We start from the raw sequence: 122,151 nt of genomic DNA, 5'->3' as shown, positions 1-122,151 counted from the left end.
TATGATATATTTTCTAATTTTTATATGTTTTACTTTTTATATGTTTTAATATTTCCTGTACTATTTTTTTGTTAATTCTTCTTCTTCTTTTTAAGACCTATTATAAACTTTTAGTTCATTGATACATACATGATCTATGTCCGAAACTTTAGCTCCAGCAAAACCGATTTTTTTTTTTCTCCTTTTAATTAATGGCAAGCATAAAGCGCAAAGTATAATGTCAGACAATAATGGCATTGAGGATAAATTAAAGATAGGGAATGGAGATGAAGGCAGAGCCACTGGTCCACTCAACATTCGCTACACCAATGGTTGAAACAAAAAACAGAAAACGAGGAAGGAAAAAAGAAGAAGAAGAAGAAGAAGAACAAGAAGCACCCTTGGCTCGATTTCAATATTCTCTCAACCATGAAGAAATGTAAAAGAGGAGGAAAAACACACACATGCCATTTAATGCTTTTTGGAGTCATAAAGATAGTAGTTTTATATATAAAGAATTGGAGAAAAATAACAAAAAAATTATATAGATAATGCCATGTGCAGTTTTATATATTTGTATGGTTCTTCTTTCAAATATAATAGCAGATGATTCGATTTGATGAAGAATAGGATATAGTCAGACTAAACAAACTTATTCCCTCCCAAGTGGTCCAAAAATGTGCCTATTATACGGCCATAACTTGTTTACTTTTGGGGAAACTTATATACGTATTGTGGCAGGATTGCAAGCAAGTCTCCAATGGAATAAATTCGGTCTCACTTGTGACAAATATCGATCTTGTTTATTGGCCCCCCAGCAACACTATACGTTCCTGTTTCCATTTTCAGATTGTAGATATGCATACGCGAGCATATTCTACTGCATAAAGGAAAAAGGATAAAATAATCCCAGTTTCTTCAACATTGAACATCATATGTACAAATCTAACCCATATGATGATGACATTGCTGATGAAGAGTATACGATTATTTAAACATGCATGCCACAGCTTCTGCAGCGACATAGAGCGAAAGAAGCATTCGAAGCTCTTCGTTTCTACTTCATCGATCACGAAAGCATTTTCAGAGTCTCTAGAACTGCAAGTAACATGTTTGGTTGGGAATTTGGGAAGAGCACACTTCCTAATGCTCTGTCTGTGATTACCTATCAATCATCTCTCCATCATTTGCACACCGATAACAATGATAAATATATATTCTTCTTCTATGACATGATCAAGTCTGTGACTGTGGATTCCATGGCTGTAGATTGTGGAACTGAAGGTGCACATGGACTGTGAAGGGTGTGAAAGAAGGATTAGAAGAGCAATCTCCAAACTAGATGGCAAGATCCTCATCATTCCCCTATATATACACTCTCTTTGACGCTTGTCATTTTTACTTATGATCATCTTCTGCTTTACACTTATATATGATGATAAAGGTGTGGATAGCTTGGAGATAGAGATGGAGAAACAGAAGGTGACAGTGACAGGGTACGTGGAGAAGAGGAAAGTGTTAAAGGTGGTGAGAAGAACAGGAAGGAAGGCAGAATACTGGCCATTTCCATACGACAGTGAATACTATCCATATGCGTCTGAGTACTTGCATGAATCTACCTTCACTTCTTCCTATAACTATTACATGCATGGTGACAATGAGAGCGTTCATGGCTATTTTCCAGACCAAGCATACTCCACTGTCCCCGATGGAACTGTTGCCCTCTTTAGCGACGACAACGTTCGTTCATATTGCTCCATCATGTGAACCAAACTGCTCTCTTTCTATTCACTGATGACATGTAAAACTCAGCAGTCGACATCATCACACAACTTCACTACAAGTTCATGAAGTTATTTTCTGACATAGGCTACAATATATATGCCTGAGATTGTGGATCATGCTAGTTTTGCAGTAACTGAATTCACCAGCACTCAGTAACATGTTTAGAACTTCAGATGTTTATTGCCATAACAAGAATTTTAACCAATCGTTGAAATGTGTTCAGCCTCATATTTAACAAATTTTCCTATGCTTTTATTTTCAAATCACTTTTAACATGTTCCATTGAATTAATGAAAACTTTAAAATTTATTAATTTTATATACAAGTTTTAATAAATTTTCAATTTTATTTTCATTAAATATATCCCTTAATAATATATTTTCTTTTACTAATATTTAATGAAAAGTAAAAGAAAAAATATAATAAAAAATTAATGACATATTTTATAAATACGACAAAAAAATTATTATCTCTATGTTAGGAATAGAATTAGAAGAATATGATCATAGCATGTTGCAGGGTTTGAAAGGCTAGGCTTAAATCACTATGCCGCGCCGGTCAATTTGGTAATGCAGCCCTTGTCCTGTTAGGTTGGCTCCCACTAGGCTTGAGGCATGTACAAGCCAAAACAATAGACAAATTTTGGCTCTTCAGTTCTAATTACACACTTATTCCCACGTGAAAGAGAAGATACTTCAAAATTTCATTTATTAGCATCTAAAATTCATTAAAATACGCAAAAAAAAAAGAAGTGCAAAGCCTTAAAAAAAATGTTCCACAAAACCAACGCGGGGGCGGGGTACACATAGCTTCTAAAAAGCTCAATTCTATATTGATATAGATACCTATACCTTCTCATCATTTCGAACAATGAGCTCGTTTGTTTGGGGGCGGGGTCTCAACACCCTCTACAAATAATGGTCAGCATAACTTTCAGACTTTCACTATACACTTTAAAAACCAGCTTTCTGAATAATCACATGTCACCTTTGGTATTTAGAGATTATGTACATTTTAGTTCAAAGATAGCAGACTTTCTTCTTCGTATTATCTCATCGTCTCTCGCCTTTCGCTTTCTGAATTGTCTCCATAGCTTCTTCAAATGATTTCTGAATTCAAAATATAATCACAAAGTTAGAAGTGAAACATTTAGTAAAGTCGCAATAGAAGAAGATACCACAGGTTGCCAAGGAGAAAAAAAGCACATTAATAGAAACAGCCCAGAATCGCCCACAAAAGACCTGCTTTATAATTTAGAGAAATTCCAATTTTAAAAGCACAATTTTGCAGCAAAATGCCCAAATGCGAAGATGTGTATGTAAATATTGTACCACTTTTTCCCTGGCATAATATTTTGAACTCATCTTGAAACAACAAATATGTATTTGAAGGTAAAATTCGCATTAGCACTGGACCGGAAAATCAAAGGCCAGGGATTAAGGTCCTATTTGGTTGCTAAAAAGAATGGAATTGAATGAATTCAAAAAATCAAACTAAAAATAAACTAAATCACATTTCTCTTTTATGATAAGCATGACAAAACTCGATACTACATACAACAAATGTGGGAATCACCACACCAAAAACCTTATGAATCACGATTATTAATCTCATGAGCTAAATTATTCCATCCCTTATGAACATGATTACTATCCCCTTCATATTTTGATCATCTTATTCTAATTTTTATCTTTTTCAATCCATTCCATTCCTTTCTAACATCCAAATGGAACCTAAATTGTAATGGCAATCGGGTACTTAAGAAAAGGGATCATCAAATAAAAGAGAAAAATCAGAAAATGACAGTATCAATAGTTTACCCCTGAATTTTGCATCTTCCATATGGCTTCTCTGCTTGAATCAATAATAACAATTGCCCCTAAGAAAGCTCTGCATTAAGATCCCATATCAGGATATGATATCATAAACTAAAAGCAGCCAACATTTTTATATCAATAGCATATTCCTCATAACAGACTAAGGATACCTAATGAGCGAATTTTTTTTTTTTTTTTGTTAGTGCTTATTTGGGAATGCACTCAATGTAGGCAAGAAGAAACCAAAGTAACAAATCTTATCTTCAGTGCCTAAAATACTTGGACATATCTCTCAACTTATTTCTTATTTCAGAAAAGTTCAATTATTAGAATATAATCTAGTCAAGAACACAGTGAGCAAGATGTGTCTTAATGCATTTTATATCCTATTTATTAAGATATATTTATAGACAAATCTATCGCATGCTGGATTGCTGGGCACATACTTTGAACAACAAAGTTCTAAATTTACAGTAAAAGAAATGATAATTCAGACTCGTTAAGCTTCCATATCTATGCAAAAAGCTATACCCACCCATCAGCAGGGGATCAATAATGATATCAAATTTGAAGGTATGACCAGCTTAATACATCATCCCCATTTTGAACACCCAACAAACCAAGCAGAAGTCCGAAAGTAAAATGCATTGGTTAGACAGCACACGGTTCAAACTAAACATAATGAGCAACAGATGAACAGAGTGAGAATGGACTTTATTTCAATAATCAAATTTTCAAATCTTTACTAACTGTTGAAACATATAAGTAGGCAGTTCGCTTTACTTCTTTTGAGCGTTGAAATCGAAAACACTATGCATGAGTTTCTCACTTCCTCAGAAGATATGACCAAAGATGAAATATACAACCCAAAGATGACCACCATTTTTGGGGGATGTTGGTGGTAAAGATTATCTATCGGAGCTAAACACATTTCAACTCCCTTAAACCTTTTTTCAGATATAAACATAATAAGATTTCCTATTCAAGAAACAAAATTATGGACAATCAGATTTCCAATTCAGGTCTAATATCCCATGTTGGAAGCATAACACAGTGCTGAGCACAAGAAAATAATAGATATTGCAACAAGCTCTTTTTTTTTTTTTTTTTTAAGATCTTAGAACAGTAGGCAAACGCAGAAGACGCGGTCAAACATACCACGGTGAGTCCCTTTTTAAAATTTCGAATGTGTCACCCAAAAAAGAACGAAACCATTGAAGAAAATGGATAGAGCAAAAGAGGTATTTTACCCTGCAAAACCAAGATTGAGAAGAAAAGCTCGTGTGCTCAGAAACCGAAAAGCAGACTCAAACTTGGATGTCATGCCGTCAGCACTAAAGCCGTACCCAGATTTATATCTAGGTTTGTAATTGTGAGTGCTCCCGTTCCTACCATAGTTATAACTATAATAAGAATAATAGTTGTAACCGCTACTCCCACCAGCAGAGAAACCACTTCTGCTAGCACCAGCCCGCGATCGTATATTGTAGTCCGCACGCTTCCGATCATCCATGAGCACCTCATAAGCCTCGGAGACTTGCTTGAATCTTAGAGTCGCATTGTCCCTGACGGCCCTGGGCGATTGAGAATGCTTGTCTGGGTGGCACTGAAAAGCCAATTTCTTGAATGCCGCTTTGATTTCTTCTTTGGTAGCGTTCCTTTGCAAACCTAGAACTTTGTAATGGTCCATGAAACTTAATTAAACACAATATTGATAAGATTCTCTATTTTTTCCTTGAAAATTCCCACCGGAAGACAGGAAGTGTCGGTGAAGGAGGAATAGACCGAAGATCACACACTTTCCGCTTCCGCAAGTCGGATGAGTAACAAATTTGGTCCATGACGCTAGACAGGGGCGCGCGGCAATGCAAATGCAAGTCGTGGCAGCCCCGTGACCGCTTCTTTGTTGGCACGCCGATTGGGCTTGGGCCTACAAGAGTTAGGCCCCATGTCCTATGGTCCGACCACTTCAAAGTTGAAATTCAACGGCCTTTGGCCCTTTTTTTGGGTATTTAAAAAATTGTTTTTAATATAATTCATGTAGCTGGTGTCCGAAGCTGCTTCTTCTTTTCTTGAATGAAGAAATATTCACTTCTTAACTGAAATTTGTTCAGAATTTGTAGGTCATAAATATTTAAATACTGAACTGTGTCTTGAATAAAATTAATTCTAACAAGAGAGTATTTGAATATTAAAAAAAATAGAATTTGTTCATTCCTTGATGAATAGTTGAGCCGGGCATGAATTGCGTTAGATGGTTTCCTTATTAAAATTTGATATTTATTTTTGTTAAAGAAAATAGGGAGAGAGTGTAACTTAATTTTATTATACATTATTTCCTTTGTTTTAAATTATAAAATATTTTTGGGAGAAATTGAGTATCTTCGAATATAAAACATACTGAAAAGATTAATATTTTAGTCTTATTTTAATATTATTCTTTTTTCACTCTCTATTTAATATGTTGAATTAAGAGTACTTTTAAAAATTTATATTTTGATTTTTGTAAAATATAAAAATAAAATTTTTAAGTATATTTAATAAAATTGATTAATATGTAAGAATTTGTTTAAAATTATTTTATAATTTATAACGGAAGTACGTTGGAGCCTCTAAGGACTTCGGCAATTATCCCGGCACCTGTCTTCGAGAACTGTGAGTGATGAGGCATTAATCCATGCGAAGTCAAGATTCCATAGCAAACCAAATGTCCGTTGGTTGGAAGAGAGGAGACAATGAGTTTTATGATTAGATTTTTACTGTTTCTGGGAATCAATGAGATGAAATCGGTCCATATAGATTCAAGGATTCGTGATCAGAAGCCGATACCATTGTTAAATAATATTGAACAGGAATTCTTCATTCACTAATATTTGACGGCCACGACGGCCACCCATTTGCTAATTACTTGAGACTTGAGAAATATTTAAGATAGTCCATAATTCGGCTAAAAAAAATATGCAGTCCAATATATATATAAACATATATTTTAAGACAAGTTAACAAATGTACAGTACAAAGCTATAAAATTATAACATTACAATACAATCGGAGAGAGAAGCTAAATTTAGTGTTAGGATTTCTTTGGATGGGTGGATTTGAATTGTGAATTTAGATTTAAAATTTCATATTTAAAATTTTATATTTAAAATTTATAAATTCTAAATTTTTTATTTAAATGATATAAAATTTTTTTAATTATAATATTAAAATACTTTATTTAGATCTTAAATAAAATCTCAAATTTCAAGTTTTATGTTTGAATTCAAAGGCAACTTGGACGATGTCAATGATCTGGTCTAGATTAAGGGTGGTGACCCAGTCTTTGTTGACTTCGATTGTCCAAACTTAGATGACGTTAGTGGTCTAGTCTTGAATGGCAATAGTGGTCCAATCTTGGTTAACAATGGTGGTTTAATCCCAAACAACGCTTCGAGATTAGCATAGGATAATTACAACAGTCCAAGGGTTACGGATTGGACCTGGATGATAACACTAGAACATCCCCTGTTAACGATGATGTTTGGCGCCAAACAACGAAGGCAAACAAATCAAAGACAGTGATCACAGACCAATCCTGGATAGCGATGGTGGTGGATCAACACATGTTGCATGTGATGGATCGACAACAAATTGATTGTAGCAAATCGTCACCTAATGATGGCATTGGACTAGCATTGAATGATAATGATGACAGGAAACTTCCATTAGGTGATAAAGGAGGGTGATATTTCTTAGCTTTGGCAGTCAAGTCTTGGTTGGCCTAACTGTTTGGTCTTGGTCACAACTGGCAGTCCAATTTAGGTCATAGCCAGCCGTTTGGTCTTGATCATAGTCAATTGTCTAGTCTTGATTGGCGCTAACGATTCGGTCCCGATCACAGTCGACGATTGGTCCCAATCATAGCTGGTAGTTTGTTTGCAAATCTTCGTCAACGATTCAATCGCTATTGGTGTCATTCATGTGATTCCAGTTAAAGTCAACCATTTGATCCCAATAAGCGCCGGTTATCTAGTCCCTATTAGTGTTGGTCATTAAGTCTCACTCAAAAGCAGCTCTTTGATCCTTATCATAGTCTACAGTCTGGGTTGATGCTGGCAGTTCAATCCTTAGTTGGCATTGGATGTCTAATTTTGATTGGTGACATTGGTGCGATCCCAGCCAAAGTTGGCTATCTAATCTTGGTAGGAGCCAGCGATTCTGTCCTTGGCAATGTTGGTCGTTAGGTCCCATTCAATGTCGACAGTCCAATCCTAATTGATGCCAGCATTCCTGTCTCAATTATCACCTTCGCTCTAATCCCTATCGACATTAGCAATCCGATCCCAATCAATGCTAGTGGTTTAGTCTCGATAGATGTTTGCTAGAAGCAACAATGTTAAAGTTGAGAGTCTAGTGAAGTCAACAAACAAATGAAAGGGAAGAGAGAAACTTCCATTGAAATAGAAATAATAAGAGTTTAAAAAAAATTAAAATTATAAAAGAATTGAGGTAGGATTTGAATTTTGGTTAAATTTAAATCCATAAGTTTTTAATTACCCAATCAATGAATTTAACTAAAATTTAAATCCACATGCATCTAAACATAATATAAAAGAAATCCCTTTGAACAGCTTGTAAAAGATAGTGTCGAAATTTATGGAGGAAATGATTAATATCTAGGATGATTTTGTTAGATTTGAGGTTTGTGAATGCTTCAATAGAAAAATATGACTTATAAATGCAATTGATTTGCACGGCATCATGCCAAAATTAAAAGAGTTTGATCTTGGGATAAATCATAACAATAACGAATTTGATTGCATATAAATCTAATCACTTAAAGTTGAGAATAACTATTTTTTATTTTTTTTAATCAACTAAGGTTGAATTTAATGAAATGGACTAATTTCTTGTAATGTTGATAGATTAAGATTTATATTTTTGTTAAAAGAAATGCCTATAAAAAAAACAGGATTATGTCTAATAAAAAAACATGTATGCACATTAAAAAATTATTATTACTCTCTCTATTAAAAAATATAAAGTATTTTTAATTAAATTTAATCTTTCAATAAAGTAATTATCTATTTTCAAACTAACCATATCTTTTCAAATTTATTCCCATTAAATACTTTATAATAAATATAAAGTCACTATCAATAGAGACACTTTTAAAAAAAAAATAATGATTACACTTCAAAAAATTAAAAATATCTTATATTTTTTAATATCTTACTTTTCAAAAAATACCTCAAATTTTTTAATGAAGGGATTATTTTTTTAACAGACCCCCTTGCTAGTGTTTGCCTCTTCAAATAAACTCTTAAAAAGTATCCTAACGTAACAAGACAACGTTTAGGCCAAAGCAGGTCTAGGTCTGTTAAAAGTATTTTTGGCTTTTTAAAAATCATAAGTTTCGCGGCATTCTTTTCGCGTCTAAGCATTTTTGATTTTACCATGCAAGGTCGTTGAGAGAAATTTGGAGCGAGTCCAACATCAAACTCAAAAAGCTTTTGATTATACCATAGAGAGAGAAACAAGAAGATTAAAAATAGTAGCGACGGTTTTATGTTTTCTCCTTCGTCCCATCTCTCCTTTCCGTGCCGTCCTACTCTCTCTGTCCAACGATCAAATTTCATGCCAATGCCATATAATGTATCAGAATCAGACAAATGCCACTCCTTACAGCTCTTGTTGCCAATTCTAAGCCTCACGATGTAACACAAGAAGAAAGGTAGACAAGTGAAGCATTCTCATTGCCTGTGTTCTTCGGTTTCCTCAATCTCGTTCCAGAATTCCCTTCCTCTATCTCGTCTACCGTAATTAATTCATTCGTATACCTCTATATCGGCTTTCAGGAGTTGCATTGTTCATTACGATTCCTCTGAATTTATCTTAGCTCGTTGTTTAGGTTAAGTTCATCTTATATCGCATGGCTTGGTTTTCCTAACAATTGTTTTTCGTGGCTCTTAGCGGTCTATGTCGTTTCCTTCTGCATGACTGGTTGAAATAGATTTGGATTAGAGAATAGAATCTAAAGATATACGGAGTCGGGGGAAGAAAGGAAGATGGGATCTGCATTGGGAATTGGAATACGAATGAGGAAATCGCTAGCTTCTCTAACCAGGACATGTTACAGATTTGTTTCTTGTCATCCATGCCTTGTGAGTTTTCTGGGATTCTTGATTTTTCTGTGCAGACGGTTTCCTTTTGTGTTTTCCATTTTGGTATCTGTGTCCCCTGTTCTGGTCTGCACTGGTGTTCTTCTTGGTACCCTTCTGTTTTTTGGGCAATTCAGCTTGCCCGAAGTTGAGAAAGAAAAGAAGTCTACCGACAACGTTTCATCCTTTCAAGCTCGATTTTCACAGAGTACCACTGTTATTGCCCGAAGAGATGACTATACAAGTATTGCAGAGGAGAGAAGCATTGAAGAAACAAGTTGGGTGAAAGATAAGGTAAACGGGGCTGATCAAAATGATGGTTTACTTTCTTTAAATGTGCCAGCGTTTGACAAAAGCTCTCTGACTATCCAACATGAGAAACAAGTAAAGAAGGAAATGGAGAGGGAAGTTCACGAGGAGAAATTGAAGGCTAAAGGTGTTCCAAGAAATGCGGAAGCTGTTAATGAGGAGGGGTCATCGGAGCTAGGGTCTGATGATATTGAGAGCTCCTCCCCAGATGCTTCCATGGCTGACATAATTCCAGTGCTTGATGAGCTCCACCCGCTACTAGACATGGAAGGCCCACAAACTGCTCATTCGTCCCGTGGCGGTTCTGCCATTGAATATGAAAAGTCGCTGAAAAGCGATGAAGGCAGTGTTGAATCAGATGAAGGCACTGAAATCGCGGATTACGAGGAAGAAGAAGCAGAAGAAAGTGGCATAGAGGATGAAAGTAAATCAGCAATCAGGTGGACGGAGGATGACCAAAAGAATCTCATGGATTTGGGTTCTTTAGAGCTGGAAAGAAACCAGCGTTTGGAGAATATCATAGCAAGGAGAAGAGCTTGGAGGCAGATGACTGAGAAGAATCTAATAGACTTGGAAACTATTGAAGTTCCCTCCAATGTTCCCCCCATTGTAACCAGACGCAATCCATTTGATCTCCCTGATGATTCTTATGACGATACAGGGCTACCCCCGATTCCTGGATCAGCTCCATCTATTTTACATCCTAGAAGGAATCCTTTTGATATTCCTTTTGATCCCAATGAAGAAAAACCTGTCCCCAGGGGAGACAGTCCTAAAGAAGAGTTCCCTGTGTTTAATCAGAAAGATACATTTTTCCGCAGGCACGAAAGCTTCAGTTTGGGACCATCTGTCCTGGGGATGACTAAGCATGAGAGACAAGATATTTATTGGAAACCCGTCTTTGTGTCGGAGCAAATGGCTTCAGAGGGAACAAGCTATTCCACATTCCAGAGGCAACTAAGTGAAGTAAGTGATTCAAAATTGAGTTTTGTTCCCGAAACTGAATCAGTGACTTCAACTGACCAAGAAGAAAGGATGTCTAATGAACAAGATTTGACTCAAGAAGCAGAATCATTATGCACCATAGATCATGTTTCTGGTCGTTTTGAATGTGGAAGCCAATCCTCCAGCGAGGTTGATTCCATGGCGATAATACCAGCAAAGCAGAGAAATGTTCAACTTGAAGAAGTTGAAATAGCGTTGGGTGGGGTGGAAAATAATTCTGAGGCCGAACTCTGTTCAGATACAGGAGAGGCTGCAACTCACGGCGAATACAATATAGGTGAAACACATTTGAGAAGAGTAGTTGATGAGGAGAGCAGCAGCAAATCAAGCCAGTCTTCTATATCAGAAGTGATTGACGACGTACCCGATGTTATACAGGAAAAATCAGCTAGTGTGCAGCTAGAAGAAAAAAACCACCTTCAGGAGTCTAGAATTATGACACAGGCTTCAGTGGAGGACTCGGATTTGCAGTATGAAAGTAGTGAAGTTGAAGAACATCAACACAAGGAACCTGTTTATGACTCAAGCCCACCAGTTGCTAGAAAGCTTCAGTCTTTTTATTCTATATATTTTGATTCAGCTACAGATTTTTTCGAAAGAACTGCTCCAGCTTCAGCAGAAACGGCTGAAAATGTGACCGATGAAAAATCTGAACTGCATGATCAGAGAGAAAATAATAAAACTTGTGGTCATGCAGGAGATCACTCAGCCTCTTCACAGCCACATATGGAGCAGGGTGATGCGGAACTTCACCAAGATTTGGATAAGAAGGCTGGTACTATAACTTCCAATTGTCAATATGTGCGATCTGAAGAAAAACCTCCCTCTGGCCTGGAGAAAAACCTGTCAAGCTCAGATAAATCAGTCGCTACAGCATCGATTAAGGATCATAATGAAAAACGGGTAAGACTTCCCTTGACAATTATACTTTCATTAATATAAATTAATACTACCACTTGGAACTTCGTTTGATTTAAATTTATTCTTCAGTTCCATGTGACAGAGTTTGTCCATCTTTACCTCGCACTTATATCAGCTTATGTATCTATTCTCAGTTATTACTAATGAAATCGACGAGTTTGCTACTTGCTGTTGGTTAGAATATCATAGAAGTGTCCCTCTTGTGTAACTTCTCACTGAAGACCCACCCTTCAAGAATAGGAATTTTTACGCAAATAGATGTCAAATATAATGCTTAGTGTTGATGTGAAATTCCTGTTCCATCACTCGACTTGAGGCTTTTTTTTATTTTTATTCCTCACTAGTAAATATTCATGTAACAAATTCATCGTCTGAAATTGCATGCGCATGCTAGATGCAAACCACCTTATTCCATTCTCTGTGTTAGCATCTAATGAACGTCAACAGCTCTGCCAGCATTTAATTGGTGAACTTTAAGTTTACTTACTGATCCATGATTGGGAATCTAATTATATCTTCTTTTGACATTGTTCAAAATCATGTCATCTACGTAAAATACATTCAGGATGCAAGCACTTCCAACAGTGGAGCTGGAGAATTTTATGATGCCATGAACAAATTTGATCGAAGTATCTCATCTTTGAGTAATGATTCATCCGAGACTCGGACTCCTGAATTTAAATCCCCTGCTAGTGGATCACCAAAAGATAAAAAGAGGGCAGAGGTTGAGCAGGGCTTTCCGGATCTTGAAGTAAGATCAACTGAAGATATTAGCTTGGCTTTTAAACATATGGAAGAAGAAGCAGATGCTGAGGAGGTCATCCTTCCATCTATGATTGAAGATCAGCTTGCTAGAGAAAAGTCTGAAGGTAACTCAGAAGCTAATTCTTACTTGAAAGTTATCGAAGCAAGATCTTTGGATGATATTAATGTTGCTTTTGAGTGAACCGCGAAAGGTAATAAAGAAAAGCTTCCAATATCATCGGAATTGAAGGATAGAATAGTGAAAGAAGCAAATGAAGAGGGAGAATTTTTGCATGTAGAACCAAATAATCATGAAATTAATGTAATCCCCATGAACAAATCAGAAAAAATACGCAGTAGCACCTCCAATAATGAGGCAACAACTCGAAGTAAGCGATAGAGTTCTAGTTCCAGCTCTTGCTCAAGTGACTCTGATTGACACAGGTTTCACTTTGAGCAACATTGTTCCGCAATTCAAACAGTTCAGGGTAAGGAGAGGTGGTCAGATTTTTCTCTCTGTTTTTTATTTTGATACATCGTTTTCTTCAAGATAGTTAATTCTATTTTTAATAATTAGTAGTTACTCTTTTGTTTTAAAAGTATCTTCATTATTTGTTTAAAAAAATTACAATTACAATTCATACTTTCATAGAACAGTGTAGCTTAAATATTTCAGATCCGGGTCGCATGAAATGAATTTCGTGCAATGAATGGGAAATGAGAGGATGCTAGCCATTTATTTTATGTAATGGTTGGAGAGAAAGAAGTGCACAAAAAGCTTTTTATCTATAAAGCACACAAACATTTTTTTATGATAAAAAATATTTCATAATTTAAATCCCAAAAAACTTACTTCACAGTATATGTAGAGAGTGGATTCTATCTAATAAAAAATTCTTCTTTATTTTTTATTTAAACTATAAAAATCTTACTTCACAATTTAAATCCTAAAAAAACTTTGAAAAATTAGGTTTTAAAGAATATGCAAAAAGTTTGCATGCTATGAAAAAAAATAAAATTTTTTGTACACCTCTCTCTTTCTGACCATTAAATAAAATGAATGGTTAAAATTCTCTCACTTCCCGTCCATCGTACAAGATTTAGTCCATGTGATCTAAATCATAAATCTTTCTAGGGAGATTTATTTTAATCATATGATATATTTTATTTTTAATTTTATTGTATATTTCATGAACAATAATATTTTTTGCCCGATATGTAATTATCTTTTACACTATTATTGTTTATCTTTTACAATATTAAAGAAACAATGAAGCTCGTTAGTTATAAGTTATAAAGTCTAAAAATTTATGTTTTAGAGCTTTTTTTATTTTATTTTATAAAAAATCAATTTTTTTAAAATATTTTGAGTTTTTATAATGCTTATTTAAAATTTTAAAATTAATATGACTCCCAAAAAACATATTTTTAATTATCTTAAAAAATCACTTTGAACATATTCAGAAAATAATCTGACTCAATAAATAAAAGAGAGAGTTTTAAAAATGTGTGATATGCAAAAATATTATAAAATTATAAAAATAATTAAATATTAAATCATTTTATAAAAAAATTAAGAAAAATATCATAGAATTTAAAAATACTCCCCCATTTAAATAAAAGTATTTTTAATTAAATCTCACTCCTAATAAAGTAGTTACTTATCTTCAAACTAATACTATTTTTTTATATTTACCCCTATTTAACAAGATATTTCACTCTAAAATACATTTAAAAAAGTAATAATTACACCTTAGAATACTAAAAGTGCTTTATATTTTTTAATAGAAAGAATAACTAATTTATAATTAATTTTTTATTATCTTAACTAAACATAAAATAATATTTATTTTTTATAAAATCTTTACAACATAATTTTTTTCATACAAATTTTAAATTATCTAAAAATCACTTACTTTTAATATTAAATAAACAAGCTCTTAGATGATTTTGATAAAATCACGATTAGTCAAAAAATTTTCTCCTCATCGTCTTGCATTAGTGATAAGAAGATACTAAAAACATTTCAAAAATCACAGTATAGGTTGATGCAATAAAAATCACTGTATTTTACTCCCCTCATGTCCCTTTCCCCAAGTTCTTTCAGGCAACATTTTCTGCACTTTTTGTTAATTAAATTATCAAATTATTTACCTCAGTTTAATTTTTCATGTCATTAATTTTGCCAATAACTTATAATTATATCATTCATTTTAAAGATAAACGAGCACATTACCCTCCAAACTTTAAATCCAATGGCACAATAAACTATGAAGTCATTTATTGTATAAATCATTTTCTCAACTTTTGAAAATAGTACAAGCAGGGAAAAATATATGGTTGTAAAATTTATATAGGGCTGAAATACTAGTATAAGCAGGAAAAAATATATTTAGATTGTTTTAGATGAAGATTGATGATTTTATGCAAGTGATTTCCCCCTTGATTTTGTAAATCATAGGGTTGAATAGTGAATTTATGATATATGCATGTTGATTTAGTTGTGTTGTGTTGCATGAGGCTTAAATAGTTCATGGAGTGTGGTTTAGAGATTAGTATAGACTTTTGGCACATAGATGATAATTTGGGCACCATAGTTGTGAATTTCATGAAAAAGGAGTAAAATTGGTAATAGGTTTCCAACTTTTAATAGAAAAATAATTTAGTTGTGAAACTTATGCCATTAGCTAAAATTAGAAGAAAACTCTCTGTAAACACTTAGATCACCTCAATCGGATGTTAGACAAAAAAATAAGACACGTCAAAAATTCATCCTTGGTGTTATCATTTGACAACAAAATAATGTCAAATTCATGTAATGTGTCGTGACGTATGGCACTTCATACCACAGCACATGGCATAGAGGCAATACACTGTTGTGCATGAGTGTTATGTGTGGCACATTAGCCATTTTGACAGACAACGAATTCTCATTTTTTTGCAAATGCTTTTACCTATTTTGGAATCCTATACTTCCGCACATATTTTAAAATCTAATTTAGAATATTGAAAGCGTATGGAAGTATTTTAAATGTTAAAAACTTAGGATCCCATTTATATGCTTTGACAAATTTAATTAATTACTTACTTTGGTGATTGGGGAGGATTAGTAAGGATAACCTTATTGGTCTCTCCCTAGATTTTACAATGCGCATTCAAACTAGGTTCAACATATACACTAGTAATCCACATCAATTTACTGGATTTAAGATTAGTCACTTTAAGATGAATATATTGAGTAGACGAACTTAATTACTAAATAGAAAAAGAATCATCATTCTAGAGCATCCAAATACCCCCAGTATATCCAGTAGCCTCAACCTTGATCCAATAAGAAAAACCTAATCTAGCACATATTCTATTTGCCTTAACCTTACTTATATGAGTTTTAATCGAGATAGAAAAATTTATAACTTTTCCTTTCAACAAATCTCTAAATCGTCTCACAAAATTTTTTGAGGCCATGCCTTTACAATTCCATGATAACAAGTTCATAAAAAGATAAGAAAAAAGAGAGCACACCCATTAATTAGGCAAGAGAATCAGGAATAACTTCACCTTCCTCCTCCTCTAAAGTAGTCTCCACATAAACTTCATCATGTGTCTCATACCACTGATCCGAAGATTCCATTAAACTAGTATCACTAAATTTATTTACACATCGACTCAAGGGGTCAGGTGGTTTAAGAGATTTTTCCAATCCATCCTTTAAACGTCGATTCTAGGAATTTTTTAGGATAGCAGAAGAGTTGGGTTTCAAAGCTATAAAACTACCTTCCGCTTCCCTTACCTTAATAAAAAATTTTTCATCCCCCTCCTTTAGTCTCTAGTCCAGTTTGCCCATTTTTCTAATTGACCCACTAGCAAAAGAATGGATCCTCCCTAATTGCATTCTTTTTAAGCTTAAGGAAGTAATTTTAGGCCACATACTCTTATTTCTTTTTTTTTTCCTCTTCCTTTCACCTCTTCCTTTAAAACTTTACTGTCTTCTGAGCCTAATATTTTATCCATTTCCAAAGTTGCCAAAATTTGGCTACATCCTAAATTTTTAATTTAATGTCATGTTGATGGATTGGAGATCATAATAATATTAATTTAATTCATTATTTGCATGCCAAGATATTTCTACTTTTCCAACTGTATTGATGAGCATCTACCAAGCACAATTAGTACCACTATGCAGATCCTAGTTTATGTTTGGTTTTCAGTTTACATGTAATAAAAGTTCATTTGGAGGATCCAACAATTTGTTAGATTTGACAAAAGTACATCACAAATGTGATTTACATGTACTTTTGAGGGTTATTCAAACAAGCCCTTAATTTACACGATTCATATTTAAAAAATATTATTTTTTGTTTTTATTAAAATAAAAATTAATTTTTTTGTTTGGATGGTTTAATTAAATGTTAAATATTTTTATAATTTTTATAAATTGGTTATTCAAATATATTTTGAATAGTCTAGATAATATTAAATTTTTTAGAATTTTATAAATTTTTTGTAAATATAATATTAAAAATAAGGGAAAATTTCAATAAAGATTCCTTGACCATGCTTATTTAAATTTAAAGCTTCCAAATTTTTGAAATTATGGTGCAATCCGAGGGTACTAATTTAATATTAAATTTTTTTAAAAAAATGATAAAATTACCCCTCATTTAAATTAATATTATAACTTTACTTATTCATTTTCCTACTTCACTTGCTAATTTGCTTACAGAATATTGTTAATTACCTTACTTAATTTATTTTCACTTTAAGTGTTAAAATCATTTTAAAATTATTATACTATATATTATTTATTTATTTACGAACTGTTGTTTATTACCCTACTTCACTTGTTCATTATTAGAATTTTACTTGATTTCATTCTAGGAAACTGAACAAGTAAAGTAGGATAATTAACAATATTCTATAAGAAAATGAAAAGTGAAGAAGTGAAATTCTAATATTAATTTAAATGATGGACAATTTTTTCATTTTTTTCATAAATTTAATATTAAATTAGTACTCTTGGATTGCAATGAAATTTCAAAAATTTAGGATTAAATAAGTTTAATCAAGGGATCTTTATTGAAATTCTCCCTAAAAATAAAGATAATTTCTAAATTGGCACTTCCTAAAAATATTTTTTTAGAAAAAATTACATACAGAGTACATCTGAATAGTCAATTTATAAAAATTTTAAAAAAATAATATTAAATTAGAAAATTATAATTAAATATATGTTTTTAGGATTGATAATAAAACATATTTACTAAAATTTTTATTTAAATAAAAATAAAAAAAATAAAAACGTTGAAATTTAGACCATTCAAATTAAAAAATTGAACAATCTAGATCTAAGCGTCTGATGAGCACCCGGTGCTTAACACCGAAATTGGCTCCATTCTTATAAGGAATTACATGCAGAACATTGATATTTTAATTGTACGGCATAAGGGATTGAAACTAATTATATTATAGAATTAGAGCTTACAAATTGCATTGAAGGGGAAAAAGGATTGCACTTAAAGTGACATGATAGAGTTGAAATTTAAAATATTTAAGACAGTTGCCTTTTTTATTCTTTAATTCTATCTTTTTTCCCCTTGCTTGCTTAATTTCATTTGTTGTGCAATATTTTTCTTATTCATAAAATTTGGACAACTTCTCAAGTTGTAAAATAATCGCCTCTTTATGTAGGCAACGTTGATGCTTATTTCTAGGTCATGTAACTACACAAGCGCAACATATTTTTAGCAATGCAACTAGATTTTCCTAAACATATAGTATTTATTTCTGTCCATTCTAAGTAAGAAAAGAAATCTTTTCCTTTCCTTTTCTTTTTGGTAAAATTTTGAAATCTAAATTAATCTATAATGAGAAATTTAACATTTTTAAATAATTAAATTATATCAATCCAATAAATTGAATATAATAAAAAATTAGATTTCCCTTAGATTTTTAGTATTCTAATGATAAAAGGCACAGTTTTCCATCAAAGAGGTCTAAGCTAGCTTGGTAGGATTGTGACATGAAAATCAACCATTCTTAACCGTTGAGCACGAAACGGTCCCCTTCATTTATAGCGCATTTTGTTATCCATAGAAACTCATCGCTTATAAGCAGCATTTGCTTTTTATATTGTTACAATTCAGGTAAGAACTAAGAACCATGCATGTTGATGATTCGCATTTCCATTTTCACTTTCTAAATTATTCCAACCATTATCAATTGAGAATTGAAGGAACGAATTTTATTTGGTCTCTAGTGTCTTCATTTGTTTACTTTTGCCAATGATTCATCTTTGTTCGATTGGAAATAAATGTTGCCTCACCATATCAAAGTGTTGCTCAATTGCTTGATATGTTGCATTCCTACCTGTTGTTATATAATCTGATACCCTTTTATTTGGTAGTTGCAAAATTGCATGGAATAAGTTAATTTTGACAATTGAAGAGATTAAAAAATGATTATTACGTGGATTAATGTATGAAAAGAGACTACAAGCTAGATTAATCCGCATATAAAAGTTGATGTTGATATCCATGTTGTGGTTTCTTAAAAATGAGTTATTTTGATATCTAGGATATTGAAGTAAGTGCATAAATGTCACCAAAACCATTGAGAAGAAGACTCCATCATGGAGACATCAATAGCAAAGTGCAGGAGCATTTGGACACTTTAGAGAACATAGATGCTTCAAATGAGCCCTTGTTAGAAGACCCTGACTATAATAAGAAAGGAGTTCAAAAGTTAGACAATTCAAAAGTAAAAGCAAGAGTTTTGTATTCCAAAAATTAAAGAATTTAATTCTCTATTTTTATTTTACAACGTAGGTAATTTTTTGAAACTTACTTTTTACATTCAGGTATCCACACTTGGAGATATATGGAATGATGAAAAGAAAAAGGAACAGCTACATTGGTCCTCCTTATATTCACAACTAATTATGCAATGGGCGCATGCTTTAGGTATATGTGCGTATATGATGTTTTGGGGTTTTCTTTTTATACATTTATCTAGACAAGTGAGTATTGAATTATTTCACTACTAATAAATCTTGATTACTTGGCCAATATGAATAATTGTTTCATTAACTAATAAAAGGAATGGGGTATAACATAACATCAACTCATGCGTGTTACAATTTCACTTACAAAACTTGACCATAGGCAGTATATTGACAATTAAGTTAATAATATTTTTCAAATATGTATTAATAACTAAATTTATTTGATACTATTAAGTGCCAATACGTGTTCATGTATCTTTAAGGGAGTTTAACATTTCTAGAAAATGTAGTGCTAAAACACGTTAAATTGTATTAATGTATGGTCAAATTCAAAGCATGTGAAGTAAATACCAACATGTGCAGTATTGATTTCCCTCCTTTATTTGATATGTGATACAATAAGAATTTTATTTTCTTTGTTTAAAATGTGACCTAGGAAGGTGGACTAGCGTGAGGGTGTCAACAACTCCTCTCTCAAAATGTCAGTGTTCATTGCTTTATACTTTCAAATTTTTGCAACTATAATATTTGTATGGTATTTTTTTAACATAAAAAATTGATTAGAGAAAATAACAAACAATCATAAGGAGGATAATATATCCTTCAAAAAAATAAAGGAAAAATAAAGGTCTAAAGAAGCTAAAAATGCAACATAAACATCGTTTGCGCATATTAGAAAGTATTTAAATAGTGAATTAGAGAAAGGCCACAAATACAATCATTTCCTATATCATATATAAAGGTAATTAGGCAAGAAAAATATTAATTTACTTGTAAACTAAAATCTTATGTCAATTAGGCAGTACATATAGTTGTATTAGTCATATTTTGACTTGTGCTAGAAATATGCTATATTGTATATTAAAAGCTATGGTTATATATGAAATAGTCCATTTTTTTAGTCAATGCAAGAAAATGAATCACTTTCTATTCAAAAGTTAGATCTAATGCTAATGAGAAGTACATTTAGGGGAGGGAGATATGAGAAGGAGGGTTGTGTCATAATAAGTATGGGTTAAGTGTAGGGAGTATAAGGGAAAAGAAAAGTGTTGGCTATGGTTGTTAAAAACATTGGCTCTTTAGTAGTAGTGCTAACATGCTATGATGAAGTCTCGCATCAGGTAGCCACAAGACATTGGTTCTTCAAGGTAGCACTATGGTGGAATTCCATAATGACACAAGTAATTGTTGTGATTCTTAAGTAGTATGATTTTTCCCTTATAAGCTTCTTTTTGAGGTTAGGTTTCCCATTCTTACTTAGATCTTTGTAAAGAGAAAATTATAATAGGTTAGCAGGTTATGCTACTTATATATGATTGGAATGATGATTTCAACCTTTTATTCATATTTAAATCTAGATGTTGGCAATTTGTTTTAGAACTGAGGCAGTTTTACTAGACAACACTTTATATTATTATTTTTTCTAATAGCCATATTTGTGGTTATTGGAAATTGAAATAATAAAATATTTGAGCTATCATATAAAATTAGTAAATAGTAGAGTGTTTTGTATGTTTAGTTGTTATAACAAATATATTTTATCTTTTTTTTTTATCATTGACAGATGTAAAGATAATATCACTTTGGTTTTCTTGCACAATTTAGGTAATGCATTCTACAACTAACCATTATTATTATTATTTTCTTGCAACAAATAGTGTAGTTGGATCTAGATCATTGATTTCTTGCCTTCTATCTCACTCTTCAAATGTTCCAAATAAACAAGGCAATGGGATAATTCCTCCCTCTCTTAGTCATTTGCAAGTATATTCTCTTATATCTTATTTTCACTTTCCGCTATAGTTATTTTTCACATCCCATAAGAGAATTCTACTAAAATTTATTTTTAAGTATTCTTTAAGTTTATTGGATGGAGTAATTGATGGAAGTAAACTTAGAGTGTTCTAGAGATAGTACATGAACTATGATAAGATATCAAGGAACTGATAAATAAAATAGTGCTTTGGTTTTAAAAAATTAGGCACTTGCAATAAATTGTTGATTGTTGAAAATGACGCTTTGTAATTATTATGAAAAATTAGATTGAATAAGAAAACTTAATTGGTTAACCTATAAATTAGACTGTGGTTCATTTAACCTATGTGTAAATTATGTTATTTTTTGGTGTATGTGATTGGAGTAGAATGCATTTAATTTTAAGAGTATTTCTATGCCCTTGTGGAGTTCAGGGAATAATGTTTTTTATGGTATCTCTTTACTATAAATGTGATGCATATTATTTATTTTAATGAGTAACCATGTCTTGCATGGAGAGAGATTGGATAACTTTATTGTGTTTGGACTCTTATGCCTCATAGGATCTCTTTTTTTACTCAAAATAATCCATATTAGTTATGAGTGTAACTCATGCTGTCATATCTTAGGAAGAAAGACTTAGACATGTACAAGAACGACTTCAAGTTCCTTTTAACAGTTCTAGAACAAAGCACCAAGTATGTGAGTTATCTCATTTATTATTTCCTAATTATTTTTCTGACACCTATCGTTAACCCTTCATTCTGTTTAGCCACTCTTACTGATTCACATTTATGGTTATTAGTAAATTGGTATATTACTTTGTACTTTATTTGTGGATGTTTTATTTTGTTATTTATAAATGGTAGACAATTTTAATTTTTTTTTCTTATCTATGATATGGCCTGGTTGATTGCTTCACTTAAAATTGCATGGTTTTTGGGTTTAATAACTTCCAATTCATGCTTCCCCATATGGACTAATTGAAAAATGGCAAAAGACTGATTTCATGCTTCCTTTGTTGCATGCCTGTCTATAAAGATGTACTCATTTAATATTTATGATACCTTATTATGAATACATGTAATGGTCAATAGTTACTTTGTTATATGTATTAAAAATAATTCAAAAATTTTGAGTTGCAGGATGCATTAAAAGAATTGTGGAAATTGGCTTTTCCTGATAGGAAGCTTCCTACTCTTAAATCAAAGCTTTGAAAGGAAATGGGATGGCAAGGTGAGGCCCCTTTAACAGATTTTAGGTATGGAATCAAACTAATATATTATACTATAAAAAGGAAAAATGAAGGCAAATAGACTTAGTTTAATAGAGCAATTGATAATGAAATTTTAGAGCATTGATTTTATTGGGTTAACAATGGGAGTTTGGTTAGAGTGACTAAGAAAAGTTATATAAGAAAGTGTTCATCTCTTCATATGGGTTTGAAACTTAGCTATAATTATTTAGTAATAAAGGGAGGGAGGAGAGAGTGAGACTAAAAAAGCATGTTGTAAACCAATCATGTTTACATTCTTCAAATCAAAAAACTTTTTTCCAATCCTTGTAACAACTATACATTTGGACTTATTGGCTTCCTAACAATAAAAATGCAGTACATCTTTACCATCTTTGTGGTCAACACTCATTTAATAAAAATTATATTGGTAATTAGACTTGCTAACATAGAAAAGAAATCAAGGACTTTTAAAAGTTAAAATCTTCCTTTTTCAAAATACAGTTTCCAACTATAATTTTTATGAAACTTACAATTCTTCACTTGCTAATCAAAATTTCCTAATTCTAAATTGCCTCTCTATCTAATGTTTATCTCCATAGTCATGGCTAACAGTGTCCTTATCATTAAGGCTTAGTTCTTGATGTCTTGAAAAGTTGATTTTGGCAAGCGCATGTAATCTAAAAAAAAAAATAGGTTCAAGACTTCAAGTTAAAAACAATCTTTATCCAATTAGCAATACCTATTTTTAGATTTATATTATGAATGTTTTGACATGAATTATTGGGCTTTATCTACAGGCGTGGAGGGTATATATCATTAGAGAATCTTATCTTTTTTGCCTAGAAGTTTCCAGTAAGTTAATTTTTTTGCTTACATATTTCTGCATGTATTTTTTTTACCAATTAGTTGTCTTCTTCTTGCTTTAGCAAATATGAATCTTAGCCTATTGAAGTAAGATGATTAAACTTGTTACTTTTCTTATTATGTTTTTGTCAAATTAGTTCCAAACTTTGATTCCTAACCTGTTATCATTTGTCAGAATGTGTTGTGTTTATTTGGTATTATGCATAACTTGTTATTTTCATTTGTGCGTTTCTTTGTATAAGTATAGCAAATTTATATTAACTCTTCACTAGGTAATATCCTTTTGGTTGTGTTGAAACACATATCTATGTGGCTTTGATAGGACTCATTTCAATGATTATTACATAAAAAAGATGGAACAAGAGCAGAATAGGAATATCTATTTGCTATAGCTGGAATCAATGTATCTTTCATGTTGGCACAAATGTTAGATCTTAATGCAGGTAACATAAACTTCTTAAATGAAGACACTTAGTAGAGTAGGAGTAGTGGTTGTCTTTAAATATTCAAATCTTGTTATTGCACTGTGCTGCACGTATTCAGTAAAAAGATAAGAGGAAGCATGTTTTCACAAGTTATAAGAGTACACTGATCAAATATTGTTAACAATGAAGCATAAACAATTTTTTTTACATATATAATTGATGTTAAGTAAATCAACCTAATAAAATGTTATTTGTAAGGTCACTCATACTTATCCACAATTAACTCCACAAAATCAAGGTAATTATAGGAATAACCCAAATGAATTATTAAGTTTGTAAAATTTTTATAAATAGGATCTTAAGTTTTCAAAACTTAAATGATATAAAATCATTTTATAAATTAAAATCAGAGCAAAACATATATAAGAAAGCATGGACATCATACAAGGTAAGATAACATCAAATTAGGTCGAAATAGAAAAAAAACCAATTTTGGTACAATTATACTGTAGCATAAAATTTTATGCTGTAGCATAAACAGTAGAATCCATGACAGTAGCAAAAAGCTGTCATGGCAAACTTTTTGGCTGAACTTTCGACATGCACTAGATCTCTGTCTGACATTCGATTAAGATGATCTAGGTGTCTATAAAAAGCTTTCTCTGAGCTTTAATTAATGGCATTGATTTCATTTACAAATTCTTTCATATCAAAAAGTCAGACACTTAAAATCAAAACTACTATGTTCTCACATTTCTCAACTTTCAAAGTGTCCAAAACCCCAACCCTAAGTGCCATTAGCCCACACAACCACCTAAAACATACTCAAGAGACTTAAGATAACTTGTGTAACACACCACAATATATATATATATATATATATATCACATATCATATTTTCACTTCTCAACCCTAAATTTATCAAAAGCAAATAGAGAGGTCATTATCATTCAAATTATCCAATTACACATTTATAACCCTCAACATAGCTTTAAACATACTTACATAGCATTTTGATGTTGAAAAAACATGTTTAACTCATAAAAATTGACCCAAGGGCGTCAAAATAGCAACAATCACATATGAATGTAATGGTGCAAGTAATCAATATAACTATTTTAGTTGGCAATATCATAATAATTATACATTAGTCAAAAGTATTTGAGGCATTACAGTAAAAAAATCCAATTCCTAAACCTCATATGCCTTTTCCTTGTCCCAATCAGAGCTAGCTTTGTAAAATTTAAATAAGGGGTGAGTACAACTACTTAGTAACTAAATTTTACCTAATCTATACAGTTGTATATCAATCGAAAATGAATACAATTAGCAATAAACACATATATAAAGTATGTATGACAACGCATAGCCTCGGCCACAATAATAACAATGATATGATTGGGCTTCAAACATATAATCATGTATATATTAATAATATACAATTTGGGGTCGCAATAATACCAACTATACGCTCCTAACCGCATTGGACCACAATACTAACAACCATGTGGCTAGGACTAAATGCATAATTATATGCCAATCTAATACCTTCCTGATTACCTTCGACGTAAAACCATTGGCTATTCAATGGTTACGCCCTTCACGGGCTAACCCAGCCTTCCACTTGTAAGAAGCTACCGAGTTAAGGTCAACTCACTCACTTGTATAATCTGATTTTTCTCGGTACTAATAACCATGAGGTCTTATACTCCTAATCTAACCTCCTCATAAATCAGTGAAGATTAGTTAGGTTCAAGTCCCTCATAAAACAAGTGAGTAAGATGGTCATAAATCAACCATGAGATTAGGGCTACCTCTTGATTCTAATTTTCAGTGCTAAGGCAATTTTTCGATTCCAATAATCACTACCAATACCACATGAATTTACTAATCGACTTCTTTCCTTAGGCAAACTCTCACTAATGATCATGCTATACACGTATACCATAGATTTATGCATCTTAATCATCAATCACATAACATGAATTCACATATCCATACTCACATAAACCACTCCGCATACCAAATACCACATAACAAATAGTACATACTCACATAATCTTAATTATCATCATTAGTCATATGTAAGTGAATGCAATACTTCAACAATATCACATTCTCAAATATGCCAATTTTGCATCAAGAGTTTAAAATAGCAAACATATTTCAAATCATCCATTTCAATAAATAATTAATTAATATTCAACTATATAAACTAAGTTTCCCTCAATTACCTTAAACCTTTGAAAGGTTAAAGGTTACCTCTCAATTACAACTTGCTTTTTGAGCTAAATTTAAGCTCACCAGTGCTTCAAGAGGTTAGTTTACAATTACATTAATACCCATCATTATTAATCATTAAAATCACCACTTCCAACATCCATTTCATACTTTAACAACCAAATTTCTCAACTATAAAATCAATCTCACATCTAATGAGTTTCTTAACTCTCATTAATTTCATTTAGCTCTCAATAACTTAAATAATCACTAATATATAATCCAACAACCCAAAATCATCATTAATCCAACAACCCAAAATCATCATTAATGTCACAACTTACTGACTTCCAACTCTCAAATTTCAATACTTTGATAACCCCAAGCTCTCAACTATTAAGTTTAATCACCACATTAGGTTTATTAGCTCTCCTTAGATCTAACTAACACTAACACAATCTTTAATTAACATCAATGGCAGCCATGTACCTCAATCACCATCATTTATGGCACTTTAAGGCATAGTTTTGTCCATAATTGAGAGCCCACTCTTATGGATATATAAAACCACTATATATAGGCTTAGATAATTCAAACAATTCCTATTAGTTTCATTTAGACTAATGGGTTTAGACCCATAGCCTTAGGTTCAAAAATCATCATTTTTCAACTTCAAATCTCACTTTCAAAATGTGTAGAGAGAAGAAGAAGAGATAAGAAAGACATAACTAGGTAAAATCAAACTCCAATTACCTCTAAAATGCCTAAGAGTTGATGCCCTAGCAGAGGAGCAACTCTCTTCATCACCCTCCCTATGTTTCAGACTCATTTCACCTTGTTTTAGACATTTTCACATTTTTTAAAAAGCTGATTCTATAATTTATGTTGCAGCATAAAACATAGTGGGCTAAAATTTCAATTTTTCTCTATAATTTAAGTCCAGGAGACTTAATTCACTTCTAAACTCAATCCAAAAACTAAAACCAAACCCAATGGCCATTTCTAACTGTTTTCAAATCCATTTATATTTAAATTTATAAATTTACCCTTCATTAGCTTAATTAATTAAGGAAATAATTTTTGAGATGTTGCATTACTTCATCAAGTAACCTTCTCAAATAAATTAGTCTTTTCCTTGCAGGGATTCCGTCTTCTTTGGCAAGAATCTGTTTTCCAGAGATGCTTGAAGAGGATGAAATGACATTTGATAACATTTATTGTATTGCCTTTCAAATGATGGATGCTCAGTGGCTTGCCAAGTATGCTTCCTATATGGATTTTAATGTAAATATTTCAATGTATTCTATACATCATTTTAATTTCTTTTGCCAAATATAGGATACCATTCATTTCTTTATTCATTTTATTTATTTATTCATTAGGATGTTCTGAAGTCCACAAGAACATAGCTAGAACGTGAGCTTGCTCTTGAAGATATAACCAGTGTGAAATATATACCAGCTTATAACATGTTGAGATAATTTTTCTATAAACACAGCCCCTAAAAAAAGGAGAACCCTATGTTATAACAAATGCATAATCAATTGTTCTAGCTTATGGTGAAAATCAATTTGAAGAGAATCTGAAATGTTAGATTACATCTTCTGGAAATAAATTACACTAAAGCATATGCTTAACATTGAGGAACTTGTTCAAAAAATGTTTTGCGACAACAAATTCATATTGGTTTTGACCCTCAAAAGTTGACTTGCCACATAACATCTAGTAAGAATAGTTAATATATTTGTTATTGCTTTGAGTAAACATAATGTGATTGATAGTATTTGCATGATTAATTAACTGATGTCTCTTATTATTTAGCCAAACTTTTTAGCATTTCAAGCAATATTAGCTCATGATTATTTTGGTCAGAAGAACAATGCTTTTATATAGTTTATTCATGTAATTAAACCTTTTGACTGAATATACATGCATGCATGCATAATTATTAGAATAGTTTTTTTTCCTTTTTCCTTAAGAAATGTGTATCGTTATATGAGAGAAGAAGACGGTCATAGATGACATAATATGCATACTTTTATTTGCAATTTTAAAGATGATCAAGCACAATTCTAGCAAGAATACTGATTAGATAATAGCAACCATATATTTATGTATGCTACTATGCTTTGCCAGCTTGCTCCAATGTAAACTCTTGTTCATAGTTAAATATAAGCAATCCCACTATCCTCAAATAAACCACATTTTAAAATTCATTTAACCTCCTAAAAAAATATTATTGACATATAGTGAAAAGAGAGCGCAAATGAGAGATTTACTTTTGCTATATGAATCTCATCTCACTTATTTTTTTCTCTATTTTAATATCTAAATTTTAGATGGAGCTACTTTAAAATAGTTATTTTACAATGAATTTTCATATGTGGATTTAAAACATGTTGACATATTTTAAGTTCATGGGATTGATGTGTAATTGTTAAAAAGGACATAATTATAAGTATATGTCTCTTTCATTATTGACATAATAGACCATGTAAGTTATTTTTTTTGTGTCTAGAATCATAAAGGAAAGAAATTGGAAGAGTTAGTGGAAGTTACTAAGAGGATAGGTTGAATATTGTTCAACAACATGGAGACTAGTAACAAAGGTGACAAATGGCTAATAGCTTTATGCACCTCTCATCAATAGATTTGGATAACAAGTGTCCAGTGTCACCAAATTTATGACTTCATCTTATTTTTGTTAAGCAATATCCTGTCCTTTCCTTTTAGAAGGGATTGATTATCCTTTGAAGTCATTGTGTGTGTGTGAAAGATGAATTATTTTTCTTTCAACTTCACCCTCCCATAATTTTCATGGGTTGGAGGGGACTAAATAAAGAATGCATTCAACAGGGGTGGTTTAGATATTGGTGTCGTGAAAAGGACAACAAAGTTTGTACCATGTGATTTTTATATTTTTTTTAAAAATTATGAACAATGCATGTATAGTCCCAAGCTCAAATCCCAACTAACATCCAATGGAGTTTATAACTTTCAAATTTAAAGGGAGGGCGACATACAGCGAGTGGGAAGCAAAACAGTTAGGCCCACAGCAGAACCAATCAAAGTCCAACCAGAACCAAGTTGTGGTTTATGATGTTAGTATTTATGATAATGGCACCCTCTTTTCAACTTAAACAGGGTTAAATATAAACATCATCATTTGCAAGGCAATGATGGAGTTACTTATTTTGTCTATGTTCAAATCAAGACTCCCGTAACCCTGCAATCCAGCCATACGTGACCAAATTAAAATTAACCTGTCCTGTGATATGTTTTTTTATAGTGCTTGCAATCCATTTTTATAACGTGTTTGAGGGGCTCTCCCAAGACGCCGACACGACATGGTTTAGCGAAGAACAAATTAGTCAACAGTGCGAGACAAGCTTTTTACATTATAAATTAAAAGTTCGATGGGACAAAACTAATTGACGAAATATACATTAACTTGACGCATAGTTAAACAATCTCGTGTTTAAAAAATTACGATTAAAATTGTATCAGGTGGAACCGTGGAATCTGACTGTAATCCGCCACCCTTGAGTTCCAAAAAAGTAAATTAGGCATATTGAATCAAGGTACTGTTAATGAGTTATTTAATTTATTAAGACATTCAAAAAATAACAGTTTGAAATTAAATCAGTAAAAATACGGATTCAATAATTTATCAATTCAATCGATCGGATTTACTCGGTTTTAAATATTATATCGTGTGTATGTATTAAAATTGAAGAGCGAGTTGGATTACGCTGGAAACGGACAAAACGAAAGCGTAAAGCGAAAAAGATAAAAAGAAAATAAACGTTGGGGTTGGCTGGCACTCGCTCTTCCCGGTGCTTCCCCACTCCAAAACAAGCCACGCCATCCTCTGTCCCTGAGTTGGATCATACATTATTAATGTGCAAAGTATTGTTTTTTTTTTTTTGGGGTGTCAAATAAATATAACCAAGAAGTATGCCAACTTCTATTTTCCTCCTATGCTCTTTTGTGAACCGATTTCGGCCAACAGGGACGTTGTTCTCATCTTCCAGGGTACTTTGATATTCTTCCTGGCTAATTCTAAAGCCCTAAATCCCAAGATTCGTCACTACTACACTGCAATTTTTAGTGCTTGATTTCCCTGCTCCTCGGCTGAATTTGCATTTCGTGACGGCCCTGTGATTTTGATCACGCTTTTAGGGTTTTTACTTCCTGATTACTTCGTTTGATTCTTCGATAAATGGGGAGCAGAAAGGAAGATGAGAGAAATGAGAAGATTATTAGAGGTCTTATGAAGCTTCCGCCTAATCGAAGATGTATCAACTGCAATAGCCTGGTATTCCCTGTTTGCCTTCCGAATTTCTCTCTCTCTTTCATCTTTTTGGTTTGGTTTCTTCGTCCGGCTTGCGCATGTATGCTGTGGTTCCGATGTATTTCAGTTTTTTGGTATATCTATTATATAGTTCTTTTGAAGCTAAACCCTCCGGCCGTTGAGTGGTGTAGTTGATGAGAATCTTGATGGCCTGTAAGTGTTACAGGGTGGTGGCCTTGATAGTTTTGTTTCAAGGTACTGCCTTCTCTGTTGCGGTACCCAGAATCGTAACGCCTTAGCTTAAATTTGCGCATTAAAATAAGTATTTATCTAAGAGGTGACGCAACCAAGATTTTGAGGGGAGCTTAAAACATTTTTTTTTCTTTGGAAATTGATCCTGCAATAATCCTCTTCTTAGCTGTCAGTGCAGGGTGGTATGATCTTACGGATTTATCTCATATGACTCCTGTATTATCTCTTAACAGGCGATTCCCAGTTAATCACTTGATTTACATGTTATTTATTTATTTTTTTACAGGGTCCGCAATACGTCTGTACGACTTTTTGGACCTTCGTTTGCATGACATGCAGTGGGATACAGTGAGTTTTTTGTTGTTGTATTCTTAATGTTGAAATGTACCATGGATTTCAATAGAGACAGAAGATCCACATACATATATATATATGTAAAATACTTTTACCATATATCATATTCAATTGATTTGAGAATTTGGTGCATAACATGCATTTTATTTCCTAAGTTCTGTTAATTGTTGTGTTTATAGCTGTAGTAAAAAGAAATGACCATTTTAAGCGATGAAATGTTGTGCTTGGGTGATATTTGATCTTCCCATGTCTGAAAATCATCAATTTATCATGGCCGGGCTGTCTGCATTGTTGTGGGCAGTGTCTAGAACCTGAAATTTAATTTAAAAACCTGAGATTCTAAATGACAAATTGTCACACTATAATATTCTGGTTTCCCTTTGCAATTTTTTGTTATGTGACGACAATCATGGAAAACAGGAATAACTAATGCAAAAATTAATGCTTACTTATGGAGCATTTTCCTCCCAATTGTGTCTTTCTTTAAAAGGGACATCATCATAATTAACAGTTCTCTACACATTATGTTCCATCTATTTGGTTCACTTTATGATTTTTTGTGTAAAATTATATAGCCCTTTTCTGGTAGTTTAACTGTGAGACGTTATCCTTTGCAGAATTAGTATTCATTCCTGATGTTAAGTAATGGAATTTCATTGGAGAATCATTAGTTTTCATACATGATATATAGTGCATGGTTCTTAAAATTGTCTATCTAATTTAATGTCATGCAGTCGTGAGTTTACTCATCGAGTTAAGTCTGTATCAATGGCAAAGTTCACTTCTCAGGAAGTAGAAGCTCTTCAAAATGGTGGCAACCAGGTAAATGGTGCATTTTCTTTGGTCTGATATTTGGAGTTGCCTTAGTTACATCCTGAAAAGAATTTATCTGTGTGTAACTTGATCCAGCGCGCAAGGGATACATATTTGAAAGACTGGGATTTCCAAAGGCAGCGTATGCCAGATAGCAGGTGCAATCATTGTTAAGAGCCAAAAAAAAAATGTATCATGATAATTGACAAGTAAATTTGTCTATGTGTAGATTTAATCACTTAAATTAATCATGCTTTACTTTTGCAGCAATGCTGACAAAATAAGGGAGTTTATAAGGAATGTGTACGTTGATAGAAGATATGCTGGAGCAAGGTCTGCTGACAAGCCTCCAAGAGATACGCAGGCAATAAATTTTTAAATATTGATATGTTTCTGTGATACCAGTACCTCTCTGAAGCTGACTTTGACCTAGACTCGTATTTTTTCTTTCTAGAAGAAAAAACTGAAGTGCTGAGTTTCTGGCGTTATTTGGTAGTTGGTAGTGTTGATTGTAGGATATGTATTGTTGATTCCATTGTACTAAAATATAAATATGGATTCAATACAATTCAAAACATTGCACATGTTAATGGATTTATAAATAGAGTGATATGACTGATCTTTTTTCCTTTGCTATGCATACTTCATATGAATGTTCAAATGAAACTTCAGCTTTTGACTTCAGTGATGGCAAATGAGTCTTTATTAGTACTGATAAGTGAAATCAACAAGACACAATAGTCCTATAGTTCTGAGTTAATTATTGCCCTCCGGTTCAATGCTTATATCTTTGTTTGGAAATTGACTGTAGAGCCCTAGAATCCATGGAGAGGACACAAGGCGTGCAAGCTCATATCATTCATATTCTCAAAGCCCTCCATATGATTATCAATATGAAGATCGACGGTATGGAAGACAAGCAGCTGCATTAACCAGGAAGCCTGGTTCGGATAAAGGTCGCTATGAGGGGAAGATGTCTAGTATTATGTATAGTCCTGGGCGCTTCAGTGACCATGCATCTGATGAGGGCTTTGCTAATGAGGGATCTGGTCCAAGAAATTCAGACTATTCTGTATCTGGTGCTGGTGAACAATTGAAATCTGTTGTGCAGTCTCCTAAGTTTTATAAAGACATGCGAAGCAGTCCATTCCATCAGCGTTCTAGTGCCGGTTCAAGTGAAGATGTATGGTCTCCATCACGGTATACATCTCTGGAAACAATTGTCAAGGGTGATTCAGATGGACATCATCCACAGGTAAGTTCTTTTTTTTTTTTTAAATTGTATCTATGGTAAAAATAAAAATAAAAATGTGTGCGCTTTCTGATGATCTATGAAATTGATAATTCTTTTACCCTAGTAAACTTAAATCAACCGTATGAGAGTGTTTTGATGGTGATTTATTCTTTTTTCTTGCTTCTTTCCAATAGTTTGAACCACGAGATAATATCTAGAAGAACATTCATTTCTCATGGGCTATTTTCCATTAAAGACGTCTTTTCCTATACGATTCAATTGACTGGATAAAGGCTTTAGTTTCTTATCTCCATGGTTGGAGCCTGTAGATATGGAGTTAAGTATGAGAGGAAATTTATTCATCCTTTGTTGTGCAAATTATTTTATTGTTTGCTTCTCTCCTGTATGAGCAAAAGGAGAAAAAGGTCCTTCCCTGATAAAATCTCATTTATGAAAGTGGAAGCCTGTGGCCTAGTAAGTGTGTGCAAGAACATAGAAAAGACAGAACGACATCAATACAATAATGATTTGTATTTGGAGGCTGTTTATGAACTCTCGAACATTCTGAAATTATAAATGCTTCTGTCAATTTATTTGTCCAATATCAGTGTGCCAGGCCAATATCACAACAATCTTGTCCAGCAAGATCAGTTAGCTTGGATCTTTCAAAGGCACCAGTGGCATCTGAGCCATTATCTTCCTTAAAGCCACCTGTTGATCTTTTTGAGTTTCCAGCATCATCTCAGGCTCCATCAATGGATTTGTTTCAACCATCTATTTTGTCTTCGGCTCCATCTTCAAACAAAAATCAACCTTCACAAACATCCCAGTCCTCATCTATTGACTTCTTTGCGGATGTTTCCGAGCAGCAGCCTGCAGCTACATCAGATGAGAAGTCTCCAGAGTTCTTTGTCCCTAAAAATGAAGGATGGGCAACATTTGATCTCCCTCAGCACACAGCATCTCCTGCACAAGTTGAAATTCCAGCAGGAGTTCCGTCAACTGACAAGTCTTTGATGGAATTATTTGATCCATTTTCAACTGCAAATACTAGCACGCAGTGGCCATCTTTTGACACTTCTGGTGTTCATGACCCTTCAATCACTTATAATGCTTGGCGTGGTGGTGTGCAAAATGGAGAACAAGCTTCCATTGCTCCAGCAAATGCTCAAGTAAGCAATCTCAGATATTGGATTTGATTGTTCTTGTTTTAAACTCCATGAGAAATTCATGATGCTATATGCTTTCTTTTCTCTGCCCCCTCAAGTATTAGACTATGGAACAAATTGAAAATTAAATCAAGTTCTGTGTACTGATCCTGAACAGTCATGGAATGCATTTGAAGATCCTGGTTCCCACCTTCCTGTAGATGCTGTTAATCAAGGGTCGCTACTACATAATCTTCCATCAAGTGATGATCAATTTTTGAGCTCAAAAGTTTCTGAGGTTGGTGCATGTATGCTGTTATATGATGATAGTTGCCAAGGTTTTCCGGGAAAAGAAATCTTAGAACATTTGCTTTTATCAGGGCTCCAAAGGTGGGGTGCAAGAATTTGCCCCTCTTGGTGGATTTAATGATAACATTCAATCAGATGCTAGTGGTTTACCATATCCTCCAACCGTCCTTCCTCTCAAGGTTTGTGCTCCTTAGGTCGCTTGAGCCTCTTTTCTATTTCAATTGGTGTTTTTGTTTTTGTTTTTGTTTTTGGGGTTTTCTGTTGTTAAGTTTGTCTCCTTTTAGGAAGAGACTCAACACAATGCAACCAATCAGAAATCAACTAATCCGTTTGATCTTCCCTATGAATCTGATGCAGAGCACAACAATATGGTATGTGATTGACTGTTAGTAGACATATATGTTAATCAGGATGTGATTGTTGATCTTCCTGACGTGATACTTCATGTTGAAGATGGTTGTAAAACAATTCTTGAGGGTTGGTGCAAAGGAAAAAAAATTCTTGAGGCTTTTCCTAACGACTTTAAACTTTTGGAGTGTAATGGTTCTTGAATCTTGACTTAGTGTTAGAGCTGTATGGGTTGGGATTTCTATCCTCTTTACCCCTATTTTAAGTAATTAAAACTCTATGCTTCTCCGGGAGCTTGAAAGTAGTGGATTTTGGCTCTGAATTCTGTGTAACTTAAGAGTTTGGAAAGGGTGAAAAAGTGTTCGATATCTTTCCCTGCTATATCAACATCACCAGAGAGGATATAATTTCAAAGCTGTCCCTTTATTATGTTTGAAACTTAGCATGCTCGAGTCCACTACCTTGCTTTCTACTTTTGTTTATTAAAAGAACATAATAGACTTGAAATTGTGGAATGTTTCTCAATGGAATTGTCTTTCATGATATCCTTTTATTGTTGATAACCCCAACTATATAATAGTATTAAACCTAATTATAATATATGCCTTGCCTTAGAACGTAATTCATTTGCATGGTGGTTGTGAGAGATAGGTAAACATGCTCATCTGCATTTATCTAATTTGTTTTCTTTTATCTACTGCAGTTCCTTGATTTGAGCTCACTGCAAGCTGCTCTGCCAGATTCGCAGTTGGCTCCCCCATACCATGGTGGTTACCATGGTGGTATAGCTGAACCATGGCTCCCGCAAAGTGTGACCCCATTTATTTCTTCTGCAGGACAAGGTAGTCTTCCAAGATTTCTACTAAAAGTTCAAACATCACCAAAATACTTTTATTTTTCTTACCTTCATTACCAGGCTTCTTGCTTCCCTCCAGTTTGAATCATCTTGTCTTTGTGTGCACAAGTAAATGCAATTATTCAAATGAATCTAGTGGCTGGATTTTCTTATTGCCCTTCATATTTTGATTTGGGTTCCGTTATGTAGGTGGTCTAACATTCATGGCTGCACAGCCCCCAAGTTCTCAAATACCGTAAGTTGCATCACGTCCTTGCATTTTCCTTTTTTATCCCATATAACGACAGTCGTGTTTATTACTGCTTTTGTCTGAATCTAACGGTTTTGTCATCATTCTTTCCAATAAAAAGATTTTAACATTCAAATTTCTGAGATTGAGGTAGTGAGACAAGATTTTAATAATGTAAGAGGTTGGCCAAGTTAGTCGTTTGTCAATTACCTAAAAATAGTGGGTAATTTGTTAGGAAAGTGTATTGGAGATAATTTGTCTCTGGCTGGAAGGGGCCATGGGTTGGCGTCCCTATGAACAAGCAATGATCATTGACTCCCCCCCCCCCCCCAAAAAAAAATGAAGCAAGGCCAGAATTTAGTCGGGGCTTACAGAAAAAAATTGAGTCAAATATTAATTTATGATATGGAAGTTAAGCAAATTGACATTTTCATCTATAGAAAGTGCAAAATATGCGTGTGGTGATCCTACTACTGGTGTGGAAGTCATCCTCATGGCTTCCCTATATTAATATCAACCTTGGAACACTCTAGCCTCCGTTGAATGTCTAATCCCGTAGAGGCCATTGATCAGTCCAGTCGGCATTGAGTCATTATCTTGAAATTTTCGTAGTCAACGTTCCAGTTTTGCACTGCCTGTTGATCGAAATGCTGGAAATACACAGTTGAGAATCAAATTATCCCAGGTATTTGGTCAGACAGGTTATGTGCATCACCAAACCAACTTTCTTTTCACAAATTAATTAATTGATGTGTAAAAATGAAAATATTTGAGAACGTTGTTGCTAGTCTATATTGCCAGCCTCTATTTCGCTAATTTTAAGTAGCCATGGACGGAAGTGTTAAAATTATTTGTTTGAGCATTTTTCATTTGACCATGACCTTTTCATACAATTGACTCATTTAATTGCTTATATACAGGAACATCCAGACGCAAGGACCAGTTGCATCCTTTGGGGGCAATCCTTTTGCATAGGATTCGGTTGTATAGTGTGTTTTTTTCAACAAAATTTATGCATGGCCATCCAGTAACTACTCATAGAAGTCATTTAGTCATTAGCGTGCCTTATTGTTAGTTACACTGTTTCCAATTGCTTCTGCAGTGAGCGATGGCTTACAGATCATAGTTCCTGCGGCACACTGGCCGTGATTATTAAATTACGTTGTCCTTAGAATTATTGATCGGTAGATAGTTTTCTGGCAGGTAATGTAATTTAACTTAGACAAATTGGAATTTTAGAGTGAAATTTTTCATTTTGACGCAGATGATTGTAGTGTAATTGTTTTTTTTTTTCCTCTCTTTAGATTCTGTATACGATTGACATTCTGATTTTATTTTTATGCGTGAAAGGGTCAAAGATAATTAGAAATAGAAGACCATGAATTCAAAGGTTCAAATATATCGAAACCCTTTGATCGAGCCCTTTGCTCTATGTCAATAATAATAAGAAACTTTAAAAAAATTCTTGGCCTTGAAAAGAGAAACTTCAACAAGAGATTCTCAATGACCTACTGATTGGGATTAATTTTGCTTCGTATGCACGGTCGTCTGTTGCTTTGTACTCAAATTAAAAACATCCTTCAAAATTTTTGTATGATTTTTTCGGTTTTAGGGGACTTTTATAGGGAACAAGTGTATGATGGCACATGTTGACCGACACACAATTATATGCGTATAAGTATCTTTCCAGTATTCCGCAATGAACTAAGTATAAGGATGGCAATAGGAGTACAAACGTGACGATTGAATCATGATTTACACATCCAAACCCTTATTCTAGTCAGTGAAGCCTCACATCGAAACACCGGAGAACGTACCATGTAGTTCTAAACTGACTCTTTGTTTGTTTGTTTGGTAGTTGAATTTATTTATGGTCTGTTCGACTTTCTTAAAGAATCACTCTTGATTTGGCCTTTGTTTTCGATATTGGTTTGGTTATCTCAAAACTTATAAAAGCGTATTTTATAATTCTACTAATATATAAAAATCTTGACGGCAATCGAACGAAAATAATAATAATAATAATAAAAAGTGAAATTGATCTTCGAACAAATCGAGCTCTCTGTGTAGGTAAAGAGGACCGGTTTCCCTGCCCCTCAAAGAAAAGTGTCATCTCTCTGCACTGGTGCCTGGAATTTGCTGAAAAGAAGAGTGAAGCCAATGACCTCTTGACAAGAAAATCTCTAATCATTTCAGCCCGACGATTAAAATCTCTGCATGGTATGTGATATTCATATAGTAGTTCTTCAGTGTTTCACATGCATCATAATTGTCAGAGCTATGAAACTGACTGACAATCCATATATAGTCAATCGTCTGCCTTCTGTATTTTCCAAATTCACCTAAGCCAGCAACCTCTGACTTCGAATGCATAACCCTTTGCCAAAATCTCCAACCTGACTGATCCTCTCTCTCTCTCTCTCTTTCTCTCTCTCTCTCTCTCTGCTGTGCAGGTTTCATTTATTATAGCTGTTCCACTAAATTTCAGCAGTACTCAGCATTCAATACGCTCTTTATAAGGAAGACAAAACCCAAAAAAAAAAAAAAAATTGAAAAATGATGTCAAACTGCGTAATGAGTTTGACTGGTTCCAGTTGATTTTCTGTCAGTGATCTCCCTCACTACTCATAAATCAAAAAGTAAACTAAGGAGTGCTCAAATGGCAAGGATCCCACGCATACACTTTAATCACGTAAATGGGAATAATGTGCAGACTAGACGGATAATCAACCTCAGAGCGACATGATTATGAGAAAAATAAAGTGAGGGGAAAATGAAATTTCCTGGCTTTGCTGACGAGCCGTGGCGCCACGTGACTCAGAAAAGGAGAAAGAGAGAGAAAATGCCGAAACTCCTCTCGCTGACTTTGGTTCCTATATTGACTACGTAATAAAGTTAAAGGTTGAAGGCAATAAAAGGGTCAGGTAGATGAGTGAGTGTAAAAATAAAGTGGCTCCTCTACTTTCTAGCCATCGCGTATATAAGCAGCACTCACATGTAGTGCTATCATGTGAAAGCTTCTATATTGCAAAGTTTTGCCTGAAAACAAAAGGAGGGTGAGACAGAGTGGAGATTGCAGCCATGGGAAGACCTCCTTGCTGTGACAAAGTTGGGATCAAGAAGGGCCCTTGGACGCCTGAGGAAGATATCATCCTTGTTTCTTACATCCAAGAGCATGGCCCTGGAAATTGGAGATCAGTGCCTACTAATACTGGTAATTTCAGTCACTTTTCAGATCCGAACTCTTTCCAAATTTCATATTCTTTAGCTCTCTGATTAAACTGAGACATACGTTATGATAATGGCTTGTTCTTGATCTATATCGTAGATTTTTCATTAAATTGATATAGATAAAATCTTCTTCTGTGATTAAAAAAGGGTTGTCAAGGTGCAGCAAAAGTTGCAGGCTGAGATGGACTAACTACCTCAGGCCAGGAATCAAGAGAGGGAACTTCACACCTCATGAGGAAGGAATGATCATTCATTTGCAGGCTCTTCTAGGAAACAAGTAATCTTCAGAAACCTCTTACTTCTGTTTGCTCAAAAGCAAAAAGAAAAAGAAAAAAAGAAAGAAGAAGAAGGAAAAAAATTCTGCCACATGCACAGAGCCTCACCGCCACTCAGTCACCACGTCTTTTTCAGTTTAACTTCATATATATATATATATATATATATATAAAGATGATACGTGTCTGAAATTTTCAAGTTTTTGACGGTTGAGCAGATGGGCAGCCATAGCTTCGTACCTACCACAAAGAACAGATAATGATATAAAGAATTATTGGAACACACATCTAAAGAAGAAGCTGAAGAAATTTCAAGCAGCCTTGGACCCCCACCTTGTGTCACCGGACTCTACCTCTGCTCAGTTTGTATCCAAGAGTTTTCACGACAGGAGTACAAGTTTAGATATGAGCAGCACTTCATCTCTTAGACTTGGTCAATCACAGTCTCAGACTCAGACTCAGACTCAGTCTCAGTCCTCCTCCTCCACCTATGCCTCAAGCACTGAAAACATCTCACGCCTCTTGCAAGGTTGGATGAGATCATCCCCAAAGACAGACACTAGTCTTCTCCAAGTAACCAAAGACAGAGAGCTTCAAAGCAACAACATTAACAGCTTCGAAAACAGTAAGCCGATGGTGAAGTCAGCATCAGTACCTGCTGCCTTAAACTTTGCGTTCTATCATCAAGCCAAAGATGAGCAAGAGGGTGGAGATATGGTGTCCCATGAAGAGTTTGATTCCATCTTGTCGTTTGAGAACCTAAACAATGTTGCTTGGGACAAGTCCACTTGTGATTCTGTGCCTGACAAGAGTTCTGAAGCTGCAATTGACAAGGTTCATGATAAGCAGAGATCAGATAGCTGTAGTGCTCCTCCATTATCGTATCTTGAGAAGTGGCTGTTTGAGGAAAATGTGGGCCACGAAGAGATGATGGAACTATCCCCTATGTTCTGACACAGCAGCAACATAAGATCAATCCCTGATAATTATTCTGGGGTATGACAATTCAAAAACATGACCAATCAGAGAGGAAAGGACGGGAGAAAAGAAAGGAAAAAAGTTAGGATTTTTATTTTATATATGATGAGGGTCTTCTAGTTATGGCCTCTCTCCTTCAACATGTAACTTAGTTTATGAATGATTTATCTCAAGCAAGCTTAGTGAATTAATTAACCCTGCTCACTGCCTTGTAAAAAAACTAAATGTTTACTTGAGCTTGAGCCCAAATAATAAATAATTTATTGATATTCGCTCGGTGTACTCTTGAAATTTAAAAATTTGATGTATTTTTTACACAATGAAAAACATTACTCCCTCCGTTAAAAAATATAACGCATTTTTTAAAAAATTAAATATTAAAAAATATAAAATATTTTTAGTCTTTTGAAATATAATCATTATTTTTTTCATTAAAAGTACCTCTATTAATGAATAACTGTATATTTATTATAGAGTGTTTAATAAGAATAAATATGAAAATATAAGGTTAGTATAAAAGTAGATAACTATTTTATTAAGAAGTGAGATTCAATTGAAAATATTTTATATTTTTTAATGAAAAAAGTATATACATGTGTTATAAGTAAATATAGCATGCATGCATATATGAACATAATTTTATATTATATATGTGTGTGTGTGAGGGGCGCGCGCAATTGGTCCATAGGTGATTAATTAGAGTGGAACCTATGACGTGACCACTGTTTTCCACAGCGTAGAGGCTTATTGTGCTCGCTAAAAATCATTGATGTCATCGGTAAACTTTATTGGCTGAGATGGTGCATTATTAGGCTAAATTATCAATGTAATCACTATTGATTACGAGTCCACATGACTATATATCCTTGAACACCTACCCTGTCTATTGGCTGTAATGATCATTATTAATTGATGCTAGCTACTAACAAACATTTCAGAGAGAGGGCATTTGAATTTGAGACACTAAAATATTGGCGAAATACCCAAAACACAGACATATTTGTATATATTGGCAAGCAAGGCGGTGGTCTTTGGCCTTAGGGCTCAAGCTATTATATTTTATATATTACAGAATCAATATAATGAACCTCTCCACCAACATGAATGAATATCATTATATTGGGACAAAAACAGGATGGTGTCACGAAAGTCTTGCAAGCAAATAAGGGAAAACGGGTTCTTCAAAGTTTTTTCCTTTTAAGAAAATTTTTGTATGGGAAACCTGTGATCTTCTTCATCTTTCGGTGAGGCATGGCTACAGGTCATGCAGCCACCTATGTCTATCACAAGATATCTAACAAGATGGGTTTAAATCTTCTGCTACTGCATCAGTTTTCAACGCATGAGCTCCAGCCAATCATAACTAGCCATGTGTTCTCATCACGCCCTCGCAATTCATATCGTATAGTATAATAATGCTGACAAATATTAATGAGTAGCAATAAAAACAAATAATAAAGCAACTATTTTGGTGATGTTGAAGACCAGTTAATGCAGCATGTTGTGATTGGCAGTGGACAACTAGAGATGAGGTGCGTCATTTAATAGCCTAAAACTGTTTTTACAATTTAATAATCCCAGAAATCAATAAGTACTACTACTGTACAGGTTTGCGGAATGAACGGTGAGCGTAAATATGAAGCCGATTATTTTCCGTGCAGCTGTTGTTTGCACGTACGTATATATATTTTTAAATTAAAGCATATTTTTAATCACTTAATTTTATATAAAATTTTAATTTAATTATTTAATTTTATAAAGTATTTTTTTAATTCTTTAATCTTAATATTGTGAGTTTTAAACGATTATTTTTTATGTCGATCATTGTTACTTTTAAAAAATTAAATTTAATATGTCAATATTATTTCAAAAATATTAATTTTGTGAACATTTAAATGTTCAATGTAAAAATTTATTAAAAAAAAAACTCAGTATTAGAATTAAAAGATTAAAAAGATATTTTATAAAGTTAAGAGATTAAAATAAAATACTATGTGAAGTTAAATGATTAAATATATATTTTAACCTTTTTTTTTTATTAGAGGCAAGTTTTACCGTTTTTTTTTTTGTTCAACTTAAATTTCCATTTCCCAGTATATACACAAATATTCCCCACCCATATATATTGTTAATATAATTGCACGCCATGCTTTACTTATTCTCAATTTATCCACACGAAATTCAAGCCTTGCACTTTATTTTACTCCAATTTTATACACGTATTTCATGATTACTGATTTGTGTTTCATTTCATTTTTAGTAACAGAAGCAGCCTAATCAGATCAACCGATCAATGATCAGTTCATAATTCATAAATTTCGAAAAAGTACGCAAATGGTCCTTATATATATCAACTAAACCACAATGAAGAGTCCCGTCCTGGGGTTTTTCTTCGGATTCTCTATTCTTCACCATAAAAATCTAACTATTCACCCCGTTTAGTTTGTTTCAGCAAGAGAAATCCACAATAGTGTGAAACTCTGAAGGACATGATGAGGAGGCATGTGAGGTATAGCTATATAACACCAAGTTATGGCAAAAGTGGAAAGCCAAGAAGCTGGAAATTAAATGAGGAAGGACATGAAGATAAAGACGACGAAGGTGATGGTGTTGGGATCATTTATTTGTGAATTTTATGTGTCCCATACCCCTTTTTTGCCTCCTTTCTGGGTAATGGAATACTGTGTTACGTTTGTTATTTTTGTTTCTTTTTTGCTTTTTATGCTCCTTTTTCCTCCATATGCATGCTGCCTTTTTATTCATTATTCTTTCGGACTCATTAATATTCCCACTGTAACAACACGCTGGTGACAACCCATAGACATTCATTATTGTTCTTTATTATCTGCCTTTTCTAATTTTACTGTCGTCTATGTTCACTCTCGTTACACTTATATATCTATCGAAACCAACAAGTGTCAGTTTCTATCATCTGAAAAGCAAGAAACTGAAGCTGTACTAGAGCTTGCATGTAGTGATAGCGCAGAATTTTCGTTCTACATTGGTGCCAAATTTTTTATAAATAAACTGAATTAATCAGAATAATTTGCATGTTTCTGGTTGTAAAACGTAAAAGTACTGTGTGTGTGTGTGTGTGTGTGTGTTTATTTTTCCTTTGAATTCATGGTGATTTGGTTCATTTAAGCATCACGAGCCTGCTTAGTTACTCTACGTATTTGGAATTTAATTAATTACACAACTGCTTATTAAAGACTGTGGGGTTAAAATAACCCAAAAACAAAAAAGAATAAAGGCAAAAGTTTATATAAATCTTTAGTTATATAATGTTCATTACTGTAAATGATAGATTTCTCAATAACTCGCCATATTAATAATGCAGGAAAAGGGGTGTATTATAACCCTCTAGACAAAAGAGGTATTAATTGAATCATATCTTGATTACTTGAGATGTATACAAAGTTAACTTTGAAAAGCCTGAAGAGATTAAAGCTTTAGATTAATTATATTCAAGCCATCACATCTGATTGCCGCACTTGTACCTACCATTGCATGGCTGTCGTGTGAGAGATAATAAGAGTCCTTCAGTTACTGTATATATGATCCTCATGAACAAGATGCCTTCTCTTTCTCACAAACCAAAACAGCTTAGGACCACCCCAAATTAATTAAATTGCTCCGAATCTACCTTAATTAAACATGCAATTCAATTTCAAGGAAACATGGAACTAATTTCTATTAAGGAATTTTAACAAGCCAGACACTCACTGGGACTGATCTGTACGCCTTTAATATCCCAATTACTGAGTGATCCCACGGCCTTGAATGCAATTTAAGTTGCGTCCAATCATATCCTCAAAATAGACCATTATCAACGTCAGCACTATAATGTCGAAAACGAAGTCAGGCTGCTTGCTTCTGAACCACACCATTTAATTGGCCTTCAAAATTAGGCCAAGCATAAACTACCAGTAACCCCGAAAGATAGTGCCCATTTACTCTAAATTAAACCACGAGATCATCATCATCATGGATCGTATATCACAGTCTTGGATTCTCTACCTTCATAAATTTGACTGCACGTGGCGTATATGTTGAAAGAGAGAGAGCGAGAGAAGTGAGAAGGTATAATTATAACATGTGGTTCTCATAGTCATATACAGCCACACTGTAATTTCTCGTGTCACTTTCTTTCTTTTAGTGTCCATAGAGAATAAAACTTAGGATCATATTTTCCATACTAAATAACCCCATCAGAACTCAGAAATATATATCATTTTCTGCAATAACAAAGGTTCTATATTAATCTCATGCCGCAGGTGCCGCTCAGGCACCCACCATACATGAGATATTATCTTGCGTACTCCCCTAGTGCAAAGAGGTAACGTGAAGGTTAACTTGATTTTTAAATTTATCTATTTTCAATTCACAAGGGTTGAATCAAAGTTTTCCCCTCCAATATATGCATATATTTCATAATCAAATAACCAAATGAAAAAAAAAAAATTCTCCTGAAATATATAAACATCCTTCAAAATGCCATCATTCCTTTCAAATCTTTGGATAATGTTTTGATATCAATAATTTTCAATTAAATGACTAAATTATTTCCTTTTTAAAAATAACTAATCATAATTTTTATTCTGTAAATTATAAAAATTAAATAAAAAATTATAATTTTTTAAGTAAAAATTCTTTTATCATTGAAGTGCAAATTTTAAAAATAACTCATCACAACTTTCATTTAAACAACTATAATTTTTATTTTGTAAATCGTAAATATTAAACAAGAAATAATAATTTCTCACATAAATTTTTTTAAAAAAAACATAATTTTTAATTCCTGTACTTTGCTTGTGTTTTGTTATAAATTCCTGCATTTTTTATATTTTGTGGACTTCTACACTTTCATTTTTTAGTATTTTAAGTTCTTCCAAGGCCTCTATACTTTGTTCATTTAAAGACCTAAAACATCAAAAAATAAAAATACAGAGACCCATAACAAAACACAAGTAAAATATAAGGACCAAAAATTATGTTTTTTCAATTTCTTTTATCATTGAAATTATAATTGTGAAAATGATCAATCACAACCTTTTTGTAAATAATTATAACTTTTATTCTGTGAATCGTAAATTATTAAAAAAAAATCACAACTTCCTACATGAAATTTCTTTTACCATTAAACAATGAGCAATTTAATCATTTCACCTAAAATTATTAATGTCACAAAAATACTCAAGGACTTCAAAAAAAATTATAGCATTTTAAAACATTTGATTATCATTTATATATTTTGATGGAATTTTATTGTCATTTTCCCATAATCAAATTATTTTTTGCTGTAGCATATAAAAAAATTAAAACTAATTAGTATAATATAATCCAATTTTTCATAACTAAGGCGCAAATAATTTAAGTAGCTGGCAGAAGATTTTAACTTCAAGCTTTTCCTCAAAAAAGGAAAGAAAAACGTACTATAAATTTAGAGCAATAAACTTTTGGACATGCTAAGGTAATGGAGACTTGATAGTGATTTGATAAGACCACCGGGTCAAACCGAAATCCATATTCTTCACCTAACCCAGAGCCTTCGGTAGATGTTTCTCAAAACAAGGAACTAATCACATAATGAAGCAAACCTCAAGCGTTTCTTATAATTAGCGAGTTCACAAGTGGGTCTGAAACATGACAATTTGAAAAACAAAAGTCTTCCTCGTGAGCTTAAGCTTTTTGAGACATGTTAGACTTTGAATCATACTGCGTCCTAATTCCAAGGCTTCCCACCAAAACTTCGTTACTAAGTAGAAATTCCCCCAATACAATATACTATGCTACAAAATGACCCAACAGCTTCCATGTCAACGTATCATACATTTTGTGGTCAACAAGCAAAATAAAATGAATAGAATGAAAGGCCACGCACATTACCAGAACAAAAGAACGAAAGGTCTAAAGGACGTATTGTACATCAACTCAGTCATCTTTGCATCCTGTTTCAGCTCCTAGCACTCTGATGCACAAATTTTGTGTCTAAGAGGATTGAAAAGACATTATTAATGAAAATACTGATTCTAAATTCACATGTTGATATGATCATACCTATACAGAACGTAAGGCAGCTTCTTTATTGAGACCATGAGATCAATCATCAAATCTCCAGGAAGCATTTGTCAATGACATGCAGCCGGTCTCTAGCTTATCATGGTTACATTCTCTGTACCTCTTCATAGATTGAATTGAAGAGAGCAGTGGATATGTACCTCTCACCAAAGCTTGGAAATATAACCTCCATTCATGCAAGAGCATAATTTGGGTGAGATTGTGTAGAGACCAAAATAAGTTAATATAAATTGAACATTCTGAAACAGAAACTCGTGCTGAAAGTCTTATGATTAACACAGCGACTTTAATGTACAGAGAGATATATCTTTGCGGACTGCATGTATTAGCTGTGGTATGATGAAAACTACACGCACGCACACGCACACGCACACGCATATTCTTATTAGGGACACTTCTAGTAGCATCTAAGAAAGCCAAACGGTTTAAAAATGGACTCACTACAATGAGTTTTCCAACATTCTCAGGCCGTCTTGCTATACTTACGGCAGCAGCTGCAGCAGCTCCTGAAGAAATCCCAACCTAAACCAAAGTTTGAGACAATTATAAATAATACATATCCTGAAAAATACAAGCTACTTCCCACATCACGGTAATATTGCAATATCAAGCAGCATATTAAACTTGAAGTAATTGACACGGAACCAAAAGGGAGGAAAGGAAATTGAAGCGAGAAGGTTGCACCAGAGAATAAACAGGGTTCTGAAGCTAGAACAAAAACACAACACTTGTAAAGCTATATGCAGACCACCTCTGTTTACAATCAAGCAAAATATAATAATGAAATTAAAAACATATAAAACAGAATATGGGATACTATATATCAAGATATTTGAATTTGCAGCCTACCAGTAAACCTTCTTCCAAAGCTAATCTCCTTGCCATTTCAATAGCTTCAACATTGGTAACCTGTGCTCTCAAGGGTCAACGTTTTGATTCAAGATAATCTATGTAAGTGAGACAACTATGAAGATAAATTGCTTCAAAATGGAAAATAGAATAACATCAAACCAAAACTTGAAATTGTCTAGTAAACTATGGATGAAGCTCCAAGTAACGCAATTAGATCCTGTTGATGACTCCAACAATAGAACTCTCTCACCTAAATTTCAGCCACCGTCTAATTCTCTAAAAAACTGATTTCAAATCACAAAACAGTTAAAGCTTCCTTCTGCAATCACAATCCACCTTTCCATTTAATTTCTGGTCCCTTGCATCTTTGTCAAATTTATCCAATGCAAAGGCATGTTAACTGAAAACTGGAAATGTTCAACTTTTCTAATTTTTATACATGCATAAAGCTTCACTGAAGGGTAAGGAAATCCCACAGGAAAGAGACTAGAGCAAATAAGGTTACCATGGCAAGAAATGTGCAGGGAGTCAATGCAAATAACCAAGGAGGAAGAATTTGTTTTATTACCTTGATAACCTCATCAAGCAATTTGACATCCAAAATGCTTGGCAGATAACCTGGAACAAAATCTCTAATAGTTTCAATAGCTGATAATCAAATTTTTCTTAAACAAAATTTTGATGAAAACCAGCAATACGATAAGACAAAAGAAGTTAAAGACTGCAGCATTAAAAAGTTTGTTAGAAGATCCAAACCTGGATTATCCCCTGAGATTACACTTCTCTCTGCAGGTTCAACACCAACAACCTAAGCAAGCAAAAATATTGTTAAGACGAAGAAAAAAGATACATTCATGTATTCTCCAATCTCTTTTCCTTTATTCTCTGCCAAAGGGAGGGGGAAGCACACACCTTTATTTTTTTGTTCATTTGTTTGAGATATTTCCCAGTTCCTGTAATAGTGCCACCAGTCCCAATCCCAGCAACCAGTACATCAACATTACCCATGGTATCCTCCCATATCTCTGGCCCTGTAGTTTCGAAGTGGATCTGTAATGTGTGCATATAAAACTCAATAACATGCATCTTATTTTAATTCCTGTTATAATATAGCTGTGATATGTGCTTTCGTTTTCACTAATGCAAGCCAAATATAACATAAAACAGTGTTTAATTAGGTCTGATGTGAGATGGGTTAGAATTAACCTTCACATTAGTCATGTTATCAAATTGCTGCAACATGTAAGCATCGGGTGTTCTAAGAATGATTTCTTCAGCTTTGTCAACAGCTCCTTTCAGGCCCTTCTCAGGATCTGTCAGAACAATCTCTGCTCCAAATGCACGTAAAAGGATTCTTCTTTCAATATTTATAGAAGCAGGCATGGTGACTATAAGTTTGTATCCCTTTGTTGCCGCAACAAATGCAATACCCAGTCCTGTATTTCCAGTTGTTGGTTCTACTAAAGTAGTCTGCAGAAATACAGAATCAGCAATACGAAGTAAATCCAAAATTTAGAAGCTCAGCTTTGATACATCCTAGTTCAATAGGTTTAAAGAAAGTCAGAGCAGTGAAATTCACGCTGATCAATAAAACCATTAAATCTTCATAGCTTACCTTGCCAGGAGAAATTGCTCCAATTTCTTCAGCATTGGTTAACATGCTATAGCCAATTCTGAAACAATAACATCAGTTACTTCATGACGTGCTCCAGTCTATGCTTCACAAGGCGTATTGCAACAGAAATCGTGAAATAAAAAGATCAAGATAGTAGCCTAATAAAAGTCTGAATATCAAACAAATTAGTGCCCCAACAAAACAAACATCTAAAGGAAGTCACGTCACACGTGAAAGAAAGAGTGAAGATATAACTAAATATCGCGTTTAACATTGTCAAGAATGCAGAATCATGCATTGTCATGACGTAAAGTGTTACCTGTCCTTGACGCTTCGGCAAGGTTCCATAGACTCAAGTTTTGCAGCAATGTTTCCCACGCAGCCTTCTGTAACCTTATTGAGGTACACCATCGGTGTACTTCCGATCAACTACATCAATTTGCAAAAATAATAAAAAGAATACAAAAATCTACAGGATAAGTCATCTTTATCCTCCAATGAAGAAGATAAACTGGACTGGGCCCAGCATTATATGCACATACGCTTGTGTCTGAATAAACAGTATTGCTAATTATAATTCATCAAATGGGTTTTTTTATTATAATTCAAGAAGGGTAAGACCACAGAAACATATCAAAAGAAAATAAAAATGGAAAATTTAGTGGTAAGGGGTTACAAAGAGCTGGTATTGATAGAAAACCTGGGTGACGTCTTCTGCAATGTTGACAGAGTCAAACGCTTCCCTAGGGGAGAAGACCACCGGCGAAGCTTTGGCGAAGATGACGGAGGTAAAGCGACGGGGACGGAGACAGACACCGCCATTTACAGGTATGAGAAAGGTACGAGCTTTAAGCGGAAATAAACGGTGGGGTTTGGGTGGAATAGCGAAAGGTTGAGAAAGAAGGAGTAAAGATGATAGGGCCATCTGGGGAGACAGTGGTGTCGATGAGACAAGGAAGGGGTTCAAGGTGGGTTTTGCGCTATCATCGTCATCACCGGACGCAGAGGCCGTCGTGGCAGGCTTTGCGGCTTTGGGCCGGACTTGGGTTCTTTCCGAGTCTTTTACCTGTTATTTCCGAACTTCAAAGTACATCCGATTCAATTTCTACTTAATTTTTTTTTTAAAATATTAATCTTTCAGTTTTTCAATTTTTAAATCATTTATAACTCAATTTTTTAATTATAACTCGCCATAACTCAATTTCTCAATTATGACTTGCCTATTACTCAATCCCTCAACTTTTGAATTACTTACAAATTAGTCCCTTAACTTTTATTAATTTTTTTTTCATGTTAGTTTATATCTCACATCAATGAGCAAGAGGAGGGTATTTTAAAATAATATATGAGCATTTTTTTTATCACTCTTATTTGATAAAAAATTTTTAACAAAATTAAAAAATAATGATCGAGTTATAGGTGAATCAAAAGTTGAGGGACTGAGTCGCAGCGAGTTATAGTTGAGAGATCGAGTCGCAATGAGTCATAATTAAAGGATTGAGTTACAAATGAGTTAAAAATTGAAGGATTAAAAGATTAATTTTTTTTTTATTCAAACTCAATTAATAATTAATAATTCAACCAAAATACGTCCTCCCTGGGATATTTTTTTTAGTAATTTGATGTCTTATAATATACAATATTTTAAGATAAATAATGAATAATGATAATGATTCATCAATAAAATATATTTTAAAATTATCCATCATTGTTTCATTCCTTAATATTTCTTTCTCTCGCCCTTCATTAAATGTGGTTTTAAAATTTGCATAAAAATTAAGATTTCAAGCTGAATTTAATTAATTTTTTTATTATTCACAATTTTATGAAAAAATAATTACAAAATGAAGCGGGGAGAGAGAGTATATTGCAAGCCTAAACATCAAAATATATAATCTTTTTTTCAGAAATCAAAACAATTGTGTGAGTCAAATTACTTGGATAATGGTTTTTTATTTATAAAATTGAAGTAATTAATTTAATTGGTAGAAAATGTTAATCATAATTAATTAATTAATTAAATTGATAGGACACTAGAAAAACATTTTGAAGTTTCCCAACTTAAGTAAAGGTGAACTTGACAGATTCAACGAAGTATGTTTGAACTTAATAGAACATTGGTAATCATGTTTACTTTGACAGAGCTTGGGACAATGTTTTTGAAACTTCTAAGCCAGGAAAATTCAGAGTGGGAAATTGCCCAGTTTGCACCGGAGCGTCCTCTGGCTATTGATTATGGGAATCTCAAATTATTTTAGAAATCAAATGTATCAGAACATAACCATCTTCCAACCCGCGTAATGGTATGTTTGAGCCTTCCAGGATTCATTGCATAAACCCAAAAAAAAAAAAAAAAAAATCATTGACTCTAATTGCCTAAATCATCTTTCATAACTCGAAATATTCTTTATAACAACGTTACAAAATATGATTACCAGAATCAAAGTTAAGGGGAAAAAATTCATATTTTTCACCAAAAATTACTTGGTGCAGGTATTGATTTTAACCCATTATCTGTGTTAGGTGGAGATCTAGCAAAACGCTTAGACCAGTGTAACTTGAGCTTCAAAGCAGGGACCTTACGTTCAACAGCTTGCCATATCATTTGGACGGCATCACCTTCCCTTGATGGGAACTGATACTCAAAGAAATGTTCAACCTCTTTCAACTTGTTCCACATTCGTGTCCATTCTTGTTTCCCAATACTTCTAATGAAGTTGATCAGAAAATTTTCTCTCAGCGCATCCCTGGTGCGAACAAATATGCAAAACTCAGAGTAGTCAAGCACATCTTCATATGGGAGCTCAATTTCGTCACTGATTATGACGGGAACACAATGAGCAGCGATGGCGTCAAATAGGCGGTTTGATGAGGGGGTGTCACCAGCAATGTTAAGACAGAATTTGGACGCATACATTCCTTCCGTAGCTTTCTGGATTCCACCCCTCTGAACACTTCCAAAAGAAAAATGCACTTCTTTTTCATCTTTCAGAAGATAAAACAGCTCTTGCCGAGCTAGACCTCCCTGGGCATTACCAGAAACTTCAACTAAGTACATCTTTTAAGGAACCCACAAATTTTTGACAAAGAAAAAGTCAAGCAGAGGTGAGTTGTAAAAAACTGAACTTTTTTCCCTGACATGCTTCAAGCTATTGCTAACATGGTTTAACTACAATATTTTATACTTTCACCAATAAAATCAGATTTCTATGTTCCTTCCTTGTAACCAAAATATAAGTTGTCTTGTTGCTGCATGTAGATATGGCCTCCCTCCTTCTAATTATGGAACTGCAAGGCATTTATGGATGGGTTGATAATATAAAGATAGGATTCCCTGAAGAATCTTCCCACTTGCACATTCTCTCAGTCTCAGTTAAAGCTAAAAGAAACAACAGAACCAAGATATTAATCGCCGAGGAAGGGGAACTCACGTCTTTTCTATATATTGCTCCTTGGAAGTAGAGCAGTGTTGAACGGCTGTCAAATTCTGAAGAGTCATCGGCATAGGATGCCACCAAGTGTTTGTAAGGTGCAATCACATCTTTCTGAACATTGGCTATGTTTGGAGGATATCTCCCAAAGTCTGCAAGTATCAAAGTGGCAGCCCACAATTGCTTTCTTGCCTCTAACATGCTATTTGGATGGTGTGCCAAAATCAAGTGGTCCCTTCCACCTGACCTCTTCCACTCCTTTTGAGCTGTCAGATACTTCACCAACTTATCCTGTAGAATATTGTTTATGTTTTTCGCTTTTTGGGGTTTCTTAGTTTTAGCGAATCGGTTGTAGCTCAGAGAAGAAAAGAAGGGTACGAATATGATGTCCGCTTCACTAGAGTTATGAACTCTGATTGCAGCACCGCCATGGCTTGGTTTAGGTAGTTCTGAAGCCAGCAGATCCAATGTAAGCCAATATTCTATACTGTGTTGCAAATTCAAACCTCCAGGATATTCTGGTATTTGAGCTGTGATATCAGGCCAAACGCTACTTCCGTTGGGTTTCCAATCCAAGAGACCAAAATGAAACTGTGGAGGTAAATCATACATGAAAACCTTCAAAACAGATTTATCAGTTGTGGTGCATGTTTGGCTTCCGAATGAGGATTCTGTATGTTGGATCTGCGCGGTAGAATCTGAACCATCAACGGTGGAAAAAATCTTCGAATTGGGTAATCCTGCGAACTGAGTACGCCCCGTGGAACGCAGAACCAAGAACCAAGAAAGAACGAAGAGGATTGAGATCAATATAAAGAAACAGGACAATGACCTCCGAGACATAAACTTGATAGAAGACACATGTCTATCCGCCATTTTACGATATAAAGAATTGAATGCATAGAATCAGGCGGCACGAGAAAGAATCCCCGAACGTAAATCCCAGATTTGAAGGCCACGGAAGACCAGAAGAGCGACAAGGACGAGGAGGTTCAGAACCAAAGAACAGAGCATAAAGCCAAAGCAGAAGAATTCACCGGGAAAATTTGTGTGAACCCATTATTGAAATTGCACATGCGAGAAAAGAATAGACCATCAACAAAACAAATTCAACAGACCCGAAAGAAGACAAATCCAATTTGGAAAAAGATTAAAAACGGAGCAATTAGAAGGCAGTGGACAAAGAAGAATGAGAGAATGGAAGAGGAGGAGGACAAAAGAAACGAGTGAAGATAGCAAAGTGGTGATCGAAAAGTGAGAAGCATGTGCAGATTCCTGGGAGGGAGGAGAGAGAAAGTGGAAATGGAAAGGAAGAAGCGAGGGAAAGGGAGCGAGGGAAAGGGAGGGTGTAACTGACTGTGGAAACGGACTCCCCAAGGCAAAGCCTCAGCTCCACGTTTGTGGGTTACATCTGCCCTGTGACTCTACCTTGCTGACATAATATAATATTAATTGCTATTTTTTATTTTTAAAAAGCAATCATTTATTATGGTAATAATAATAATAATAATAATTTTATAATACAATGAATCTCAACCATTTAAAGTTGAAATCCAAGGGTAAAGAAGTTGAAAGGAGGGGAGGCCGAGGGATTAGTAGGAAGAGGAAATCCAACTCTGTCAATGCAGGGTTTAAATCCTAAACATCGCGACTGCATAGAGGTGGCAGCTATCAGAAAATAGATTCAATATATATATATATATATATATATTCTTTATTATTAATGTGCTTGAGCCAAAGGCATCAAATTCAACATTAGTTGGCCCCCATTTTGGCAAGGGTAGAAAAAACAACAGTTGAAAATTGTGTGCGTATGTTCTCTTTATTAGTAATGTGCTTGAGCCAGCGGCATCAAATTCAACATCAGTTGGCCCCCATTTTAGCCAGGGCAGGAAAAACAACAACAACAACAACAACAAGCAGGAAAAACGACAGTTGAAATTTATTTGTTATTATTAAATTAAGAATAAGTCTCGTGGTGTTTATCAAAAAAAAAAAAAAAGAATAAGTCTCGTGGTAATATCTAAATGTAGCGATGTTATTAATCTTAAAATGTGAAGACCTCCGAGGATTGTTTAAACATGACCGTGGTAGAGATTTGGCAAAAAGTTGTCTCAAAAGATCAACGGATGAAAATCATCAGGGGCAATTTCTCAGTTTCGGCCTTGCCTATTTTTCTTTTTAAAATTGAAAGAGTCCTATTAAAAGGATGTTTGTTTTGATTTGTGTTGACATCACTTGGTGAGCCTCAGTGAATTTCGGAAAGGACCCTATGGCCCTGATTTAGACCAGGACGTTGAGATACTGATAGGAACTGCTGAGTTAGTTATTGCGGAAAAAATATTAGTCAGCTAAGTCCCTCCTAGAGTTTCTTCTTTAAATGGATTCCAAAAACCTAGAATAAGAGTTTTGCTTAGGCATTGTCTATTATTCATGCAGATGCTTTACTTTTGTATCTTTGTTTGACTAATTCAGAACATAACATAATCCGTTGGATCCTTATTAATTCCTTGCAACCTGGGATCTCATTAACGCATCAGACATTCATGTATTGCATTTCTCTACCATACATTCAATTCAACGTCTCATCCTCGTCATGGAGTAATCAATTATTTCACATTCTAATTCTGGCTCTCTCAAAGTCAGTCCCATGCTTCGCAAATTCAAACTCAGAAAAAACACATGGCGATTGTTTTCCATCCCGGGCTGGCCATTAATGAAATGTTAAAAGAAGAGAAAAATCAGAACTGGAACTGCATGTCAGGGTCATATCCAAGGGCATCAAGGTGAGTAGCCATAGCCTTGTTCATAGGTGGTGGGCCACACCTCAGTATCTGCAAATTTCACAACCAATCCTCTCAATCAATAACCCTCCTTTCATGATAACACGAAGAGGCTAATTAATTAGTGAGATTGCTAGGAGGATTTCCTACCCTGATATCATGTGCAGGAGGAGGACAATGGGTTTGAATCATCTCCTTTGATACAAATCCAACACCACTATCCCATCCTTCTGGAGGCTGCACAGATCACATCATTTCATCACTCAACAGTTAGATCGTCACAACAATCAGAGAGGAAAACTTCAGTTCTCTTCTACATGCTATGGTAAGTTAGCAACTGACCTCATTTAGGACATAGTATACTTTGAAACGACCTGGATAATTAGCAGCAAGACGGTCCAGTTCTTCCTGCATATATAAATATGCAGATTACCATTAATGACAAATGTCAGGATTCAATCATTGGCTGACAAAAAGAGGAATGCTTGTTACCTTCAAAAGAATGTCTTCATATGTGACGTTGGCATAGATAAGATGCACCTTTGTCTTGTCTGTTGGGTTTTCTAAGATGGCTCTAGCAACCTTGAGCGGCCAAGACACATAAAGAATATATCAACACACATAACCCTCACAAGGATATGAGCAAGCAAGCACTGTGTAAGGGTGGAGATAGGGAACCAACAAGACTACGGCCCCTCAACTTTTTATTTTTCTAAGTAAAATATATAAATTATATATTTTCGACTCCTAAATTGATACATTATAGAAGTCTTCAGACATTAAATGAAACTATCATTTCAATTTTATAATAGTCTTTTATGCATATATAGTTCAGTTGTTGCAATAGCTTGAAGATATAATTGCTATAAGATCTACTTATTTTCAACAAAATAATGTTACAATTACTTTTAAAGCATTGATATTATTTGATTTTGCTTTCATTTTATATTCAATAAAAGAAATTATGAGAATTATTACTAACAAACTTTATAAAGCATTGCAACAAAAATTCCAAGATATATTGAATAAAAAACATATCAATTGAAAAAATTAAATAGTAAATTCAATAAGCAAACTATAGATTTTTTTTATATTGAACAGAATTTTATATCCCAAAGACGCATTTAAATTATTCAATGCTAATGGGAAAGATGAAATATCCTCCAATTTAATGATAGTTTATATTGATAAGGAAATTTTTAAAAATTTTATTATAAACATGATAATTAATTATTCTTATATTTTAAAAAATTAATGAGCAAAACTAAAAAAAATAAAGATATATATTTATTTTTGTTATACATATGTGTGTGTAGAATTGAATATAAATATATAAGTTAAAATATTTATGCTATGTTAGTGATGTATATAGATTTAATTTCCTTTTGATTATTATATATATTTTGTCATTTTGGCTCCCTTGACAAAATTTTCTCGGCTGACTGTGTGTGCGCCTTCATCTTCAACAGAAACATACCTGAAACATTGGAGTAATTCCAGACCCTCCAGCAAGCATCCCAAACGCTCTAACTTCACCAGGTTGATACCTAAAACGTCCCTGGTAGCAGTATTATGTCTTAAAATCAAATATTCATATAAAAAGGCTCTGTCATTCCTTTTTTTTTTTTTTTTTGCATTGTCAAGTCCAGTGAGGGCTATTATCATGTATACCTTGGGCCCTTTGACAGAAAGATAATCACCAACACGCATCTCACGGAAATGGTGTGACATCCTTCCTTGTGGGTACATCTAATCAGGGCATATTGAAGATGGACAACCAAATGTTATGAGACAAATAAGAATATTAAAAGGATAAGCTCATTCAACCTTATTAAGGCAAGGTTCTGGATAAACATACCTTTATAACCAGTTCAAAATATCCAACATCAGAATCCAAAGTAGTAGGTGTATATGCTTTGATAACCTCTTCCCCTTGGCTATCCTTGCCCCTGTTTGAAAAGTAGCTTTGTTACGTTGTAGGACAAAACACTGATAGAGGAACTAAAAATGGAACTTCACTTGGTTTATCCTATCATATTTATCACACTGTTCTCTGTCAACATTTGAGTACAGTAAATAACTCCAGAGCAAATAAACTGAGCCGATTCGAACCACAAAGAAGAGGCGCAAAGCACAATGAGATGGAGAAACAGAACCTGCAACTTATGTGCTGCCCAATTGGAAGACCCAGCACTGAAGTAGGCGTTGGTAGTGCGAACGTGAACTTTGCGACATTATGGCTCAGCTGTACGCGCTTAACAAGTTTAAACTGCTTGAACTTCTCTGGGTCCAAGCAACCTATAACCGCGTGGACGGCAAGATGTTGGCAAAACAAGTCACTTAGATACCAAGAAAAATTGGTGTAAGAAACTCAGGACTTAGTTCCTCAAGTTTTTATAATATCTGCAGTTCCTTGCTAGAAGGTCTGTTCGAAGTCTTCTTTTTGTTCGGCGTTTCAGGAGTGAAACAAATGTTCATGAGAATTGAAGAGGGAGAATGAAAACAATAGATTTGCTTTCGGTATTTCCAGTGGGAATAGTTCGCAAAATGAGCCACCATAAACCATTGTCAACTCCAGAACAACGTGAAACAAAAACAGGAAATAAGTGGGGGAAAAAACCGCAAATAACTAGTCGGAGCAAGGTTCTCCTGTAACAACTAATCGTTCAACATCTCAGAAGCACCAAGGCTTATAATAATCTGAAATGAGTCGAAGGATTAGCTATATTAATTTTATAACAAGCGGATCGGATTTCGAGGAAGAGAATCAGAAATCCAGATTTGAGCATCCAGGAGTGACTGAGACTATCATTCACACAATGATAGAAGCAACAGAGAAACAGAAAGTGAAAAAAAAAAAAAACAAACAAACCTCTGTTCTTGCTGGAAGAATAGAGATAGAAAGCGGCGAACCCAATGGCAACGACGGAGAGGGTGACGCCCACAAGTAATTGATTCTCCTGCGCCTGCAAGAACTCCATGCCCCGGTTTCTTCAAATGCTGGATTTGGAATCTGCGAGAATCAGAGTTCGACGGAGTTAAAGTTCCAGAAGGGGGGAAACGAAAGGGGGTGAGTGGGCCTAAGTCGAAGTGTCAAACTTGAAAATGCGGAAGAGATGGAAACAATGGCGGAGGCAAAAAAAGAGTATAAATAATGAGGAATGGCAGAAGAAGGGTGGTAGGTGCGAGTAGGAAGCAGAGGTTAAGTGACGCTGGAGCGATCTGGTGCAACTACCAATTCCGTCGCCTCCATCCATTTCATTCATTTTCAACATATGGTACACAGCATCGGTGCGTCCCCCCCCCCCCCCCCACTCCTCACAAGTTTGTGTCTACGTTTGACCTAGTAAATGTTTTCTTTGTTAGTAGGATTTATAATGTGTTTTACAATTGTGTTTATTAATAAATGGCAATAACTATAAATCTATGACCGACTGATGGATGGATACTGTTATTCTATCTCGTGTCCCATGCCCAATGGTCTGTGCTACTTATTTTAAAGTCTGTGTAAAGTGTATACTGTGTAATTTTTACTGGCTGAGTTTAAAAATATAAAATAATTTTTAAGAAATTAAGTATTTAAAAATATAAAATATTTTTAATTTTTTAAAATATAATTATTATCTTTTTTAAAAAACAACTCTATCAATAAATGACTTTATATTTATTGTAAAATATTTAATAGAAATAAATATAAAAAGATATGGTTAATTTAAAAATAAATAACTACTTTATTAGGGGTGAGATTTGATTAAAAATTCCTGATATTTTTTAATAAAGAGAATAATTTTTATCCTTAAATTACATTTATATATTTTTTAGAACATTTGTATGTAAAATAATTATAAGCATTGTGACTTGGCTTCCTGTAAATTCTCTATACGAAAATATAGATGTATAGATTGTTTGGCCATAACATTTGCATGTTAAACTGTTGGTAGCATTTATCTGTGGCATTGTGTTTCAGCGTCTAATTTTTTCAAAATAAATAAATTTTATTAACAAAATTTTTAAAAAGTATTCGAATAAAAAGTTCTCTCTCTTGCCGAATGATTAAAAAAAAACACGGAAGCCTCGACGAAACATTTGTCAAGAAAAAGGTAGCTGGGGCGTGGCATTCGGCAGTTCGCCCATTGCAAGCCTCTGTCTCTTTGTGGCCTGAAAGTTAAATTCGGCTGAAGTGTTTTTTTTATACATAACAATAACATTTAATTTAAATGATAGATGAATTTGAACATTGAAACATAATTCAAATGACAATTACATATCATAAATCAACAAGATTATCATGTTGCCAAAGTTAAGGCAAAAAGCCCAATTCAATTTATTGATGTCTTAATAGCTGTCTATTGAAACCAAAATAATGAGTAATCCACTTATGGAGAACAAATAAGAAAACGCTATACAGTAACAAGAAATTGATTAAATTATATATCAATAAATTATGAAAGTTATTAAAATTCATATTTTCCTTGTGCAAAATAATAGAAATATTTACAATTTTACATATATATTTTAACTTTTAATTAAAGCTTTGTACTGTTGCACATATTATGCATTCCATAATTTTACTTTATATTTATAGTATACATTATACGTACCGAACCAGATCAACACTTGAGGTCTCCTGACCGGGGACCTGGTTTCTAAATCCAAACCAGCAGCAGTTCTGGAGGCGCTCATGGTTTCCTGATTTCTTTTTATATTTTCGGCTTTTGGCGGAGCTTTCTTCATTTAAGTGGTATTCACCGGGATGGAACAAAATTGAGATACTCCTGTCTCATATCCCATCTCAAAAAATTATTAAGACTAAGCTTCTGTCTTGTATTCTGTTTTGTCTCAAAAATTATCTCATCTTGTTAGAAATTGAGACAAAAAAAGAGCAACATCAAGATATTCCACCATCCCAATAAAGTAGACAACATGAATGAATAGCTAAGAAAATAACATTCATCAATTAAAATTTTAAATCACATAATTTATTAAGTATAAAATTAAAATAATACGAGTACATAAATCATAAAAATTATTAAATTACATAAAATAATGACTATAAGTGCATAATTTAAAGTTAAGTACACATAATATATAATATATTATAATAACAATTATAAGTAATATTTAGATTATAGGAGCAACAATGACAGATAAGCCTGGCACAATATTAAGTTATTATTTTTTTCTTCAGTTAAAATATGTCAAGCTAGTGACTCTTCATAAAATAAAGAAAAAAATAAAATATAGACAAAAGTTATTAAATGAGTAAATATAAGAATAAACTATATTAATATAATTAATCTATTATAAAAAAAGATATTAACATGTACCGCTTACTCTATATCATTAAAATTATCAATATAAAAAACTTTTAATTTTAAATAAAAATAGCAAGTATTGAAATTATAATTAATATAAATATAAATTATATTAATATATTTAATGTATATTTAAAATATAATATATATATATATATATATATGTTTATATAATATTCAGGACTAAGGGTAATTCCTTATCCCATTTCGAATTCCTTTTCCTCCCGTCCTGCAAAATCCTGTCCTAAGATGGCTGCAGATTGAACACCTATCTGTAATTTTAATTAACTCAATCATTTAAGAGAAATATAAATAAAATGTTATTGCAAGAGGAGCAAGATGGAATTTCAATGGTTAATAAAAATTCAGGATTCAAACCAGTGCTAAAAAGCGGGTCGCAAATTGAAAAAATTAAACCGATCGATCGTTCAAGTATTAATTGAAATATATAACCCAAGCCACTTCTTCTATTTTTATTTTTAAACTTAAAAATAAATAAAAAACTATTTTTTAAAAAAAACTTGGCAGTAAACTTAAACCGATCAAGTCTATATTGAGAGATCAAGTTTGTTACTGTTGACGTGCTGAAGTTTCAAAGATTGGCCATGGATTCTTTTCTTTTCCTTTCTTTCTTTCTTTCTTTCTTTCTTTTTTTTTGATAGGCAAAGACCCAGTTTAAGGACGGGGATTATTAAAATCCAAGGCAATTAACCTAGCAACCTCTGGTGTAGGATTATAAAAAATCTGTGTAACCTAGGCCATCCCTGTATAGCTTGCTTAGCTAAATGATCTTTCACCGCATTTCCTCCACGAAGGATGTGCTGTAGACTGACTTCCCGCTCTCTCTTCATCAGGTTCTGGATTTCCTCGATAATCCTACTATCATAATGCAACCAAGTGCTTCCATAGAATCAAACTCTAGGATAATTTTTCTGTGTCCTGTTCCCATGCAGATTTAAGACGCATCAAAATAGCCCACAGCTCAATAGAAACACTATCATCCCCAACAAAATTGAACATAAACCCTTCCATCAAGTTGCCTGAATGGTCTCAAATCACACCCCTACAGCCTCCTTTATTGAAAATTGGGTTAAAAGTCCCATTGACATTCACCAGGATCCACCCTGAGGGAGGTTTAGATCATCGTGGGCTATTATTATATGCTATAAATTGGCCAGAAATATTAATATCGGCTAGATTGGACTTACTACTAGCATAAACCGAATTCACTTGGGCCACTAAAGAGTCAGTAGAGGTATTTTTCCCCTTCAAAAATCAGTTCATTACGTCCTTTCCAGAGAGCCCAACAACTAATCGTGAATGGCTGGCTCCAATTTGAATGTCATGCCGATCCCATTCCTCTCAGATTCCACTTCAGCCAGCTATCCTTATCAAGCTCAAAAAAGACAATTCTCAGTGTGGCCGTGGATTCTATTTTTGGCCATGGACTCTATTCTTGAGTGAATGAGGGCAAACTTGAGCTTGCTTACGCTTGAAGGCTTGTGTGGTTGACTCGTTGGTCTTGCTCAGCACGCATCCCAAGTTTTCACCCCAGAAGCAACAACGGATCCGTCTTCGGTGCGTGCTCATCATTGAAGAAAATATGACTATTAATTTTTTTAATTTTAATTTTATAATTATAAAAATAAAAATTTATAAATTTTTTTAATAAATATATTCATTATCAATTTGGACAGGTTTAATTTAATATTATAATTTTTATAAATTGACTATCTAGATGTACTTTAAATGGTTCATATTTAATATTAAATTTTTATTTGCAAGGTCTACACTTAAAATTTTTATTTTAAATTTATATTTATTAAAATGAAAAAATTATTTGTGGATCATGATATGCTGTAAACTATGAACTTTATGTTTGCACTTTTCAGTCAAAAAAATAAAATATTATTAAAAAATTTAATATTAAATCTAACTTATTCAGAGTACATCTAAATAATCAATTTATAAAAATGATAACATTAAATTGAACTACTTAGAATTTTAAATTAAATCAATACTATTCAAATTGATGATAATATATTTAAAAAAAATTATAAATTTTTATTTTTATAAAATTAAAATTAAAAAATCTGAGCCATCCCAGATGTTTCCTGGGTGATGAGAACCGAAGACGGAGCAAAGCAACTACGTAATGAAAATCCAAAATGATTATTCCCCCTTTACTTCACTCAACGAAATCGCCGTAAAAAATAATGACTCTATCAATGAGGTAACGCTGCAAACCATACAACGCAGACCCTGCATCGACCCCCATGATTAAAAAAGGATACAGTGACTCCAATCAAAAGCTGTGTTATTAAATATATCACACACACCAATAAATTTTTTACGAATACTAGATACCAAGTGCCAGCCACGAGTGCAAAAAGACGGAGCAAGCGTACGTCCTTCTTGCCATGCGAGGTGGTCATCCAGAATTACCGTGAGAGGGGAAAGCGGCAAACCAAGTTTGGATGAAAGTGAGAAGAAGAGCCGCAGAAGCAGCAATGAAGGCAATAATAGACCAAGGGTTGCTGAAATAGGTATTACAAGCCATAGCGAACCACGTCTTGCACTTCTTCTTATAATGCTTTTCTATTTCAGCTCTGAGAGACGTGTATATGGAGGTGTGAACCACCAAGTCTTTGCTTATGACGTTAAACAGTTCCGCTACTTCCTCGTCACTTCCAAGGCAGTTGCGCAGAACGCCTGCCTTCCTCAGTTCCTTCACATCGTCCGCGTGGTCGATCAAGGAGTCCAGTAATTCTACATACGAGCTTATCTCGTACTTGTTCTCAAAATCTGGGCACGCCTCGTACGCCATCAGGTTCAGGTATGTCGGAGCGATTGTGTCGTCCACTATCATGTCTGGAAATTTCAGTTCTCCGCCGAAACAGGAAGAAGAGAAAGTGATGTCGATGGGGCGCTTTGCCTTTGACTTGTTTCTTTTCACCTGAATCCCTGCTTCTTTCAGCTCTTTCAAATTCCTGTACGTTATCTCGTCCCTTTTGATTTCTTCTTTCAGCTCTTTCAAATCGCTACTTTTGATCTGTGGATCAGGGGATTTAAAATCACGCAACACTTTCCTCCGCAGTTCATCGAGAAGATGAACTGGATCAGCTGGTGGAGGATCAGCATCAATCGCATGATGCCCACTTCCGGCTCTATTTTGATTCTGGGGCTTTTCTGGTGACAAATGATGACAAAGAAGGAAGTAGTCCATGTCTTTGATAAGGTCAGTGTCGGAGGGAAGATCACTCAAGAGGCGGAGGAGCTGGAAGGGAAGTTGGTTCTCTAACAAGAGCGCGTCTTGGCGAACAAGAGCAAGCTGGTCAACCTTGGCGTTGAGTGGTTCTGCCTTCAATATGTCTGGATGCTTCAGGATCTGAAGCAGTGCGCATCCATCCACAAACAACATCCACGCCAGTTCATCGTCGTTGAAGCGTCGAACCGCGTCCTCATCAGTGTATAGATCCTTCAGATCCTTGATATTCACAACAATCTTTTCATGCAGACTTCGGGCCTTATTTCGATCACCCACGTACATCTTTGCCCATGAAAGCTTGTACTGCTCTCCTAACTTGAGGTGGTGTTCGCCGTGGTGAATAGGACCCAGGGACACCATCTTAGGAGAGTAGTACTGTGCAAAATCTGGTCGACTTCTCAGATGATGCGCCACGCTCTGTATCTTAGGCCATGCACTACGCGATGTATCTGGGTGGTTTAGGAGCTGGGCATACCGATCTTGTGCCATGGTAATCATTTTAGAGACTCAGAGTTGAGATCATGTGGATGTCTCACTGCATCTAGATACATGAGAACACTAAGGTCCTTAGGTATAAATTTATAGCGGCAAGATCTCTTTATGCTTGTATTAAAATAATCTCTAGCCATTGGATAAAGTAGCTAGCCAGCTTTGCAAATATTTCAAGTTTGGCATCTGTAGCCCATGATAGGTTGCTGAATCAGACATGATATGCAGTAATCTATTGTAATGGACCCATGCCGAAGATTGTTAAAATGTTTTCGTAAATTGCAAATTAGAAAACTGTAATGTCGAAGCTGCCGGCGTCTGCTCTGAATAGAGCTTAGCCAATGAGAGTAAGAACTAATGAACTACGTACTGAATGCTAAATAAATAATGGAATCGATATGCTTGATGTGACCCGATCCTTCATTCCTTACCTGCCACACAAGTCAAGTAAAGGACTTGATGCAAGAAATAAATATGCATCACCACCGTATGCTATGAAGTATATTAAAGCAAACCCAAGGCCAAAAGTTTGCTTGATTTGTACGAAAGAATTTGAGTAATTAGTTAAGGACCATCCACATCTTTATACGATAATTAATTAAGGCATTGTTTTGTCCTGCTTCATTAGAGTATCGGAAAGTATATATTATTCTCGACTTTTTTATAAGAAACGTATATAATCGTTTCGCACATGGAATAAGAAATGTGATTAAGGTCAATAAATATAATGAGATTTATTTTTTCTCAAAAAATACTTGTTTATTGTTGGGAAATTTGATTACATATTCAACGATGCTAATTAACTCTATCATATTACCTGAGGATAAAAAATTTAAGTAACACAAGAAATTAAATAATGAGTAATTGTTTTATATATTTTAAAAGGAAAAAAACTCTTTTTTTTTTATAAAGAGGATGTCCAATTGAGTAACTAGGTGAATTATAGGTTGGTTAAAAAAGTAGGTAAATTATATAATTTAATAAAGGGTCAAGGTACATTTTTTTTCCTAAATTAATCTCTGAGTAACATCTAGTATCCTAAATTATTTATTGTAATAATTTTGCAGCATTTTTCCTGACGTTAAAAACCCCAATGTTAATCATTAAAAATGTTGACTCGAACTTAAATCTGACAAAAAATGTCACCTGTCATACTAGGTGGATTTGAGTTAAGGTACATTTTTATCCATGCATTATTTTTTGAGGAGTACTCCGTATCCTTAACAATTCTAGTCAAAACAGTTTCGCTCGAAAAGTAATTAAAGCATATATATTTTTGAACATCAATAAGTAAAATTCCATTTTTGCCCTTCTTTCAGTTTAATTAAAACAAAAATAAGTTCAGCCCATTTGAACTATCTACTTTAAATAGGAGAGGGAGGATAACATTTTAAACCATAAGAAAAATTGTGAACTAACAAAAGGGAATGGGTAGGTGGGGCCAATTGATAGTAGAATACATAAGTAAATAATAATTAAAAATGATGGAAATGACTAGTTGGATCTATCTAGCATGACAGGTGGCATTTTTTGTAGATTTAAATCTTAATCAGCATTTTTAACGACCAACGTTGGAGTATTTAATGTCAAGGAAAAATTTGTCACGTTTTAAGTATGATAGGGTAAAATTGCTACAATAAATAATTTAGGACACTTGATACTCTTCGGAGAATAGTTCATAAGCAAAAATGCATCCATCTTAGCCCTCTAATAAAATGTCCAGTATTGCGAGACTAAGCAAGAATTGCTTAATAAACTATTTAGGATATAGATAAGGTGATCAGTGACTTAAATTTATTTATTGTATGAGTGTCTTAATTACAACTATATGTTTTCATCAATACTTATATAATTTCACCAAGTGAAAAAAGATTCTATCCTTAAATTACATTTATATCTTTTTTAGAACATTTGTATGTAAAATAATTATAAATATTGTGACTTGGCTTCCTGTAAATTCTATATACGAAAGTATAGATATATAGATTTTTTGGCCATAATATTTGCATGTTGAACACTTGGTAGCATTAATCTGTGGGATTGTGTTTCAGCGTATAATTTTTTCAAAATAAATAAATTTTATTAACAATTTTTTTTAGAAAATCAAATAAAAAGATCTCTGTCTTGGCGAATGATTTAAAAAAAAAAAAAATTCAAGGAAGCCTCGATGTAACATTTGTCAAGAAAAAGGTATCCTCGATGTAACATTTGTCAAGAAAAAGGTGGCTGGGGCGTGGAATTCGCCCATTGCAAGCCTCTGTCTCTTTATGGCCTGAAACTTAAATCTGGCTGAAGTGTTTTTTTTTTTTTTTAAATATATGATAGATGATAGATGAATTTGAACATTGAAACATAATTCAAATAACAAATACATATCATGAACCAACAAGATTATCACGTTACCAAGGTTAAGGCCAAAAGCCCAAAACAATTTATTGATGTCTTAATAGCTGTCTATTGAAACCAAAATAATGAAAAATCCACTTATGGAGAAGAAATAAAAAATGCTATACAGTGAATGAGAAATTGATTAAATTATATATCAAGAAATTGTTAAAGTTATTAAAATTCATATTTTCCTTGTGCAAAATAATAGAAATATTTATAATGTTACATATATGTTATACTTCCTCCATTCAAAAATGGAAGACATTTTTAACTGAATCTCACTTTTCAATAAAGTAGTTACCTACTTTTAAACTACCTATCTTTTCATATTCGCCACTATTAAACACCCTATAATAAATATAAAATCATTATTAATAGGGGCACTTTTGAAAAAAAGAGGCAATGATTATATCTCGAAAGGTTAAAAATGCCTTATATTTTTTTATATCCAACTTTTTAAAAGATGCTTTACATTTTTGAACAAAGGGAGTAACTTTTAATTAAAGCTTTGTACTGTTACACATATTATACATTCCAGTGATATTTTCATATTTCCTTGATACATAATTTTACTTTATATTATAGTATACTATCACAATATATGTATCGAACCAGATCAATACTCAAGGTCCGTTGACCTGGGACCTAGTTTCTAAATCCAAACCAGTAGCAGTTCTTGAGGCACACATGGTTTCCTGATTTCTTTATTAATTGTATATCTCAATTCATATGAACAAGTAAAGTAATGTATGTATATTTGAAGAATCTATAACCATTTACTAGAGATACACCAATCATCTCGAGTATAGACAGACGCACAACCTACTAGACCCTAAAGTCTTCAGAGAGTGCAAAGATAATGAAGTAAAAGAAAATGTATCGTGTATTTAGTGGTTATCGACTGATCGACTTATAAGGATCAGATCAGTAACGCTTTATGAAATAATTAAATAATTATTTTCTATTATCTTTGACTCAGTCAGTCAAGAGATAGAAAATAATTGACGGCTACTGAGTTGTAGGTTGGGCCTCTGCCAATTGGGCTCACTTGTGTGGTCCACCTATCACGGTCCACACAAGATCATAAGGACTAATTTGTTTGGGCTTATTAATTAATGTAAATCCATATAAATATTCCAACAATCTCCCACTTGGATTGCATTAATTAAGCAAGTTGTATAAATAAGCCACAAACAAAATTCAAGAAATGAAACTCCACAAAATCACTGGATCCTATGAGGAAATAAGTGATATAATGTCTCATAATCTGAATAAAATATAAAATTTTTATTCCAACATAGCTCAATAAGATAACAACATAAATCACTTATTTCTATGGGGAAACAAGTGGCATGCATAGCATACCACGACAAAATCATTACATCCTAGAGGAATACAAATGATATAAACGCATCTAACTAAACTGAACATAACTCACAGAAGAACACAAAGCCTAAAGAGAAATTACAACACAAAAGAGTCTCAAACTCCTACTAAACTAGGGCATCAAAAGAATTCACAATACCCATACAAGTTATATGATTTTGAAAAACTTCTATAGGTTAGCCCTTGGTCAATAGATCTACAAGCATCTACGTGCTAGGAATGTGTACCTCACAAGTTTCAGACTCAATAATTTTATCTTTCACAAACATAAGTTTGATATCAAAATACTTTGTATGACTGGAATTTCTGTGGTTATTAGCATAGTATACAGCAGATTTGTTATCACAATAAATGGTTAGAGGATGTGATATTAACTTAATTAAGTGCATGCCAGATATCAACTTCCTTAGCCATATAGCTTGACGTGTAGTCTCAAAACAAGCAATATACTTAGCTTTCATAGATGAGACTGCTATAAGTATCTGTTTCACACTTTTTCAAAAAACAGCTCCTCCAGACAACATGAAAATATAGCCAGTCATAGACCTACGATCATCTAGATAGGAGGCAAAATCAGAATTTGAAAAGCCAACATGATCTTCTGATCTCTTAAAATCATAATCAGAATACCCAACAACCTCAAGAGAATTTGACCTTTTATAGGTCAACATATAATTCTTTGTACCTTGAAGATACCTCATAACTTTCTTAGCAGCCTTCTAATGATCCGGACTTGGATCATTTAAGTATCGACCCAGCACTCCAATGGCACAGGCTATATCTGGTCGATTACACACTTGAACATATATAAGGCTGCCAACAGCAAAAGCGTATGGTATCTTTCTCATTTCAGCCCTCTTCTTATCATCCTTGGGATACTGTAACTCTGACAATAGTTCACCTTTCTGTACAGGAGCAAGTGAGGGAGAACATGAATTCATTTTGAATTTCTTAAGTACCCACTCAATATAGGTAGTCTGTGATAAACCAAGAATACCACGAGATCTATCACGATGAATCTGTATCCCAAGAACAAAGGAGGCTTCACCCATGTCCTTCATGTCAAAATGGCTAGACAATAGGTGCTTTTATCTCATTGAGGAAATCCATTGAATTGTAGGCTAACAAGATATCATCAACATAAAGAACAAGAATGGTAAAATTATTCCTATCAAACTTCTAATAGATACACTAATCTGAGACATTGTCAATAAAATCAAGCGAGGTGATAACTTCATCAAACTTTAAATACCACTGCCTAGAGGTCTGTTTTAGCCCATAAATGGATATCTTCAATCTGTACACTAGATGTTTTTTATCAAATTCAACAAAACCATCAGGTTGTGTCATATAGACTTCTTCATACAAATTGCCATTTAAGAATGCAGTCTTAACATCCATCTAGTGAAGATTAAGATCAAACTATGCAACTAAAGCCATTACCACTCTAAAAGCATCATTGGTGGATACCGGAGAGAAGGTCTTTGTGTAATCAATACCTTCTTTCTGGTTGTAGCCCTTAGCTACAAGTCTGGCTTTATATCTATCAATTTCACCTTTAACTCCTCGTTTTGTTTTAAAGACTGACTCGCAACCCACTAGTTTAAAACTCTTTGGTATCTCTACAAGCTCCCATACATGATTGCGGTACATAGAGGCGATTTCTTTACTCATAGCCTCTAACCATTTAAAAGAATGCAAGTTAGAAATAGCCTCTTAGTAAGATATTGGGTCTAAACTATCAATAGCATCTGAATCAAATTCCTACAAATACACCATGTAATCATCTGGAATAGCAGACCTGTAAATCCTTTGGGATCATCTTGGTTCAATAACCAGATGCTCATTACCCTTTAAAGGTGGTTCATCTTCAGCTTTATCCTGATCCACAGCATTATTTCTTTCAACATGAGGGGTTGTCACGATAGGCATAGGCAAAATATTACTTTCATCATATAAAGTGATATGCTTAAATATAAAGCTCCCACCGTCTAAAGCATCTTCAAAGAAATAGGCTCAGTCAAATTCAATAACCCTGGTAGTATGATTTGGACAATAGAATCTATACCCACGAGATTTGATGCAAAAGCAAATAAAAAAACCATTAACAGTTTTAGCATCAAGCTTCATCTGTTGTAGATTATAAGGTTTTACCTGTGCTTTACAACCCCAAACTCATATATGCTTTAGTGCAGGAGTCCTTCCAAAATTACAACTTATATGGAGTCTTTGGAACTGTCTTGCTAGGAACTTAATTCAAAATATAAATAGTAGTTTTAAGTACATCACCCTATAAGAATTTTGACAGTGAGGAGTGACTGATCATGCTTCTAGTCATATCCATGAGAGTATGATTTTGCCTTTCTACAACCCCATTCTGTTGCAGGGTGCCAAGTATAGTATACTGAGCTTCAATGCCATGCTCTTGAAGGTACAAAGTGAATGGCTCAGGGTTCCTACTAGTCTCAGTATATCTCCCATAAAATTCTCCTCCTCTGTCAGATCTCACATATTTAATCAACTTGCCAAATTTCAATTTGACTGTTGCCTTAAAGGTTTTGAATACATTAAGAGACCTTTCCTTTTCACGTAAAAGTTTAATCCATCCATGATGAGAGTAATCATCTATTAAAGTGATGAAATATCTGAAACCACCCATAGCTAGAAGTGTAATAGGTCCATAGATGTCAGTATGGATTAAGTTTAAGCTATTTTTAGACCTCTTTGCCCCTTTGATTCTCGCTCTAGCAGGGAATTTTCCCTTTATACAATTAACACAAGTCTCAAAATCTGAGAAATCAAGGTCTTGTAAGACACCTTGCTTGGCCATGCGTTCCAATATCTCTCTAGAGATATGACCCAAACAACAATGCCATAACATGGAGGAATTATCATTGGGCTTTTGACATTTATGCCCAATAGCAGCATTAATTTAGAGATTGAGAAATTCAAGTGACCAATCATTCAATCGATATAAACCATATATTAAGGAAGCACAACCAACATTAATAAAATCAAAAAGAATATCAATTTTTCCATTTCCTGGATAGAATGAATAATCACAAATATCCAATGCAGAAGATGAAATTAAATTCCTCTTCGCAGAAAGTACATAAACAATATTATTTAAATTTAAAACATGACTAAAATTTAAACACAAAGAAATAGTTCCCATGCATTCAATTGATGCCTTACTCCTTGCTATGCCAAAGACGGACCTCTATGCCTCACTTAGAGCCTTCTGGTTTCTTAACCCCTGTAGAGAATTCATAACATGTACAGTGGTGCTAGAATCTAGCCACCATGAGTCAAAAGAAGTTTTAATAGTGTTAGATTCAAAACAAACTAGAGCTAAAGGGGCAGTTTTGTAACATCCCGAGTTTTAATTCCTGATTAATTAAACCTAATTAGGGTAATTAAGTAAGTCAAAGTGGTGTGTGGCCAGAGAGGTCTAATAATCATATTTGATAGTATTTCAGCCCTAGTTGTAGGTTTGGTATTGAGGCAGGCCACTTGGGCATCAAAAAAAGAAGAAAAGGAAGAGTTGATGTTGTTGTGCCACACGCTGCGACGTGGAGATCATCCGTCACGGTGCACAAACATTTTTGAGCAAAGGGAAGACCTCTTTGTGCCATGCTCCGTGGTGCATGGCCATTTTTTATAGTTTATCAAACACGAAATAAGACATAAATAGAAAGAAGAGAAAAGAAAGAACAAAGAGATACATCATGCTCTGCTAGGGTTTACTTGGAGATGACTTTGGGAGTATTTTAAAGGCTACAAACACCCAAGGTAAGTATCACACTCATTAATCTCCCCATTTCTTTCACATTTAAGAGTTTTATGGTTAGGGTTTGATAAAGGAAGTAGAATTTCAGTCCATATAGGTTATGAGTTTGAATTTATTGACTTAAATAGAGTTAATGGGGTTAGATTAGAGTATCTAAACCTAGGTATAATGATTTTTGGTGTCTTGGATTGTTGGGCACCATTAATATCTAAAAATATCATTTATTATGGGTGGTTGGAAGTTTGTGATGCTGTTAATGGGGATCTAATGGCTCATTAATGCTACTAGGGGCTAGAGGTAATTATTAAACCTAATGGATAGGCCCCAACTCTTGTAGAGTGAATGTTAGGTAATTTAGAAGTAGAGATTAAGGGTTTAAATGTTTGAGTTAGTTATGTTGATAGAATTCAACTAGGTTAATTGTAGTTTTAGCTCTTGGTCACCTATTGGATTGGAACTTCAAGCTTGAAAGCTAGTTAATTGAGGGGTAAACTTTTGACCTCTCCAAGGTTTGAGGTAACTAAGCAAAAACTCTACTTTAGGTAGTTACATGTTAATTAATTGTTAATTAGTTGTTGAATGTGAATTGTGAATGTTACATGCATGGGATTGATTGTTAAAATAAATACTATATATTAGTTTCACAGAGTGCATGAAAAAGCTATTTTTGACTTGAAAATGAAAAATGCGAAGTCAAGAGGATTTTAACTATGAACATGCTTTTGTTTTTAAAAAATGAATATGATGACGTCTACAGGTATTTGTTTGCTAATGAGAAATGAATTTTGAAAAAATGATGAGAATATACACTTGGGTAGTGCAAAGTCGTAAGCCTAACGTGATTGTTGTAATAATAAGTATATGAAAGCGAAAAAAAGTGAGAACAAGTGAGAATTGTTTATGGCATGATCAGTGGTGAGAGTTTGCCTAAGGATTATGAGTAGAGAAAAATCCATATGGTATTTAGGCTGCCTTCCAGTACACAGGGGTATAGCCTTGTCCCACAGTTTGTCGAGGGACTATCTCATAGTTTGTTGAGGGACTAGAACCTAGCTATCTCTACCAGTTCAATGAGGAGAATAGACTAGGGTATGAGATACCCTAAGGATTTGAGAATGGGAGAAGCCATGGTCTGAGAATGAGTCCTGTGATCTTTGACCGGGTCACACCTCATAGTTGGTGAGCTTGGGTAGTCCAGTCACACGGACAGAGCCCTAATCAATATTATAGTCCACGATTTCAATCTGAGAAAATAAGAAAGATATAAGGTTGGTAAATATATATGTCGTGTCACACGTGCTAAGTGGTGGCAAGTCACATAAGTATGGGTCATGTCACATATCTGAGAATATGGTGATAATGTACCTAGTTATGAGAGTTAAAGAAGTTATAAAATGATAAATTATGATATATGTGGTTTTGTTTTGCATACTTGATTTCCTTGTGCATGTATTTAGTTTATAATTGACATATGACTGCATAGGATAGGTTTAACCTTAGTTACTGAGTGGCCAGACTCTCCCCCTTATTTAATACTCTTCAGGCTCTAGTTCTGGTGTTGAGAGGGAGAAGACTCAAGAGGTGGGGAATTAGCATATTCCTACTGTATGCCTCTAGTTTAGATTTAATTGTGTAATGGTATATGATTTGTCAATTCTAGGATGCATGCCTTCACACTTGCACTATTTTGTTGTTGGAAATATTAGACTGGTACTTCGGGCCTCTAGTCTTTGTGTATATTGATATATATATATATATATATGTTTATTAAGCTAAAATACTAGTACAAGTGTAGAAATAATGTTTTGAACGATTTGGGCAAGATACAATGACAATTTACATCCCCTTCTGTTTTTGGTAAAATAGGGTTAAAGAGTGAATTTTTATTATAATGATGTTTCAGTGCTTATGACATATTGTATTGGTAGTCCTAGGTCTATTTGACATGGTCCAGGTGTTAGGAAAAGCTTTTAGCATTTGTTGAGGGTTTTGAACACCCATTTTGTGTAAAAGTATTAAAAAGTGATTAAAATGTGTTTGAGTGTCCAACTTCCAAGTGTGACTTGTTTTGAAAGTGAAACCCATGCCATTAGCTAGTTCATGTAAAGAGCTTTCCGTAGATATCTAGATCATGTTATTCGGACATTGAATGGAGAAGTAGGGCCAGTCAAAAGTTCCCCGATTCTGCTATCAAAGGACAGTAAAATCAGTGAAAATTTTGTGCAACACATCACGGCACATGGCGCCTAAGCCACGACGCGTGGCATAGAGAGCAACATTCCGTGACGCAGTGTGCACGAGCCACGGCACATTACCCTATATCATAGCACATGTTTTGTTTTTCAACTGTTTTCGACTTCTTTCACTCCTCTGAGGTATCCCATGCTTTCGTATCTTATTTTTACTTTGATATGAAAGATTTTGATTAATTTTAACTCATTTTCACTTAGAAAACTTGGGATCCCATTGAACCTTGGTAACTATCTTGTTGAGCTAAGTCTCTGATTACTAGGTATTTTATTAGTTAATTTTGTTTAGTGGAGTGAGAATGTTTCAAGTTTGAAGAATTGTACCTTTACTTTCTTGTTTGTTCTTCAGTTAGAAGCAATTAGCTTTAATGTGGTCGGGTTTCTTGCAATAATTGCATAACCCCTTAAAGGGTTTCTTCCTCAGCTTCTCATTCTTATCACCATCCTTCTTAAAAGTTAAATTGTTAGACTTTGGGACCTTTGGGGCCTCATGCTTCTTCCCCTTTTTCTTATACAACCCTTCAGATTTGCTGCTAGAGCCATAAGAAACATAATTTACTAAGTGAGAGGAATTTTTTTTTATAGCTTCCTTTTCTTGAGTGACTATTGCTATCATCTAGTCAACAGACCATTCAGCTTCTTATGAGTTATATGAAGTCCTCAAGAATGCGTACTCCGGTGGCAATGATTGAAGAACATAGTAAACTAAGGTACTTTCACCCAAGTCAATTCCATATGACTTAAACTTGTTATAGTAATGAACAAGCTTCAAAATATGCTCCCTGACACTAGAAACTCCGTCATATCGAGTATTGTCAAGAAGTGACAAATAGTAATTCTTTTGAGTCTTGTCAAGCTTCTTGTATTTGTTACCAACGGCTTTCAAGTATTCCACTGTAGTATCCTTTTCAGAAATGCTGTCCCTAATTTTCTTTTCAATTGTGTACTTAATGATCGCTAGACATATTCGGTTGGATTCACTCCATTGTTTATAGAAGGCCATTTCAGAAGCATTGGACTCGGAAGAGAGATCTGCAGGCTTGAGTTCTTTTAGAGCTAAATCTTTCTTAAAAATGGTAAGATACATATTTAGAGACTCTTTCTAGTCGTCATAGTTAGTCCCATTGAGAACCTTCACAAAGGATAGTTGCACAAAAGCAAAAACTAAAATCGCAAAACAGAAAATGGAAAAAATTAATTATGCATACATAATATAATTATAAAACAAAATTTCCCAATAAGTGATTATCAATTATGCAACTATAATCATGCACCAAGAAGGCTCAAATACCATAAATATTTAGCTTATACAAAAGTTCATACAAAATAATGCATTAAATATTTCTATACCTATAGAGTATAACAAATATCTAATACATAAAAAGAGTGCTATTAACCTATCTTCAAAACTAACCATCAAAATCACATTAATAATGTCACACCTATGGGGTATGTCCATTATTAATGCTACAAGATCCTAAGCATCACCAATAATTCACAAAGTCACAAATTTTATGACCTTAGGATAAAAAAAATAATTTCAAAAGTCCTTGAGGTCCATTGAGAATTAGAGAATAAATTTGAGACTTAAGTAAAAATTTAAAAAGTGTTTAGGGGTAAATAGGTAATTTTTGGAAGAGATTTAGGTGAAAAAATACAATTCTGGAAGTTAAGGGACTCAAATATAATTTTTAAAAATTTCATGAGTCACAATGTGAATAGAAGAAATAGTGGGCGAAGGAGGTAATTTAAACTGGGCTCGAAATGTAATAAATAGAAATAATTAATTTTTTTAACACTACTAGGCCGAGATTCAGGCCCAATATTTATTTAAGTGAAATGATGCGTTTCACCAATGGCCCATCATCTTGCTTCCCTTTTTTTTAAGATCTAGGCTCATATGAAAATTGGGCCTAAAACCAGTAGAACCGAAACCCTAAGATTTGGTTCTTAAACCTATTTTGGGTCTCCTTCAGCCGCTGCGAGAGGAGACCCATCCTTCTTGATGCCAGTGTCCATAGAGGAGTAGCCAGCCACCACGATGCTGGCATCTTCCACGACGATGAGAGCTGGAGTTTGTTGCCACCCACGACTTGTACGGTGTGGACGCTACTGAATGGTGTCTTTCTCTGCCAGCCACGCATCGTGCAGCTTCTTCGATGGTGGATTAGAGTGGCATAGCAGTTGAGGAAGGAGGAAACAGTGCTATTTTTGGTGACAGTAAAGCAAATGCTAAGACACCATCTTGGCTAGCGAACACGGAGACGCTAACAATAATGACGAAGACGCAGGGAAGGATAGAACGAAGAACAAATAATAAATCAAATTTTATATTTGTTTGCAACACTCTCTTAAATATAATATGATGATGCACATATGAGTATATGAAAATCTCATATTCATCCTCATCTTCAATAACATGAATATAAGGAAATTATCAACATATGAGTATGAATCTCTATCAATATATCATTATATGCATTAGAAGAATTGAGATATATAAATTAAAAATTCGTAAACCAGGCTTTAATGCCACATGTTAATTGTATATTTCAATTCATATGAATAAGTAAAGTAATTTATGCATATTTGAAGAATCCATGAGCATTTACTAGAGATACCTCAATCACCTCAAGTATAGATAGACGCATAATCCACTAGACCCTAAAGTCTTCAAAGAGTGTAGAGATAATGAAGTAGAAGAAAATATATCGTATGTTTAGTAGTTATCGACTGATCGACTTATAAGGATCAGATCAGTAACCGCTTTATTAAATAATTATTTTTTATTATCTTTGACTCAGTCAGTTAAGAGATAAAAAATAATTAACGGATACTGAGTTGTGGATTGGGCTTCTACCCATTGGGCTCACTTGTGTGGTTCACCTATTACAGCCCACACAAGATCATAAGTATCAATCTGTTTAGGATTATTAATTAATGTAAATTCATTTAAATATTCCAACATTTTTTTTATATTTTCGGCTTTTCATGGAGGTTTTCTTCATTTTAATTAACTCAATTATTCAATAGAAATATAAATAAAATTTTATTGCAAGAGGAGAAAGATGGAATTTTAATGGTTAATAAAAAGTTAGGATTCAAACCCGTGCTAAAAAGTAGGTTGCAAATTGAAAAATTTAAACCGATCGACCAATAAAGTCTTGATTGAAATATATAATCCAAGCCTCTTCTTCCATTTTTTATTTTTAAGCTTGGAAATAAATAAAAAATATTTTTTTAAAAAAAATTGCCAGTAAATTTAAACCGATCAAGTCTATATTGAGAGTTCAAGTTTATTACTGTTGGCGTGGTGGAGTTTCAAAGATTGGCCATGGATTCTATTTTTGGTAAAATTACGCTTGCTTGCACATGAAAGAGTGTGTGGGTGACTCGTTGGTCTTGCTCAGCTCGCATCCAAGTTTTCACCCCCGAAACAATTGCGTACTGAAAATCCAAAATGCTTATTCCCCTTTACTTCACTCAACGAAATCGCCGTGAGAAATAACGACTCTTTGTCAATGAGGTAACTGTACAACCATACAACGCAAGCCCTGCATCCCCATGATTAAAAAAAAGGATACAATCACTCCAATCAAAAGCTGTGTTATTAAATATAATCACACACACACCAATAATTTTTTTATGAATACTATATACCAACCACGAGTGCAAAAAGACTGAGCAAGCGTACGTCCTTCTTACCATGCGAGGTGGTCATCCAGAATTACCGCGAGAGGGGAAAGCGGCAAACCAAGATAAAAGCGAGAAGAAGAGCCACAGAAGCAGCAATGAAGGCAATAATAGACCAAGGGTTGCTGAAATAGGTATTACAAGCCATAGCGAACCACGTCTTGCACTTCTTATAATGCTTTTCTATTTCAGCTCTGAGAGACGTGTATATGGAGGTATGAGCCACCAAGTCTTTGCTTATGATGTTAAACAGTTCTGCTACTTCCTCGTCACTTCCAAGGCAGTTGCGCAGAATGCCTGCCCTCCTCAGTTCCTTTACATCTTCCGCGTGGTCGATCAAGGAGTCCAAGAATTCTACGTACGAGCTTATCTCGTAGTTGTTGTCAAAATATGGGCACCCCTCGTACGCCATCAGGTTCAGGTATGTCGGAGCGGTTGTGTCGTCCACTATCATGTTTGGAAATTTCAGTTCTCTGCCGAAATAGGAAGAAGAGAAAGTGATGTCGATGGGGCACTTTGACTTGTTTCTTTTCACCTTAATCCCCGCTTCTTTCAACTCTTTTAAATTCTTGTGCGTTATCTCGCCGCTCTCGATCGGTTTCTGTGGAATATGGGGACGAAAATCACGCAATACTTTCCTCCGCAGTTAATCAAGAAGGTGAACTGGATTAGGAGAAGGAGGATCAACATCAATCACACGATCACCTTCAGCTCCATGCTGCTAATCAGGCTTTTCTGATGAAAAATGATGACAAAGAAGGAACTTGACCATGGCATTGATGAGTTCGGTGTCGGAGAGATCACTCAAGAGCTGGAGGAGCCAGAAAGGAAGTTGATTCTCTAGCAAGAGCGCGTCTTGGCGAACAAAAGCAAGCTGGTCAACCTTGGCTTTGAGTGGTTCTGCCTTCAATATGTCCGGATACTTCAGGATCTGAAGCAGTGCGCATCCATCCGCAAACAACATCCACGCCAGGTCATTGTCGTCGTTGAATTGCAGAACCGATCATCAGTGTATAGATCCTTCAGATCCTTGATATTCACAACAATCTTTGCACGCAGACGTTAGACCTCATTCCAATCACCTTGCACGTGCATGTTTGCCCATGAAAGCTTGTACCGCTCTCCTAACTCGAGATGGGGTTCTCCGTGGTGAATGGGACCAAGGGACAGCATCTTAGGAGAGCAGTAGTCTGCAAAAGCTGGTCGACTTCTCAGATGATGTGCCACCCTCTGTATCTTGGGCCATACACTTGGCGATGTATTTGGGGGGTTTTGCAGCTGGTGGGCATACCGATCTGCCATGGTAATTATATTAAAGAGACTGAGAGTTGAGATAATGTGGCTGTCTCATGTATCTAGATGCATGTGAACACTAAGGTCCTTGTCTTTGTGTATAAATTTATAGCGGCAAGATCTCCTTATGCTTGTATTCAAATAATGAAAAAGTTGCAATAAAATTTTTTCGGATTATATAAATAACAATATGATCTCTTGAAATATCATAATTTCAATAAATTTGTAGGAGCTTCTATGTCAATAAATTTTAAATTAAAAAAATTATTCTTATTGACAAGTTACAATTTCTTGTTCAATTTTTACAATTTTTTAAATAAATTAAAGTTATTCTTTGAACAAAGATTATGATTGAGGCTTATTATTTTGAGAACTTATTTTTTAAAAATAAAAATTACACTTGACGAATAGTGATTTCTCGTTCAACTCTTGCGATTTACAGAATAAAAGTTATTATTCCTTAAGTAAAAGTTGTGATTGGAGCTCATTATTTTGAGACACAAATTACACATAACAGATTGTGATTTCTTATTCAACTCTTGCAATTCACAGAATAAAAATTGTTATTTCTTAAGCATAAGTTATGATTGGGATTTGTTATTTTTAATAGGGTAAAATGATCTTTTCACTTTAAAATTTATTAACACAAAAATTTATAAAAATTTCAGTAGAATTATAACATTTTAAGTGAATAAATTATTATTTATATAATTGATAGAGATTTTATTATCATTTTTCTTAAAATAATATCTATAGATGAAATGATATCCATTGGATAAAGTAGCTAGCTAGCTTTGCAAATATTTCATGTTTGACATATATAGCCTATGATAGGGTGCTAATGAGACATGATTTGAAGTAATCTATTGTGATGGACCCATGCCGAAGATCATTAAATGTTTTCGTAAATTGCTAATTAGAAAACTGTAATGTTGAAGCTAGCAGCGTCTGCTCTGATTTATAGAGCTCGGGCAATGAGAGTAAGAACTAATGAACCACGTACTGATAGGATCTAAATAAATAATGGGATCGATGCTTGACTTGACCCGATCTTTCATTCCTTACTTGCTAAACGAGACAAGTAAAGGACTCGATGCAAGGAATAAAGATGCATCACCACCGTATGCTATGAAGTATACTAAAGCAAACCCAAGGCCAAAAGTTTGCTTGATTTGTACGAAAGAATTTGCTGATTGATTAGTTAAAGACTATCCACATCTTTATATGATAATTAATTAAGGCATTGTTTTGTCCTGCTTCATTAAAGTATCGGAAAGTATATATTATTCTCGACTTTTTTTATAAGAAACGCATATAACCGTTTCGTACATGGAATAAGGAATGTAATGAAGATCAATAAATATGTTTGAGATTTATTTTTTCTCAAAATATCCTTGTTAATTGCCTGGCAATGTGATTGTATATTCAACGATGATAATTAACTTTATCATATTCCTTAAGAGGGTAAAAAATTTAAGTAGTGCGAGAAATTAAATAATGAGTAATTGTTTCATATATGTAGAGGGAAAAAAACTCATTTTTTATGAAGAGGAGGTTCAATTGAGTAACTAGGTGAATTATAGGTTGGTAAAAAAGCTAGGTGAATAATAGAATTTAGTAAAGGGTCAAGGTACATTTTTCCCTTGAACTAATCTCTGTGTAGTAGGGCTGTGCAAAAAGTTTTCTAGTTCAATTCAGTCTAGTCCAACCATGAGACAAGGTCGGCCCTATCCAATCTGGAAAAAAATTAGTCTTTTAAGATCAAAAAGACCAGACTCTTTCTTCAAGTTGGACTGGATAAGAGACTGAACATTTAGACCACCTGGCTTGGTCTAGTCCTATAAATTTATTTAATATAATTATAATTAATTTATTAATTATTATTACAATAAGTTAATTTATAATAATAATTTATATTTTTTGGGTTTTATACTTTGAAGTCATAAATACTGAGCAAAATTAGAGCATTGACCAACCACAATCTTCTCCTTTTATTGGCAAAATTTGTTGTTAACTTGATGCAAAGGCTTTTAGACATGTTGCAGGTTGTTTAATTTGAATCATTTGTGTTGTAACTGAAATATTTTTTGTTTGTTGTTATTGGGGATTGTTCTAAATATATAATTGTTGTTGTTGTGATAACTTTTACATGGCCATTAATAATTTTATTATGTTAATTGAGTTTATTATGTTAAAATAAATTGCTACCCTCATAGATGAAAAAGGAAAAAACAAAGTTAGATGATAGATAAAATTGGGACCAGTCTCCTAATCCTACTGGACCAATCCAATCTTATTCGACTTCGGGTTATACCAAGAGACCAGGGGTTGATTAATTCAATCCTTTTTATGAAAAGGACTAGACTTTAGGTTGGGTCAAAGTCCTGTTAGGTTAGTCTTTTGTGCAGCCCTATTGAGTAGCATCTAATATCCTAAATTATTTATCCTAACAATTTCTCCCCTGAAGTAATTAAAACACAGCATTTTCCCTGATGTTAAATACTCCAATGTTGACCGTTAAAAATATTGGCTCAAATTTAAATTTGATAAAAAATGTCACCTATCATGCCAAGTGGATTTTGGTTAAGATGTATTTTTCCCCATGCATTATTCTATGAGGAACAACCATTGTCCTAAACTATTCTCATTATAACAATTTCACTCAAAAAGTAATTAAAGCGTAGTGTATTTCCAAACATCCATAAATAATTCAAGACAAATTCCTTTTTTGCCCTTCTTTCAATTTAATTAAAATAAAAATAAGTTTGGCCCATCCAAACTACCAACTTTAAATTGGAGAGGGAGGACATGTAACCTCCCTGAGATTAAACCACAATTACTCCAAATCATGGTAATCCAGGGCTTAACCTTTCAAGAATTACCAAACTGTAGGGTTTATAAAAGGAAATTTCTCAAAATCTTTTTAAGGGAATCTCAATCTCAACAGTTCAAATCTCAAACATAATTTAAGAACTCCAAATCAGAGTTTTAAAAACAAAGCGGAAGCTTGAAAATCAATTGGGACCTAAATAATGAGTTTTAAAACTTATAAATAAATTTTATGTAGAAAATGACACGTGCGTCGTGGCAAGTCTTCTTTGTGCCATGTGTCGCGGCGTGAGGCACCATACGTCGCAGTGCATTGCACGAAATTTGACAGATCAGTGCTGTCATTTGATAGCTCGGGAGGCAAACTTTCGACGCATCCCAAATCTCCGTCCTACGTCCGATTGAGGTAGTTTCGATGTCTACACAGAGCTTTCTCCTAGCTCTAGCTAATGGCATAGGTTTAACCTTTAAACTCATTTTCTATAAAAAAGTTGGACACCAAAACCCATTTTTACCATATTTTCACAAAATCTCCCAAATGGGGTGTCCCAACTCAACAATAAGTGCCAATAGCTTACACAAACCATCTGACCACATTCAATAGACCCTTACGAACTCGTGCAAAACACCACACACAATCAAACACACTTATTTTGCAAAATCACCACTCAACCCCAATTTTCACAAAACATAAAAGAGGAGAAAAAGTTCCATAAAATCAACCATTTCATTCATATTTCTCAAAAATACATATGTTCCTATGTGCACAAGTATTTTAGCCCTATCCACGAGTTCACAACAAAAACTCACTAACCCAAGGCACAAAATACACTAGTTAAAATACAAAATCATGCAAGTAGAGCACCAATCATAACAATCAATCCTAGTTGGCAAATACATTAACAAATACACATGAAAAACAACTAAAGAGAGGCATATAGAGGATTTACTCCACAATCCTAAGCCTCTGTATGTTTTCCCCGACTCGGATCCGATGAGCTGGATCCTGAAAATATTGAGAATTGAAGGGTAAGTGCAACCATTCAGTAACCAAGTTTAGCTTAACCTATATAGTTGCATATCAATTAAAATAGATGCAATTAGGCAAACAAACATATATTTCACATAGCGCGAAGCTATAGTTCACAAAACTAACAACCATGTGACCAGGTTTACCATAAAACACTATATCATGATATTTTGCAAAAACATAACTCAGGGTCGCAAAAATAACAACCATGCACCCTTAACACGTGCCAGACCACAAAACTAACAACCATATGGCTGGACTTATGTGCATAATCATATGTCAACCTTTTATCCTCCTATTACCTCTGACACGAAACTGGTGGCTATCACATGGCTACGTCCTTCACGGACTAACCCAACCTTCCACTTGTGAGGAGCTACTAGGCCAAGGTTAACTTACTCACTTATGTAATCCAGTTTTCCCCAATACTAACAACCATGGGGTGTCGTACCCCTAATCTAGCCCCTTTATGAACTGGTGAAGACTAGTTAGGTTTGAGTCCCTCATAGAACAAGTGGGACAATCCTGAGTCAACCATGGGATAAAGGCTACCTCCTAATTTCAACGGTTAGTGCCAAGGCTAGTTCTTGATTCCAAAAGTCACTGCCAATACCACGTGGATTTTTAACCAATCTACTCCTTTTCCTAGATGAACTCCCACCAATAAGCATGCTATGCACATTTCACGCATAATATTCATTTTAACAATCATTCCTCAACACATGAACTACATAACACATATGCTCTATAATTTAACACATATTTCATCACAATTCTCCACCCATAGTAATAAATCATAATTAATTTCATAAAACAACAAGGGTAGTAGAATCAAGGTTTTCTTTCTCAAAACCATTTCACAATCAAGTATTTTCCAATATGTATCATCAATTTAACTCACAAATCACATTTTACAACACAATTAACATTTAACTATAAAAATTAAGTTTTTCCCGGTTACCTCAAACCTTTGAGAGGTCAAAGGTTTACCCCTCAATATAACAACTTCCCAAAGCTTCAAAAAGTTTGAATGGTGCCAAAATAAACCTCTATTCATCCAAACCATAAGAACATCATCATTACCTAGCTCTTAAAACTTTATCAACATAAAACTCCACATACACTATTTTTTATCAACTCATAATCGATACCTATTCTTACCCAATGGGTTCATTAGATTTCATTAATGCACATTATCATTAATGACACCTCAAACCATCATTAATGCACATTAACCTCTCTCAACTACCATATTTATGATAAATTTTAGGTATTAAACGGTCCTATGGACCAACCGCTACCAAAATCATTAATGTGGTGTTCCAATACATTAAACCACTCCTATTTAACTTATTTTAACCAATACAATTGGACCCATACTCTTATGGACTAAAAATTCATCTCCCAACTCAAACCCTACCATAAACAATCATAAATAAGGGAGGGAGGGTAAGAAGAAAGCACTATAATCTTACTTTAGGTGTTTGGGAGTTCAATCTATCAATAATGAGACTAAATATTGTGCCTTAGTAGAGCCAAAACTGAGCTCTTCATTTTCCTCCTCTTTTCCTCTTCTATTTTCACGCAACGCACGGCACAAAAGAGCCCATTACGTTTAAATTATCTCCGTACGCCGTGACGGACCAACCACGCACTGCGGCATGTGGCACAGAAAATAATTCTTCACTTTTCATACTCTTTCTTTGCTCAGGTGGCCCGTCTCCAATCCAGACCCACTTCTAGGGCTGAAATCATAACAATTATACCAAGTTAAGCCTCATTGGCCACACACCTCATTAACTCACTAATTACCCTCATTAGGTTGATAAATTAAGGTTAAAATTTTTCGAATGTTACAGGATAACATTTTAAACTATAAGAAAAACTATGAACTAATAATAGGGAATGGGTGGGTGAGGCTAATTGACAATAGAATACATAAGTAGACAATAATTAAAGATGATAGGAATGACTAGTTAGAATAAAGAGATCCCACCTAATAATGCACTACCTCATTTTTTCTCTCTTTATCTCTCTACAGCTTATCATTAAAGCCTACATGGCTTCTTCTTTTCAAACATATGTAATTAAATGTAGTCTTTTATTAAAAATAAAAAAGAAGGGCAAAAAAGAAAGTTGACTGGGTTATTTAAGAATGTTTGGAAATATGATATTTTTTAATTACTTTAAGGGTGAAATTGTTATAATGGTTCAGGATCAATTGATAGTAGCTCCAAAACATATAGTATGGATTGTCCCTTCAAGTCATATGAGATGCAACCATTAATATTTTTTTTAAATAATAAAGCATCATATACAACATGATTGCAAAACATGATATATATATATATATATATAATGGAATTATGTGTAAGGGAATGAAAAGGAGATTTGTCAAGATAAGGGAGACAACTAATAAAATCAATGAAATCACAGAGGATGTTATCTAAAGATTTAAGAAGATAAATGTCTCCCTTATTCAATGCAAGGTCACATGATATAATCTCCTTGGAATTGTTACAAGCAAGCAAGTTACCCTCCATTTAAAGTGGCACAATTTCTTTTGCACTTGCTTCTTACTTGACACTGTTTGGAACATTTTGACTAAAAATTTCTTCAAAGAAATTTATGATTAGCTCCTCGGCCTTCTCATTCTTTTAACCACCATACTAATGTAGGTTATATCTTGTATTTCATCAAGTGTAGAATCACTTTCCAATAGCTTGGGAATCAAGTAAACATCAAGCTCCAGTGGTAGTGACTCCAAGCATTCAGTCTCAACAATGGTACCTATATCAACATGAAAAACCAAACCTTCCTCATGCCTAGCAATTTCAAGTATAGTTAACATTCTATTATCACTAAGCAATGCATAAGAAGGTATGTCAAGTTCATTCAAAAATTCTTCAAGATCCACACAATATTTACATCGAAGATCATCTTCACAAAAACAAGGAGTTATTAGGATAAAAAGAGATAAATCACTACTAAACAAAGAAAGTTCATCACCAAATAACTCAATCTCATATTCTACTATACTTTTATCATGCTTAGCTCCTTGATTGACCTCAGCCTCAATATCCGAAGGTGCAAAATTTTCCTCTTTTAATATAGGCTCCTTTTGAATGTTAATCTCTAAAAAAGTAGGAGTAGGTGTCTCAGCCTTCATGGCTCTTTCTTCCATAAAGAAGTAACATAACCTTTCTGAAGCACATTTTGATCACTAAAAGAAAGTGTAAATGCATTATCAATAATAACCTAAGAAATATTTTGAGTCTCATCCACATAAGGCATATTATTTTCAACACATGCATCACATTCATGCTTAGTCTCCAATATATTATGGGACTCACATATGATTTCCTCATCTATATCATCATCATTATATGAATCATTTAAAAACTCCTTAGACAAGGTAGAAAACAAAGAAGAATCTACTTCATTAGGAATAAGAGAAATTACCTTTTGAAGTAAAGATTGGATTGACTCCTTCTCTTTTGAAGATTGAGTAACTTGAGGTATATTTATGATCTCAATAGCTTAATGAGCAACTTTTTATGTATCTTTAACTTGAAAAATGTAATTGCTCTCTTATGGGCTTGGGCTACTCTATGTAATTCACAATTTCTTTTTGGAATAGGACAATCATAATAGAAGTGGGAGGTAGCTTCACAGTACACACAATAAAATTTACCCCTTTTCCATATAATTTTTATAGATGCTCAATGTCAATGGTTGGTATATACTCAATATGATTACTTGATTAGATTCAAAACTCATGGGATTGAAAAATTCAAAATTGTGACTTGGGTAGAAATTATCATAATATAGGGGTGGCCAATCAAAGTTATATGGTTAAAGTTCATTATAAAAATGGGATGTATGGTTAATGTTAAGTGCTAGAAATGGATGAGAATACATGCCAAATAAGGTTGGAATGAATCATGATGGTGAAACCAAGCCATAAAATATGATGAAACTTATGTCTACAAGTAATGATGTAAATTCAAGCTCAAAATGATGGAATAACCAAGGAAGCTCAAATAATATGTCCTCTACAAGTGTATGAGTGAAAATTCATAATAATAATGTAAACAAAATCAATTAAGCAAGAAAACAAACAAACAAAAATCACAAAAAAATAAATGAAGAGAGAGTTAGAAAGGCTCAATTAGAAGGTACTATGCACGCTTTGGAAACTCTGTTGTTTGCATTTTGGAGGAAGTGAGCTTGTGAATTTTTGTTGAAGAAAATCCTCAATTAAAAATCCCCTAAAAATTTTATGAGAAGCAAAAGAGATATATAGGACAATGATATAAAAATTACAGCTCAAAATTCCTTCCCAATCATTTCCAGAATTTTTCACAATTTGGTCTACATTTCTAGAGAAACAGGATTTTATCCAAAAGACCTTCTAAGATTCCAACAAAACTTTCCAATAGGATAAAGAAAAAATAAAAGAAAAAGATAAGCACAAAAATAAAGCTAAGACAATAAGAAGAAATACAAAACTAGAACCAAGCAATTTGGATATACAGAGTAAGAGATATGCTAACTTAAAATTGCCACAGGCTTTCAGGATCCTCGGTAAAGGCTCCTTGGACCTTGTTAGTTTGTAAAAACTACATAGAACAATCCTCACCTCTAAAATTGACCAAAAGACTTTTAAATTGAATCTAAGAGATATATCTTTCCATTAAAATAAAATTCAAGTCCAAAATCATTCCCAATTAATTTTTCAATTAAGCACAGTAACATTGGAAATAAAGTACTGTCAAGCACTAAACTAGAAAAATGAAAAATTGCATAATTTTTTTCTTTTTTCAAACTGAACACAAAAACACACTTAGAAAATACAAAACATAATTTTTTATAATTTTTGAAAAACTTTCCAAAAACACAAAATATAAATTAAGCATTAAACAACCTCAAAATTAAACCTAAACACATTCCCTGAAAACGGCGCTTACTCAACCCTCAAAATAAAACTAAATTAATCCTAATATAATATAGGGCTAACCTAGGTCATTTCCTAAGGAATGTGTAACATCCTCAAATTTTAATCTGGTTATTTAGGTTTGATTAAGGAAATTAAGTGTATTAGCAAGGTGTGTGGTAGAGAGGTCTAATGGGCATGTTTGGTTATAATTTCATTCCTAAAAATGGGTTCAAAGGAGAGTCGGGTCACTCGGATGTGAAAAGAGGAAGAAAATAGAAGGGTAAGGTCCTGTGCCACATGTCGCAAGTTGTGGATTTGGCCACGATGGCACATGTATGTAGATACGCCTGGGGAGAGCTCTTTGTACCATGCACCATAGTGCATTGTGTGTCCGCTGCAATGTATGGCCATTTTTCTGCAAAATAAGAATGTGAACTGATGCAACAAAAAGGGGAAAACAAAGAAGAGTCGAAGAGAAATGAAAAGAGAAGTGCTAGGGGTTAAGAAAATTGACCTTTGGGAGTACTTTAGAGCTAAAAACCATTTGAGGTAAGGTTTTTAAGCTTAAATCTTCCTACCTTCTTCCATTTTCATGATGTTAGGAGTTAAGGTTTGGTTGAGAATAATGATTTTCGATCAATATAGGCTAGGGGTCCAAACCCATTAACTTAAATAGAGTTAATGGGAGTAGATTAAACTAATGAAAGTTATTATTTATTGTTTTATGATGATTGGTGATTGGGGAACATTTAATATGCGAAATTCCATCACAAATATCATGGTTAGAATAATGTGGCTCCATTAATAGCCACTAAAGAGTTCAATGATGTTAATGAGGGCTAGAAAGAGCCAATAAACCTTATGGGTATCTTTTATATGAGTAAAGAATGAATCTTGAGAGTGAAGAAGTATTGAGTTAGTAGTGAAAATTACCAAAAAAATAGATATTGATGAATTAATTTGTGATTCATTATAGAATGACTATCTTTCACACCATTTAAGCTTCTTGAAAGATTTAGAAATGAGTATTTGAAGGATGAAACCTTTGACTTCCTAAAAGTTTGAAGTAACCGGGGGAACTCTATCTTATGCTTTTATATGTTAATTTGTCCATTGCTTAATATTTGATAATTTAAATGTGTGAAACTAAATGAATTGCAAGTGTGGCATGAATACTTAATAAATCCACTGTGTTGGTTTTTGCGAAGATGAGAACATGATATATGCAAACTTCTATGAAATAATATTAGTGGAGTTCTATAATAAGTTTTTCCTTAGAATTTAATGATTAATTGTTATAGGAATTCAATGACTATAGGTTTTAGTAGAGTACAATAAATATGTGTTAATGAAGTATTATGAGTATTGTAACATTCTTGATTTTAAACTGAATTAATTAAGCCTGAATTAGATTAATTAAGTGCATTAGCAATGTGTGTAGCCAGAAAGGCCTAACGGGTGTGTTTGGTTTTAATTCTAGCCTTAGAAGTGTAACACCCTCAAATTTACAAACCGATTTTTTTGCAAATTATTAAAACCATTATTATGATAGAATTTTTTTTTTACCATGATACATCCAAGACATACCACAGGTATTAAAATATCCCAAAAGGCAATTAAAACCATGAGGGACAGACATGATCCTCATGGCATGATATTCAAATCAGATCATAAATCAAGAGGGACAGGCATAATCCTCTTGGTCATATAAATACTTTTAATAAAAAAGATTAGAGTTTACATGCTTCTCAAAGAAGATATGTCCTAAGTTGGCACAAGATACATTGTATAATCCAAAATAAGAGGCAACATAAAAGATGGTGTCTCATACACCATAGTTACACCTCTAGTGCTTTCTCAGCCGGACTCGCTCCTGTAAAAATGTTAACCACGGGGAATGAGACTTAAAAGTCCCAGTAATCAAAAATTAATATGTAATGATGCATGTGGATGTAACTAATCATGCGATTGCTAAGTGGGCACACAAAACATTTAACTGAACAATATTTTCAAACAAACCGAACAAGTATTTAATTTGCATGATTGCAACTTATATCCTCCTTTCGCCATGCTCGGACGCCAAATCACCCGGCCAAAGGTGAGTTGGACCAAGCGACACGCCACTCATTGGGTCCAATGAGGGCTTACCACGTGGTAATAATTAACCGAACAGAAATTCCTATTAACACCATACATTAAAATACCCTGACAAGTCATGCATCATTCAAATATCCAAACAGAAATATATCCGAACAATAATATCTCATCATGATAAACAAAAATAAATTTTTAACCCACTTGGCAATAATTTCAAACAAGTATATACAGTATTTATTTTCAATAATTCATAATTTTTCCAAACAACAAAACAACACATAACCATTCACAAACACACCCATCACAACACATTAATAATGGTTACCTTGTGTCTTGAATAACAAATTCCCCTTCACAACTCCTTTTTCACCACTATCTTTGTCAATATAATCTACATAATTATTTCACAATACTATATATTAATTTTACATTAAAATAAATAACTCTAATTTAAATAGTTAGAAAGTCTTAGATCTATAATCCATATTAACACTAATTTAAGATTTATGCCTCATTTAACTTCTCAAATTCTTTTTTAAAATTCTCGTACCCTAATAAACTATTTTTTTTAATCCTCAAATCACTTCTAGTATCACGATTTCATCCTTCTATATTCTAAAAATTCATCCAAAAATAAATTAAATTTTAAAATTATCCTGAAGCCTCAAATCACCTTTCTATAACTTCAAAAATACCTATTCATACTTAAATAAATATTTAATAATCATAGGTTTATCCCTACATCTCAGATTCCACATAAATTCAACCATATAGATCTAGATTTTAACTCAAAAATTCTTAAACATGAGTTTCAACCTCAAGAAAATATTCTATAATATTTATTATATCCCTAAGAGTTTTAACCTATATTTTTAATCCATCATATCATCAGATTAACTATCCTATAGAAAAATCCTAATCAAAATATTTACTCTATCCTACAAAATAATCATATCACTAGAAAGCTAATATTATTTAGAAAATAACTATAAAATTAATTTTGTAATTAAATAAATTTTTAAATGCTAATCTAAATAGGAAAGTTAGAACATACCTGAAGAAAAAGAAAATAACCCCCCCTTACGAGAAAACGCCAATCAACGTGAGAGGAAGAGAGAAAAATAATATAAAAATGGGATTGTGAGTCCCAAAATTATATTAAAAAAAACTATAGGTTTGAATTTAATTATTCAAACCTTTGGGCCAAAAGTTGCAATTTTCTCTAAATTGCATCTTAGCCTCTCATGCTTCCTAATGCACACACCCCCTCCTTTTTATATATGAAGGCACCTCTTCTCTTCCCTCATCTAACTAATGTGGGACTTAGAAACAACAACCTTCCACCCCCCTTTTTTTTTATTCCTTCTACCTTCTCTTTTTTTTTAACACACATAAAAAAATTATTTATGTATTATATCTTAACTAAATATTGCTTATGTGGTTTTAAATTTAAATTTTTAAATTCATAATTAAATACCTAACCATAATATTATTTCTAAATAACCTTAAATAATATAAATTCCTATTATTATCATTTTTTTTCCTCAAAACCTAAATTCCACAATTTCTTTATTATATAAAAATCAGGATGTTACAAGAAGCATGTTCAAAGAGAATCAGGTTATCCAAGAATAAGAAGAGGAAGAAATTTGAAGGGTAAGGTTCTGTAACACGTGTCGTGGCTTGTGGATTAGGCCACCATAATGTTTATGTCCTGACATGCTTGGAGGGATGCTCGCTATACCATGTACCAAGGTGCATAGTCACTTTTCTACTAAAATACAATCAAGAAATGAAGCAGAAGAAGAGAGAAAAATAAAGAAATACAACGGAAAGACGACAATGCTCTGTTAAGGCTTGAGGAATCTGAGTATTGGGAGCATTTTGAAGCTTATAAATGCAAAGGGTAAGCTTCCTACACTTAAATCCTCCTTCTTTCTTTCATTTTCTTAGTATTAAAAGTTAGGTTTAGTTGATAATGATAATTTTTGGTCCATATGAGCTATAAGTCCAAACCATCGACTTAAATAGAGTTAATGGAAATAGATTGAGTTAATAAAACTTGGTATTTATGGAGTTATGATGATTGGTGGTTGGAGAGCATTAAATATCCAAAAGTCCTTATAAATGTGTTAGTTAGGACAATGTGGTTTCATTAATGGCCATTAAAGAGCTCAATGATATTAACAAGGGCTAAAGGAAGCTAAGAAATTTTATAGATATTTTTATATGAGTAGAAAATTAATCTTGAACATGAAGAAGTGTTGAGTTCCTAGTGAAAATTAGCCCGAGAGTGGACATTAATGAACTTAATTATGAATGTTTGTAGAGAAACTTTATTGGCACTATTCAGGCTTCTTGAAAGCTTTAGGAGTAAGTAATTGAGGGGTGAAACTTTTAACTTTTCAAAGGTTTGAGGTAACTAAGGGAATTCTATCTTATGCTTTTGTGTGTTAATTAATTTATTAATTTATATTTGATAATTGAATTATGTGAAACTTATTAAAATGTAAATGTGGCATGTTTTGTTTGAAAAACCCACTATGAGGTGGTTGACTAATATAGTTCAATGATTTTGAAAAATTATAGAGTCCAATGATTGTGAATGTGTGAGATATAATGATTATGAAAATATGAAGTCCAATAACTTGTTTTATTTGGAATTTAATGATTTTGAATTGTGATGGGGTACAGTGACCTTGTATTGGAGGAGTTCAATAAAAATGTGTTCAATGACTATTTGAAAATATGAAGTTCAATAAATTGGTGGTGGAGTTCAATGATTTGATTATGTATAATATGTGATTATTATGTATGTGATTGGGTATAACAATGTGATGATGTATGCTTAGTTGTTAAGTAAATGCATGCTTCAAAAAATTGTGCACATCTATGCATTGCATGACCTTGATAGCCGAGAGTTCACTAAGGTAAAGGAGTAGAGATTTAAATCCACATAATAAGGCTCCTATCCAAGTTAATGGCTTGCCTGGATTGTGAGATGTTTATTATCCTCCTTATTTAATGAGGGACTGTTCTACTAGTTCAACGAGGGACTCAAAATTAGCTAGCTATCTAATGGTTCAACGAGGAAGCTAGTCTAGGGAGTATGATACCCCATAATGTGAGGAAATGGGGGAAACCATGTTTCACAAGTAAGTTAAGAAAACCTTAGTCGAATAACCCCTCACAAGTGTTTAAGCTAGGGAAGTCCTAGATTATAGACAATCCCAGTGTGCAATAGCCCACAATTTCACATCAGAGGAATAAGGAGGATATAAAAAAAGTGTGATCATGTATCTAGTAAGAAAGAGCACATGGTTGCTACATTATAATCCTAATGAAATAAAATATCTAAAAGCTTTATTTTTATGACACGGTCATAAATTGATTAATATCCTATAAGTATGCATCACTGTGAATGTAAATGTAGATGTACACTCTTGAAACATAATTTATGATTTGATATTAATAATTGTCTTATGTATATGTTTGAATGTGGACTAGAAGGTTGAGTTACACTCTTGAACATATTTATGTTCAGAAATTGATTAATAACTTGCCACTTATATTTAAATTAATTGACATGCATTAATATGACTTAGTTGGACCTTAGTTACTAAGTAGTTGTACTCACCCCATTATCTTCAATCTTACAGGGAATAGCTCAAAAGGACCACACAAAGGAAAGTAATTAGAGGCATAGGACTGTGATCTTATAAATATGCCTCTTTACTTGAGTCTTTATGTGTATATGATGATTGAAATTGCCAACTAGGAATAGTCCATTTTAGTATGTGTTTTATGAGTTATAAGTGTATTTTAGGCCCCAGGAAGTGAGTTCATGAAATGTGATATATATATATATATATAATAAGGCAAAATACTAATACAAATAAGAGTTAGGCATATTATGCGATTTTATAAATTATTTGATGAAAAAGGTGATTAAACTCTCCTTTTTATGTTTTTGAATTGAAGGGATTGAGTATTGAAAGTGTGAATTATAAGTGTTTTTCATGATGTGTTGCATTGCATAAGTAAATTTTACTCTTTTATATATGATCCAAGTAGATTCAATGGCTCTTGGCTTTTGGTAAATGAGTTGGATACTTAATTTTGTAAAAAAGGTTGAAAAAGTGTAAGTTTTGAAAAGAGTATCTAAATTTTAAATGAGTAATAATTTGGTCATGAAACCTAAGCCATTAGTTAGAACTTGGAAAAAGCTTTTCGTAGACACCTAGTTCGCATTAATCAGATGTCAGATGGAGATTTGGGAAGCGTCTAAGGTTGCCTTTGAAGTTGTCAATTTGACAGCAAAAATTTACTGTCATAAAACGTGCAATGCGCCACAGTGCATGGTGCCATAAGCCATAGTGCATGGTGCCATAAGCCACAGTGCATGGCATAGAGGCAAACAAGCCACGACGCATGCCCTAAAAAACCACAGAATTAGTGTATCTTATGATTTATGCACAAATGCATTAAACTTTAAAGTGATCCTATGCTTTTGTATAATTGTGAACTCTGATTTATCTATTTTAAAGTCTATGGAAATGATTTTTATTTTTTAAAAAAATTAGGATCCCAACTTTTCCACCTAATTACAAACTTGGTGTTATATCATTTACCTTAAACCAATATCTTTAACTATGAAGATTTAAAGTTAATCATAGATTAGAGAAGGTGGATATTAAAAGCATATTTAATTATTGGGAATTTAATGATTTGTGAAAATGTGGAGTTTAATGAGATTGGTAAAGTGGAGTTCAACAATTTGATTGTGTGCATTATGTGATTATCATGTATATAATTGGGTACAACGATGAGGTGATACATGCTTGATTATTGAGTAAATGCATGCCTTGAATTGTGCCTATCTATACATTGCATGATCTTGAGAGGCAGGAGTTATAACGTCATTCCTGACATTACCAAGTACACAAAACAAAGTTATAATAATCGAGATTTATATTAATCCTATAAAAAGTTATCATAATCTAAAGGTTAAAAGTATTTAAGAAAAATGGGATCCCAAGAAAACCCTTTTTAAAGATAGTTTGAGCTTAAACTATAGTTCAAAACCAAATAAATTTGACAACAAAAGCATAGGGAAAACATCACATGAAAATATTAAGCAAAATACAATTTTTAACCACAGAAGCATAGTATGCCATGACGCAATGTATCATCCGCAGCGGCAGACTGCATAGAGGGAAATGTAACATCCTAAGTTTCTCAATTAGTAATTTTCAGTATCTCCAAAGGTAATTTGATCAATTTAGATAAATTATTGATTAATGAGGTTTATAGGAGAATAATATAGTTTTTGGATCCTTAGATCGCCTTAGAAGAGGGCTAGGTCGATGTTTGAGTGGGCCGTGGCACTAAAGAGAGTTTAAATTTTGTTGTGGCTTTTTGTGCCATGCGGTGCAGCAGGCGTATCAATGTACTGCGATACACGTGTAAAATTAGCACTTATCGGTTCATGAAAATAGACCGAAAATAGAAGAGAGAAAGAAGGAAAATGAGAGAGTGATAAAAAGGAGCTCATGGTTTACTAGGGCACGATCCCTAGACCACATTGGGACCATTTAGAGCTTAATTTACTATTAGGTAAGTTTCACATTCCCTCTCTTTTCCCATTTATGTGAAGTTTCTGACTTAAGTGGTAGTTTAGGGCTTGATCTCGGTTCTCTTGGGTTTAGACCAAACCCATTAGTTTATTTAAGGACTTAAGGAGTTTAATCAAGCTTCTAACCCTAAGTTTATGAGTTTTATGATGGTTGGGAATTTTTGTTCAGGGTTTGGACGAACCATAGGCATAATCTGGAAGTTTTAAGACAATGTGGGGTATTGGTTAGTAATTTTGGTGTATTGGGATGTTTAATAAGATGGTTAGTGTTTGAGAATGGTTGATATTGTTAGAAAAAGAAATTTGGGTACTTTAGGTACTTAGAACCTACAAAATTTAGGGCTTATCCAGAGTAATAATTGACGATTGTCACTTGATTGTGTAGATTAAGTGTTGCTCAAGCTACCTCATGCATATAGAACGTATGGAGCTAACTTTGAGCCACGGCAACCCTTTTTGTGTGACAAAGGGGTTAAGGTAATGAAATAATTTACACTATTTGATTATATTGCTTAACTGTCTACAAGTAGATATGTTAAATTTATTACTTGAGATTTGATAGCCTTGCATATTACAAAATGTGGTTTTATGCATGAAAAAATATTTGTGAACAATGAGAATGATGAAAGTTTTATATGGACTAGTTGAGAAAGTTGAAATGCATATGTGTTAAATATGATGAGTGTGAGTATGATCATATTAGAAGGTGAGAGTTCACCCGTAGGAAGGAGTAGTGGAAGTTTATATGGCATGTATCTCCTTAGTATTTAGTGAGGCACAGTGTTAGAGATTTTCTCCTTAGTATCCATGCAGGATACAGCGTTGAAGAGTGATGCTCTTTAATATCAATGATGTGGTGTTAGAATAATGACACCCCAATTCGTGTGCGATAGGGGGAGATCATAGTCTAAAAGTGAGATAAAATACCTTTGGCTAGGTAATCTTATCATTGAAGGTGAGCTCAAACCATTGTAAATGTGCCTTTAGTCCAAGAGCCTATGGTTTTCAGTCAGGGTGATATGGAGGCTTGGATAGTAGAATAATCATACTAGTGGTAAATGACTTGTATTTATAGAAAGGAATAGGTTGTAATATGCTAAAAGTATATTTTAGAGTATTATATCTTTACTCTCTTATGATTGTGCATGTTAATTAATAGTAGTAAATTATTCTGTTACTAAAATGTTTATCTTACCCTGTGGTTATATTTTACAGGTGAGAGCTTTGGTAGGGGCAAGGGAAAGGAAGGGGCAATTGAAGAGTGTACAGTATTGTAGTATAGCTCTTCTCCTTTCTCTTTTGGGTTTGTAATGAATATTGCCAGTATATAATGCTAACTTAGGAACATGACATTATTTATTATCACTTGTATGAATTTATGATAAGTGTGCATATCTTAGTCTAAGGTTAATGTTGTAGATTAAGTATGTGTTTGGCCAAGTTACAATTACAAGTGATGTATTTGAAGTGATTTATGTGCCAAAATGACCAAATTAAGATGTGTGTTAAATTTTATTCACCCCTTTATATTATTGTCAAATGGGGGTTTGGTGGTTACTTTGAGTGTGAATGTTTATTTGCATGATATGAATGAATTGTCATGTTGTGTGTGGTCCATTTGAGGTGATCAAAGTGTCTCTGGGGCTAATGGCATTTGGTATTGTGAGTTGGATACCTTTGTGTGTGTTTTAAGATGAAAACGAACTATTTTGGATTTAGGTGTTCATCTTTTAAATGGATGATCATTTGAGTATGAGACTAGTGCCATTAACTAAAGGGCTCAAAGAGCTTTGTGTAGACACTTGAACTGATCAAATCAGACGTCAGATGGCAAAATGGCGAGCTCCAAAAATTTAGAGAGCTATCATGATAGTAGGTGCATGCCATAGAGCAAGTAGCTTTTAAGAGACTTGTCCCTCTATGCCATCCACCATAGCGGACGGGCCAAATTTTTTGAAAAATGGCTTGTTTCTGCCTATTTTGAAGTGGTTTGATTTTCATGCTTCGTATTTGTTCTTAATTAATTTTTAATCATGGTTTGAGTTTAAACAATATTTTAAAAAGGGTTTTTCTTAAGATCCCATTATTTTAACTAATTATATTTCAAACCCTTAGGTTGTGATAACATTTACCTGAGATTTTATATAATCTTACTTATCACAATAGCATGTAAGAGTGTTGTACCGATAATGTCAAGGCGGACATTACAGAAAACATCCCTCTTTGTGCCTTACATGACGGTGCGATGGACAATGTGCTATGGTGCCCGTCTCCTATCATGATAACAAACTGCTATCATGATAACTCTCCTAGCCAACTTCTGGAGTACACTATTTTGTTGTTCAATTCGAGCGATTTAAGTATCTGCATGTAGCTCTTAAAGCCACCTAGTTATTAGCATCAATCTTACTAAAAAACTGAGCCAAATGAGAGTTGGACACCCAAACCTAAAATGGTACATTTACTTCCAAAACTCACAAACTAGGTGCCCAAACTTTCCATTTGAGTATCAATAACTGTGGAACCACTTGAATCAACTCAAATAAACCATAAAGAACTTGTTCAAGCATTCAAATTACAATAACAACAACCCAAACAAGACTTGACCATCAAAATCCTAATTTCAACATAAATTTCACTAGAGATAATAACATCACATAATTAATCCAATGGCTAATCGAACACATGAATCATTACAAAACTAACATTTGTACTAGTATCTCAGCCTTTCACAGCTACTACAACACAGATACAATAAACCCAGGCCGAGATATCCATAGTTAATAACAAGAATCATGCAAGTGCATACAAAAATACATGTTTTTCCTAAGTTGGCAAATGCATATTTCATTCATTACAAACCCAAGGAAGCATATAGGACTATACAAACACTAGCTAATCCTCACGGTGTTTGGATGCACCTTCCTTTTCCTTGCCCCTATCAGAGCCTTCACTTATAAAATGTAACCACGGGGTGAGTCGAGGACTTAGTAACCAAATAGTCTAATCAACTACTCGTATGTGAGAACAATTTGTGCATATGTGAAATGGCATAATAAAACATGTATCAATTCACATAAATTCCCAAATACAGTTATATTATGATATACATGATTCACATACCACCTTATACCCTCCTTATGTTTTTTTACTGAATCTATGAGTTGATAACTCAATAGGACTAAGTCTATATGACTAGACTAGCCTAAGCTCACCATTAGTAAGAAGCAACCCCAGTTAAGAATACTTTCACCCACTATGGACCACAAACTCCCCCTATCCATGAATACTAGGGATGTCAATGCACAATCTATCACTTATAGAATTGGGACTTCTAAACAATATAATATTGAGCACCGGGGCCTCAACGGTGCTAATGTACCATATGAATTTTCAAATAATATCTCGACAACACACTATAGTGAACTCTCACCCTTTTACAATGATCATGCCAAACATGCTTAATGCATCTAACATATATTCATAACATATCAATTGGTACGGATTCTTATTTCTACTCAAATCATAGAATTTTATAAATAGTTATACATAAAAGTAGCATTTAACTTCCAAACACTGAAACATTAAAATAACTTTTCATTTACTTCACATAGCTTCATAATCTTAATTTCATATTATTGCGATGTTAGTATTAAACTAAAACATTAACTTTAAAATCTGACACACTACCATCTGAGCACATAAAAAAGGAGATTAGACAATTCGATTATCTCAACCTTTTTGTCACTAAAGGGGTTATCATGGTCAACCAACAACTCCACACGTGTCCACTAGTATTGCAATGCTCAATCAAAGGATAATCTACAATATTAGACCCTTAATTATCAATTCACATACTAATCACCCTAATGATAGCACAAATTTGGGTACCTATAATATCTAAAACCTCAATTTAGCCCCACAATTCTTCCAACACACTCCACTAATCCTATTTAACATTCCAACACATAGATAACACCAGTACATTACCCACATTGCTCTTAATCATCTAATTTCTACCTAGGGTTTGTCCAAACCCTAACCAAAAACTCTAAATTATTATATAATCCATAAATATAGGTTTAGAGGCTTGATTTAACTCCCTAATACCTTAATTGAGGCAATGGATTTATCCATTAGCTAAAAAAATTGAATGAAAGCCCTAAAATACCCTAATCATCATAAAAGTCTGAATATAGGGATAAAGAGAAGTGTAGGAAGCTTAACCAAGCTAAATCTTGCTCTAAATGCTTACAAAGTGATCTCAAGGTCAAGCCCTAGTATCTATCGATCGCTGCTCATCGTCTTCTCATAATCTCTCTTTCCTACTTTTAATTTTCTTTCTGATTCGTGAGCTGATAAACACAAATCTATGTACATGCATCACAGCACACAGCACAGAAAGTCCCTTTTACAATTTTAAACCTCCTTCCATGTCACAGCATGTTCAAACTTCGATCTAGCCCTCTTTTAAGGTTATTCAATGATCTAAAAACTATATTAGCCTCCCAAAAATAGCATTAATAAGAAATTCACTTAATTTGACCAAAATATTCTTATAAATATTATAAGTTCCTAAAGTTAAAATCCAGAATGTTACAAGAGTTACCTAGGAATAGGAGTAGAGAATTAAATCCACATGCTAAGGCTTCCATCCTAGTTGATGGCTTGCCTAGATTGTTATTTGTATATTGTCCCACTTGTTCAATGAGAGACTATCCCACTGGTTCAACGAGGGATTCGAACCTAATTAGCTATCTTCTTATTCAATATGAAAGCTAGTTTAGGGACAATGACACCCCATAGTATAAGGAAATGGGGGAAACTGTGACCCACAAGTGAGATAGAGAACACCTTGGTTGGGTAACCCGTTACACATGTTTAGGCTAGGGAAGTCTCAGATTATAAACTATCCCAATGTGTTATAGCCTACAGTTTTGTGTCAGATGAATAACAAGAATATAAGAGAGGTGTGATCATGCATATAGTGAGAAATGGCACATGGTTGTTATATTGTGTCCTTATTAAAATAAAACATACAAAAGCCTTGTTCTTCATGAAATGACAATAATTTGATTAATATCTCATGAGTATGTATCATTGTGAATGAGAATGTGGTTAAAAGCTCTTGAAACATGTTTTATAATTTGTTGATGATCACTATCTCATGTGTATGTATTGATAAGAACTAAACATTTGAGCTATACTCTTGAATATATCCATGTTTCAAAATTACTTAATAACTAGCCGCTTATATTTAAATTAATTGATATGCATTAGTATGAGTTAGTTGAACCTTGGTAACTGAGTGGTTATACTCACCCTATTATTTTCAATGTTATAGAAAATAGCTTAAGGGGAAAAGATAAAGAAAAACAACCAAAGGCATAGGATTGTCATCCTATTAGTAGACATCTTTTATCTTTTGAGTATGTATGTGTATATGATGATTGATATTGCCAACTAGGATCATTCCATTTGGAACTTACTTGCATGATTGGTTTTGTGAAATGTAAAGAGTATTTTAGGCCCTAGGGTGTATGTATATGATTTGTGTTATCTAAAGTAGGACCAAAATACTAGTGCAAATAAAAAATGATCATAACTTGTGATTGTTGTGGATTTTATAATGAAATGTATTATTTTAGCTCCCCCTTCTGTCTTTACAATTTAGGGGTTAAGCGTTGGTATTTATGGCTTTTGGCTTAAGGAATGTGGTTCGGACACTTTGTTTTATGAAAAGTGATGAAAAAGTACAAGTTTTGAAATAAGTGTCTGATTTTTGAATGAGAAATAATTTGAGTGTGAAACCCAAGCCATTAGTTATATCTTGAAAAGATCTTTCCATGAACACTTAGTTCGCGTCAATCAAACGTTAGATGGAGAAATGAGGCACGTCGGAAGTTGCCCCGGAAGCTGTCAATTTGACAGTAGAATTTTGTTGCCATGTAACGCACAACAAACTACAGTGTAATGTGTAACGAGCCATAGTGCATGGCATAGAGGCTCACAAGCTGCTATGCATGTTCAACGAGCCATGGCACATGCCTCTGAAACTACAGAATTATTTTGTTTTCTGACTTCTAAGCAAATGCACTGATTCTTTAAATGATCCTCTACTTTTGCATAATCTTTATACTCTAATTTTTCAATTGTAAAACATTTTGAAATGGTTTTAGTTTTGAAAACTTAGGATCCCATCTTTAAAAAGTATTTATGAACTTAGTAATTTGTCTTTTACCTTGAGCCAGTTTCTTAATTAATTGAGATTGAGAGTTAATTAGGGAATAGTAAGTGAGGAGATTACAAAATGGTTTTAGTTTAACAAAAAGGTTATCTAATAAAATAAATCACCCAATGCTGTGAAAGTTGATTACCTAATTACCTAGTTGGCAAGTAATTAAAATTGCTAACTAAAGTGGATGGTTTAGACTTCTCTTTTTCAAGAATGTGGAACCCTAGGGTATGTTAATAGAAGAATCCTAGCCTCTAATTAATTATGGCAGCTTACTAAACTTCTCTTCCTTGGCTGAAATAGTGTTTACTTAAGATAACTATCTCAAGCAATCTAACTTCACTAATTTAATTCCCTAAGTGATAATTAAAAGCCCCTTAAGTAAACTCTGTAGCTTAGCTCAAGAATTCACTAAATGTTTAGTCAAAAATCACCCCCTAATGCCACAGCCAAAGGATCAGTCAAGCTCAAGAATATGAAACTTAAGCAATTCATCAAGCATTTACTAAAAATTATATGCTAGATCAATACAAGACATTCACCATTTGAAATCACATATTAAAATGCAAATTCATCAAGTGGCCAAAATTTCTAGCAATAAAAGGAAGTGAAATTCAAGTCAACAATCTTGTTTTAACACAAACATTTACAACCAACCATGAAACTAAAGCCAAATTAAACTACAATCAACCATAGTCATAGTATTATAGTGAAATTGAAACAAGATGAAGAATAAGTTGAGCTTAGCTAAATGAAGACTTCAATGCTCCTCTTCTATCAACTCTTTCCTAAGATTTCATGGAGAATTTAGCTAGAAAACATCAAGAACACGTTGCTCTTCCAAGAACACCAAGAGGCCAAGAGTTGCTCCATGAACTTAATGAATTGAGCTTCAAATCTCCTTGCAATAATGAGGAGTAAGGTCAACCAAGGGAGAGAAGAAGAATGGTGGAAAAATTTTTAAAGTTTGATGGCTGAAAGTAGAGATATCGGGGCTAGAAAAATGAAAAAAGTATAGAGAAGGTGAAAAAAATGAAGAACAAGATGAACTAAAGAGAGAGAATGGAAGATATGAGTGAATTGTGGTATTAGATCTGAATTTTTGGAGTGTGGGATGTGCTAATTGAGTTTGGCATCAGCTAAACCTAATTAAAAAAAAGGAATTTTGGGGCCTCGTCACACTTGCTATGTGACATCCTCCTATTGACTTATAGATGATTCCAATGTGTGTCAAATTATCTATATTTTAAGCTGATCTAGAACACCAAATGTGAAGAAAAACACGTCCAAACTCATTATCTTTGACTCTATGGACTTTTGACTTCATTTGCTTAATTGATGCACAAGTCACATGTCACCTGTGTAATAAAAATCACATAATATAATTAAATAACATGTGATATCATAAAATCTAATTTAAGTCCAAAATTAAATTCATATTTATAAGAGAGAATTTATTGAAATAACTAAGTTCTTTGGTGCACAAAATCATATAAAAATTTTCACATAAATACAAACCGAAAACTAAGTCAAACTAGCACACTTGAGAAAGTGTTGACTTTTTATTTAATTACTCTCAAAACAAAATAAATTTGTAAAATATAATTTGACCATGTTACACCTGAAAAATGTGACACGGATGGCACGCAAGCGAAGGTCCCGGCCTTCACGGCAAGAACCGGACGAAAGAGGAGTCGCCACCAAAATTTTAAGGTAAATTTTAGAAAACCGATTAAATGAGCATAAGGATGGTTTGCAAAAATAAAAAATAGGTTCGAGAGTCGGTTGAGTGTGGGGAAAGTGTTAGGCACCCCACAACACCCGTTCGTCAGAACGATTACCTAAAATTTGTTGTGCTATATTAATATAGTTTTAAAATTATTTTAATTATCCCTTTTATATTCATGTGTTTGATATAAAAATAATAAAAATTAAGTAAAAAATATTTATTTATTTATGAGGGAGGACTTGACTCAGAATCTGACTCTAAGGCCTACATATCCTATGATGGGAATTAAAGTCCACGTAGTTCGGGCTTGAAAATTGTTGGTGAAAATATTTTTTGAAGAGAAATTAATTGAAAATAATTCACTATTTTACAAATAAAACAATTTCTGAAATTTTGATATGTATGTTTTAAATTGTAAAAAGTAATTTAATTTTGATTATTTTCTCAATTTTTGAATATTTGGAATAAAGAAAGAAAAGAGTTTAAAATTACTTTTCTTTATGTTTATGATTGAAATTTTAACTGCTATACCTGCAGAGCCTTATTGGCTCATACGATAATGCAATCATTCTAAATATCTATGGAGATTCTAAAATCTCATATGATAAAGAGTTCAACAACTTAATTTATTTTTTTAAGATATATATATATATATATATATATGTTTTTAAAGAATTTTAATCATCATACTTGCAAAGCCTTATTGACTTATACAATAATATGAGTATCCTAAATATCTACGGAGATTCCAAAATCTCACATGATAAAAGAATTAAATTTATTTAAATAAATTTTAAATTTTATTAATTTTAATATATATAATTTATATACATATATTTTTTTAAAAAAACTTAATCATTATATCTATAGAGTCTTATTGACTCATACGATAATACAATGATGTTAGAATCCTATGGAGATTCAAAAATCTCATATGACTAAAAGATATAATTGGAAATGTGATTACAATTTAAATACATTAATTTGGTTAATTAATTTTCTTAAATTGTGTATTATATGATTATTTACAAAAATTATTTATTTATTTTCTATATAAATTATGAATCACGATATCTGTGAGGATTTATTATCCTACACGATAATGTGATTAATTTAAGTCTCTACAAAAATTCTTAAAATCTCACATGGGACTTAAATAAATTTTTAATTTGGATTATAAAAAGATAGTTAATTTTAATGATGGGCCTTTGAAACCCATATTAACATATAAGTTTTACTCTCATATCTATAAAACCTTATTGATTTACACGATACGAGATTATCCTGAATATCTGTAGAGATTCAAAATCTCACACAATAAAAGGATTAAATAATATTCACTTTGAATATATTTTCATGCGTAATTATATAACACATATTTTTTTAATATAGAAATCTTAATCACTATACCCACGAAGCCTTATTGACTCATGCAGTAGTATGATTATCCTAAAGATCTATGGAGTTTCAAAAATCTCACATGACCAAAAGATCTAATTAGAAAATGTGATTATAATTCAAATTTATTAATTTAATTAATTAAAATTATAAAAACATTTATTATTTTATTTACAAAATTCATTTATTTATTTACCATATAAATTGTGAATCACAATATTTGTGAGGATTTATTATCTTACACGACAAGGCAATTAATTTAATTTTCTACGAAGATTCTTGAAATCTAATGTGAGACTTAAATATTTATTATAAAAAAATTAATTTTAACAATAAGCCTTTGGAACCCATATTAACATATAAGATTGATCCTCATACCTATGAAATTTTATTAATTTACATGGTATGAATTATTCTAAATGCCTACGGAGATTCTTAAAATCTCACGCGACAAATAGATAATTGAAATATTTGTATTTGCAGTTGGTGCATAATATTATGGTTGGCTAAACAATTCATGCAATAAAGGCAATGGAAAGAATAGAGAAATAAACTATTTTGACAATTCACTTCCTCTTTTGACTTAAGGATGTATTCTTTAAGGTTTTTCAAATTGACTTAATGCTCAGATATGGCTTTTGAAAGGAAATAATGAGAGTCGTGGTTATAGCATCTAACAATTAAAATAAATAGGATTCACATATCATTACCATCATTAACCACCTAATTTATTTCCCGTGAAAATTAAAATCAAGTTGATGTCTTAAAATTATTTAAGAATAAACAATAGTCTCACATTAGACATATGCATACTCTTAATTTTCCCAAAATAATATGATCATTTAAATGAATGAAGCAAGCATGTGAAATTTTTGAAAGAACTACAAAATTTTAAACAAGAAAGAGCCAAATCAAAGCCATGACTGAGTTGTGTGTGTAAAAAAAAAGATTATAAAGAATGGAACAAAATTATACCTGACATTGCACATTAATCCCATTCTTCTTGTACTCGTTGTAGGTACCAGTGAAGATGAATCTATGATATGGGTTGAGATCACCATCTTCCTTAATATTTCTTCCTCACGTACTCAATACTGCATGCTTTTGTTTCTACATTTTCTTCTTTGATATCAATGTGCCGTTAATCCCTTCATTCCTTCATTCCAACTGCTCCCCCTCTCTCACTCTGTCTTTATACTCTTGTTCTCCTTTCCGTTTCTATTTTTGTGCTATCTCCTTTTTCTCTTTCTGCTCTCTCTCCTTTCTTGTTCGTGCTCTCTCCTTCTCCTCTCTTCTCTTCTCTCAGTCTCCTTTATTATTGTGCTACTTCCTCTCTCTCCTCGTTCATTCTCTTTCCTTCATACTCCAGATCCAGAAGCAAACCCTTTCGTCCATCTTCGCCTCCAAGAGCTAACTTTTCTCTCCTCCTCTCTCGGACTTTTTTCTTTGTGCTCTGTTTTTTTCTTTTCTTTGGTCTTTCTGTTTTTTTCGTCCTTCCTCCATGCTGTATCTATTTTTCATCCATACTTCTCTCTTGGTCTCTCCCTCGCTCTTCTCAATCCTCAACTCTCCTTCTCGGTGCTCTTTCCTTCCTCCGCTTTCCTCTCATCCCCAGGCTCTGTTTTTCTTCTCTCTTGTCTGTTTTTTTTCGTTCTCTTTTATCTCTGTTTCTCTGCATAATCGAGCATTTTTGGTCTTCTCAGTCTGTAGCTCTTTTTTTTCCTTTTTTGCATTTTTTTGTGCTCATTTTCAATTGGCGTATGGGTGCTGCATTTCTGCTCTGTTTCTTCTCACTTTTTCCTTGCTGTTTTGCCTGCTTTCTCTGCTATTCCATCTATTGTGTGAGTGCTTTCCTTTGTGTTTTCATCTACTGCATGCATACATACGTCCTTGGTTCTATTTCTTTTCTCCTATTGGTCAAAAGTTTGTGTGTACATGTTTCGATTGCTTGCTGCTCCTTCTGCTCTGTTTTGCTTCTTCTGCACCTGGCCGAAAGTGTGTGTGCTCTACTTTCTGTTTTCTTTTCCCTCATGCAATGACCGACCGAGGAAGATTTTATTTCTTTTGGCTGTCTGTGACTCTAGTTTCATGTGTTCACTATGCACGCTTGCTTCTCCCTGGTCTGCTACTGTGTTTGCTTGCTCTGTGAAGCTTCTCAAGCTCCGTACATACATGTCCAGCATTTTTTAGCCATTCTTTTTTTAATGCTTTTTTCTTTCTTTTTTTTTATTAATTAGATTAAGGGAGAGAAAGAAAAGTCTAATTTTAAATATATATATATATATATATATTAAATGAAAAACAAAAATATTTAAGGAGAGAAATTTAAAAATAGTTGAATCTTAAAAAAAATAATTTTCAATATTTTTGAATGGTTGGAATAATTTGGGAGAGACTTTAAAAGATTTAAACAAGATTTTTTGATTTTGTTAAAATATAATCTTAAAAGGGTTTAAATTTTATTTTTGTATTTTTATATTTTTTAATTATTTTAATGAACTAAAAAATAAAATCCTAACCAAAAAAGATTATCTAAAATAAAATTAAGCCCTATCAATTAAATTAAATTTTTTTGTTTTGAAAATATAATCCTAAAAAGGATTAAATTTTATTTTTATATTTTTATATTTTTTTTGGTTATTTATTATTATTTTTATTAAATTAAAAAATGTCTAAATAAAATACAGTGTTCACAGACCATTCTTCATCTGGACTTAAAATACATTTTTTTAAATTTTTCTTATACATTTTCTCAAAAGTTTATTTTTGAATCAAAACACCTGTAGTGCACAAAACCTAAATTCTTAGGCAAATTTTAAATTCTAATACAATGTGAGTGCACTTTGGCTAATAAAACCTTAATAAATGATCCTAATTGACATATAAAAGTGTATAATAAATATGTTCTATTGCATCATCCAGACATATTTTGAGGAGGGTTAATTTAGTCATTTACCTTGATATTTTAATTTTACTATAGTACCTTTAGATTGTAGTGAAATTTTAGAGTTTATGGGGTTCTCTTTTTTATCAATTATGGTCAATGAATATTTATTAAAAAAATTTCATATTTATTTTCTTATTTATTCTTATATAGGACAGGAAGCATATCACACTACGAACATTTCATTCCTCAATGTCATGACCAACAATTGTGAGGAAACCTTATGGCTAATACATTGAGCATGCACAGCAAATCTTGCTTGATACTAAGTGCACTTAAATTTGCAAACGTCACGATCCTCATAATCATCATAGATTTTGAACTATGGTGTATTTGTAGCATCAGGCCATCAAAGTAACAAGAAATGAAACTTCGTTTTCGATTGAAATTGAATCCTATAATTTCACCACTAAGAAGACAATGCTTTATCGGGTTTGACTTTTGATCACCAACAGGATGATATATATATATATATATATATATGCAATTAGGGATAGGCTTAGAGCGTGATCTAAATTGTCGATCACTTTAACTCGTGATTATCCTTTAAAACTCACCCTGGAATTAGATGTTAACATTACTAGCTCAATTCACATAAGATAAATAAGATCAATAAAGTAATATGCATTTATGAAGAATTTATAACTGATTGCGACTTCTCAATTATCTTAATTATAGGCAGAGTCATAACTCACTTAAACTCCTGTAGTTTGCACAGAGTATAAAGATAATAGAGAGAGTGGAAAATTGAGTGTTTTTGTTATCAACTGATAAACTTATATGGAGAAAATCAGTAACCTCCTTAATAAATAAATAAATCTTTCATTATCCTTGACTCAATCAGTTAAGAAAGAGAAAATAACTGATAGTTATAGGTTTGTAGGTTAAGCCTTTGCTCGTTAGGCTCATTTGTATAATTCATTTATCACAATCTACACAAAATCATTGAATGTCAATCTATTTGGACTTATTAATTAATATAAGTCTACAAATATTTATAAATATTTCAATATCAGATGCCACCAGAAGCGAGCAGACACAGTGACAATACTAGTAGGATGGCTTTGGTGATCAAGAATCCAAACATTGTCTTGGACATCGTGTTACTTTGCCCTTGCTTTCTCACCGTAAATCATTTGCATATAGGCTTAGTTCTGTTAAGATTTTGTTAAGAGATTAGTGCATTTAATCTAAATGAATATGCATGATGGAGATTGGTTTTTTCTTTCTTGTCTGTTTACGTTTTATCTGATTCAATCCAAAGTGAAATTTAGTCATATGATACATGACAATTTTTTTGACTGAAAAAGTTTTAAATGAGTTGAGTTTTTAATAATCATCAGGACATGTCTTCACATTTTCTTATTAACTGAACTAACTTTTATTGGTTTATGATACATGATATTAATTAATTAAAAATAGTAATCTGAACATCTAAACATTAAGGTTGGATTTTATTAAATAAAATCTATCGTACTGGCAAAGTCCACCAGACCCTTACTTGTTCGGGCCAAAAATTCAACGACACCTAATAATAGCCACAACACTAAACAAACGGGATACGAGTAAGCTCGCATAGGCTGGCATTTTTGCAGGTTAGGTTGGGCTAGCCTGCTAGATAAAATAGGCTAAAAAATTCAACCCAACCCATTTTCTAGCGGGTTAACTTGCAAAAATTTATTAATTTTTTTAACAATTTAAAATTTATATAATATATATATATTTCACATTTCAAAGTAAATTAGCAATTAAAGAAATTTTAAATAAATAAAATAAATATAAAATTCAACCAAGCAAATTTATTTTATTAGATTTTTATTATTAATTATCTTCTCGCCTAAGTGTGTTATCCTTCTCACTAAGAAAAAAAAAATTTGAATGTAAAACCATATTATTTTTTTCAATAAATTTATATTTATGATTTCAATCAATAGATCTTATGAAATTAAAAAATAATATATATTCAAAATATTTCTATAAAAACTAATAAATTATCGAATTACAAACTATAATAAAAAATTTATTTGCAAATTATAAAAAATATTTACACTATATTTTAAATGAAAAAAATATATTTGAAAGTTATAAAGTATATATTTGAGAAATATTATCATTATTATAAATTTATAAAAAGATATAATATGATTAAAAAATAAAAAATTATTTTTAAAAAAATATGCTAGCCTGCAGGCTAATCTATTTTAGCCCGCTAGTTTTGTGGATTGTACTAGTCTAGCCCATTTTAAAAAATGAGTTAATTTATTTAATCCAACCCATTAAATTTTGTGAGTTAAATGGACTAGTTTGTGAGCTTAATTCATTTTTTGGCTCTAAATAGCCAGGAGTCATATGGGCCTGCCATTGTCCAATAGCAATTCCCAAGTACTGTGATCCACCAACACTCTAGGCCCATTTATAACCACTTCTATAATTTGTACCATTCTTAGTTTTCCGCTCATGGGCCCATTTGAACCTTTTTCTTTTTTATTTTTTTTACTATACTCCTTTTTGCTTTTTTACAATGTTCCACTCATAGGCTTTTCTTTTCGGCCAACCCTCATAGGCTTATGTCAAAGTGTTGCCAGATTTTATATTATGGCCGAATATCCACTTTCTAGAAGATGTTTTCCATTTTTAATAATGTTTTATTGCATATTAATTTATATAACGAGTTTGGAAGCTAGATGAGAGAATATTTTTCCGTCTTTATTTTTTGCCATTTGAGTTGATAAGAAATTTGTGCTTTGAATTCAAATGAGTATGCATGATGGAATTTCTAACAAGCTGAAGTCCTGTCTTACACGGTTTGGGGATGCTTCTGGCATGAAGATAAGCTCTTCCAAAACTATAATATTTTCTTCTAATGTAGTGTGAATCATAACAGGTGCAGGGATCGAAATCAGCGCGCGAGTTCTTGCGCTTCACTCAAAGTCTCAAACGATGGATTTGGGTATTCGTAGGAAATACGACATGGTACTAAAATGTAAGCTCGTCAATCAGATTAATATGTGCGGATTTAGTAATGTTGCAGGATACTAAGGAATGTGCTTGTTTTTCATATCGCTAAACGCTAATCAACGGTGCCTTCCCGCCTTTCAGACGCGCATTATCCTCTAAGGGAATCACTATTTATATGCGATTCAGACAACATGCATGAAATATTCGTGCTATTAATAATATTATAGTACCATACATATAATTCTTCCAATCAATTAACTAACTAAACATAGGTTAGAATTTTCAACTCTTCCGCGTAAGCTTTAAGAAATTCCCATTAATAATTTTTTTAATTCTTAATTTTTATTTTTTTATTTTTGCTCGGCTGTGTAAGATACATATAAAACCTGAACGTACGTTATGAATTAGTCTTCCAACGGTGTGTATATTTTTAATGCAGTGGAACTGGTTGATGGACTTGCATCCTATTAACTATATCATCCCAAACATAACGTGATCGACCAGTAGAGACTAGAGAAGATCAAACTTCAGCCTTCTATGCATGATAAGAAAAATCCCCTCTGCTCTGATTTTAACCTTTACGCGTGCATTTACAATGTCGTTTTAACAGTATATGTCTGCTCTGGTATAATTGTGAAGGAGAAAAAAATCAGAACACATATATATAACGGAAGATAGAATCACATTTTATTATTTGTAATCCCTGGGGGATGAAAAACAACCAACCGCGATATATAACGTACACAAATGGAGTCATAGATATGTATAAATTATAGAAACACATCTTAATATCAGTCATTCTAATTGCGTGGATTGAAAGCCTTGCAATTCTTCCGAACTTCTCCAGCACTTCCGACCAGAACTTCGACTTTCCCCATCTTTATGATAGCATCCGCGAAGCTCTTGTTAAACTTATCACTATTGAACGCAAGATCAGAGACAAAACCCCTCGTAGAATTGTCCAGTGCAATTCGCTGGTCAAGACGCAGAATGCCTCTTTTGTCAAGTATCTGCTTATAAAACTGGTTATCAAAAATGAACTGCGATCCTTCGTCCAAGGATACAGATGAATCTTCTTTCCCCGCGGTGAGGTTACACGTCCTGACCAGCTTAGCACGTAAAGCTGGGTCCATTGTTGGATCGGGAGGGTTTGACAGTCTATCACTGAAGAAAGCACAGTGGGCAACCCCAACTGTGTGTGCACCCAAAAGGATCACCATTTCCTGCTCTGTGAGTCCCTTTGCAGCAAACCTTTGGGACGCTTCAGAAACTGGCAAATTCGGTCCTGGCAAATTCTCGAACACTTCCTCAAAATCAGCTGACACAAGCCCATCGCGTCTTCCTGTAGGGACCTCGTACTTGGGTCCTCCAGACAAGGCCACGGCATCTCTGGTGGCCAGTGTTATGATGTCCGCGCATGATACTGTTTCTGGACATGCAGCTTCGAGGCTTTCCTTCACCTCATCAATCAGATGGAATCCTCGAACGCTCTGATTCGGTGGTGCGTCCTTTTCTGCTCGTTTGTTCCCAGTGGAGTTGATCAGTATGGACGCATCGCAGCCCTTTTTGAACAAACAGACAGACAATAATGATGAGAAAATAATGCTCATTAATTAGTTGTTGAAGTTAAGAATGGTTTAAAATTAAAATTATCTTACCCTGACAAAACAGTCATGGAAGTGCATGCGAAGCAGAGCTGCCGTTATGGAACTATCACTACTGAATTTCTTCCTCACCACTTGCTGCACAATGGACTCAGCTTGGGCACAAGTTGAGCTATAGAACCCAACCCGAAGCTCGCCAACTGCGAGACGAAGAAGTAGAGCGAAGCAGATCAATATGGAAGGGATCTTCATTTCAGAACTTGTTCTCTCTCTATGAATATATGAGTTTTTGTGCGCTTCACAGAAGGGATTTGGATGGGTATATATAGTGGGAAGAGGGGGTGTGGAGGAAGAAAAACGCGTGAAGATTACCAATGTTTGTTCAGCCAAGAATGGCCAATCGCCCGAGCCTACGAATTGTCAAATAGCAAATTCGCAAGTCTGGCCATTCGTTATTTGTTTCTGGATCCATTGACAAGTTAGGCCCAATTACAATCACATTACAGTTGGGCCCGTTCTCCTTCGCTGTCCGCAGACATTGTCTTTTTTGTTATTTTAGCGTTCACACAAGAACAGGACAAAGCCCAAAATAATAGAAAACTCATGGTGCTTTTCAGAACCAAATTTTGCTGCATAGATACACTCAACATTATCAAAGGTTGTGCCCATTGTTCTAAAAATCGGACCGAGACAAATATTCGGTAAAAATGGAACTTCACTTGGTTTCTTCAATCATATGTATCAGAGTGTGCTCTGTCCACATTTGAGTACAGTAAATAACTCCGAAACAAATATACTTAACCTATTTGAACTACAAAGAAGAGGCGCAAAGCAGTGAGATTGAGAAACAGAACCTGCAACTTATGTGCAGCCCAATTGGAAGACCCAGCACTGAAGTAGGTGTTGGTAGTGCGAACGTGAACTTTGCAACATTATGGTTCAGCTGTACGCGCTTAACAAGTTTAAACTGCTTGAACTTCTCTGGGTCCAAGCAACCTATAACCTCGTGGATGGCAAGATGTGGGTAAAATAAGTCAATTAGATACCAAGAAAAATTGGCGCAAGAAACTCGGGACTTAGTTCCTCAAGTTTTTATAATATATGCAGAGTGCAGTTCCTTACTAGAAGTTGAACAAATATTTTTCCTTGACAAGTCTCATGAAGTAAAGTTGGACATGAAAAATTGGAAAACAAGGCAAATTTTATTTTCTTATTTATTCTTATGTAGGACGTCACTTTACAAACATTTCATTCCTCAATGCCATGGTTGGCAATTGTGAGGAAGCCCTGTGGTTGATACATTGAGCATTCGCGGCAAATCCTGCTTGATGCTCCAAGTGCACTTAAATTCACAAATGTCATGATCCACATAATCGTCATAGATTTCCGACAATGGAGTGCTAGTAACACCAAGCCAATCAAAGTAACAAGAAATGAAATTTCATTTTTTAGTGAAATTGAATCCTGTAATTTCATCGCTACAAAGAAAACACTTCACCTGTATATAATTAGGGATAGGTTCAAAGCGTGATCTGAATTGTTGATCACCTCAACTCATGATTCTCCTTCACAACTCACCCTGGAATCGGATGCCACCAGAAGCATAGACATGGTGACCATACTAGGAGGATGCCTTTGGTGATCATGAATCCAGACATTGCCTTGGACATCGTGCTTCTTTGCTCTTGCTTTCTCGCAATGAAACAATTGTATATAGGCTTAATTGTTTTGAGATTTTGTTGAGAAATTAGTGCATTTAATCCAAATGAGTATGCATGATGGGGATTGGTTTATTCTTCTCGTCTATTTGCCTTTTATTCAATCCAAGGAAAATTTAGTCATGTGCACATGATATTTTCTTGATGAACAAAGTTTAGGTAATTGGGTTTTGAGAGACCACTAGGGCCAAGACACACCTTCACATTAAAGGCTTCATCTAATCCCACAAATTTTCAAGATTTAGACAAAATTCTTATTAATTAGATTAACTTTTATTAGTTCATTATGCATTATATTAATTAATTAAAATCGATAATATGAACAACAAAACATGAAGGCCGGATTTATTAAATAAATTCTGCAGTACTGGCGAAGTCCACAAGACATGTTGGCCCACTTATAAGCACATTACAATTGGGCCCGTTCTCTCCTTTTCCCCTTATGAGCCAGCTCACATGAATCTTCACTCTCGGCAGACGTGCAGGTTTTGCTACTTTTAACGTTCACACAAAAAAAGGACAAAATCCAGAATAAAAGAAAACTAAGAAAGATGGTACTTTTCAGAACCAAGTTTTGTTGTGTAGCTACACTCAACAGCATCAAAGGTGGAACCCATTGTTTTAAAAACCAAATCAAAACGGACTATTGGACTGATTGGATCGCCGATCAAATTTGTTAAGGGGTTGGTTTGGATCACAAAATTATTTTTATAATTAAACCAAATTAAATTAAAATTGAGCCACTATTAAATTAAAAAATAAAATTAAGTTAGGAATTAGAAAGGTTTTTAAAAAATTGAACGTTTTTAAACCAAATTTTTAAAATTAAAAAAATAGATCTCTTTATTTTTTAACAATTCATTTTATATGTATAAAATATAATTTAAAATTATTTTTTTTTAAAATTATATTTTATAATATTGTTAATTAATAGTCATGTAATGTCATTTTATAGGCATATTGTAGATTTGTTTCATGCATTTATTTTATATATATATTAAATATTATTTTTATTTAATTATTACATCACTAGTCTAACTTTTAGTTAGATTATAAAACCTCTGACTTTTCCTATTTAGCATTTGATTCGGCTTTTAAAATATTGATTTAATCATTCACGGGCAAAGCAATACAACTCATTTCAAAATTGATGGAAATGTCTGTAATATAATTGTGAAAACATTGCCTTGAGCTCACGGATGCCTACTCCAACCTTTTTTTTTAACTGTACATACACGATATTACTGATAATGGCTTTAAAAAAATTTACTGTATCTGTACAATATAATAGCCATTTTTTTTAATGTAGATCTACCGTAAAAGTATTTTTATTGCACATGCACGGTAAAAAGCTTTCCGTAAAACCGTTGCGTTTCTTTTTTTTTTTTTTTTTGTTTTTTTTTTGGCGCGGGGTTCCTTGGGGGCGGCAGAGGTATCCAGAGAGAGTGATAGGAGGAGAGATACACATATTGGGGGACCAATACTAACGTGATTTTGTTGTTTTTTTAACCAATGATTATTATTTAAAAAATAAAATTGATACATGAATATTATTTTTTCAATGTTTTAAAGTTCAGTCAAATAGTTTTTTTAATAACACTAACGTTATTAAGATCATAGGATTTTTTTTTTTGGCCAACAAGATCATAGGATTACAATGAAACTTCATAAACTTAAGAAAAAAAAAATGAAACATATTGTGAAGTCCTGATGTCAAATCTTCACACTTGCCAATATACCTAAGCACTACTAGAAAATACTTCAAAAATTTCACCAGAAATCTGAATTAAATAAAATCAACAAAGCGGGAATTCATGAATAAAATATGTCCCATTGACCACTCTCAATGAAGCACAGTTGGGCATGAAAAATTAGAAATTAAGGCAAATGTTTATTTTATTATTATTTATTCATAAGATTGAAGACATATCATATGAAGAACGTTTCATTCCTCAATGCCACGGTCGGCATTTGTGAGGGAATCCTATGGTGTATACATTAAGCATGCATGGCAGATCTTGCTTGATACTCCAAGTGCACTTAAATTCGCAAGCAACGCTATCATCATAATCACTGTAGATAACTAACCATTGAGTATTTTTAACACCAAGCCAATCAAAGTAACAAAAAATTGAACTTTGATTTCGAGTGAAATTGAATCCTGTGATTTCACCGCCACGAAGAACACGTTTCACTGGCTCCGACTCCCTACCACCGGCAACATGATATGTGCAATTTAGGGATAGGCTTAGAGCATGATCTAAATTGTTGATCACCTCAACTCGAGATTCTCCTTCAAAACGCACATTAGAATCCGATGCCACCAGAAGCACGCACAAACACAGTGACAATACTAGCAGGATGGTTTTGGTGATCACAAATCCCAACATCGTCTTGGACATCGTGCTGCTCTGCTCTTCCTTTATCCAAGTGAATCAATTGCATGTAGCTTAATCGTGTTAATGTTTTGTTGAATTTATAACATGTTATGCGGTACATCTTTATTGTCTGTATTACGAGTAAGAAAAAATAGAATAAAAAAAAAATCATGCAATGAACATTGATTCGTTTGATACTATTTCATCCATTTTGATTTTGTCTATAAAAGGAAAAAAGAATTTAAACACCTCTAATTCGAAATAGTAAATATAATCCTTTTTTTATTACTTACTGGTATTGTTGATTTTGGAATCAAGAATTCTTAATGGATTATATTTTATACATGCATCTAAATGGTTCAAGATGTTTCTATTGATATTACCGTTCAAGTCCATTTTCTGAAGGATGTCTCCACTATTGTTCATGTTTTATTGGATATATTCATTCATGAATATTAAGAGAGGTTATTTAGGAAGTCACATGAAACAGAATAATAACTTGCTTTACTATTTTTTCTTCACAACGAATCGGTTATACATGGAACTTTATACTATATATGGTCCATTGATATCCATTTTGTGAAAATGTTTTCTATTTTTGTTAATATTTTATTGCATATTAATTTATATCATGAGCATGGACTATGGAAGGTGTAATGTCTACAACAAAATACACTGTTAACAAAACACTTAACCCCCAATTAACCACTATCATTCAAGTCCGTTTTCTAAAGTATGCTTCCGTCATCGTTAATGTTTTATCGGATATTCATTCATGAATATTAAGAGCGGTTATTTAGGAAGTCATGTAAAACAGAACAATAACTTGCTTTGTTATTTCCTCCTCACAGTGAATTGGTTACGCATGGAATTTTAAACATGGTTGATCGATATTCATTTTGTAGAAAATGTGTTTTCCGTTTTTGTTAATATTTTATTACATATTATATCATGAGTATGGACTATGGAAGATGTAACATGTAATATCGCCTAATGACTTCGTTAACTTAACCATACTAATCATACATTTATCATGGTAATAAAGAATGGACCAAAGAAACTCTTACAATCATAAATAAAAATTCATTTATTTTAAACAGGATCCTAAATTTTTACCTTGTAAAAACATAAAAGATTCAAGTTATAAAACATAAGGAAGCATGAGATACAAATTTAACTTACAAACATTTATAAATAGGGTTAAACATGTCATTTTAAGCAAAAACGAGCCATCCACCTCAGCCAAGAGATAGTGCGCCACAGCTAAATGCTCCTTGTGCCATGCACCATGGCAAGTTGCATGTACAGAACATAACAGCAACATGTGCTGTCAAATGACAGATCCAAGGCTAAACTTTTGACATATACCAAACCTCCGTTTAACATTCAATTAAGGTAATCCATGTATCTATAAAAAGTTAATTCAATAAACTAGTTATTGACATTGGTTTGATTACCAAATTATATCATAACAAAAGGTTAGACACCTGAAACTAAAACCTCACTATTTTCACACATATAAACTTACAAAATATTCAAAACTCAACCAAAGTGCCAAAAGTTCAAACAACAATCCAAACCAAACTCAATAGACTTAAAACAACATGTGCAACACACCATAACAATCCAAACATATATCCTAATATCAACCCTCAACCCCATGATTAGGGGTGTTCATGGGACAAGACAGGATTGAGACACTCTTATCCCGTGTTCTATCCTGACAAAAGACTGGGATTGAATTTTTTAGTCCTTTGTCTCGTCCCATCCCGAATGTACCATCCTAGAAAATTTAATTCATAATTAGTTGAATAAATGAAGTTAATCAAGTAAGTTAGTGTGGTGTGTGGCTACAAAGGGCTAATGAGTATTATGGGTTGTGATTTCAGCTTTAGGATTGAGTTTGGAGTAACGTTGGGTCACTCGGACATGAAAAAGTGAGAAAAACAAGAAGAATTAGCTCTATGTCATATGTCGCGGCATGTGTACAAGAAGTCATGGCACATAAGCCATCAGGAAGCAAGAGTCACTCTCTGTACCACATGCCACGGCGCGTGGTGCATGCACTATTACGTATAGAGCATTCTACAACTCAAAAAATAGACTATGAAGGAAGAAGAACGAAGAGAAAACAAGGAGCTCTACTAGGGCTTAGAGGATTTGAGCATTTAGAGTGTTTTAGAGCTTTTAAACATTAGTGCTAAGTTCTATAAGTTTGAATCTCTCTTTTTCTTCCATTTTTCTGAAAGTTGGAAGTTGAGGTTTAGTTGAGAAAGATAATTTCAATCCATAAAGGTTATGGATCCAAACCCATAATTTAAATAGAGTTAATGAGAGTTGTTTAAACTATTTAAACCTAGCATTTATGGTGTTGTGGGTTTTAGTGGGTGTACGGTAATAAATACCCAAAAATCACCATAAATGAGGTAGTTAGAGGAATATGGCTCAATTAATAGTTATTTAAAAGTTCAATGAAGTTAATGGATGTCAGAGGATGCTAAGAAACACTTTAGGTATTGTTGTATGTGAAGGGATTGAATTTTAAGAGTGAATAAGTACTAAATTAGATAGTGAAAATTATTCAAAAAAAGGGGGTATTGATGATTAATGTTGTGGTTAGATGTAGAGAGATTACTTTAGACACCATTCAAGCTTTGTGAAGCCTTATAAGTGTGAATTTAAGGGGTGAAAACCTTTAATCTCTCAAAGTCTTGAAGTAACTGAGGGAATTCTTTCTTGTGCTTTTATGTGTTAATTAATTTATTGATTTATATTTGATACATAAAGTGTGTGAAATTGAATGAAATGCAAGTATGGCATGAATTACTTGAAAAATTCACTATAATAATTTTGTAAAGTTCAATGACATGGTACATATGAAATTCTATAAAACATTGTTAGTAGAGTTTTATGACATGCTTCATTTAGAATTCAATGATATGATTTGTTAATAAAGTTCAGTAATTAAGTGTAAAGTAGAGTTCAATGACTTAATGTGTGAAAAGTTCAATGAAACAGTGTTTGTGAAGTTCTATGATGTGTTATTATAGAGTTCAACGAATATGTGTGGTAAAGAGTTCGATGAGATAAAGTAAAGTGAAGTTCAATGACTTCATTAGGTGTGTCTATGTAATGTTTATGTATGAGTTGAGTATAATAATGATGTTATGCATGCCTAAACTTTAAGTAATTGCATGCCTTAAAATGTTACATTATTATGCATCGCATGATTATGAGAGGCGGGAGTTCGCCTAGGAGAAGGAGCAGTGAATTGAAAATCCATGTGGTAAAGTTACCATTAGAGCTTGATGGTTTACTAGAATTTGTTTATACTTATTCTCACTTATTTAATAAGGGACTATCCCACTTGTTTAACCAAGGACTCAAACCTAGCTAATTTTTCACTTGTTCAACAAGAGAGCTTGTAACATCTTAAATTTTAATCCTTGGATTAATAAGGAATTAATCAAGTTTAATTATGGTAATTGAGTGATTTGATATGGCGTGTGACCAGAGATGTCTAATAAATGTAATTGGTTGTGATTTTAGCTCTAAGTATGGGTCTAAAGTTAAGACGGGCCACCTAAGCATCGAAATAAAGAGAAAAATGTGAAGAATTATTTCTGTCCCACATGCCGCAATATGAAGCACGTTCGCTATGACGCACAAATGGCATTAAAGAAGCAAGGGCTTCTCTGTGCCATGCATCACGGCCAAATTCTTTGATAAACTAAATGCGAATTGATTGAAAATCAGAGAAGAAAAAAGGAAGAAAATAAAGAGCAGGCAAGAAGCTCTGCTAGGATTCACATTTGAAAGTATTTGGAATATTTTGGAGCTAGTATTCACCTAAGGTAAGTATTATATACTCCTTTCCTCCCTCTCTCTTTCATTTTAAGGGGATTAGAGTTAAGGTTTGAGTTGGAATGATGATTTTCGATCAATATTGGTTATGAGTCCAAACTTATTGACTCAAATGGAGTTAATGAGAGTTGTTTGAAGTATTTAAATTTAGAAAAGATGACTTTGACATCTTTGGTTAGTGAGCCTTACTAATACCTAAAAATGAGCATTTAATTAGGATTAATGAAGGTTGTTGGGACATTAATGACATTAGAAATGATTAATGATGTTAATGAGAACTAAAGAGAGTAATTATACCCAATGAGTAAACCTAAAGGTAAGAAATAAAGATGTTGGATATTTTAAAAGTGAAATATGTGAGTGAAAATGTGTGTGTGATAATGTTGATGAGTTTAGAATTGACTAATTATAGATTGAGAATTTGGGCATCATATTTGACTTAGAAATCAAGCTTGGAAGCTAGTTATTGAAGGGTAAACCTTTAACCTCTTAAAGGTTTGAGGTAATTGAGAGAATCTTATATTGAGTAATTATTTATTAATTACATTGTAAAATGAAATATGGTTATTTGTATGTATATCGCTGATCGTGAATGTGTAAGCATGTTATGAAATCATGAGATTGTATATTTTCTTTGATTTGAACTAAATATGCAAAAGTGATTTTGAAACAAATTTCAAATTTGCAATGTGATATTAAAATGAGTAGTTGATGATGGGTATGATAAAGATAATTGTGTTGAAATTAAAAATGATAAATATATTTAATAAATGTGAAAATAATGATTGATGTTCACTTGGGTGGTGTATTATCGTAAGCCCAACGTGTTGATATTAAAATAATGAAATAGTGAATTTAGTGAACATCGTACATTGCATGATCAATTGGCGAGAGTTCACTTAGGGAGAAGAGTAGTTAAAATTCATATGTATTTTTTGATTCCTTTTCATGCACGAGGGTATAGCATTATCCTATAATTTGTTAAGAGACTAGAACCTAATTATCTCAACTAGTTTATCGATGAGGTTAGTTTAGGGTATACAACACCCCATAGATTTGAGAGTAGGGGAAGTCGTGGTTTGATAGTGAGTCCTGTAATCTTTGACTGAGTCACACCTCACAATTGGTGAGCTTAGATAGTTCAGTCATATGGACTGAGCCTTATTCAATCATTATAGCCCATGATTTCAGTCGGAGAAAATAAGTAGGGTATAAGGATGATTTAATCATGCATGTGTGATTATATGGCGTGTCACATGGTTATTTAAGTTTATGGCAAGTCATGATAATAAATTGGGTCATTGTCACATGTTTGTGTATCTTATGGCAATGTACCTTATGATTGAGATGAGAATGAATTAGTTGAGAAATATCATTTTGTGTTACAAGTGTTGGAATATATTTTGAGAAAATCAATTCCATCATATGTGTTTATTCAATTGATATACAATTGTCTAGGGTAGGCTTACTTTGGTTATTAAGTGGCCAGACTTACCTCTCTTCTTTAATATTTTACAAACTCTAACTCTAGTGCAAAAAGGAAAAAAGCTTTAAAGGCTTAGGAATCTAAATATTCCTAGTATAATACCTCTTTGATTTATTTATTTTGTGTTATAGATTAAATATTGTCAATTA

General features: G+C 33.4%; 11 protein-coding genes and 1 pseudogene across 11 annotated transcripts; 5 read left to right on the top strand and 7 right to left on the bottom strand.

Annotated features, from left to right (window-relative positions):
• Positions 1 to 1,024: 1,024 nt before the first annotated feature.
• LOC129304918 (heavy metal-associated isoprenylated plant protein 45) lies at positions 1,025 to 1,794 on the top strand. Its single transcript, XM_054944766.1, has 3 exons — positions 1,025 to 1,136; positions 1,249 to 1,324; positions 1,424 to 1,794. The coding sequence occupies exons 1-3, from the start codon at positions 1,089 to 1,091 to the stop codon at positions 1,744 to 1,746; spliced, it is 447 nt and encodes a 148-aa protein (XP_054800741.1). The 5' UTR covers positions 1,025 to 1,088; the 3' UTR covers positions 1,747 to 1,794.
• A 780-nt stretch (positions 1,795 to 2,574) lies between these two features.
• LOC129306615 (chaperone protein dnaJ 72) lies at positions 2,575 to 5,435 on the bottom strand. Its single transcript, XM_054947291.1, has 3 exons — positions 4,832 to 5,435; positions 3,585 to 3,654; positions 2,575 to 2,873 (listed from the first exon to the last, which is right to left on the bottom strand). The coding sequence occupies exons 1-3, from the start codon at positions 5,269 to 5,271 to the stop codon at positions 2,817 to 2,819; spliced, it is 567 nt and encodes a 188-aa protein (XP_054803266.1). The 5' UTR covers positions 5,272 to 5,435; the 3' UTR covers positions 2,575 to 2,816.
• Positions 5,436 to 9,631: 4,196 nt separating this feature from the next.
• LOC129304365 (uncharacterized) lies at positions 9,632 to 13,186 on the top strand. Its single transcript, XM_054943991.1, has 3 exons — positions 9,632 to 9,727; positions 9,932 to 11,941; positions 12,525 to 13,186. The coding sequence occupies exons 1-3, from the start codon at positions 9,632 to 9,634 to the stop codon at positions 12,903 to 12,905; spliced, it is 2,487 nt and encodes an 828-aa protein (XP_054799966.1). The 3' UTR covers positions 12,906 to 13,186.
• Positions 13,187 to 19,297: 6,111 nt separating this feature from the next.
• Positions 19,298 to 27,685, top strand: LOC129304367 (uncharacterized; annotated as a pseudogene).
• Positions 27,686 to 30,055: 2,370 nt separating this feature from the next.
• On the top strand, positions 30,056 to 37,304 carry LOC129305270 (probable ADP-ribosylation factor GTPase-activating protein AGD14). Its single transcript, XM_054945286.1, has 13 exons — positions 30,056 to 30,522; positions 31,037 to 31,098; positions 31,839 to 31,926; positions 32,014 to 32,075; positions 32,185 to 32,281; positions 32,729 to 33,172; positions 33,760 to 34,323; positions 34,478 to 34,597; positions 34,680 to 34,787; positions 34,893 to 34,979; positions 35,660 to 35,798; positions 36,002 to 36,047; positions 36,962 to 37,304. The coding sequence occupies exons 1-13, from the start codon at positions 30,427 to 30,429 to the stop codon at positions 37,014 to 37,016; spliced, it is 1,968 nt and encodes a 655-aa protein (XP_054801261.1). The 5' UTR covers positions 30,056 to 30,426; the 3' UTR covers positions 37,017 to 37,304.
• A 133-nt stretch (positions 37,305 to 37,437) lies between these two features.
• LOC129305271 (transcription factor MYB60-like) lies at positions 37,438 to 40,797 on the top strand. The gene is made up of 4 exons (XM_054945287.1): positions 37,438 to 38,261; positions 38,495 to 39,255; positions 39,420 to 39,549; positions 39,766 to 40,797. The coding sequence occupies exons 2-4, from the start codon at positions 39,123 to 39,125 to the stop codon at positions 40,499 to 40,501; spliced, it is 999 nt and encodes a 332-aa protein (XP_054801262.1). The 5' UTR covers positions 37,438 to 38,261; positions 38,495 to 39,122; the 3' UTR covers positions 40,502 to 40,797.
• Positions 40,798 to 46,104: 5,307 nt separating this feature from the next.
• On the bottom strand, positions 46,105 to 50,121 carry LOC129307434 (S-sulfo-L-cysteine synthase (O-acetyl-L-serine-dependent), chloroplastic-like). Its single transcript, XM_054948396.1, has 11 exons — positions 49,774 to 50,121; positions 49,393 to 49,502; positions 49,074 to 49,131; positions 48,665 to 48,928; positions 48,371 to 48,508; positions 48,215 to 48,266; positions 48,027 to 48,076; positions 47,456 to 47,515; positions 47,048 to 47,128; positions 46,586 to 46,772; positions 46,105 to 46,496 (listed from the first exon to the last, which is right to left on the bottom strand). The coding sequence occupies exons 1-10, from the start codon at positions 49,996 to 49,998 to the stop codon at positions 46,692 to 46,694; spliced, it is 1,119 nt and encodes a 372-aa protein (XP_054804371.1). The 5' UTR covers positions 49,999 to 50,121; the 3' UTR covers positions 46,105 to 46,496; positions 46,586 to 46,691.
• Positions 50,122 to 51,335: 1,214 nt separating this feature from the next.
• LOC129306874 (probable arabinosyltransferase ARAD1) lies at positions 51,336 to 53,874 on the bottom strand. The gene is made up of 2 exons (XM_054947648.1): positions 52,505 to 53,874; positions 51,336 to 52,098 (listed from the first exon to the last, which is right to left on the bottom strand). The coding sequence occupies exons 1-2, from the start codon at positions 53,378 to 53,380 to the stop codon at positions 51,544 to 51,546; spliced, it is 1,431 nt and encodes a 476-aa protein (XP_054803623.1). The 5' UTR covers positions 53,381 to 53,874; the 3' UTR covers positions 51,336 to 51,543.
• Positions 53,875 to 55,027: 1,153 nt separating this feature from the next.
• On the bottom strand, positions 55,028 to 58,551 carry LOC129304984 (NADH--cytochrome b5 reductase 1-like). The gene is made up of 9 exons (XM_054944861.1): positions 58,160 to 58,551; positions 57,444 to 57,585; positions 57,146 to 57,236; positions 56,959 to 57,036; positions 56,765 to 56,845; positions 55,780 to 55,869; positions 55,630 to 55,695; positions 55,438 to 55,524; positions 55,028 to 55,338 (listed from the first exon to the last, which is right to left on the bottom strand). Exons 1-9 carry the CDS (start codon positions 58,266 to 58,268, stop codon positions 55,246 to 55,248), a joined length of 837 nt encoding a protein of 278 aa, XP_054800836.1. The 5' UTR covers positions 58,269 to 58,551; the 3' UTR covers positions 55,028 to 55,245.
• Positions 58,552 to 62,755: 4,204 nt separating this feature from the next.
• Positions 62,756 to 64,618, bottom strand: LOC129306539 (UPF0481 protein At3g47200-like). Its single transcript, XM_054947191.1, has one exon. It carries the CDS (start codon positions 64,366 to 64,368, stop codon positions 63,034 to 63,036), a length of 1,335 nt encoding a protein of 444 aa, XP_054803166.1. The 5' UTR covers positions 64,369 to 64,618; the 3' UTR covers positions 62,756 to 63,033.
• A 12,450-nt stretch (positions 64,619 to 77,068) lies between these two features.
• LOC129307313 (uncharacterized) lies at positions 77,069 to 79,202 on the bottom strand. The gene has a single exon (XM_054948237.1). It carries the CDS (start codon positions 78,317 to 78,319, stop codon positions 77,900 to 77,902), a length of 420 nt encoding a protein of 139 aa, XP_054804212.1. The 5' UTR covers positions 78,320 to 79,202; the 3' UTR covers positions 77,069 to 77,899.
• Positions 79,203 to 111,663: 32,461 nt separating this feature from the next.
• On the bottom strand, positions 111,664 to 112,808 carry LOC129304805 (peroxidase 44-like). The gene is made up of 2 exons (XM_054944606.1): positions 112,611 to 112,808; positions 111,664 to 112,514 (listed from the first exon to the last, which is right to left on the bottom strand). The coding sequence occupies exons 1-2, from the start codon at positions 112,806 to 112,808 to the stop codon at positions 111,753 to 111,755; spliced, it is 960 nt and encodes a 319-aa protein (XP_054800581.1). The 3' UTR covers positions 111,664 to 111,752.
• Positions 112,809 to 122,151: the final 9,343 nt, after the last annotated feature.

The sequence above is a fragment of the Prosopis cineraria genome, unplaced genomic scaffold (genome assembly GCF_029017545.1).
Source record: "Prosopis cineraria cultivar Desert tree isolate PC_DT_omini unplaced genomic scaffold, ASM2901754v1 PC3, whole genome shotgun sequence".
Classification (NCBI taxonomy): domain Eukaryota; kingdom Viridiplantae; phylum Streptophyta; class Magnoliopsida; order Fabales; family Fabaceae; genus Prosopis; species Prosopis cineraria.
The sequence above is the reverse complement of the archived record's forward strand: the minus strand, read 5'-3'. Positions and strand labels throughout refer to the sequence as shown.

Bases quoted from the DNA above. Each gene is read 5' to 3' on its own strand.
- LOC129304918 (XM_054944766.1), top strand. From the start codon at position 1,089: ATGTTTGGTTGGGAATTTGGGAAGAGCACACTTCCTAATGCTCTGTCT. The intron at 1,137-1,248 runs GTGATTACCTAT...CCATGGCTGTAG, and splicing joins CACTTCCTAATGCTCTGTCT to ATTGTGGAACTGAAGGTGCA. The intron at 1,325-1,423 runs GCAAGATCCTCA...ATGATGATAAAG, and splicing joins AGCAATCTCCAAACTAGATG to GTGTGGATAGCTTGGAGATA.
- LOC129306615 (XM_054947291.1), bottom strand. From the start codon at position 5,271: ATGGACCATTACAAAGTTCTAGGTTTGCAAAGGAACGCTACCAAAGAA. The intron at 3,655-4,831 runs GTAAAATACCTC...ATCTTAATGCAG, and splicing joins CTCAATCTTGGTTTTGCAGG to AGCTTTCTTAGGGGCAATTG. The intron at 2,874-3,584 runs GTAAACTATTGA...TTTTGAATTCAG, and splicing joins GGAAGATGCAAAATTCAGGG to AAATCATTTGAAGAAGCTAT.
- LOC129304365 (XM_054943991.1), top strand. From the start codon at position 9,632: ATGGGATCTGCATTGGGAATTGGAATACGAATGAGGAAATCGCTAGCT. The intron at 9,728-9,931 runs GTGAGTTTTCTG...CGATTTTCACAG, and splicing joins TTTCTTGTCATCCATGCCTT to AGTACCACTGTTATTGCCCG. The intron at 11,942-12,524 runs GTAAGACTTCCC...AAATACATTCAG, and splicing joins AGGATCATAATGAAAAACGG to GATGCAAGCACTTCCAACAG.
- LOC129305270 (XM_054945286.1), top strand. From the start codon at position 30,427: ATGGGGAGCAGAAAGGAAGATGAGAGAAATGAGAAGATTATTAGAGGT. The intron at 30,523-31,036 runs GTATTCCCTGTT...ATTTTTTTACAG, and splicing joins GTATCAACTGCAATAGCCTG to GGTCCGCAATACGTCTGTAC. The intron at 32,282-32,728 runs GCAATAAATTTT...AATTGACTGTAG, and splicing joins AGCCTCCAAGAGATACGCAG to AGCCCTAGAATCCATGGAGA.
- LOC129305271 (XM_054945287.1), top strand. From the start codon at position 39,123: ATGGGAAGACCTCCTTGCTGTGACAAAGTTGGGATCAAGAAGGGCCCT. The intron at 39,256-39,419 runs GTAATTTCAGTC...TGATTAAAAAAG, and splicing joins ATCAGTGCCTACTAATACTG to GGTTGTCAAGGTGCAGCAAA. The intron at 39,550-39,765 runs GTAATCTTCAGA...ACGGTTGAGCAG, and splicing joins CAGGCTCTTCTAGGAAACAA to ATGGGCAGCCATAGCTTCGT.
- LOC129307434 (XM_054948396.1), bottom strand. From the start codon at position 49,998: ATGGCCCTATCATCTTTACTCCTTCTTTCTCAACCTTTCGCTATTCCA. The intron at 49,503-49,773 runs GTTTTCTATCAA...AAATTGATGTAG, and splicing joins TTGCAGAAGACGTCACCCAG to TTGATCGGAAGTACACCGAT. The intron at 46,773-47,047 runs GTGAGTCCATTT...GCATGAATGGAG, and splicing joins ATGTTGGAAAACTCATTGTA to GTTATATTTCCAAGCTTTGG.
- LOC129306874 (XM_054947648.1), bottom strand. From the start codon at position 53,380: ATGGCGGATAGACATGTGTCTTCTATCAAGTTTATGTCTCGGAGGTCA. The intron at 52,099-52,504 runs GTGAGTTCCCCT...GGTAATGCCCAG, and splicing joins GAGCAATATATAGAAAAGAC to GGAGGTCTAGCTCGGCAAGA.
- LOC129304984 (XM_054944861.1), bottom strand. From the start codon at position 58,268: ATGGAGTTCTTGCAGGCGCAGGAGAATCAATTACTTGTGGGCGTCACC. The intron at 57,237-57,443 runs GTTCTGTTTCTC...CTTTTCAAACAG, and splicing joins GGGCAGCACATAAGTTGCAG to GGGCAAGGATAGCCAAGGGG. The intron at 55,870-56,764 runs GTATGTTTCTGT...TGGCCGCTCAAG, and splicing joins GAATTACTCCAATGTTTCAG to GTTGCTAGAGCCATCTTAGA.
- LOC129306539 (XM_054947191.1), bottom strand. From the start codon at position 64,368: ATGATTACCATGGCACAAGATCGGTATGCCCAGCTCCTAAACCACCCA.
- LOC129307313 (XM_054948237.1), bottom strand. From the start codon at position 78,319: ATGATAGTGGACGACACAACCGCTCCGACATACCTGAACCTGATGGCG.
- LOC129304805 (XM_054944606.1), bottom strand. From the start codon at position 112,808: ATGAAGATCCCTTCCATATTGATCTGCTTCGCTCTACTTCTTCGTCTC. The intron at 112,515-112,610 runs GTAAGATAATTT...TTGTTCAAAAAG, and splicing joins TCCATGACTGTTTTGTCAGG to GGCTGCGATGCGTCCATACT.